At 36.8% G+C, this 144179-nt stretch overlaps 3 protein-coding genes and 2 long non-coding RNA genes across 9 annotated transcripts; 2 read left to right on the top strand and 3 right to left on the bottom strand.

Moving 5' to 3' along the window:
- Nucleotides 1-60607: 60607 nt before the first annotated feature.
- LOC146403818 (uncharacterized) lies at nt 60608-77896 on the top strand. 2 transcript variants are annotated; one of them, XR_014843073.1, is made up of 3 exons: nt 60608-61237; nt 68503-68737; nt 74998-77896. It is a non-coding gene; the product is annotated as an uncharacterized LOC146403818 (long non-coding RNA). The 2 variants fall into 2 exon arrangements; XR_014843074.1 differs by lacking the exon at nt 68503-68737.
- A 14200-nt stretch (nt 77897-92096) lies between these two features.
- PMP2 (peripheral myelin protein 2) lies at nt 92097-97647 on the bottom strand. The gene is given in 4 exon segments (NM_001185065.1): nt 92097-92518; nt 93839-93940; nt 94424-94596; nt 97533-97647. Coding segments are annotated over 4 exon segments (399 nt in total). The 5' UTR covers nt 97606-97647; the 3' UTR covers nt 92097-92467.
- LOC145303668 (peripheral myelin protein 2-like) lies at nt 97637-116800 on the bottom strand. 4 transcript variants are annotated; one of them, XM_085020843.1, is made up of 6 exons: nt 116673-116800; nt 114133-114305; nt 113579-113680; nt 113354-113398; nt 107353-107388; nt 97637-97775 (listed from the first exon to the last, which is right to left on the bottom strand). In XM_085020843.1, the coding sequence occupies exons 1-6, from the start codon at nt 116743-116745 to the stop codon at nt 97749-97751; spliced, it is 456 nt and encodes a 151-aa protein (XP_084876969.1). In that variant the 5' UTR covers nt 116746-116800; the 3' UTR covers nt 97637-97748. The 4 variants fall into 4 exon arrangements, with proteins under 4 accessions (XP_084876969.1, XP_084876970.1, XP_084876971.1 ...); XM_085020844.1 differs by lacking the exons at nt 107353-107388; nt 113354-113398; NM_001445382.1 differs by lacking the exons at nt 97637-97775; nt 107353-107388 and having other exon boundaries at nt 113160-113398; nt 116673-116788.
- LOC146403817 (uncharacterized) lies at nt 114302-131278 on the top strand. The gene is made up of 2 exons (XR_014843072.1): nt 114302-114483; nt 125202-131278. It is a non-coding gene; the product is annotated as an uncharacterized LOC146403817 (long non-coding RNA).
- Nucleotides 131279-131293: 15 nt separating this feature from the next.
- On the bottom strand, nt 131294-136097 carry FABP4 (fatty acid binding protein 4). Its single transcript, NM_001002817.1, is given in 4 exon segments — nt 131294-131746; nt 132218-132319; nt 133156-133328; nt 135955-136097. Coding segments are annotated over 4 exon segments (399 nt in total). The 5' UTR covers nt 136028-136097; the 3' UTR covers nt 131294-131695.
- Between the last annotated feature and the right edge of the window lie 8082 nt (nt 136098-144179).

Genomic DNA, 144179 nt, shown 5'->3' with positions numbered 1-144179 from the left:
TAAGCAGATGTGGAGGAAAAACGTCACTTGCAAGGTCAGTAAACAAAGGATGTTGCAGCCATCAAGTCATCAGCCACTACAGTTGCCCTGACGGTGAGCCCTGAAGGAACTCAGGATGGAGACAGACAGGCTACCAGCTACCAAGGCATCAGCCACCGCCCCAACAGTGCACCCTGAGGGGATTCGGGATGGGAAAGAACAGGTTAATGCCCCTTGATTTTTAAAGCGCCAAAGGAATTATTTCAATAAGCCCAGACTCTTGCATCTTTCCATATTTAGAAAAGCACTAAATTCATGAACTTGAGAAGTCTGGTTTTCTTTAATTACCAGTAATTTTTGATGTTCTGACTACATGGTTTTTGTTGCACAAACTCCTATATGCCCTTGGCTCATCCCTTTCCCCTTTGGAGCCATCTCTGTATGATAAATACAACAATTGTCTCTGTATTTAGAGCTTTCTGAGAAGCTGTCTTCTGGGCTTATGTCCCCAGAAAGCCCACTGAATAAAACATAATTTTCAACTTTTAGGGTGTGTGTGTGTGTGTGTGTGTGTGTGTGTGTGTGTGTGTTTGTGTGTTTCCAGTTAACATTCTCAATAGTTTTAAGAGTTTCTAGACTCACTCCATGGAGATGCTAGACATTGGAAAATCTCTTGCATAGTGTGCATTATAAATCCTTACAAAGAAGTTTCATGACCACAGCCTTTGGTACACATTACTCAAGACACCTTGCCTTAGGCATGTCAGGGACTGGAATGTTGATACCATATTGGGAAATACTGCAGAGAGGCAATAAGGAACAATAAGCTTTCTCAAGGAGTTCCCTGTTTTCAGGCTGTTTCCCAGTGCTAATTAAAAGGCTGAAAAGACTCAAGGGAAATGATTTCAGAAAATTTTCAGAGAACAATTCTTTAGAAACTCTTGTGAGACTAACTACTAAATTCATAATGGTTTCACCAAAATATCTGATTGCTGGAACTGTATATTTCAGAAATGCAACTACCTTAACAGAATCTGCTGGCTAGGCACTTGGTACCTTTTTTTTTTTTTAATGTGCTGCTAACTATAAGATTTCACCATTGTTAGCAATTTATAAATCATAAAATGTCATTAAAATGGGAGCAAATATGAAAAACCACCCATGAGCTAGTTTTTACGAAGTCGTCTAATAAGCAAAGTTTTTTTTCCCCTACCCAATAGAATACGTTTAATCTTACCTGTGTGTCAGTCAGAAAGTCAGTGGGGGAGTGTCAAAGAACAAATTACTCAGATAAGCAGCAAACCACAAGCATTCAATTGTGTACAACCATGGGTAACTCAACCCCGTGGTTTCGCTTCTTCGTTGCTGGAGATAGGTTTCTTGAAGGAAGGGTGGTCAGGCCAGATACATCAAGAGAAAAAAGGAAAGTCATCTCAGGGAGAATGTGTATAGGCAAATAATACGCCATTATTATTAAGCACCTACCCTTTGGTAAACACTGCACTTTGCATATTTGATCTCATTTCTTCTTCTCAGTAACTCTATGAGGTTGGTAAAATTATTTCTGTTGTTCAGAAACTTACCATTGGGAAGTTAGGTACATTTTGCAAAGTTTCCCAGACAGTAAGTGACTTTGGGGAGTCCCTGACCATTCTGATTCCAGACCCAAAGCTCATGCTTCTTCTGCTCTTCCTGTGGGTGAACACCAGGGGCACTCAGTAAATGAGAAGTGAAATCCCGGTATGGCTGCCTGGCCTAATGAATGACGGGAAAATCTCTCTGCTGGGCCACAGAAAGGAGCATATTAATTCTCCTCACCTAGCTGTAAACCCACCCCATCCCCTGCAACAAACCCAAACTACAAGGGGCCTGAGCTCACCACCCCCAGACCCTAGAATTCATGCAGACAGATTCCAATTTCATCCTGTTTCTCTGCTTTTGTTTAACATCTCATCTTGGCTGCCAGTCACTACCTTTTACCTCCTGACATCTGTGGTTCCTTCTTCCACACCTCCTCTAGTTGCTCCTTTGGATGGGATTTCATGTTTCTGAGTTGTGTGTTTTAGCTTCTGCCTTTCACATATATGTATTAAGCCTATGAGTCAGGCCTCTCACCATGTAGATCTCAGCCACAAGAATGTATATTTAATCAGGAATGTATATTTAATACATCATGTTCAGGAATGTATTTTTAATCAGTGGTAACTATGTTTGGACGCTTTTCTAAAAGTTTTTAAGCCATTGCTTTACAAGTTGGTAAAACCATTTTGTATTTTATTTTATTCTATTTTATTTTATTTTATGGTAAATCAATAAATTTTGTTCTTTGCTGGTTTAATCATTTGGCAAATTATTTCTTTCCTAATTTCCCATCTGGGAGCCTGGGAGTGGTGGCTCAACAAGGCTCAGCCCCATGGCTCTTTCCTTCAGTTGGGCTTCTAATTCCTGGAAGCAGAAGGTATAATTCTTGAGTCCTACCCTAAAGACAGTGTGATAAGAACATGGGACAAAGAGGGACCTTCCAGTGGGGTGGCTGGGGAGGATCGGGCAGAACTTCCTATAGTCCAGCTAGTCTGCATGGTCTCTCTCCTTTAGCAGGACTCTCCTAGGGCTCGCATGGGACTTTCTGGGACCAGGCTACAGCACTTCCCTCTCCAAGTCCCACAGAAGGAAGCTGCATTTAGAGGCATTTAAAATCACTTATTTTCCTTCCCTTATAGAGGTCCTAGATGAATATACTCAGAATTAATAAAGAAATGGCTTAACTTTTAGAAAAATGTCTAAATATAGTCATGATGATTAAAGACCCTTTTTTTTTTTTTTTTTTCTGGCCACTCCAGAGGCATCAAAAATTTCCCAGGCTAGGGAATCAATCCACCACCCCAGCAGTGATGGTGCTGGATTCTTAACTGCTAGGCCACCAGGGAACTCCTAAATACACTACCATTTCAAGTGGAAACTTTTCAGTTTACATGGATTTTTGTTTCAAAATTTTAAATATAGTTTTTAGTTTGCTAACACTTTAGCATTTAAATTTAATGTGTTTTTTTTTTTTTTGGACTTCTAACTAGTTTTCTTTCCTTCCCAATTTTACACTGATCATGACTACATATTAGGATAACTTGAGAACAAATTATTTAATCCATTAAAGTGTTCCCTGCTAAACATCCTTACTTCATCTCTGTTGATTTGAGCAGTTTTCTGTTTTTAAGTTGAAACTTTCTGCAGATCTTTACCCATCTTTCTGTTTCTGAAATTCTTGTTAGAGACCAAAAAAACATTGGTGCTTTGTCTATGACAGGACTCTTGGCTAATTCGAATTTATTTCAGATGCCCTTTAAATTTAAAGTTCAATTTAATAAAAAGTCAATTTAATTGTAAAAGAATTTAAATAAAATTTGAATTTTCTGTTTTACAATGTAAATTAGTTAAACTAAAAAATCACCTTCAAAAATGAAAATTAAGGCTGATATACCATTTGATGAACTAGTAAAATAATTCTAAATGTGCTTAAATTTTGGAAATAACAATTTCATTACAAAAAACCTAAAAAAAATTAACATTACCTAATGCCAAAATTTTAGATGGAAAAAGTGGCTCATATTAGAATGTTCAGCAAATTTATGATTTGCCACCATTTTGGCTTTGTATTAGGGTTATTTTTTTAGGTAGGCAATTAAGCTCAGTTTGGCCAATATGCAAACGAATATATTTGATTTTATGTAATACAAATATTTTTATTAAAATGACTTAAAGCTACAGTTCTTAAATCTTGGTCATTGCACAGATTGATTGCTTCAAGATTTGATTTTTAGTGACTTGGCTGGTCTCCCCATCCACAGCTCTGTAGTTAAAAAACACAAACAAGAATGTCAGTAGTAATGGCAAGATTTATTGTAAATAGATAATGAACCAGTGCTGGGCTAGATACTCTGCGGTAATTGTCTTTGTCAAATGCAAACAACTTTTCAAATTGAATATTACTATTATCATTTCATAGAGAAGGGATTGGGGGTTTAAAGAAGTTAATAATATAAATTGCTCTAGGGAGGAAGAATCAAGACTTCTTGTCTCCAAGGCTATGTTGCCTAATCTAGTTCCCAAGCCATGAAAAGCAAGCTAGAAATGATTCATCTTTGCCCTAGATTTAAAGATTTAGATGAAGAAAGAGGTTGCTCCTGCTTCACTGTAAATAGAAAGAGACTGCAGTATCTGGAGCAAATAGCGGGTGGGCTAGGAAGGTTTTCAGCCAATGAATTACCTAGGGATTGGGAGTAGCAGTAGGGGTGACACAGGTGATGGGTCAGGTCCTGGCAGCTAGCTTGCAGGGGGTTAGAGACTGGCCTCTCATTGTAATGGCTGCAGCTCCACCTTCAGCAGCGTCAGCTGCCTGCTGGTCCTGGCGCCTCATCACAGTTCTCCATTCTTCTCCTGGAAGGCCATTAGGTCTGTTAGATACAAAGGGACAAGCTATTGTTCCTAAGTACAGCCTGGAACCGGTTGCTCTCTGGAATAATGCCCATCAGCAAGCATGGCTGGGGGGAAAATGAGGTCTCTTGTCTCCTGACCTCAGTGTATGGAACTGAAGGGCATGTGCTCAGATCTAGTCCCAGGAACCCAGCTGTCAGGGTCCATGGAATTAGAGGGATGCACCTGGAAAACTTTTTTTTTTTCATTTACTAAAGTTTTATTGAAGAGTAGTTGATTTACAACGTTGTGATAATTTCTGCTATACAATGAAGTAATTCAGTTAAACACATACACTTATCCATTCTTTTTCAGATTTTTTTTTCCCATAAAGGTTATCACAGAATATTGGGTAGAGTTCCCTTACTGTAGAGCAGGTCCCATTGTCCATCCATTACACATGGAACACTTTTGACTGGCATCTAGCAAAGCTTTTGTTTGGGTAGATTAGGAGGAGATATTTATGGGATGACATGTTGTGTGAGCCTTAATGCTTTATTAATATCAGCAAGCAGACCCCCCCCTCCTCCCTTTCCTGTCACTTTCTCTGTCACGGATTCCTCCTCCAGTGACAGGTCTAGGGGTAAGCAATGATTGCTCTGTGCTCTGTCACTCTTGCTGCAATGCTGCCTCCCCTCTCCAACCAAAGCTTCAGGAAGAACAGGTCTTGAGAATGAAGGGAAAGAGACCTGGGAAGATTTCCTTTTCCTTTTGCTTGTGATGACAGGATACCACATCAGTCAGATTATTTTTCTCTTCTAATCCTTTCTCTCTTACCTTTCTCAGACTGAATGTCTCTAGTTAGTGAGATGGCAAGTTTTGATATAAGATTTTTTTTTTGGTCTTTTTAGGGCTGCACCTGCCGCATATGGAGGTTCCCAGGCTAGGGATTCAATCAGAGCTGTAGCTACCAGCCTATGCCACAGCCTATGCCACATTCAAGCCACTGGTCTGTGACCTATACCACAGGACAAGGCAATGCCAGATTCTTACCCACTGAGCAGGGCCAGAGATAGAACCCACGTCCTTATGGATACTAGCTGGGTTCGTTAACCACTGAGCCATGAAGGGAAATCCTATTATATGATTTTTGTTTTATTTTTAAAATGTTCAGTTCAGTGGTTTTTAATATATTCACAAAGTTGTACAACCATCACCACTATCTAATGAGAATATTATCAGCCCCCCTCATCAAAACCCTATTCCCATTGGTCCCCATTCTACTTCCTTCCCAAGCCCCTGACAACCACTAATCTACTTCCTGTATCTATAGATTTGCCTTTTCTAGACACTTCCTAAAATAGAATCTCAATATATGAATTTTTGTGTCTGGCTTCTTCCACTTAATATGAGATTTTCTATGTTGTAGCCTGTATCCGAACTTCATTCCTTTGTATGGCTGAATAATGTTCCAGTGCATGAATATACCTCATTTGTTTATCCATTCATCAGTTGATAGAAATTTCACTTATTTTCACTTTTTGGCTTTCAAGAATAATGCTCCTATAAATATTCATATACAGGTTTGTGTGGACATATGTTTTCATTTCTCTTGAGTAATACCTAGGAGTAGAATTGTTGGGTCATATGGTGCTCTATATTTAACTTCCTGAGGAATTGCCAAATTATTTTCCCCAGTGGTTGCCCCATTTTACATTCCCACCAGCAATAGTACATAGTGAAGCAAGATAGTAAATTAATGCCAAGTAAGGCAAGTAAATTATTGAAACTAGGAACAGACAGTATCATTAGTGTGAACACCAATGGCTTAAACACAAGACGAAAATGAAAAAAAAAAATCTACAGTTAGTGACTGCAAGAAAAGCTATGAGGTGGTGTTGATAAAAAGAGAAATTAAAAACCATCTTGATTCACTGGTGTCAGTGAAAAAAGTGGGGTTTATACACACAACAAACACTAAGCTAGGAAGCTGCTTTCCACATGCAAGAGCCAGAAACTAGGAGAAGAAAGGATATCCTGAAATATTCAAGGAAGCATTCCTTTTTCTGTCAACCTGAGAGATAACAATAGGAGGTTGTGAGGAAGAGAGCTTTTAAATGTTTATAAATTATTTTTATTTTTGTCAAAATTCCTCAGGTGAACAGAGGAAATCAATAGAAATGATGGAGATCTCTGATACATTTAGGAAATGGAAAACAATGACAATAATAAGAGCTGGATAGGTCCAAAATGGTACAGAAGTGGTGGAAAATTCCATCACCTCCTGTATATTTATCCCTGAGACTCCAGCAAACCATCGACTGCTAACATTCAGTCAGGACGCTGCTGAATTAAAATGGTTCAGTCAACCATATTAGGCAAATTTTTACCCTGGTATCCAGGAGAAGCTGTTTTTCATAGATGTTTTGCTCATATATAGGATCACCTGGAAAAGAGATACATTCTGAGCTAAGTGTCGTTAAGTGTGGAGAAGGCTTGATTAGAATTATTTACAAATATTTTAGTAGCTCTGGGGCATTAGTCATAGCTATTAGGATGTTCTGCATAAAGTCCCCAGAAATTAATAGGAATTAGTATAGTAAGTCAGATCTGTGATCATCCGGAACAGGATTATGTCCCTGGTTAAGACCCTGTGGATGGTTTGTGGAATGACAATTGAGCTTCTAGCTCTCCACCCTGTACATAAAGAATATAATAGAATTCTTTCTCAGAGTTCTCACTGTGGTACAGTGGGTTAAGATCTGAGTGCAGTGGCTCAGGTCACTGTGGAGGTGTAGGTTTAATCCCTGGCTCAGTGCAGTTGGTTAAATGTACTGGTGTTGCCCCAGTTGTGGTGAAGGTCACAGCTCTGGTTCAGACTCAATCCCTGGCCCAGGAACTCCTATATGTCATGGGAGCAGTCATAAAAAATAAAAATAAAAAACAGAATTCTTGGAGTTCTCATCATGGCGCAGTAGAAACGAATCTGACTAGGATCCATGAGGACACAGGTTCAATCCCTGGGCCTCAATCAGTGGGTTAAGGAGCCAGCATTGCCATGAGCCATGGTGTAGGTCATAGACTCGGCTTGGATGTGGTGTTGCTGTGGTTGTGACATAGGCAAGAAGCTACAGCTCCAATTCAACCCCTAGCCTGAGAACCTCCATATGCTGCAGGCACAGCCCTAAAAAAAAGGCAAAAAAAAAAAATTAAAAATAGAATTCTTTCTCATTACTTTCAGAGCCCATTTTTGGATCCATCACATACATAAATCTTTTACAAATTCCATTCTATTTGACTTCATTCCATTCTATTTGTTTGTTGAGATTGGGTTTCACTACACGTTACAGGGTTCCAGAATAGCAGTGGCTCAAAACAAGATGGCATTGTAAACCTTTCATGTAAAGTAGAGAGAGGCGTAATGAAGGTTTGCTATGGCAGCACTGATCCATGGTGACCCAGTCTTTCCCAGCTCACCAGGCTGCCTTCCTCATGTGTGCCCATATCCTTGTGATACAGCCATTGCATCTGTGTTCCACAGAGTAGGAGGAGGAAGAGGTTAGTGGCAGCAATTTGCTCATTCATAAAGAGGATTACAGAAGCCTCCAGAGCAAACTTCCACTTCCATCTTATTTCGGAACATAGTCACATGACCACCCAAAAGCAAGGAAGACTGGGAAACCCAGCTTTAATACCCAAAACCATTTGCCCAGGAAAAAAAAAAAAAAAGGGAAGTTTCCATTTTGGTAATTTATTTCAATTACCATGAAATAAAAGGGGGGAACAAATTTGTCACATTTTGCCAATGAAGCATTGTCTAGGTTGAGTAATGTAATTCTTCCTTGTAGCTTCCCTCCTACACTTACTATTTTTATTTCAGTGTTGCCTCCTACTTCTTATGTATCTGGCTTGACCTCCAAAAGCTCTGGCTGTGGAAATGCGAACCAGATAGGGGTACGCTTCATGGGGCGAGCTGAGTGTAATGAGCTTGTCTCTCAATATCGCTGTTGTTACCCAGTGGTTGTGCTAACCCCTTATGTCCTCTGCCTGTGACTATCAACTTCAGTTTTTTAAACTTTTAACAAATTATCAAATTTAACTACTTAGCAAATTGCCTTTCCAGACTGATTCCTGAATGTTGTTCATGTTTACATGACAGCCATCTCTGTATCACTGTTAACACTTTGGAAGCTCTGTGGACCGTCTCAAGCATGGATGTTTCTTCTTCTATAATGTCAGAACTGAGCAAATAAACTTTGCCTCGATGGAGAGAGAGACAAAATTTGGATAATCAAAACTCATCAGTTGTTTGGCCAATTTAGGGATCATCAAAAAGAACTATCTAAAATGTGGGACTAGGAGTTCCCGTCGTGGCTCAGTGATAAGGAACCCAACTAGTATCCATCAGGATGCAGGTTTGATCCCTGGCCTCACTCAGGGGGTTAAGGATCCTGCATTGCCATGAGCTGTGGTGTAGGTCACAGACACGGCTCAGACCCTGCATTGCTGTGGCTGTGGTGTAGGCTGGAAGTTGCAGCTCCAATTCAAACCCTAGCCTGGGAACTTCCATATGCCAGGAATGTGGCCCTAAACACACATACACACACAAGTGGGACTATAGGTAATTGTTGGTAGATATAGTATATTTGAAACTTGCTAAGAAAGTAGACCTTAAAAGGTATTAATGCAAGAAACAAAATTATAACTATGTGTGGCAATGGATGTTACTTAAACTTATTGTGGTGATCATTTTGTAATATATACACACATCAAATCATTATGTTGTACATCTGCAACTAATATAAAGTTGCATGTCAATTCTTTATCAATTAAAAAACTAAAATAAAATCTGTTAATATAATTACAGAAAAAGTTGATAGTGGACATATTATAAATGTTAAAAGGAAATCTTGCGTCAGGTGCCAATTAAAATGGATTACCAAGTTAAAGAAGAAAAAATAATCTAAACTATATAAATGTAAAAAAAGATATTTTAGGAATAAAATTAGCCCTAAAATTTGTTCATGCAGATCTTTTTATTTTGTGGATGAGTTTACTGAGATGCAGAGAAGTAAGCTGAAGACACTCTAATTATAAACCTCTAGGGGAAATTACTACTATTTTTGCCTTTATTGAATAATAGTCACCTATAAACATAAGGTTTTGTCAGATTCTCAGAGATACAAATGATTAAAAATAATGTAAATTACTGGTTAAAATAAAACCCTTATTAATATAAATTTTGAAGCAAATTCCTAAATTCCTAAAAATGAGAGGAAAGAATTATCCATAAAAAAGACATAGTTCAGGAGTTGCCTTATGGCTCAGGAAGTTATGCTGTGGCTCTGGTTACAGCTGCGGTGCTGGCTCAATGCCTGGCTCAGGAACTTCCATGTCATGAGCATACCCCCCCAAAAGACATAATTCATATGATGAAATTGACATTTAAGTATAATGACTAGGCAAAAGAACCAGTTACTACTTAAGTAGCATTTCTATTAACATTTAAAAGCAAAAAACAGCGAGTTCCCTGGTAGCCCAGCCTAGTTAAAGACTTGGCATTGTCATGGCTGTGGCACTAATTTGATCCCTGGCCCAGGAATTTCCACATGCAGGGGTGCAGCCAAAAAAAAAAAAAAAAAAAAAAAAAAAAAAAAGACATTAAAAAAAAAGAGAAAAAAACAAAACTAAAAGCAAACCATTGGAATTTTTTCATCATTTATTTCTTATACTCTCATCTTTTCAGTCTGGAGGGCCAGATATAAAATTTTTTGGTGAAATCTAATGAGAAAACCCACCAGTCTGGCTATCAGGGCTGAAGCCAGTGCACCTATTAGCTAACAGTTACAGGTTGTATTTAGTCCCACTTATTTCTAATTAATTCTTCTTTTCAATAAATTCTTTCAAAAGAGGTTTAGAAAATATTCTTTCTGGTTCTGTTGGTTAAGGAGTATTTTCTTTCTTGCTTTGATAGGATTAGGAAGAAAAAAGATCTCTAGAATCAACTTAAACAAAACCACAGATAATCCAACCATGAAGCTAAAATAATTGCTGATCTTTCATCATTTCTGTATATTCCACAGAATGACCTTCAGTCTGAAAAGTTCACTGAGAAAGTCAATAAAAACTCCTGTCATTGCTTTGTATTCTTGATCAACGTGCTCAGGAAAGAGCTGACGTGACTCAGACCCATGTGCCAAAGATGTCATTCCTGGTTCTTTTAAAGGGCACCTCCGTCAATACTGCTGCTGTGAACATCTATCCTCCTTTAGGATTCCTAAATTAAAAATGAAGACTTTACGAAAAGTTGTGTTTATTATTATAAGGTGATATTAAAATATAATAGCCTTTAAAATGTATCACCACATTCTTAACACAATTACTGGGATGGGAATATAAGGCAAGAAACAACAACAAAAAAAATATGAAGGGAAGGAATTTTGTAGGATTTGTAGTTGGCTTGTTCATTCTCTCTCTGTCTCTTGCCTTCTCCCCATCTCCCCTTCTTTCTCTTCCTTCCTTCCCTTCTTCCTTCCTTCTTAGAAACTGGTTTCTGAAAATCTATTACTGAATGATTTTATAAATGGCAGGACATGTCCTGGCAGCATCTCAAATACTTGAAAAGGTTAGCATGAGGAGCAGGCTGACGGCTTGCTGAATTCATTTAAAGACAGCCAATGCTATGGAATAAACAGCCAGCACTAGCTGGTTTTTAGAGTAAAATTTCCTAATTGATGATTGGTATTAATTGAACTAATTTTTTGCTACATAAGGGCCATTTTCGTGTTAAAGTGCTGTTTGTAACATCACCTATGTCTTCTTATGTAATCTCTGGAGGGATTGAAAAGAGCTTGTGACCTCGTTTGAACAGTTAAAATACTCAGTGCATAATCAACAAGATGTCCTTCTAGGAAAGAATTTCACTTAAATCCGGTTAAAGCAGACTTTAATATTCATAAGAGGATAGAATTATTATCTGAATAAATCTATCATGCAGAGTGTTCTGGCAAGAATTAAATAAGGCCCAGGAACTTAACATTTTACTGGAAATTTTTCTTTCCAAAACTGGAAATAAAAAATAGAGATAATTTAATCTTTCAGTTCTTGGAAATGAATATATAAGACTTTTAAACTGCAAATGTTAAGGTACATTCATAGAAAAAGAGGAAATAGAAAGAATCATGAGGTTTGGTTTTTTGGTTTATTTTATTTTTTGGCCACACCCACAGCATGCAGAATTTTCCTTGGCACAGGATCAAACCCATGTCACAACAGTGACAATGAGCCAGAGCAATGACCACGCTGAATTCCTAACCACTAGGTAAATCCTTTTTCTTTGGTTAACTCTATGCAAATGACTTTGAAAACCTGGATAACATAAAGAGTATTTTAAAAAAGGTAACTTAACAAGGAGTTTCCTGGTGGCTCAGCAGTTAAAGAAACCGACTAGCATCCATGAGTATGCGGGTTCAATCCCTGGCCTTGCTTAGTGGGTTAAGGATCTGGCATAGCCATGAGCTGTGCTGTAGGTCACAGACATGGCTCAGATCCTGCATTGCTGTGTCCGTGGTGTAGGCTGGTGCCTGCAGCTCTGATTAGACCCCTAGCCTCGGAACTTCCATATGGCATGGGAGTGGCCCTAAAAAAAAAACAAAAAAGAGTAACATCAAAACTAAGCCCAAAGATTAAAAACAAATCCTAGGCAGAGAGATATCCAAAGAAGACATAAAGGAAGTAGTCCCAAAGTTGCTTTTGTTTCTTTAAATATTTCCCCAGGATAATTTGATAAAATCTTTAGAGAACATATAATTACAATGTTATTTAGATTGTTTCAGATAGAAAAGGAAAGCCTCTAAGTGCATTTAATAAAGCAAATAAAACATTTATACCAAAGGAATTAGTTACAAAGATCATAAATAAGGAAATCTCAGAGTTCCTGTCCTGGCTCAGTGGAAATGAATTGAACCAGTATCCATGAGGAGGCAGATTTGACACCTGACCTCACTCAGTGGGTTAAGCATCTGGCATTGCTGTGTCTGTGGTGTAGGCCAGTGGTTATAGCTCCAGTTTGATCCCTACCCTGGGAACTTCCATAAACTTCAGGTGCGGCCCTAAAAAGACAATAAATAAATAAGGAAATCTTTACTAACAAAATTCAAAATCCATAATAAAATATTATCAAATAAAACTCAATAGTTCCTGAGGGGAGATCAAGACGGCAGAGTCAGAGGGTGCAGAAGTCTCCTTCTCTCCATTAACACATTAATCATACATCTACATGTGGAAGGATTCTCACTGAAAACTAACCAGAGATTGGAAGAAAGATTGTTGTACAAATAGAGTAATAAGAAAGGCCTACATGGAATTGAGTAGAAGGGAAAGAGAAGAAAACAGCATGAGAACTGTGCCTCTGGAAGAAGACTAGGAAGAGAGAGTGAATGACTTGGGTTGAGATTCTCTCTGAGGAGTGAGTGGTTCAATCCACATACTGAGCACTTCAACCCTGGGGTCTGACCTAGGAAGATGATTCTCCTTAGTTGGTTGGAGGGGCAGTAGGACTAATGGGAAGGCTGAGGGAAGCTTGTACTCTACCTGTGAGGAGCATGCCCATGCTTACCTACTCATAAAACAGGGTGGAGGGAGCAGATTAAAACTGCACAGGGTTGTAGCCAGTTTCCCACAGCCTCCCAGGAGCATGCTCTAGTCTGAGCCAAGCATCTGCTCCAACCTCTGCTTATTTCATGACACAGTTCCACACCAGTGTAAGAGTGGCAGTGACTAGGGAGAGAACTCAACTGTGAGGAACAAAGGCAGTTCAGACCTGGAGTGGCATCTAAGCAGGGTGGGGGCTGCCACTACTGGTGCTTAAATAAGCAGTGCATCAGAAGCTTTCCAGGTCATTGAATGTGACCAGGGAAGCCACAGTCCACACCCAGTTACATGCTGAACACCTGTACCAGCCCCTCTTGCTTCAGCACTACTCCTTTATGGGGCGAGGTGAGGAGGAAGAACACAGGTTAAAAGAAACAGAACCAGCTCAAGTTGAGTACCCATAGCTTCTGCTTCAGCAACTTGGAACCTTCTCCTACCCTGGATAGGTTGTTGATGGCCACTGAGCAGAGGAGAATACCGGGCTAACACCTGGCTCTGGCCCTAGCCACTGCCTATCCAGGCTCACCTCGTACCAAGGTGAAAGCTGCCAGCACACCCTGGGGATGGACATGTCTTGTGTTCAATATGCAACAGACTGCAATAGATAACTGCTTCACCTAATTTCTTAGAAACAGAGAAAGTTAAGCAAGATGAGAAGACAGAAGAATTTGTTTCAACTGAAAGGGCAAGAGAACCATATGATCCCAAATAACTAATGAAACAGAAATAATTTACCAGATAAAGAATTCAAAGCTCTAGTAATAAGAGTGTTAACTGAATTAGGGAAAAGATTAGATGAACGCAGTGAGAATTTTAACAAGAAACTAGAAAATATAAAAAAGAACCAATTAGAACTAAAGAATACAATAACTGAAATGAAAAATAAAATAGAAGGAATTAACAGTGACTGAGCAATATGGAAGAATGCATATGTGATTTAGAATGCAGAAAAATGAAAATCACCCAATCACAACAGCAAAAACAAACAAACAAACAAACAAACAAACAAAAAACAAATTAGAAGAATGACAACAGTTTAAGGTGCACCTGAGACAGCATAAATTGTGCCAACATTTGCATTATAGAGGTCCCAGAAGGAGAAAAGAGAGAGGAGGGGGTCTAAAATATATTTGATGAAATTGTGTCTGAAAACCCAAACCTAAAGAAAAAAAGAGATGTCCAGGTACTGGAAGCACAAAAGATCTCAAACAGAATAAACCCAAACAGACCCACACCAAGATAAATCATACTTAAAATAGCAAAAGTTAAAATGTAAACTCTTGGTAAAGTTGCAAGATACAAAATTAATACACAGAAATCTATTGCATTTCTATATACAAACAATGAAAGATCAGAAAGAGAAATTAGGGGAACAATCCCATTTAGTGTCACATCGAAAAGAATAAAATGCCTAGGAATTAACTACCTAAAGAGAAAAACCTGTATTCTACAAACTGTAAGACTCTGATGAAAGAAATCAGAAATGACAAAAGCAGACTGAAGACATACCATTCTTTTGGATTGGAAGAATAAATATCAAAGTGACTATAAAACCCAAGGCAATCTACATATTTGATGCAATCCCTATCAAGTTACCAATGACATTCTTCACAGAACTAGAATAAAATATTTTAAAATTTGTATGGAAATATGAAAGACCCTGAGTAGCCAAATCAAACTAAAAAGAAAAATGGAACTGGAGAAATCAGGCTTCCTGACTTCAGACTGTATCACAAAGCTACTGTAATCAAAATAGAATGATACTGGTAAAAACACAGAAATATAGATCAGTGGAAAATGGTAGAAAGCCCAGAAATAAACCCAAGCACCTATGGTCAACTGATCTATGACAAAGGATTCAAGAACATACAGTGGAGGAAATGTTTTCTCTTCAATAAGTGGTGCTGGGAAAACTGGTCAGGTACATGTAAAAGAATGAAATTAAAGGAGTTCCTGTTGTTGCTCAGTTGGTTAGAAATCCAACTAGTGTCAATGAGGATGTGAATTTGATCCCTGCCCTCACTCAGTGGGTTAAGGATCCAGTGTTGCTGCAAGCTGCAGTGTAGGGTGCAGAATGCAGCTTGGATCTGGCATTGCTGTGGCTGTAGCGTAGGCTGGCAGCTGCAGCTCTGATGTGACACTTAGCCTGGGAACTTCTATATGCCACAGGTACAGACCTAAAAAGAAAAAAATATAAAACAAAAGAATGGAATTAAAACATTCACCAATACAATACACAAAAGTAAACTCAATGCCAGATGCAATAAAATTCCTATAAATTATAAAACATAAGTAGAACACTCTTTGATATAAATCAAAGAAATATCTTGTTTGATCCATCTTCTAAAATAATGAAAATAAAACCAAAAATAAACCAATGGGACTTAAAATCTTCTACACATCAAAGGAAACCATCAAAAAAATAATAAAAAAAAAATTGAAAAACCACCCACAGAATGGGAAAAAATCTTTGCAAACAAAGCAAGCAAGGGATTAATCTCCATAATAAAAAAAGCATATCATGGAGCTTTATATCAAAATAACAAAAAACTCTTTAAAAAAATGGGTGTAAGATCTAAATAGACATTTCTCCAAAGATAGACAGATGGCCAAAAAGCACATAAAAAGATGCTCAACATCACTAATTATTAGAGAAATGAAAGTCAAACTATAATGATGTATTATCTCACACCAGTCAGAATGGCATCAACAAAAAGCCTAGTAAACAATAAATGCTGGAGAGGGTGTGTAGAAAAGGGAACCCTCCTACACTGCCGGTGGCAATATAATTGGTGCAATCACTATGGAGAACAGTATGGCAGTTCCTTAAAAAACTAAAAATAGAACTACCATATGATTCAGCAATCCCACACTTGGACATTTAATTGGAGAAAACCATAGTTTGAAAAGATACATGCACCCAAGTGTTCATTGACAGAGGAATAGGTAAAGAAGAAGTGGTACATATATACAATGGAATATTATTCATCCATAAAAAAGAATGAAATAATGCCATTTTTAGCATCATGGATAGACCTAGAGACTATCATACTGAGTGAATTAAGTCAAACAGAGAAAGAAAATATCATATGATATCAGTTATATGTGGAATCTAATAAAAATGATTCAAAATAACATACAAAACAAACAAATGCAAAGATTTTGAAAGCAAACTTATGGTTACCAGAGGGGAAACGTTGGGGGAAGGAAGAATTGGGAGGGTGGAAGTAACATATACACACACTACAGTATAAAAAAGATGATTAACAAGAACTTAGTGTATAACAGAGGAAGATCTACTCAATTGTTAGTAATAAGCTATATAGGAAAAAGAATGGATATATTTATATGTATGAGTGATTCACTTTGCTATACATCTGAAACTAATACAACATTGTAAGTCAGCTATACTCCAATAAAATTTTTTTTTTGAAAAACAGTGAGTTCTAAAGGCAGCAATAGAAAAACTAAGAATTACATGAGAAATCCCATAAAGGAATTACTATTAGCTAATTTATCTGCAGGAAACTTGCAGGCCAGAGAGGAGTGGCATGGTATATTCAAAGTGTTAAAAGGGGAGTTCCCATCGTGGCACAGCAGAAATGAATCCAACTAGGAACCATGAGGTTGTGGATTCGATCCCTAGACTCAATAGTGGGTTAAGGATCTGGTGTAGGTTGCAGAAATGGCTTGGATCTGGAGTTGCTGCATCTGTGGTATAGGCTGGCGGCTATAGCTCTGATCAGACCCCTGGACTGGGAAGCTCCATATGTCATGGTATGGCCCTAAAAAGACAAAAAAAAAGTGCTAATAGGGAAAGATTTGCAACTGAGGATATTCTACCCAGCAAGATTATTATTTAGAATTAAAGGAGAAATAAAGAGCTCAAATGAACTAAAAGTAGAAGAGTTCACCAATATTAAACCTACCCTAAAAGAAACTTTAAAGGGTCTCCTTTATGGGGAAAAGACTATAGCAAGAGATATATACAGGAAAATAAAAATCCCACTAATAAAGGCAAACATGTAGTGAAGGCTGAGAATCATACATCTTAATTAACTAGTAGGAAGATTAAAAAATTATAAAATAAAAAACTGCAATAATAAGTGAAGGGATAAAAATGAAGTTATAAAATATTACTTCAAAAACATGATACATGGGGTAATGGAATAAGAAAAAAAGGAGGTCTTTTAGAGGAGTTCCTATTGTGGCACAGCAGAAATGAATCCAACTAGGAACAATGAGGTTGTGGGTTTGATCCCTGGCCTCTCTCAGTGGGTTAAGGATCAGGTGTTGCTGTGAACTGTGGTGTAGGCTGACAGCTGCAGCTCCAATTCGACCCCTAGCCTGTGAATCTCCATATGCCATAGGTGTGGACCTAAAAAGCAAAAAAAAAAAAAAAAAGTAGCTCTTTTAGAATGCATTTGAACTTAAATGACTATCAGTTTAAAACAAGTAGATACAGGTCAAAATACATGAACACCAAGGAAACCACAAATCAAAAACTTACAATAGATACATAAAAACTATAGAGAAAGGGATGCAATCATACCACTAAAGAAAATCATCAAGCCACAAGGGAAGAAACTGAAAAAATAACAGAGAACTACAAAAAAAAATCAGAAAACAAGTAACAAAATGGCAATAAGTACATGTCTGGTTAATAACCATTTAAAATATTAATGGACTAAATGATCCAATCAAAAGACATAGGGTGGTTGATTGAATAAATAAAAAGGATCCACCTGCTTGCTGATTAAGAGAGACTCAGTTCATTGCTAAAGACACACATAGACTGAAAGTGAGAAGATGGCTAAAGATATTTCATGCAAATGGAAACTACAAGGAAGTGCGGGTAGCAATACTCAGATCTGACTATCTGAACAAATCAATCACTAGTAGTGAAATTGGATTTGTAATATAAAAATTCTAGTAAGCAAATGTATAGGACCAGAGAGCATCACAGGGGTATTGTACCAAACATATAAAGAAGAACTAATATCTATCCTTCTCAAACTATTCCAAAGAACTGAAGAAGAGGTAACACTCCTAAATTCATTGATGAAGTCATCATTACTATGATAACAAAAGCACTACAAAAAAAGTAATTATAGGCCAATATCTCTGATGAATATAGATGCGAAACTCCTCAACAAAATATTAGTAAGCTGAATTCAGCAATATATAAAAAGGATCATACACTATGATCGGTAGTATTCCAGAGATGCAAGGATGGTTCAATATTTGCAAACCAATCAATGTGATATACCACCTTAACAAAAGGAAGATAAAAATCACATGGTTAACCAATAGATGGAAAAAGCATTTGACAAAATTAAATATCCATTTATGATAAAAACTCTCATAAAAGTTGGCATAGAGGGAACATAAAGGCCGTATATGACAAACCCACACCTAACATCATACACAAAAGTGAAAAACTGAAAGATTTCTTTTAAATTCAGGAACAAGACAAGGATACAATTTTCACTACTTTTATTAGAAGTCCTAGCCACAGCAAACAGACAAGAAAAATAAAGGACATCCAAGGGAAAGGGAAGAACTAAAATTGTCACTGTTTGCAGATGAAATGACACAATATACAGAAAACCCTAAAGTCTCTACCCCCAAAATATTAGAACTATTAAATGAATTCAGCAAAGTTTCATGATACAAGATTAATATATAGAAATCTCTTGTATTTCTTTATACTAACAAAGAAATATCAGAAGGAAAAGCAAGAAGACAATCCTGTTTAAAAATCACATGAAATAGAATAAAATACCTAGTATAAATTTATCCAAGGAGGTGAAATATCTATACTCTGAAAACCATAAAACATTGATGAAGAAAATAGAAGGTGATAAAAAAATGAAAATAATTCTTCCAATTCTTCTTGGACTGGAGGAATCAGTATTATTAAAATACCCATACTACCAAAAGGGATCTACAGATTGATTGTAATTCCTATTAAAATATCCATGACATTTTTCACAGGACTAAAACAAATAATCCTAAAACTTATATGGAGCCACAAATGACCTCAAATTTCCAAAGCAATCTGGAGAAAAAGGAACAAAGGTGGAGGTATCAAGCTCCCTGACTTCAGACTATACCACAAAGCCACAGTAATCAAAACATCATGATATTGGCACAAAAACAGTCCTGTAGATCAGTGAAACAGAATCAAAAATACAGAAATACCACCACACACTTAGGGTTAATTAAACCTATGACAAAGGAGACAAGAACATATAGTGCTGGGAAAACTAGACAGCTACATGTAAAATAATGAGATCAGAACATTTTCTCACATCATATACAAAAATTAACTCAAAATGTACTCAAGACCTAAATGTAGAATTGGAAATCATAAAACTCCTCTAAAAGAACAGACGTAGCACAGTCTTTGACACAAATCATGGCAATACTTCATTGGATCTGCCGCCTAAGTTAAAAGAAACAAATGCAAATATAAACAAATGGGACCTAATTAAATTTAAAAGCTTTGCACAGCAAAGGAAAGCATTGACAAAAGACAACCTACTGAAAGGAGAAAATATTTACAAATGACATGAAAAATAATATGTTAATATCCAAAACATATGAACAGCTTATGCAACTCAATATCAAAAAAACCCAATTTAAAAAATGGGCAGAAGACTTGAACAGACATTTTTCCAAAGAAGATACACAGGTGACCAATAAGCACATGAAAAAATCAATGCTCAACATCATTAATCATCAGAGAAACACAAATCAAAATCACAATGAGATATCCCTTCCCACCTGTCAGAATGGTTTATCGTTAAAACCTCTACAGAAAACAAATGTCAGCAAGGATATGGAGAAAAGGGAAACCTGGCACACCATTGCTGGGAATGTAAGGTGGTTCAGCCACTATGGAAAACAGTAAGGAGTCTCCTCAAAAGACTAAAAATAGAACTACATATTGTCCAGTAATTTCACTGTAAGGGATATATATGAAGAAAATAAAAATAGTAATTTAAAATATACATACACCCCAATGTTCATAGCAGCGTTACTTACAATAATCAAAATATAGAAGTAACCTAAGTATTTATCAAAAGATGAATAGATAAATATGTGCTATATATAGACAATGTAATATTACTCAGCCATAAAAAATAAATCCTGCTATTTGCAACAATTCATTCAGATGGACCTGGAGGGTATTAAGCTTAGTAAAACAAGTCAGACAGATGAAAGATCAATACTCTATGTTATCAAATACATGTGGAATGTTAAAAACAAAACAAATACATATGAAAAAACAGAAACAGAGTTTTATAAAACAAACCAGTGGTTACCAGGGGGAGAGGGAAGGGAAGAGGGGAAAATAAGGGTATGGTGTTAAAAGATACAAACCACTGTGTATAAAATAAATAAACAGCACTAGGATATATTGTTTATCACAGGAAAATATAGCCATTATTTTGTAATAACTTTAAATAGAGTATAATCTGGAGTTCGTGCCGTGGCTCGGTGGTTAAGGAATCTGACTAGGAACCATGAGGTTGCGGTTCGATCCCTGGCCTTGCTCAGTGGGTTAAGGATCCAGCGTTGCCATGAGCTGTGGTGTAGGTTGCAGAGGCGGCTCGGATTCCCGCGTTACTGTGGCTCTGGCGTGGGCCAGTGGCTACGGCTCCGATTGGACCCCTAACCTGGGAACCTCCATATGCTGCGGGAGCGGCCCAAGACATGGCAAAAAGACAAAAAAAAAAAAAAAAAAAAAAAAGGAGTATAATCTATATAAATCGTGAATCACTAAATTATATACCTAATAAAATATTGTACACCTAATAAAATATTGAAAATCAAGTATTCGTTAATAAAATAAAACCTCAGTTCCTTTAAAAATGGTAAATCATTATCAAGTGGGTTTATTCTTGAAATGTAAGTTAATATTATGAACTGTAAGTCATCATTTTATAGAGCCAAGAAGAAAAAGCATATGATGATCATTAAAAATACTAAAACAAAAAGCAAAACACAACACTGGGTCAATGTCATGTTTTACTGGAAAACTCAAGAAACATTCTGCTGATGTCCAGAAAAGTGAAACAGTGTCTACTGTCATATTTCAATTTAAATTGAACTAAGATATTAACCAATGCATTTAAGAAAAGAGAAAGGTTCACATGTTAACAGGAAAAGTTGGAATCATCTTAACTGAAAATATTATGTCATTCTTAAAAATTGTGAGATAATTAACCCAAAATTACTTCAAACGGTAAGGAAATTTAGTAATATAGTGAGGCACAAAATTAATAATGGTAAATAAATGGGCTTTATGCATATGATAAGAGGATATAGAATAGAAGAAATAGTTACTCTTACACAGTCCTAGGAGATGGACGTATATGCAAGTTACTTTATTATACAGGAAATTTACACTTCATGTATTGAACTATATAGTTTTTAACTATATAGTTTATATATATAGTTTGATTATACAGTTTATGAACTATATAGTTTATAGGACAATTTCACAAATATTGTCTCATTTTACTAATCATAACAATTCTGTGAGGAATAATTAAGTAGGGCAAGTATTAAAATCTCCAAATATAATTGCAGAAACAAAAACACTAGTTGTTACATGTCAAATAAATGGTGTGGTCAAATTTTAAATTGAGCTGTCCTTCCACCAAATCCAATTCTCTTGCGAAAGGCCACTTGGCTTAGTGGAAAGCAAATTAGAAATTAGGAGACCCATGTGTTATTTCCAATTTTGTCTTTAATTCCTTGAACATCATTGGATGAGACGCTTGACTTATCTTGTGTTTGATTTTATCATCAAGAGATCATGAAAATACCTACTGGTATTTCTAACTTCCTCTGAAGAATATTATAGGGATAAAAGAATTAATGTGAAGATGCTTTGAAAATAAGTAAATGCAGAGAATTGTCACCAGCAGTTGTACAACAGAAAATGGCTCTGCTTAAAGATAGTAGCCTGAGAATAAATATACTGCATTTACAGTAAAGAAGATGGAGTAATAGTATCTGTCAACATGAGATGTAGTCAGGTATGAGGGAATTAGGAAGCAGATGGGGGAATGGAAACTGATGAAGTTGGAGAGAGGCAGCACCATGTAGCAGAGACTTAGAAAAAATACAGTCAAACGGTTGCCCATTTTCCTCAAAGATCTCTGGACTGTCTCTGGATATAGCTATGCCATATTCATTACTTCAACTCTAAGCCAGAAGTAAAGGGCTTTTCTATAAAGATATCAATGCCCCGCCCCAAGCAAAATCCACTCCATTCAGGCATTTAGGTGTCTCCAGTGAAATGACTAATTCTTGTCATCTTTGAGCTAAATCTGATGTTTAACAAGTCCTTTCACACACCCAGTCCTCTCAATCAGCTTTCTATTGCTCCATTCTTAAAAATGAGCATTGAAACAAACAAACAAACAGGAGTTCCCATTGTCACTCAGCAGGTTAAGAAACCAACTAGTATCCATGAGGACTCAGGTTTGATCCCTGGCCCCACTTAGTAGTTTAAGGATCCAGTGCTGCTATGAGCTATGGTTTAGGTAACAGACACTGCTCAGATCTGGCATTGCTGTGGCTGTGGTGTAGGCTGGCAGATGAAGCTCTGATTCTACCCCTAAAATGGGAACTTCCATATGCTGTAGGTGCAACCTTAAAAAAGGAAAACAAAACAAACAGAAAATAGAAAAGTATTTTCTAAACTCCCATTGGTATCTTTAGAAACTTTCACTAAAATTTTCCATCACCTGTTATGATGAAAAGGGGGTGGGGGAGAGAAATAGAGAGAGAGTGAGTGGTTCCACCCTGGAACTGGAAAGGCCAATTTTTGCTTCCTCCTGCCCTGTTGTAGCTATAACAATAGTTATCAGACTTTAATGTGTGTCAGGTTCATTGCCTGGAGAGCTTTTTAAAACACAGATTTCTGGGTCCTGTTTCCCTGGACGTAGTAAGAACTTATATTACTAAAAAGTTCCCAGGAAATATTAACAGTGCTGATGAAGGATAACACTCAAGAACTATCAAGCTAGAATGCGAGTCCAGGACTTAGGTAAAACAAAGAAATGCATCTCTCAGGGTCTTGAAACAGTAATGCAAACACCACGGTGGCTAAGAAATGATCTGTGAAAGAGCAGGTGCATTATGAATGCGGTTCTGGCAACCCAAGTGTTAAACAGCAGGTATCAACACAGGTAACAAGACTGCTGCTGTGAATGACCTTGACCATCTAGACTTTCTTGATTCTTGCCTGTGTTCTGGAGCCTGACTCTCTCAACTTTCTGTCAATTCTCTGAACTACTTTGTATCCTTTCAATCAATTGTTTTTCTGGGTAAGTTCACCAGGGTCAGTTTCTGTTGCATGTATCTAGGAACCCTGAGGAAAAGCAGTGTTATCAATGAGCAAGGAGGGATTTGATCTGTTGCCAATCAAAGTGTGATCATTGATTACATCTGAATGAATGATAAAGGGATGCTCTGAGTATAGGACATAGAAGAGAGGATTTAGCCCAATTAAGTGTTGGGCAGGGGATGTGGGAGAAGAGTACTTTGGAGAGGTTGTTCAAGGCAGGAAATAGGATGAAATCGGAAACATAAGCTACAATGAAGTTATGGAGAACTTTGTGTGCCCTACCAAGAGTCTTTCAACCTTATTAATTTGTCAATATTTAATTTGTCAGTATTTCTCATACTTCTCTGCTCATGTAAATCTGGAAATTCTAGGTTTCCAGATAATCTAAATGCTCAAGGATTCCTTTGATAAATCATACTGAGGAAACACACATGATAAGAACCACTCAGGAACTTTCAGTATAAGAGTGATGTGGCTTTCTAGGCTACTCTCTAATAGCTTGAGGTAAGTATCCTTGAGGAGGAGAAAATGGGAAACAAGCAGACTAATTAGGATGTCGCTGCAATTATTGGGCCAAGAAATAATATAGTCTCAATAAGGGCAGTCCCAGGGAGGAAAAAGATTCAAAACTTAGTAAAAATAATGACTTATTGACAGAATAATATTCAATATTCTAGAAATTCAGGATTCAGGGTGAGAGAGAAGGAGGAATCTACAAAGATCCCGCTTAGGACTCAGACTTGAGTGATGGAAGGACATGAGGATGTTCCTTTTCAAAAAGTTTGGAAGAGAGTTCCTGTTGTAGTTCAGTGGGTTAAGAACCTGACTGGTATCCATGAGGATGCGGGTTCAATCCCTGACCTCACTCAGTGGGTTAAAGATCTGGCATTGCTGCAACCTGCAGTCTAGGTTACAGATGTGGCTCTGATCTGTCATTGCTGTGGTGTGGCTGTGGCCAGCAGCTGCAGCTCCAATTTGACCCTTAGCCCAAGAACTTCCATATGCCAATTTTGTGGCTCTAAAAAAAAAAAAAAAAAAAAAAAAAGTTTGGAGGGACATACTTTTTTTTTTTCTAGTAATAGTATAGAGCAGCTTGATATGGTTTATAGAAGGGGAAAATGCTAGAATCGTGGACACAGTGTGAATATCATTGCGTAGACTTCTGTCAGAAGTGTGTGTGTGTGCATGTGTTTTTTGTTTTGTGAATGTTTTGTGTTGTGGAGTCACAACTCTATCCAACAGCCTCAGATTAGGGCATAGAGATGCTCAGTCTGTCCTTTGTAGAAATAGTGCCCTTGGGAAAAGGGGTGAGAGATGCGGCAGCAGAGAAAAACTCAAATGATCTGGGAAGATGCTGCTGCATGAACCAGTGCAGACCAAAGGTAATGGTGGGGGTGTTACTGAAGCCCCAGGAAGATGAGCCTGAGCATGTGACCTCACCCTAGACTCAGCTCTCCCTGTGTGTCTCATAGCTGACACAAGGTGGACCAGCTGACTTTCAGGTCCCTAGCCTGCTAAGAGGAGTGATAAAGCACATAGAGACTTTATTGTAAGAGATACCAAGTCAAAATAAAAGTATTTGCCTAAACCATAAAATAGACCATTCTTGTCGAAAGGGCAATAGGACTGACATATTTAACACAAAAAATATGCTCTTGTTGCATCAGTATTTCCACTGGAATTTAAGACACCCCCCTCCCTTTTTTGTTCCTTCATTCCTCTTTTTTTTTTTAATTGAAGTATAGTTGAATTACAATGTTGTATTAGTTTCAGGTGTAGAGCAAAGTGATTCAGCTGTTTATATATATACATATATATATACACACACACATATATATGTATATATATTTCTTTTTCAGATTTTTTTTCCTTATAGATTATAAGATATTGAGTAGAATCCCTGTGCTGTATGGTAGGTCCTTGCTGGTTATCCATTTTATGTATATAGTAGTGTGGCTGTGTTATCCCAACCTCCTAATCTATCTCTCCCTGCATCCCATTTCCCCCTTGGTAACCATCGGTTGGTTTTCTCCGTCTGTGGATAGAACCCTCTTTCTAAACGTTGTCTTTCCATTGTTTTGGTCACAGCACTGATTTGGTGGCATGTTAATTATTTTTCCTTAAAAGTTCTTATAGTTCAAAAGATTCAATATTCTTTCTGAAACCCAAACCAGAAAAGTGAATAACTACACACTAGTTAACTTAGTCATCCTATATCTTTTGAAAGAAATAAACATCATCTAGGGAAAAGCACACTTAATGGGGCCCAGTCTCCTTTAACATTCGCAGTCTTTCATAGCAGATCATTGTCTGCAAATGTACAATAGCTGACATTCATTTGGCTAAAATATATTTACATGAAAACATGACTACTGGCTGTACATAGATGGTACTCAATTAATGCTCACAAAATCCCTCTGTTATTACTATCATTATTCAAATTGTACAAATGAGAAAACCATGACTCAGTGAATTTAAGAAACTTGGTCAAGGCCACACAATCACTACATTTTACAAGTTTTTAAATCTTCATCTGATTTCTTCTGAAAGACAGAAGGAAAGAAAAGTAATCTAAGAAGTTTGCACGTGTATCTTGAGCACCAGAGAATTGCATAGCTTGGTACACTGCCCTACATGATGCTCCTCTCCAGATATTAGCCAAAATATTAAAAAAGATTGTTTTTCCATGTGGGCTCCCACGTCCAGCTGCTTCTTTCTCAATCAGCCCACACCCAGCCTCCTATGCTTCAGGGATACTTCCCAACCTCACTGTCACATCAGTGCACTAAAAGTTTACTCCTTTCAATCCATCCTACATATTTCTGCCAGTGACTCCCTCCAATCCACGTTTAATTTGGTCATGTTATGCATCTCCTTGGAAACCTCCCGTAGCAATTAATTACTTAAAGAATAAAGATTAGGGAGTTCCCAATGTGGCTCAGTGGTAACGAACTCCACTAGTATCCATGAGGATGTGGGTTCCATCCCTGGCCTCGCTCAGTGGGTTGGGAATTCGGCATTGCTGTGAGCCTGTGGTATCGGTCGCAGCTGTGGCTCTGATCAGGCATTGCTGTGGCTGTAGTATAGGCCAGCAGCTGCAGTTCCAATTCGACCCCTAGCCTGGGAACTTCCATATGCCACAGGAACAGCCATAAAAAGCAAAAACAAAAACCAAAAAACAGGAATAAAGTTTAAACTCCTTAGCATAGCATGATATGGATACATTAATCTATCAAATAAGAAATAGTTACAATGATTACTCCATGTCTTTATTTTTCTTAAAGCATTCCTGGGAGGAAGATAGAGGTCAAATATTCCTGCTAATAGTAAATCAAAGAAACAGATGTGGATAATTTTCCAAAGCTGCCCAGAAAGTAGATGATGAAGCCAATAGCAAATTATATTTCTTCATTCTCCATTCCTTGAGAATGGAGATGTAAGTCTTTTATTTTTTGTATCACTTTGACACACATAATAAGTAACTTTCACATGTTCCACACAGTCCCATATGTATCATGACTTGTCCAGTTGGTGGCTTTCTATCTAGTGTCCCTTTTGTACTACTCATGAAAACCTATCAGGGCAAGCCTGTGAGTGAGAAGTTGTACAGGATCAAGGTTAAGAGTCAAACTTTATAGCTACATAAGTCTGGATTTCAGTCTAGACTCTGATTTCTATGGCTGTAAGATTCTAGGGCAAATTTTTTACCCTCTCTAAGGCACCATTTTCTTATCTGTAAAACAGGGACAATAAAATATAAACATTTAGTTAGAATAGAATGAATGTCTATAAAATTCTTGACCGTTTTGACACATAGTAAATACTCAGTGAATGGTTCACTTAAAATTGTTTCCTTCTCATTTATTTAGAAAAATTTCTTATTTGGGGATTTGAACACTATTTTATTAATAAATTCCTTATAACACAGCCTCCTAGTGTATCATGACAAAGAAATGTGTGATGATACCACTTTCTAGATGATGCATCTTTAAAAGTGTTAAGAGTGGGGGGGGCGCACTGTCTGAGTTACCTGGTGTAGTTTGGTCTCCTCCAGACTCAGGTGAGCCTGGAAAAGAGGTGCAGAGGACAGCACCCTGGGTTATGGAGCCCCTAAACTGTTAATTGCAGAAATGGGGGGGGGAATGAATGTGGAGTAGACTGCAATTAGTGGTTTCTTTTCTTTTCTTTTTAAAATGATTTTTCCATCATAGCTGGTTTACAAGGTTCTGTCAATTTTCCACTGTACAGCAAGGAGACCTGGTTACACGTACATATATACATTCTTTTTTCTCACATTATCATGCTCCATCACAAATGACTAGATATAGTTCCCAGTGTTATACAGCAGAATCTCATTGCTTATCCATTCCAAAGGCAATCATTTGCATCTACTAACCCCAAATTCCAAGTCTACCCACAGTAGTTTATTTTCAGTAAGGCTTTTGAGAAGAACATTCTCTTTTATTAGGGCACCATTTTAAGATTAATAAATACTATAGAAACATCTAAGACATTCTTGTGTTGATGTATATAATTATTGAAATATTGCTCCCAAATATTGCCGATTCTAGAATTAATGAGAGCAGTACACAAAAATGCTAAGAGTTAAATCTTTGGCCTCATCTATAGCTGGATTCCCATCTCTACTCCTTCATTTACTGGGTATAAATCCTGAAGTTACTTGATTTCTCTGGGTTTTTCTCTCCATAGTTGTTCAATGAGGATAATGATAAAACCTACCTCATAAGGAGATGATCTGAGGATTAAATGAAACAATAGGCATAAAATGTTTAGCACAGTGCCTATCACATCCTAAGGTCTCAATAATAATGCTCATCATTTTCTCACTTGAAATCAGGACTCTGGCCTCCTATTTAATCTCATTTTGGAATGTTCTTATTTTTAGATCTAGGTTATTCCCATGAAGGGTTACCTCTCTATGGTTACCATGCTCACTTCTGACTTCTTGTGTTCAGAGAGATTCTGTCTACAGCAAAGAAACCTCAACTATGGGATAAAATAGAGTTGGAAGTATGACAGAGGACCTACTGTTTGAATTTCTTGGGATGTTGGTCAGGAAATGTCACCATTACTATTTGTCATGCTCGTGGGTGGGGGGAAATCTGACCAAATAGAAGGCATCATGAGGTCCAGGAAAAGAAAGCAAAGAGGTCTCAATTTAGAATTCTCATTAGCAGTCATCAGGAGCACACAAGCTGACTGTGTTCTGAGCGCCTTCCAATTTATGCAAAAGAAAGCTTCTCTGAGAAAGTACTTGAAGATTTGAGCCTTCCTGTCATGCCCAAGAATGTCAGCAGGTTGTTTGGTAGGACTCTAAGCCCAATTCTAGCTTGGCATTTATAAACTGCCATCTACTCCATGATTTATCTCAACCTTTCTTATGGTTTTAGTAATAACATTGGGATATTTTTAGGTGAGATAAATGGTAAGAGTAAATTTCTCCTTGAAATTAAAGAACATATGTTATGAAGATTAGTAGTGCCAAGCAGTTTATAATGTATCTTGTTCCTACAAGAAAATCCCATGGACATTTTTGCAATCAATTACAGTGACCTGAAGTACCGCTAAGAATTGCCTCATCCCTCCCTTTTTAAAAATTCATTATGGTGTCCTCATTTTCAATAGAACTGAGTGACTGCCTTTTGTTCAGTTTGCTTAACAAAGCAATTGCAGACCTCACCAGTTCCTGGAAGAATCCAGCCAGCTGCTAGAAAACTCACTAATGTTGCAGGATATTGGACACAAAGCCTGTGATTTCTGGAACTATTGTGGAAATCGCCCTGAAAGGTAACAGCAGACTATGGCCTAAACTACTCCTCAGCACCCTGTCTTTTGAGCATTGTGCGTCTCCAGCCTCTCTTAATATATTCCTCTCTTCCCTTTCATTTATATTCTTTCAGCTGCCTCAGAAACACACACACACATGCTCCCTAATATTTGCACATTTACCATATTTATCTATCTTTTTATTTAGTCTTCCTCCTTTGCTTAAAAAAAGGAGTTCCTCTGTGGGTTAGTAGGTTAAGAACTTGAAAGTGTCTATGAGAATGTGGGTTTGATCCCTGGGTTCACTCAGTGGGTAAAGGTTCTGGCATTGCTGCAAGCTGTAGGAAGATCACACGCTTGGCTTAGATCTGGCATTGCTGTGGCTGTGGAGTAGACCTGCAGCTGCAGCTCCAATTAGACCCCTAGCCTGGGAACTTCTATATGCTGCAGGTTGTGGCCATGAAAAGAAAGAAAAAAGCTTTAAGTATCAGATCACCATGATAATTTTTCCTCTTGATATCTAAATACATTACTGAATAATTATGCCTTAATTAGCAGTTTAGGAAACTAGCAACTTCATATATGAAAAGTTACACTCTGAGGTTAATAAAGATGATAGTAGGCACAGGAAATGCAATTAAGCTAAAGAAAACTTGAATGTTTCTTAGAGTGGTTGTCTATTATAATCCTTCCTAAGCAATAAGCCCCATGAAGGTGGATATTGCACCCTACTTTTCTCATCACTATATTGTCAACACTTAAAATAATGCCCACTTCATGGCAAGGCCTCAATAAATATTTGCAAAATGAGTTATAGAGCACCTGTGATGTGTCAAGCACTGAGCTAGGTCCTGAATAAGATGAAGCCTCGACACTGAAGGTGTTCACAGTATATAATGAGCTATAGTTAAAGAATGTATACATGTATGTGTGTCTGGGTCACCTTGCTGTACAGTAGAAAATTGACAGAACCCTGTAAACCAGCTACAATGGAAAAAATAAAAATCACTATATATATAAAAAAAAGAGCTATGAATAACGGGTGAGGAGCCATGGCCTTTGCTAACAAGGTGATAGGGAAAGATGCAGGGATTTGAAATTTAAGCTGGACCTATACCAGTAAATGGGAGTTCTCCAGATTAAATGGAAGAGTGAGGAGCACATTCTAGACAAAGAGAATAAAATTATAAAAGGCATGGAAGATAAAGCATTTGAACTATAAGTGAAAATGTAGCCAGAGTATAGGCCATAGGTGAAGGTGCGAGACCAAGGAGGTTCGAAAGGCAGCCAAAGAGTTTGAACTTCATCCTGTAGAGAGAGCCATTGAGGATAATTGCCTTAGGGTGATAATTCTGGCTGAAAAAACCTGGAGAGGGCACCCTGCTTGGCAGACATTGCCAATGTGCCTGAGGGATGGAGTGGAGGAGGTCCTCAAAGAGAAGACAGCTGACAGAGAAGATGGAGTGATTAGTTATGAGCAGCAGTGTGGAGGCAGAGCAAATGGGATTTAACTACTAATCAAAGAATGGGGAGAGATAACTCCCTTACTCAAAAATTTCTCTCTGAGGTGATTTGCAGACTTGGGTGACATTGATCAAGACATTAAGTAGGAGAGTAGAGACAGCTTCTGGGGAAATGGTGAGTTCTGTTTAGAAGGTGTTTATTGATGCTACAGCTTTGATAGTTTCATGATGACGAATGTAAGCAATTGGTTTGTGGGTTCAGATCGAAGAACAAAGGTCAATGAGAGAGACAAAGTCGAGAGTGATTTGCTTTAGAGGTGGGGTAAAACCTCTGATGAGATTACCAAAGTAGAGCATGCCAGATAAAGGACAAGAAGACTAGAGACTTGTCTTGGGAAATGTGTCTATTTAAGGGGGAATACAGAAAGGAGACTTAATGAAAGGATAAAGAAGAAATTCCCAGACACCTACGATCAACTAATCTTTGACAAAGGAGGCAAGAATATAAAATGGGAAAAACACAGTCTTTTCATCAAGTCATGCCGGGAAAACTGGACAGTGGCCTGTAAATAAATGACACTGGAACACGCCCTCACCCCATGCACAAAAATAAGCTCAAAATGGCTTAAAGTCTTAAACAAGACAAGACACCATCAAACTCCTAAAAGAGAACAAAGGCAAAACATTCTCTGACATCAACCTTACAAATGTTTTCTCAGGTCAGGTCTCCAAAGGCAACAGAAATAAAAGCAAAAATAAACCAATGAGACCTAATCAAACTGACAAGCTTATATACAGCAAAGGAAATCATAAAAAAAAGACAAATTATAGAATGGGAGAAAACATTTTCAAATGATGCAACTGACAAGGGCTTAATCTCTAAAATATAGAAAAAACTTATATAACTCAATAGCAAAAAAGCCCATAACCAATGGAAAAATGGGTAAAATACCTGAATAAACATTTTTCCAAGGAAGATATACAAATGGCCAACAAGCATGTGAAAAAATGCTCAACATCAATGATTATTAGAGAAATGCAAACCAAAACTACTGTGAGGTATAACCTCACATCAATCAGAATGGTCATGATTAATAAGCCCACAAATAACAAATGCTGGAGAGGTTTTGGAGAAAAGGGAACCCTCCTCACTGTTGGTGGGAATGTAAATTGGTACAACCACTATAGAAAACAGTATGGAGGTACCTTAGAAAACTATATATAGAACTACCATATGACCCAGCAATCTCACTCTTGGGCATACATCCAGACAAAACTTTCCTTGAAAAAGACACATGCACCTGCATGTTCATTGCAGCACTATTCACAATAGCCAAGACATGGAAACAGCCTAAATGTTCATCAACAGATGAATGGATTAAAAAGATGTGGTATAGATACACAATGGAATACTACTCAGCCATCAAAAAGAACCAAATAATGCCATTTGCAGCAACATGGATGGAACTAGAGACTCTCATACTAAGTGAAGTAAGTCAGAAAGAGAAAGACAAATACCCCATGATATCACTCATATCTGGTATCTAATATAAGGCACAAATGAACCTTTCCACAGGAAAGAAAATCATGGACTTGGAGAAAAGCCTTGTGGTTGCCAGGGAGAGGGAGGGGAACGGGATGGACTGGGAATTTGGGATTAATAGATGCAAGCTATTGCCTATAGAGTGGATAAGCAATGAGATCCTGCTGTATAGCACTGGAAACTATATCTGTCACTTATGATGGAGCATGATAGAAAGAACTGTTTTCAGATGATATAAATTGGGAATCTTCTGAGGTCCAGAAAAAATAAACCTTTTCTAGGGAATGTATATTAGGTAACAATTATGAAATTTGGGAGGGGGAGGGTGTTGAAACTTAAGGATACATGGGACTACAATCAGTCTGGCCTGAACCGAGAAGTTGACATCACAACTCTGCCGTTCAGGTTGGCACCTCTGTTTTGATTTCCTTTCCTTAGCCTTCACCATGGCCTCTTAATTTCTTACTCTATGGAATTATTTATAATACAGTCCATTCAACTTGGATCTACCAAAGAAGAAAGCTGATTTCTGGTTATTCTGTGGTTGTAAAAAAAAAAATTGCTCATGTGTAATGGGCAGATTATGGACTGAGAGATTAAAAGATCCTGGACACATTTCTTCTGGGTCTGTGAACTGAGCTTGAAAAGAAATACTGGAGCATGAATGAAAACTGTGATTGAGAAATTAACCATCGCATCAATAAATGCACTCATATAGCTGCAGGTAATGTTGAAGCACAGGGTGTTTTCCCCTTTTGACATTCTTCCTAGGAAAAGCAAGCAAAGAGAAATTGATGACATTTGCCTTCAGTTAAAGTGCTTGGTTGTAGAAGGCCTGTGAACTCAAGACACTAATGGTGTTAGCAATCACCAGATAAGGAATGGGTTTGGACAGTTATCTGATGGGCTGTTAAATGACCTTAATGTTGGTTTAGGCTTTGTTTTGCACAGCAACTGCTGATTTCTCATGAAGTAGAGTGTATCTCATGATGATCTCCAAGTGGAGCTCTTTGTAGAAAGTAATGACTTTCAGTAATTAAAATACTCGGTGAATATAAAACCATCAGAGCTGTAACTTGTACAAACAAAACTGGAGCGCTTGAAAAGGTACAAGGTTTTCCACTTCTAAGCCAGAGGGGGTGTTTCAGATTTTTAAGAGCTAAGCTCTTGGCTGTTTGAAAAAGCTTAATATTGCCTAAGTTGCTAAGTGAAGAATGTCCTGAAGGAGAAAAGGAAGGAAACAGTGGTTTACTAAGTAAAATATTTTTAATTTTTTAAGTGGTCATTATTTCTGAAAATAACCCAAGGAGAAAAATCAGTAAGTAGAAAATCAATAAAATAGGGTACTCAGGTGGTCTTGCATTTTTTGCAGTATACATTTGGCCTTGAATTTCAGACTCTACAAGGCCTGGCTTGTTAGTTAATGGTGGGATGGGGCATCCTCAGAGACTTTGGACCTGAAATTAAACCCTCCACTTTAAAGATGAACAGAGCTATTGAGGAAGAACTACAGATCTAAGCTGAAAGTCAAGAGGGTACTAAGGCAATAAGAACAGCCCAGCTATCTGAGGATTCTGTTCTCTCCATCTTTTTGTCCCTTAGGTATTACATAATTCTCAATCCCTATATAAAATGCTACAAAATTATTTTTTGACTAAATGAAAACCAGGTAATCAATGATCCTTTGAACAAGTATACAACGATGATGGGGAAACTCAGGAATAGAAATGCTCAGAAATTTAGGATGTTGGAACTATGGAAATTTTTCTTAGACAATGGAAGACAAACCTAGGCAGGAGTTCAGGGTTAGAAACCAAATCTTAAGGGAACAGGACTGAGGCTGAAGAAAAGTTGCCAAAGTAAAATACAAGCCTAAGAAATAAGGCAGAAGCTAATTTTTCAGGCCCTATAAACAAATCATGCATTTATTTGACCTTGATTATTGAGTGCTTTCTCTATAACAGGCACATTACTAGAAAAAAACCAAAAAGAGATGAAGATTCCTATTCTTATGTAGCAGACAGGAGGAGATAAGAAATAAAGGCAAGTAAAATATGTATCATGCTACTTTAAAGAAAAAATAAGGCAAGAAGGGAGATATTAAATATTGGAAAGAATTCTTACATGGTGGTCAGAGGAGACATCACTAAGGTGAATAGGGACAAAGAAAAAAAAGGTAGATGATGCAATGCACACATCATCTTGGAGAGGGGTAGTCCAGGCAAAGGAAGCAGAAGGAACCACAAATGCAAAGGCTCTGAGGTTCTGAGGCTGGAGAGATCAGAAATTTCCCAGAAAGCAGGGGACTTGTGGGGCTTGAAGGAGCAATCAAATGGGAAAGTGTCGGAGATGAAATGAGAGAGGCAAGGGAAGGGCCAAAGTGGGGGCAGAATCTGTTAGATGTGGAGGAACTGTACTAGAGCTGCTGAAATCTTGCTTCTCCAAGAGCAGAAATTTTTAAGACCAGGGGCAGGTTGAACCTACCAGAACCCATCAAATAAAAGCTTTTCTGTGAGGGCTGAAAAGGTTGAGAACCAGATAGGTCCTATCAGCTAATCTTCAGGGGAAAAAAATGCATAGGAAGTAAAATGTGTCATCAGCATCCTCCCCTTCTGAGGATCTTCCCTGCTACATGCTTCCCAGTCCCCAAAGGAACACACTTTGTATCCTATTTGTGTAGAAAACCAAAGTGTTTAATTTGTTGGCTTAATGTACAAATGTTATTTAAATTATAATGAGAGCAGACTAAGTCCTCATAATATAAAGGAATGTATGATGGAATGAGAAACATTGGAGCTGACAGGTTTGGGCCTGGGTCTGGACATCTTTAGTTGGTTCACTATTGGCAGCTCCTTGTGTGAGCAGTAATTGATGCTAAACTAAGCTCCCATTCTGAAAGTTTCCTCTCTCTCTCTGTTAACATGGCTAGGTGTGGTTTATTATACACATATTTATAGTTAACTGTGTGTGTTGAAGTAAAAATCCTAGTGTGATTTAACTTTTAAAGAAAGATAATAAGAACAAAAATAGAGTCTAAATTTAAGTAATGCTTATGTAATCTCCTACCTTCTAATTCTGGCTTGTCCACCCTTTCCTTTATCCATTTTCTAAACTAGTTTCTGGGCAAGATCTGACCCCCACATAAGTGCTAGAGAAAGGGAACTTCTGGACCTGAATACCAAATGGAGACACTTATAGATAGACTTCTATTTACATAAAGTGATGGGCTTTTTCCTTTTTAGTTATTTCAAAATCCTGAGTACTCTCTCTTTTAGTTGGGACACGTTCCTGGTCCTTCATATAACTGAGAGGCCATGCTATAGATGGTACAAGTTGCACTGTTTCCCCCCACCCCCCGAAAAACATTGCCTCTTGAGTTGGGAACTCTCTAGGTATTAAGTTATATTCTATTTCATATTCATCATAAGCCACATCCAGGTTTCCCTGAGTCTAAATTCAGTTGTTCAGCCTCTGCTTAGCACAGCTAGTTTATCAACCAGGGTATTGTGCTGTCTAAATAGAAACAAAGAGCTTTTTGATTCAGGCAGTTCTCATGAGCCCTCATTGAATTTATTGTGATATTTCCCTTTATACAGAAAAGAACCAGATTAGGATCTGATACTAGATCAGCACATTTATAAATGCTGAATGCTGAGCTGTGGACAACGTGGTAGGATCCAGAATCTGTAGTTATTTTTGCTCTCTCATGTTTGCTGCAAGGACAGGGTGAGGTTACAAGGCTCTGGTCTCATCTGCAGGGGCCTAGGACAGCAGTCAGTCCTTGGGGATGCAGAGCAGCCCCATACAGCAGCACATACAGCACCGTGGCTGCAAGAAGCTCCTGAGAGGTTGTACAGGCAGGTGTTAGCACTAAACGGGTAGGTTCAGAGCAGAAGGTGGGGGATGGAGGATGCATAAGCCTTGGTGGGTTCATCTGTACTTAAGCTGACAGGTGTCTCAAGCACCCCTGGGGCAGGTTGTCACATGGTGGGGGAAGTGAGGGTGAAGATGACACAACAGTTGGGGAGGAAAGAAGGGCTGTGGGAATTGTTCAGGATGCAAGTGTTTAGGCAACTGACTGAGTATTGGCCCAATCAGGTTGAAAATCAGGGAGACTTTTTCTTTTTACCCTTAAAAGCATTTAATGACATAGCATATATTTAACAGATAGGGTACAAGTTGAGAGGTACAGGTCATATGACTGCACAGTGGGCCTGAGTGACCAGCTCCCTGCTCAGGCCCAGCCTCTGGAGTTCACTCCTATCAATGCCATTTTGATTGTGCAGTAAGATGAAATTGCATCATTACAGTCATTATAGGGAAATAGCAATGCACACTGTGTATCAAATAGAAGGAGAACCGCATACTGTTTATCAAATAGCAAGGTACCGAAGCAAATAATAACCAGTTTGGCAATGCACAAGCAAGTGACCACCGGGCAGCATAAATTTGTCCCATAAAATGCTTCTGTTCCACTGGTACTCTTACCAGTGATTTAAGGGTTTACTACATCTACTTGTATTATACTTTATACTAGAATTGTCTCAAACATACAAGATGATGTATTTCAGCAAAAAATTGAAATGACAGTTTATGTAAAACAATATCACTTTTCTATTTCTTCTTGTATACTGACATTTTTAACTGTCATCAGAGTTGACGCAGAAAAGTCCCCTCAAGAGACAAAGTGTCCATCACTCAGCAGCAAGAAAAGGTTCATTTCCCTAGAGGTGAGTTAGACCAGCTAGCTGTGGAAAGTAATGCTTGGGTTTGTGTGCTATAAAAATAATACAAAGCAAGACAAACACACACACACACTTTTACTGATGTACAGAAGAGCACAAGCTTAATAAGTGTACAGTGAAAGGAATATTTCCAAATTGAGTCATTCATATAACCAGTATCCAGACCAAGAAACATTATCAGGACATAATCCCTGAGCCCCTTTTTAGTCATTACAGCTCCCAGTGACACCACTATCCTAGCTTCTAATAATATTCATTAGTTTAGCTGCTTTGGCATTTAATGTAAATGGTATCACAATGTATCATCTTTTGTGCTTGACTTCTTCCACTCAATACTGTCTTTGTGAAATTCACTCAGATTTTTTGCATGCTGTTTATTGCTGTTGCTGTGGAGTATTCCAATTTTTATATCCATTCTACACTTTAGGGACATTTGGGTAGTTTCTAATCTTTATTTTTAATAGAGCTTTCATGGGCATTCTAGTACGTTCTCTTGGTCACTTCAGATATGCATTTCTATTAGTATATACCTAGAAATGGAACTACCAGGTTATGATAAATTATATGTTCAGCTTTGATGGATTCTGCCAGTTTTCTAGTGTGTGTCTATATCAATTTCTGTTTTTTTTTTAAATGTCATTTATTTTTCTTTTCAAGGCCACACCTGTGGCATATGGAAGTTTCTGGCAACCAAGCAGCAGCTGCCAGCCTACACCACAGCCATGGCCACAGAAACACTGGATTTGAGCCACATCTGTGACCTATGCTGCAGCTTGCAGCAACACCCAATCCTTAACCCACTGAGCGAGGCCAAGGATTGAACCTGCATCCTCACAGACACGATGTCACTTTTTATTTATTTATTTATTTTATTAAAAATTTTTTTAATAGTTATTTCCCCAATACAATTTTTTTTCTACTGTACAGCATGGTGAACCTGTTATACATACATGTATACATTCTTTTTTTCTCACATTACGTGTTCCATCATAAGTGACTAGACAGAGTTCCAAGGGCTAAGTTCCTTTTTTAACCTGCTGAGTCATAATGGGAACTCCTTTATCTGTTTTTTTAAAAGTGAGTGGCACAAAACTTTCCACTTAGCTCTTGCCTGAAGTACTTCCTTTCTTCCTTCTTGTCTTAAAATGTCTGTCTTTTGGGTAACAGCAAGGCTTTCTGCCAAAAGTAAAGATGGTGGCATAAGAGGAAGGAGGAAACTAGGGAATAAGCCTGAACGTTAATATTTTACCTGAGATTGTCATACGACTTTGGTCCCCAAGTCCCTGCAGCTCTTATTCTCAAAGTACTAGCTCCTATTTAATTCTTATGACCCACTGAAGAATTTTACCCTAATTCTCATTTTTCCCAAAGCTCGTAACTTTCTCAGGTTGGTTCCTTCATCAAGTCATAGAAGATGGATCTCAGGGACCTCTGAGTATTGGGAATTGTTCCTGTAGTATCTGAAGTTTGGCCTTATTATTTTCCCAAGGAAATAGTGTTAGATGACTGGGTTGTAGTCTGTCCTTGGGGTAATAACATAAGGGTGAATACGCCTTTAGGGCTATCTGTAATCTAACCTGCTAAGCCCATTATACCTACAGGAAAAACAGTTTCAATAAATGACTATATTTTTAAGTGCTGGAAATCCACATGGATAGTAAATTGGGAGCTCTTTGTATTTGTACATCAAACCTAGTATTTTTGATTTCTAATAATTAGAAACCACAAAATAAATTAATAGCTTGCTGGGGGTTGTCTTTCTAATGAGGGCCAGTTGTGTAAAAAGCTGAGAGATCAGATATAAGGGCACTTTCTGGGAACATTCAGAGAATGAGGCAGTGTCTCCGCCTTTGACTCTAGGATGGGTGGCTAAGATCAACACCTGAACTCATCTCTGATTACACAGATTCATCCATTAGCCTTCTTCCCTTAATCCTATTTCTCCCAGAGAAAGGAATTCCAACTGCAGGGTTTTCAACTGTTTTTCTGGAGAAAGCAATCCCATATGACATTAAGTAATGTATATCTTTGCCTAGGTTAGAGCTCCCTGCTGAAAATGGGGATAAGTATACATGCCAAGTTTACTTGACAAACTCCACAGTACTGAAGAGGCCACAACTACATCAAATTTTATTTTATTAAAATATCCATTACTGTAGCTCCTGTTGTATTACCCTAATGTTTAAAAGTAGAGTTATAGGAATTCCTGTTGTGGAGGAGAGTAAATGAATCCAACTAGGAACCATGAGGTTGCAGGTTTGATCCCAGGCTTTGCTCAGTGGGTTGGGGATCCAGCATTGCTGTGAGCTGTGGTGTAGGTCACAGATGTGGCTCAGATCTGATGATGATGTTGCTGTGGCCTAGGCCAGCAGTTGTAGCTCTGATTGGGCCCCTAGCCTGGGAACTTCCATATGCTGTGGATGTGGCCCTAGAAAAGTAAAATAAATAAATAAATAATTAATTAAATAAAATAAAATGAAAGTAGTTATATAAATCAATTAACTGTTGAACTCCTAAAAAATGGGGAAAAAAAACCCCTGCTAAACAAAACTGTTTAATTGTCTCTAAGTTGGACAGACCCTTAACCACTTCTGATTCATTGGTGAAAACTGCTGACTGGGAGTTTGTGCATGCATGGGAGTGAAATAACATAATTTTATGAATTAAAAGATACTCATTGTGGGGGGAAGATTATGGGAAGATGTTAGAGCAGGAAGCATCAGGAATCCACATCCCCATCCAGATAATAATAACACTGGCAGAATATGTCTAATGCAACTATTATGGAACTCTGGAGTCTACTGAAGGATTAGCTTGGTAGCAACTGTACATCTCCCAATTCCCAGTAATGGCAGGCAGCTGTACATGTGTTTCTGGAGCAGCTTCCATGTGATTTGGGGAAGCCAGAGTGATATGTATGACTAGGTCCCTTTGTTGTATAGCAGAAATTATCACAGCCTTGTAAATTTACTATATTTCAATAAAATTTGAAAAAAATAAACCTAAATTGGCAAAGAAGACCCTGTCCTCTAAACATTAAAGATAAGTGATCTCATCATTGATTGTGTTTCTGATCTTATAGGTACAGTTACAGACACAGCCATTGTTGTTGCATCTCCCCCCACTTTTGCAAGCCCCTTCCTCTCAGGCTAAAGGGACTTCTGGTATTTTAGGAGCCAATACCTTCCTTCCCCTCTTTCATTTTTCTTTTTTATACCTATTGGGATCCAGACATTAAAGATGTTCAAAAGCAGTTGTATATATAGAGGAAATTAGAAAGTCACCATCCATGCCCAGGGAAAGGCATAGACTCAGAAAAGGAATGAAAAGACCTTACATTTATGCCTCAGGTTAATCCTTGGCACAGAGACAACCCTATGGCAAAATAAAACAACAATAAACAACAAACCTTCAAGGAAGGAGGAGAATCTGATTTCTGAATTATCACATTATTAGATTCAAATGTTTAGTTTTCCACAGAAAATCACAAGGCATACAAATAAACAAGAAACTATGGCTCATTCAAAAGAAAAAAATAAACCAAGAGAAACTGTCCTTGAAGAAGAACTAATGGAAGATTTAGTAGATAAAGACTAGATAAACACCTGTCTGAAATATGCTCAAAGAATTAAAAGGAGACGTATAGAAAGTAAAGAAAACCATGTATGAATAAAAGAGAAATATCAATAAAAAAGAGAAAAAAACCTAATAAGAATCCAAAAAGTAACTTTAGAGCTGAAAAGTACAATAACTGAATTGAAGAAAAAAATCATTAGAGGAATTCATAGACAGATTTGAGCAGGCTGAAGAAAGAATCAGAGAACTTGAAAAAAGGACAATGGAAATTATCAAGTCTGAAGAATTAAAAGAAAAATGATCCAAAAAAGTGAGCAGAGCCTATGGACACCATCAAGTGAACCAACATATTCATCTTGGGAGTCCCACAAAGAAGAGGAAAAGAAGCAAATAGACTATTTGAAGAAATGATGGCTGAAAATTTCTTAAATTTGATGAAAGACATGAATATGGACATCTGAGAATCTCGACAAAATCCAAGTAAGATGAACTCAAAGAGACCCATTGCAAAACACTTTATAATCACTCTATCAAAGCCAAAAACAAACAAAGAAGCTTAAAAGCAGAAGAGAGAAATGATTCTTCACATACAAGAGATCCTTAATAAGATAATAAGCAGTTTTCTCATCAGAAACTTTGACGGCCAAAAGGCAATGGGTTGATATATTCACAGTGCTGAACAAAGAAAAAACTGTCTACCAAATATCAAATATCTGGCAAAACTGTGTTTCAAAAGTGAGGGAGAAATCAAGACATTCCTAGATATGTAAAAGCTGAAGGAGCTTGTTACCACTAGATATGACCTTTAAGAAATGCCCAAGGAAGGACCACTTGGTGAAATGAAAAGAATACTAGACTGGAACTTGAACTTGTATAAAGAAATAAAGGCTGCAATAAAAGTAAGTACATGGGCAACTGTAAAAGCTAATACTATTGTAACTTTGTAACTCCAAGTTTTGTCTTTTACATAATTTAACAGACTAATGCATCAAAAAACAGTTTATGTTTTTGATGGCATATAAAGACGTAATTTTGTGATATCAACAACTTTAAGTTGAGGATGTAGATAAAAGGAGCAGACTTTTTGTGTGTTTTCAAAGTTATGGTAGTTTAAATTTAAATTAGTGTTATAACTTTAGGAGGTAAAATGCAATCTTAATGGTAACCACAAAGAAAATAGCTATAGAATATACACAAAAGGAAATGAGAAGGGAATTAAAATGTTTTACTATAAAAATCAACTCAACACAAAAGAAGATAATGATGCAGGGTATGGGGCAGAAAAGCTATCATACACAGAGGAAAAAAAATGGTAAAATGACAGAAGTCCCTTCTTATCAGTAATAACTTGAAATGTAAGTGAATTAAATTCTCCAATTAAAAAAAGATTGACAGACTAGACTTTTTAAAACATGATGATTCAACTATATGATCTTTACAAGTGACTCACTTTAGATCCAAGGACACAAATAGGTTGAAAGTGAAAAATATAAAACTATATTCCACGTAAATAGTCAACAAAGGAGAGATGTATATAATGGAATATTATTCAGCCTTAAAAATGAAAGAAACTTTGACATATTCTACAAATATGCATAAATCTTGGGGACATTACACTAAGTGAAATAAACTAATCAGAAAAATACAAACACTGTGTAATTTCATTTAAATGAGGTACTTGGAGGGCTCATCGTGGTGCAGCAGAAACAAATCTGACTAGGAACCATGAGGTTGCGGGTTTGATTCCTGGCTTCACTCAGTGGGTTAAGGATCTGGCATTGCCGTGAGCTGTGGTGCGGGTTGCAGGCATGGCTAGGATCCCACATTGCTATGGCTCAGATGTAGGCCGGCAGCTGTGGCTCCAATAGACCACTAGCCTGGGGAACCTCCATGTGCCATGGGTGTGGCCCTAGAAATGACAAAAATAAATAAATAAATAAATAAATAAATAAGGTACTTAACATAGTTAAAATCAGGGATAGAAAGTAGAAATTATAGTTCCCAAGGACCTAGAGGAGGGAGGAAAAGAAGGTTCTTATTCAATGAATATATGGTTTCAGTTTTGCAAGGCGGTAAGATTTCTTGTGGTGATGGTTGCATGACAGGATATATATACTTAATGCCACTAAAGTGTGAATTTAAAAATGGTTAAGATGGCAAATTTTGTGTTGTGTATTTTATGATAAAAAATTGAAAAAAGATATTCTCTGATTTTCTCTCAACTTTTGAACAATAAATATGATTATCCCTTCTTCAAGTAAATTGCTATTGTATTGAAATAAATGTAGTTTTAATTGCAGATGTAGTAGCAGGTTGAACATACCATATACTGACCTCAAGACAAATTTGTACAGATACTTTTATAAACAAGTTCTTATCATTGGCTTTTTGAATGAAGATTTTCTTCTTTCCCATAAATTTTGAGGGCCCAGGGAGGAAATTGTTTACCTTTCTGGTAAACCATATCTCTGCTTATGTGACATTTTCTTGCTTCTTTCAAAAACAATTTCTAGTATTAATGAACAAAATGTGCTCTCAAAAATCACCATGGAAGTTTTATTGTATACTTTATAGGTAAAGAATTGAATTGAAGAAAGAACCAAAGACAGAACCTTTGACCTTAAGGAACTTATATCTATCCAGTTGTAGTTTTAATTAGAGCTTTTCAGTTTCAGTGGCAGAAACCCAAATCAAGCAGACCTAAGGAATAGAAGAAATTGATTGTTCAGCTCTGGTTTACATACTCGGCACTACTGTTCTCACTGGCCTAACTGCCGATTTCCAGCACCTGTGACTCTTTACCTTAAGGCTCTTTTGGCTTTAGGTTAGGGAGACTAGAAGTGTCCTAAAATTAATGATTAGGGGCATTCATCAACCAATGATAGGAGTTGATAGGTAAACACTCCAGCCCCCTTGCCTCTCAGGGAGAACAACTAAGGTATGTGTTCTATTCCAGAGTTCCCTAGTAAGAGAGGGTTCCTGTTGCTCAAAATGAGATCTTGCCTGATCATGCACCCTTAACTGGCTTTTTTTTTTCTCTTGGCTACCTCACTAATCCATTCTCCTGCCAGTATTTTCTGAGCTCAATCCCTAAATAAACTGTTTGCACTATCATCCTTGTCTCAGGGGCCACTTGAGAGGTTCATTTATCTAGCCACAGCAATCAGAGAAGAAAAAGAAATAAAAAGAATCCAAATTAGAAAAGAAGTAAGACTGTTAGTGTTCACAGATGACATGGTACAATACGTAGAAAATCCTAAAGACACTACTTGAAAACTACTAGAGATCATACATGAATTAGGTCAAGTTTCAGGATACAAAATTAATTCACAGAAATCATTTACATTTCCATACACTAACAAAGAAAGATCAGAAAGAAATTAAGGAAGCAATACCATTTACCATTTTGTCAAAAAGAATAAAATTCCCAGGAACAAACCTACCTAAGGAGACAAAGACCTGTACTATAAAACTATAAAATACTGATGAAAGAAATTGAAGATGACACAAACAGATAGAGATTTACTCTGTTCTTTGACTGGAAGAATCAACCTTGTCAAAATGACTATACTACCCAAGGCAATCTACAGATTCAGTACAATCCCTATCAAATTATCAATGACATTTTTCACAAAACTAGAACAAAAAAATTTAATATTTGTATAGAAACAGAAAAGACCTCAAATAGACAAAACTTGAGAAAGAAAAACAGAACTGGAGGAATCAGGCTTCCTGATTCAGACTATATTTTAAAGCTATAATAATCAAAACAGTATAGTATTGGCACAAAATAGACATAGTGATCAATGGAAGAGGATAGAAAGCCCAGAAATAAACCCACAAAGCTATGGTCAATTAATCCATGACAAAGGAGGTAAGAACACATGATGGAGAAAGATAGTCTTCAATAAATGGTGCTGGGAAAAATGGACATCTACATGTAAAAGAATGAATTAGAATTATCTAATACCACATACAAAAATAAACTCAAAATGGATTAAAGATCTAAATGTAAGACTGGATCCTATAAAACTCTTAGAGGAAAACATAGGCAGAATGCTCTTTTACATAAACTTAAGCAATATCTTTTTAGATCCATCTCCTGGAGTAATGGAAATAAAAAATATTTAAAAAATGGAACATAAACTTAAAAGCTTTTGCACAGCAAAGGAAATCATAAACAAAATGAAAAGACAATCTACAGATTGGGAGAAAATATTTGCAAACTGTGAAATTGACAATGGATTAATCTCCAAAAAATACAGACAGCCCATACAGCTTGATATCAAAAAAGTAAACAACCCAGTGAAAAAAAGGGCAGAAGACCTAAACAGACATTTCTCCAAAGAACACATATATATGGCCAACAGGCACATGAAAAGATGCTCAATATCACTAATTATTAGAGAAAGGCAAATTAAATCTAAAATGTGGTACCATCTCACTCCAGTCAGAATGGCCATCATCAAAAAGTCTACAAATAATAAATGCTGGAGAGGATGTGGTTGGTAGGAATGTAAATTTATACAGCCACTATGGAGAAAAGTATGGAGGTCCCTTAAAAAACTAAAAATAGAGTTACCATATGATCTTGCAATTCCAATCCTGGGCATATATACAGAGAAAACTAATTTAAAAAGGTACAAGTGTTCCAATATTCACTGCAGCACTATTTACAACAGACAAGATACAGAAGTGACCTAAATGCCCATCGATAGAAGAATGGATAAGGAAAATGTAGTGTACACACACACACATACTCACAGAGAAATATTAGGAATATTACTCAGCCATAAATAAGAATGAAATAATGCCATTGCAGCATCATGGACAGCCAAGAGGTTATCATATTAAGTGAAGTAAACCAGACAGAGAAAGATAAATGTCATATGCTATCGCTTATATACATAATATGAAAAAAGACACAAGCGAACTTATCTGCAAAACAGAAATAGATCCACAGATATGGAAAACGAACTTATTGTTGCCAAAGGGGAAAGGGGGGAGGGTAAATTAGGAGTTTGGAATTAACATATACATACTGCTATATATAAAATAGATAACCAACAAGACATACCATATAGCACAGGGAACTATACTCAATATTTTGTAACAACCTATACAGGAAAAGAATCTGAAAAAAATTATATAGACACATATATACTATAATATATATCCTATATATGATATAGTATTATATACACACATATACTATATCTATAATATACATGTATGTTATAGATATAATATAGTTCTACAGTGTGTACATTGTAAATCAACTAAATTTCAATTTAAAAAAAGAGAAGTTCAGTGGTAAACTTTGGAATGCTGCTACATCCAGGGATTTAAATGATATCATTGAGAATGGATTTCTCCTGTTTGACTCTTCAGTCCTTTATCTTAGCTTCATTCTCATCCACTGGCTTCCATTAAGGAGACAAGATAGTTCCCAGCAGCCCAGCTGTATTCTCTCAGCAACATCAACCTAAACAGCTAGTCTTTCCTAGGTTTTTTTTCTGATAAATATTGGCACAGATTCATTGAACTGAATTTAGTTCCTGCCTAATTCTAATTTAATAAGAATTAGAATGGAATTCCATTAGAATGGAATACACTGACTGGTTTATACATGGATTAAGTGGTAACTCTGGAGCCAAAGTAAGTTCAGGCCAATCCACACCACATTCTCTGTGAATGGATAAATGGATTTTCCATGGGAACATGGGGCTACAATTTCCAGAAAAAAGATAATGGAGAATAGAAATATGAAAATCTGTAAGGAAGAAATATATGTTTAATAACAAAGTTCAAAGAAAATATGGATATCAAATATAGATGACTTTAAAAGGGAGGATTTTTACCCAGGATTGAGGAACCACAGTAGGTAGAGGAAGGGAAAAAATGCTAAAGATTCATGTTAATTAATTGCTATGGGACCGAATTGTAGCCCCACTCCCATTCATATGTTGAAATTCTAACCTCCAATGTGATGGTATTTGGAGATGGGACCTTTGGGAGGTAATTGAGTTTAGATAAGGTTAGGAGGGTGGGACCCTCATGATGTGATTGTCATCCTTATGGGAAGAGACACCAGAGCCCCCTTTTCTCTCTCCTTCTCCCTCTCCCTCCCTTTTTCTCTGCCATGTGAGGACATAGTGAGAGCTAGTCATCTGCAAGACAACCATGCTGGCACCCTGATCTCAGACTCTCAACCTCCTCAACCATGAGAAAATAAATTTCTGAGGTTTCTTATATTTAATTTTTTAATTTTGTGGAAGTTCCTGGGCCAGGAATTGAATTTGAGCCCCAGCTGGGACCTATGCCATAGCTATAGCAACCCAGACTGGGGATTGAACCTGTACCTCTGCAGTGACCCAAGCCACTGTGCCATAGTGGCAACTCCTAAATTTCTTTTTTTTTAAAGTCACCCCCGTCTGTGGTATTTTGTTATGCTAGCTCAAGCTGATCACATGACACATCGATCAGTGCTCTCCAGCTGTGTACCATGACTAATATTACAAGTTCTGAAATATCATTTGGTAAATACCTTTTGCAATGAGATATAGAAAAAACCCCACCAAAGGTAGCCGATGGCATGCTCTAGCCGTGCTGGAAGAGATCCATTAATACACATTTTATATCATTGAACAGAGTATTAGCGGAATATTCTTTTTTATGCAGCAAAAACATCATATTGTCTACCACATACTTTAATTATTCGTAATTTACTTATTTTGTGAGATCTGATGGGTCAGAGTAATGCAATGTTTAAAATACTAGTAAGGGTAGTACTTAAGTGATGGAGATTGTGAAATCCACAAATACTTTGCCTTAATTTTTACCTTTCTCTGTCCTATGGAAGCTGAAAAACTGAGAGGTGCTTCATCTCATAACCTGATGACCCCCTTTGGTGCCTGACTTTTTTTAAAAAATTTTAAACATTTATTTATTTATTTGTATTTTAGGGCTGCACCCACTGGCATATGGAGGTTCCCAGGCTAGGTGTCAAATCTGAGCTACAGCTGCTGGCCTATGCCACAGCCACAGCAACTCAGGAACCCAGCTGCATCTGTGACCTACCCCACACTTTATGGCAACCCAGAATCCTTAACCCACAGAGCGATGCCAGCAATCGAATCTGCAACCTCACAGTTACTAGTCGGATTCACTTCTGCTGTGCCACAACGGGAACTCACGTGCCTGCCATTCCTGATTGGACCGAGCAAGATCTTTGCTAAAAGGAAAGCGGGATGGTCTGAATGCTTGTGCCCACCCCACCCAAACCCATATATTGAAATCCTAACTCCCATGGTGATGGTATTGGGAGGTGATTAATCACATTTTGAAGATAATTAAGTCCTGAGGACAGAGTTATGAGAAAGCTCTCTTGTCCCATCTGCCATGTGAGGAAACAGTGAGAAGATATTGATCTATTTGCAAGGGGTCTCTCACTGGACACCAAAATCCACCTGCATCATGTCCTTGGATTTCTCTGCCTCTAGAACTATGGGAAATAAATGTTCATTATTTTCAAGCCACCTAGTTTAATAATATTTTGTTTAGCAGCCTAAATATAAAGTATATCAAATTTCTTAGCATCAGAACTTTTGATCTCTTATCTGTTAAATGGGGAAACTAATATCACTGGATAAATTTATTATAGTAGAAATATGGAATTCTCTTAGATATTTGTAATGCATTTTCATAAAGGAGTTGTCATGCCTTGTACTTAAAGACACAGAGATAATTGCTAAAAACATAAATAGAAAATGTGTTTCAAGGCAAAAAGCAGACATAAACATGCTTACTAGGAGAGTTAAAATAATTGCTATGATTTGAATTCAAAACTGACTTTGAGCTTCTTGGTTTTCAAGGCAAATGGGGAAGATAGCAAATATTACATTATCAAAATGACCCCCCCAGTGAGACTGTATGTTTGGGTGTATGAATATGTTTGTGCTTGTGTGTTTCATAAGTCTTGAGTCAGCTTTGGTTGTTGAGTATTCTGGGTATTTGGCAATGGGGCAATGTGCTCCTTATTTTTTTCATCAGTATTTGCAATATTCTGTTTTGTATTTGTTAGTATATTCCTGCATTGTTCCTGAGCCCTAGTTCCACTCTCTTACAGCCTGTGTACAACTGCTTTAATGTGATTGACTGCTTGGTGTCTTTCCACAGATGCAGAAATATGTATTATTTGGCTATTGTCATAAGACTTTTGAAAAGGCAAAAAATATATACCATTAAAACATCACCATGAGAAAGCCCTTCTGCTAGGGGAAAAAGTAATTTGGGCCAAGAATTACAGATTTCCAGTAGTCCTTTTAGATTCAAAGAGAAAAATTAGAGTAGTTAGAAAAATGGATTCTCATGGTCTCTCTGGGTACCATTTAGTACCATTTTATTCATATATAGGCCTTTTTTTTTTAAGTTAAGAACAGCCAAACTATCACCATAAAAGATTAGTAAAACTCAAATTACATTCTGGGGAGTTGATATTTTCTACCAAGATTTCTATATAATTTCTCTTTGTGTGTACAAAGTTATGTTAAAAAAGGAAAGGATTTGGAGCTGGATAGACTGGTGTTCAAATCATGGCTCTGTCATTTACAAACTCCATCAACTTGTGGTCTGTAACATTCCTCAGATCTCTGAGCCTAAATAGCCTCACTTTTTTCTTTTTTCTGTGCCCTTTCAGGCCAGGGATCAAATGCAAGCCAGAACAGTGAGAACATCGAGTCCTTAATCGCTAGGCCACTAGGGAACTCTATCAGTAACCTCATTTTTAAGGTGGGTTTGATAACACCTCTCCCAGATTTATGAGAATTAAATGAGATCATGCATTTAGATATAGCATCTGACAGTTCACAACTGAACACATATTTTTAAATGAATGAGAGGCCCTCGAAGAATATGGTTATGATGATGGCAATTATGATTTTTTTTAAAAGTACTGACTGAAGGATGGAGACAGGTAGGGAATAGTAATAACGCAATTTCGATAGATCCTAAGAATTTGGTTTGTCATCTTCAAAAACATTTTTAAGCAAGGAGAGACCATAAGAAGGCTAACTTAACTCAGAGTGCCAGTATATTTGTACTAGCCAAAATTAGTCTCATGATTCATTTTCTAATTTGCAGTGATTGAAAGGAAATAGAAAGATTGATTTTTTTCAAAAATAAACAAATGCACAATCATGAAATCAGTTTCCTTTATATTTCTTTGTGGGAAAATCATATAACCTTTTGCTTCTTTGTCCCCCTTGGGCACAGGAAATATGCTTTTGGTGGCTCTGGGCCATTTTATTTTATTCCTTACAAGGAAGAAATTCAAACTAGGAAATTTTCTCAAGAATTCAGGCTGTGCTTTTAATAGCTAAAACATACTTGTGGTTTGTTTCTTCTCAAATATCTGTTACATATATTAGGCAAATCCACAGGTTTGAAAGCAACAAAGTCATTCAGAAAAGCTGAGGATAAAATGAAGAACAAAGCCAACCCAGGCAGTGCAAACAAAAAGAAAGCAAGGATTGTCACATTTATATCAGTCAAATATGAATTTAGAGTAAAATGAATTAAGTTAGGAAACTGAGGGACGTTTATAGTGATTAGCATTGTGATATACAATGAAGACTATTGTGCATCAATTAACATAGCATCATATAAAGTTAAAAACCACCAGACCTACAAGGAGAATTAAACGTAAAAATAATAGTAGTAGTCATCTCTTGTCTCACATGACCAATCAACTCATCAAAAAAAGTATGAAAAACCTAACTATGAAACGATAAAGGACCTTGACTTAATTTTGCTACAAGAAAGTCATAATTAATTCCCAAAGGTAGAAAGAGCACAGAGAACATTATTTGATCAGATTGCAATAAAACAAAAAATTAATCATAAAACAACAAAGAAAAGTTCTTAGACAATACCCATGTTCTAAAAGTTAATATAAAACTCAGATAAAAAAGAAAACCATGGAGTTCCATTCGTGGCTCAGCAGTTAACGAACCCAACTAGGATCCATGAGGATGTGGGTTCAATCCCTGGCCTCGCTCAGTGGGTTAAGGATCCAGCATTGCTGTGAGCTGTGGTGTAGGTCACAGATGTGGCTTGTATTCCACATTGCTGTGGCTGTGGCATAGGCCAGCAGCTGTAGCTCCGATTTGACCCCTAGCCTGGGAACCTCCCTATGCCTTGGGTGTGGCCCTAAAAAAAGCAAAAAAAGAAAGAAAAGAAAAGAAAAATCCACATTGAAGAATCTCTATAAAATATTATTAATGAAACTATGTGCATCTAAACTATAGGATATTTCTATAGGAAAATATAGAATTTTTAGGAAAAAAATTTATTTTAAGGAAAAGTTCAGTCCTAAAAATTATATTGATAAACAAGAATAAATGAAAATGAATGAATAAATGATGTAGCCAATTCAAGAAAAAATTTTAAAAGGAATAAAATAAATTGAAAACAAACAAAAAGAAATGATTAATAATAAATGAGAAATTAAAAATACTTGAAAATAAGAAGATTGAGTCAGAGCTCTGGCAACTTGCAAAAATAAGACAAACTATTAGTTAACATGTTCAAAAGTTAGATTAAAAACACATAAAAGAAGAAATACAAATGGCAATATAAACATAAACACAAAAGATATACATATATCTTTAAAGATATTAGGCTTAATGTTATAAGAACACATTTTTAAAACTGAATTAAATAGGAATAAACAAAGAAAATCAAAACTACTAAAAATGAACCCCATAAAAAAAGAAAATCTAAAAAGATCAGTTACACAAACTAGAGGAAATCATCAAAAATTTATACCCCATTCACAACCTTCTCGTGTACAAAATGTCAGCTGGTCATGATATTTAGGAAACAGATAACCCTAAAGATAAGGAAGCTATCTTGGAACATGACAAAAGGTGGAAAACCTCCAAAATCTTTTTATAAAGTCAGCATACTACTTATAACTTCACAAAGAAAGATTTAAAAAATCACATAATTGTTAAATAGAAATAGTACTTTCAAGTCTTCCATACATTTTTTTCCATAAAGAAAAATTTCAGTCTCAGATAGTTCCACTGGCAACTTCTACCAACCATTCAAGAAGCACTGTAGACACCCAGCAAAAATATTTGTAGAGAATGAAGAAATAAGAAGTATTTCCCAATCTGTGAGTTTATCATATCCTTTACACAGAATCCCCCAACAGTACAGGAAAAATGCTGTTGGAGGACCGAAGGAATGGAAAGTGCCCACCAAACCGAGAAGGAATCTTGAGACTGAAAAGCTAGACAGGAAGCTCCATATAATCAATGGATTGATATTTTATAGAGTAACTCACAGGGTGAGATTGGACAGACAACAATCTGGACTCACTCACAGCTGTAATTCACACTGCTGAGTGGCTGTTGGCACAATTTACAATTAACCTAGGGTACTGCTTGGAAACATGGAGTGCGTTGTTAAGTCAAGATTTGTGAATGGGGGGCGTTCCCATGGTGGAGGGGTGGAAACGAATCCAACTAGTATCCATGAGGCGGTGGGTTTGATCCCTGGCCTCACTCAGTGGGTTAACGATCTGGCATTGCAGTGAGCTGTGGGTGTAGGTTACAGACGTGGCTCGGATCTGGCATTGCTGTGGTTGTTGTGTAGGCTGGCAGCTGTAGCTCTGATATGAGCCCTAGCCTGGAAACCTCCACATGCCTTCGGTGTGGGCCTAAAAAGCCAAAAACAAACAAACAAACAAACAAACAAAAAAACGTGAATGGGATACAAATGAACTTATGTGCAAAACGGAAACAGACTTTGAAAAACCTATGGTTTTCAAAGGTGCGAGGAGAGGGATGGACTAGGGATTTGGGACCGGCATATGCTCACTGAGGTATATGGAATGGTTGGCCAATGGGGACCTGCTATATAGCACAGAGAATTCTACCTGATACTCTGTGATAAACTATATGGGAAAAGATTCCGAAAAAGCATGGATGTGTGTATATGTATAACTGAATCACTTTATTCTACAGCAGAAATTATCACAGTCTTGTAAATAAACTATACTTGAATAAAACTTTTCTAAAATGATTAAATAAAAGAAAAAGATTTATGAATGAGTAATTAGTCTTGTTGGGTCTGAGAGTGTGTCAGTGAAGTTCTTCATGATTGTTTGATGACTACAAGAGCATAGAGCCTACCTGGTTCAAGTGATTAATAAAGAGTATCTATTATTAACTACAAAGCCCTTGATGACAGACTAGAGATTTACCACACAGTACAGTCCTGATTAGGGTCACTGGAAGGGCAGAAGGAATTGTAGGTGCCCAAGATGGTGTCATTTATGCTAAAATATGTATTACAGATCAATATCATTCATGCATTCAAATGCATAATCCTAAACCATTTAAATCAAGCTGGTTGTGCATGTGTGTGTATGTGTGTGTGTTTGAGCATCACTGACAAGTTGATTCATCCAAGGAATGCAAAGTTGGTTTAATATTAGAAAAGTAATTAATTTAATTTATGCTTTAGTAGATAATCCTATCATCATATGCCAAAAATAATGTTTAATAAAATACAGTACCCAGTCTATGAGGAGTTAACTCATGGTGCAGGGAGTTAAGTATCCTGTGTTTTCACTGCAGTGGCTTGAGTCACTGCTGTGGTGCAGCACGTTCAATCTCTGACCCAGGAACTTCCACATGCTACAGGCATGACTTAAAAAAAATTGAGAACGTGCATATTAAAGACACATCGTACAGCAGTAAACACAGGTTTGCTATTGTCAAAAGGAGATGGAGGTCTCACCATCTATATTCTTTAAAAAAAAAAAAAAAAGACGTTCTTAGTAAACCAGAAATGGGAAGAAAATTTCCTAGCTAGATAAAAGTTCTCCAAAAAAACCTACAGCCTACGCTGTAATTAGTGGTAACATATTGAAAAATTCCCTTTTTGGTCAAGAATAAAGCAAGGATGTCCTCTATCACTATTCTTCTTCAACATCTTACTGGCCATTCCAGACAATGCAGAATGATAAGGATAAGATATAAACAAATATCGAGATCAGAAAGGATGAAGTGACTGTAAGATAGTCTATGAGCCCCTGCACTGTCTGATCCTGAGTCACATTTCTGACCTGATTCTATATGTTCTGCCCAGCCTTACTGTGCTCATGTTGTCCCTCAAAGAAACTAGTCACATTCATACCTCAGAGCCTTTGTACTCACTGTTCCCTCTGCCCAAGGTTCCCTGTGCAACTCCTTCAGATCCTCGAAAAAATGTCCATTTCTGAGGGTGGCTTTCTCTGACCATTCTAAAATTAAACACTTGCAAGTAAATTGTACTTAAAAAAAATTAAAGTTAATCCCCCCTTCTCCCTTCATCTTCCTTCTAGCATTCCTCTTCTCTCTTCCCTACTTTATTTTCTCCAAAGCATTTCTTGCCATCTAACAGCTGTACATTGTATTTGTTTATTGTCTGTCTCTGCCTAACAGAATATAAACTCCATTTCAACTGTTTCCTTTTTTTTAATTTTTCTTTTTTCACTAGTTATTCCATGGGATATTGAATGGAACAGAGGAGGCGTTTAATATCTACTATATACATGAATAAAATCTATGTATAAAAACAAAACCAAAACCAATGGAGAAACTTTCTTAAATTTCTCTGCAAACACCCCAGTCAGCTAAAAAACATAATTTGAAAAAAAATTTAATAAAAGTAACAACATATTTAGAGGACTTAGGACTTTTAACGTAAAAATGGTAAACTACTGTTAAAGGCAAAAAGAAGGCTGAAACAAATGAATACAAAGTCAACGTGATAAAGACTTCATCTTTCTCCAAACTGATCTTCAAAGTCAAAGCAATTTCAATAAAAGTTGCAACATGGTTCTTTTTGTGGACATATGACAAGTTGATGTTAACATTTTAATGGGAGCGAAACAGATTGTGAATAATCATTCGTAAAGAAGAAGATGGTAGGACCTTCCTTATTCAAAACCATGATAAAACTATTGTAATTAAGACAGAATGATATTGGTGCAGGAAGAGCCAAGTAGACTAAGAACTAAAGAGAAAGGCCAGAAACAAATGCACCCATATGGGGAGAGTAGATTTATGAGGTAGTGGCTAATGCAGGTAATTAGTCAAGGAGGTACTTAATTTTAATGTAATTAAATTTACCAATATTTTTTATACTATTCATGGTTCTGATGTCGTGTTAAGGAAATCCTTTAAGACTGTAATAATAAAGATATTCTCCTAAATTCTAAAAGTTTATAGCTTTTCCTTATATTTATATGTTTAATCTACTTGAAACTGAGATTTTGTGCATGATGTGAGGTAGGAGTCTACTTTTTATTGTTTGTTGATTGGTTTATCTCACAGGGAGAATCCATTGCTTCAGCCCTTCTCTGACTCACTGATTCGCAATGGCTATTCTGTCATAAATTAGGTTTCTGCATGTGTGTGGGTCTTTTTCCTGGGCTCTCTTTTCTGGCCTATATAAATATGCGGATGCCCTCCCTCATTAGTCTTAGAATTGCAAAGGAAAACCATTTTATATCCACCAAGTTGGCAAAATTAAAAGACCAGATAATATCGGATGTTTACAGGAATATGAAACAATAGAGATGTTTCTATTGCTGGTGAGAGTCTAAAATGATAGGACTACCTTAGGAAAGTTTGGTATTGCCTGGTAAATTTGAACTCTATGATCCAGCAGTTCAATTCCTAGATATACTCCTTAGATTAATTCTTGCATATGTATACCAGGAAGTGTGGGGAAAATGTTTACAATAACATTATTAACTAAAATTCTGGAAAGAAACCAAATGCCTGTCCCTGATACATAACTTATATTTATGTGTATCATGGGAGAAACACAGCAATGGAACTGAATTAACTTCAGTTACATGCATCAAAATCTCAGAAATACAACATTAGCAAAAGAAACAGTCACTGTAGAATACATAAAGTATAACGTATGAAGAATAAATGATTAGGGATATGTACAGAAGTGATAAAACCCATAGCGAAAGGCAATGGAATGATTTATTTAAAATGCAGGGTGATGGGAGTTCCCTCTGTGGTGCGGTGGGTTAATCATGAGGCTTGTCTCTGTGGAGGCAGTGGTTTGATCCCTGGTTGGTGCAGTGAGTTAAGGACCAGGCATTGCTGCAGCCATGATGTAGGTTGAAATTCCAGCTTGATGCGACCCCTGGCCCAGGAACTTTCATATGATGTGGGGGCAGTTGAAAAAGAAAAAAAAATAAAGTAAAACTCAGGGTGATGGTTATTTCTGGGGTAAGGGGAGGAGGTTTTCAAGGAATTTCTAACCTGTATAGTGGTACCACTACATACTTAAAAAAATATTTATAATCTAAAATCTACATGATTTTGTATATATGTGATATGTTTTATAATAGTGATATTTTAAAAAGGAAATCACATAATATAATATGATAAATGCTACCTAAGAATTAATTTTTAAAATGTATCATGGACGTAGATTTGAATAATTAGAAGACCAGTTGCTAAGAAAGCAAATCAAGGTTTGCAAAGGGCAATTTTAAGCCTGAAAGCAGGGCAAGGGGAATTGGATGGCTTTGTGGTTCAGGTCAGGACACTGAGCAAGCCAAATGGACTTCCTTGCTCTCAGGACAACAGCCTGGACAAATGACCCCTATGTAGTATTAATGATGTGCTGGCAATTTTATTACCTCATTTGGGTGTGTGCGTCTGTGTGCGTGCGTGTCTGTGCTCTCCATGAGGAGGACAACTTAGCCTTCTGAGTGCACTGTTTATTAAAATACCACTTTTTATTTATTCCAACAGCATTTTAAAAAAGTTATAGGAGTTCCTGTCATGGCTCAGTGGTTAACGGACCTGACGAGTATCCTTGAGGACGTGGATTCAATCCCTGGCCCTGCTCAGTGGGTTAAGGATCCGGCCTTGTGGTGAGCTGTGGTGTAGATCACAGATGCAACTTGGATCCTGCATTGCTCCAAGGCCAGCGGCTACTGCTCCAATTCAACCCCTAGCCTGGGAGTCTCCTTTTTATGCCACTGGTGCAGCCATAAAAAGACAAAAGACAAAAGACAAAAAAAAAAAAAAAAAGAAAGAAAACGAATATATAAGTCCCAGGTCAGGTTATATTTTTCGTTCGACTGCTTTAGAGAAAGCCATCTTAAACTTTTCAGGAAATTTCTCCAAATTATATTTTAAAATTAGTTGTTTCTTCTATTTCCACAAACCTGGCCAAACTTATTTACTTTTTTTAAATTAACAGAATGATGTCTATTTTTAGTTCTCAGCCTGGTTTATTCCTTGCAGTAGCAGATTCAGTTGTTACCCATTTCCTTGGGATTGCAGTAAAAATGATCTATAGCAGAAGAATATTTAAATTAAATTAATCATTTAATTTAATTAAAACAATTAAATATTTAATTAAAAGAATATCAAATTTTTAAAAAAGTTTTAAAAAATCTGAATAGTTTCTCTCCAAAGATAGGTTAAACTGGTACTGGATTGGATTTTTTTTTTTTTTTTTTTTTTTGGTAAATAATCTGTGTGCTCCAGCGCTGTAAATGAGGACATGTTTAGAGCTGCTGTGATAAGTCTTGATACACCGGCTTCTCCAGGGCTTTTCAATCCTGTGCCTGGAGGAAGAGGAGAAGGTGTGGTAGTTCTCTCCTCCTCCCCTCCTCGTCTCTCACTTTCATCCAAGTCATTTGTCACAAGGTTATAAATCTCCCTTTCTTATTTTCCACCCACTTTCGGTGGGAGTAGCCTGAGTATTGAACTAAACTTATAGACTATAAGTGTTCCAATGATACTGAAACCCCCAGACAGTTGTTGATGTTTTCTCCTTCATTTTTAAATTTACAAGGTTGTGACAATTTCTTCTGTACAGCAAAGTGACCCAATCACACACACACACACACACACACACACACACACACACACATTCCTTTTCTTATATTATCTTCCATCATGGTCTGCCCCCAAGAAATTGGATATAGTTCCCTGTGCTGCACAGTAGGAACTCATCGCTTATCCATTCTAAATGTAATAGTTTGCATCTACTAACCCCATTCAGAAACTGGGTACAGATGCCATGAATACTCCTTGCCAACTCCTTAGAGCTCTTTTTTCTGAACTCCCTTAATCTTAGCCTCTTAGTTTTCTGGGAACTCTTTAGAGATACAATGGGCAAAACAGTAAACAGCAAAGAATGGAACCAAGTGCATATTCTGATTCTCAGAAAACCCCTCCTCCTTGGCAAGAGCATGGGATCCAAGCATGGGAGCGAGGAGGGGGAGGAAAAAAGAGCAAATTGTTCAACCAGCTCTCTGCAACATTGAAGAAAATTACTTCATATATTGAAAGAAAGAGATTCCTCAGCACACGGTTCCCTAAATACTTTTTTTCCAGTTGAGAATCCGGACTATTTCTTCAGGGTAGATTTGCTGACTTATTTACTGAATCTTCAGTGTCCATACAGCATTGCTTTCCAAGGGAAATCTGCAAGGAAAGTTTGAATTGGTCAAGTGATAAAATTTACCCTGGAAAATGACAATTTCTCTTGAATTCCTTCATTTGATGCTGAAAACACAAATAAGTGATTTTTGTCTCTGGTGCTGTTCACAAATAGCTTATGTCTAAAGCATAAATAGACTATCAATGAATTTTAAGCATAAGTCACATAATGCTGCTGATAGAAATTCATTCAAAAAACCCATGTGTCTCTAATGGTGGGTTGCTAGAGATTCCATCACAGATTATTATGAACTGATGTGACAAAAAAAAATGTAAACCAAACATGAAAAATTAATTCATTCCATTAGTAGATGTTGTAATAAGTCTAGAGAAGCCTATATAAAAGCAGGCAATGAATGGGATGAAAAATACAGAAATGTGTCTAATTTATAAGAACCAGGCTGTCACACTTTCAGGAATGAGCCTTGGAATGTGATGGTCAATTTTCTTAAAATTGAATTTTGAAGATACTGAAATAATAAAACACTGATTTTGTTAATTTATACACTACCAAGTAAAAACAAAATTACCTACCAATTTAACTAAAATGTAACGCTTATTATCAGGTGCTAGTATATGGAATACCTTAAGTAAAGATTCCTGTTTTAAGGTGTTTTGAATTCCTTTCTCATTATCTTTTTCTTGAGAGTTTGTATTTGTGGTGATAGAGGGGAATATAAGCTAGGAGGCACTTAGGAAACATTTACTGAGTGGCACTTATACTCTATGGGCAAATGAAATAATTCGAAGAATGCAGAGGTTTCATTGCAAGATTAGACACTGAAGTTCAATAATAGGAAGCCGTGAAAGAGGAGAAAGGAATGGACATGGTCAGAATGGAGAGGGGACTGTGGTAAGCGTGAACCTAAAGATGTAAGTTTTATCACTGATGATCACTTTTGAAATTTATTTAAACCCACAAAAATGTTGAGTCATTTAAGAACTGTATGAGGCCCCCTGCACGACTATAGCACTAGTTCCTTCCCAAACTTCCCTTCTCCCTTGATAAATTATATTGCGCACAGTCTTTTTTTCCATTTTACTATTTTTGAACAATAACAGAAAACACTAGGGGTGTGTTTTGATGGTGCAGCTGCAGGGGCATTGTTCTGGTCTGACTGATGTGATGAAGGATATCGAGAATTCAACAGCATAGTGATGACGACTTCTGGCAGGCAGCTTTAAACAGATCTCCGGGGTTTTGTGTGACTTGGGGCAGGTTTTTCCTGAGCCAAAGGGAAGAGAGTCATGGTTTTTTTACCTCACCTTTTGAGACATGTCCAGTAGTCATCCCAGATACAGCGAGTGACTGAGCTAAAAGAGGGACTACACATTGAAGGAGCTAAGTGCTGCTTGATCAGAAGACACTGAGTAGAGATGGGAGCGTTGTCAGAGGGGAATAGAGAAACTGACTAGTGGTGGTGTTATTTAAAAAAAAATGAAATGGAAATACTTCCTGATGTTACTGTAAAGTGAGACAGATAAGGGAAATCTTAAAAACACTTAATAAGATTTAGGAGCTTGAAATTTTACATTTTCGAAGACAACATGGATCTATTTTTTTCAAAATGAAAGTGTCACTGGAAAGATGTTATTGGAATCCAGGTTCTTGTTCATGGAGCCGAAGAATGAACTTCACCAACGCACAGGCAGCAAGTAAGCAAAGGTCTTTATCACAGGAAAGCAAATAGCTCCCAGCACAGACGCTGGGAGGGGGGAGGAAGAGTCTCCCTCTCTATTGTTCTATGAGATTTTTATCTCTTAAAGATAGGAGTACCAACATGGGGTCCAGATTATCAGTTCTTTTTCCCATTGGCCTTGACCAGTTTACCTACATCAGTCCCTGTCCTATAGGAGTCTTAGGGTAGATATATCCCATAAGTCTTATGGTTCCTTTGTTCTTCTCTTCCCCAGACTGGGAGTTGCCATTCCCCTCATTCCTTTTCTATCAGTTGAGGAGTGGGTTCGAGATTAACATCCTTCTGGAGGCCTGTGGGGATGCTACTTCCTGGAACTCTTAAAAGTCACAGACGTTAATCAATGACCATATCAAAGAATATATCAAAGCCCATGTTGCTGCACTAACTACCTGAATTATTATTCTGCCTCAAAAGGAAAAGCAAAAGCGTTCCAAACTTCCTCCATATTTTCTAGATGTATTCTTGCCAGTGGCATGGAAAGCATCCACTCAACAGATATAGCCCTTTCTGTCTATGAATTGAGATACTCCATCCACAGTTGGCAGGAGCAAGAGGTTACCTCAAGTGTGGAGCTGCCTCATGGATTTTAAAATGCCAGAAGTCTCATCTTCCCCCAAGTCCCTCCCCACCAATTGTAAATCCCCAGTATGAGTGTTAACAAATTAGATAGATACATAGTCTCTCTAAGGACCCTTCTTCTCTTATCAGTTTATCACAAAAGAATACATGTTAGGATCAAGCCCTGAAGTAGGGTGTAAGCCTGGGTCAAAAGGTGAATCACAGTACATGCCTGGGAAGGGAACAGTCGTTCCAGAGGGAAGTGGGTGGGGTATTTCAGTGCTACCAGAATGGTTTTACATAGTTCCTGCTCCTCCATTACCCTTTAGTGAGTGTACATTTTACAATTCTATATTACTCGAGTCTTAAAGGGAGAAATATCTCATCAACTTTTTCTCCTGGGAATAAAGTCTGGAAATTATCAGGATGGAATTATACAGCATTACTTTATCTCCTGAAAGAGCATGTCTGAGCTCGAGGTTCTGTTCAGATAAAAGTTGGCCAAGAGACAACTCATTGGTTCTATGTTAGTTCCCCCCAGGTCATGGAAAAATTCCAGAAATGACAGCTTTCTTCCTGCCCATTATCAGGTATGGACTCCACCCTGCTGTTCTGTTCAAATGGTTCAGTTACTGAAAAAGAATACAAAGAAAAATAGAAGCAGAAGCATTTATTTGCCTTCTTACTAGGCCTTAACTATGTTTCTAAAATGGAGCCAAGGCATGAAATTCCTTCAGATGGACATAATCTTGTGGGACCAGCTGTACCAGTGAAGCCCCTGAATGCAATAAAATGGTATTGAGAATTTTATCATGCCCTTTCTGCTGGAAAGAATTTATATTTTTCATCGGCTTCTCAAATGCCACCATGGCCCAAGAAATTCTACGAACTATCAGAGAAGATTTAAAGCTTTGAGTGAGTAACTCTGCTCTGAGGGGAAAAGGACTGTAAAGGAGGAAGTTATAATGAACACAGTTTTAATAATGTCATCTGGTGCAACATTGCATGAAACAGACAGTACAATGTACAATCATACTTAGTTTGAGTCATTGCAATTTGCAGTCATTTGACTTTTGTGTTGTATACAAAGCTACATATTGCTATAATTTGCAGTTTCAGGCATTTAGGGGAGTGGGAGCTGATCTCCCACTGGAAGTTTACTTCTCTAAGAGGTATGAAGGGTGGGGTCTGAATAGTGTGATTTAAAGGAAGGAGTCTTTTTTTGGGGGGGTACTCCCTCAGCATGACATAGTTCCCAGGTCAGGGTTTGAACCCTTGCCACAGCAGTAGCCCAAGCCACTGCAGTGATAAAGCTGAATCCTTAACCACTGGGCCACAAGAGATCTCCAGAAGGAGTCTTGATGAAATAAAAATGTCCACTCCTTTTATCTTTGATTGTTTGTTTGTTTGTTTGTTTTTGCTTTTTAGGGCTGTACCTGTGGCATAAGGAAGTTCCCAGGCTAGGGATCAAATCAGAGCTACAGCTGCCAGCCTACACAACAGCCACAGCAATGTAGAATCCGAGCCACGTATGTGACGTATACCCCGGCTCATGGCAATGCCAGATCCTTAACCCACTGAGCAAGGTCAGGGATGGAACCCATATCATCATGGACCCAAGTTGGGTTCGTTACTGCTGAGCCATGACAGGAATTCCTATCTTAGTTTAAATTGTTGCTTTTCTAATACTTTGCACTAAAACATAAATGAATCATAGAATTCCTAGCCTCTTAACTTCTCCCAGATCTGTGTATTTGTGTTGGTTTGATGGTTATTTAAAGAGCCTGGTATAGTTTTCTTAAAGGGTGAAGTAGAGGATGTTGGCAAAGTCCTTAATAGAGTTACTCATATCACCTCCCATCTTTTCCCTAGTGGTGTACCACTTAATATTCTAATATAACAGCATTTCATGATTATTATACTTTTTAACTGAGGTTAAATGGGAAAATAATATAAAGAGAGATATGAAATTATTTATTATCCTTGTTTGTAAAATCACTTAACAGAAAACACCAGTGACTTATTACTTATCATTTAAAAGGGGAAAATAAAACTTTTAGGAGTGAACAGTTATTTAGTAATGTAAATTTTATTTTAAGCAACAATTTACAATGGAAATTATTTATTTTCAATGCAAAATAAAACAAAGATGCTGTGGGTAGCACAAATATTAGAAATTCACTTCCAAATAAGCAAAAGTTTGAAAACAAAATCAATTTTATCCAGGAAATTAACTAGATATATTGTTATTTTGACAAATTTGATAAAGAAGCCAAAGCAATTAAAAATAGTATTTTGAAGTACATTTCACTATAATGCTATTTCTTTTCTGACTGCTGTGGCTAGGACTTCCAATACTATGTTGAAAAGAAGTGGTGTGTGTGGGCATCCTTTATTTGTTCCAGATTTTAGTGGGAAGGATTTCAGCTTTTCACTATGGAGTATTACACTGGGTGTGGGTTTATCATAAATGGCTTTTATTATATTGAGATGTGTTCCCTTTATACCCACTTTCATAAGGGTTTTTAAAATGAATTGGATGTTGAATTTTATCAGATGTTTTTCTGCATCTGTTGAGATGATCATGTGTTTTTTGTCTTTTCTTTTGTTGATGTCGTATATCACATTGGTTGATTTGCATCTGTTGAACCATTATTGTGATCTTGGGATGATTCCAACTTGGTTGTAGTATATGATATTTTTTTATGTGTTGTTGAGTTCAGTTTGCTAATATTTTTTGAGAATTTTTGCATTTATATTCATCAAAGATATTGGTCTATAATTTTCTTTTTTCATAGCGTCTTTGTCTGGTTTTGTATCAGGATGATGGCTTCAAAGAATGTCTTTGGGAGTGTTCCTTCTTCTTCAATCTTTTTGGAAGAATTTGAGAAAGATTGGTATATGTTCTTCTCTGTATATTTGTTAGAATTCCCCAGTGAAGCCATCTGATTGTGGACTTAAGTTTGCAGGAAGTTTTGTTTTGTTTTTTAATTACGCACTCTATTTCATTTCTAGTGATTGGTCTGTTCAAATTATCTGTTTCTTCTTGATTAGTTTAGGTGGGATGTATGTTTCTAGAAAGTTAGCCACATCTTCTAAGTTGTTGAACTGTTGGCAAATAATTGTTCACAGCTTCTATTACAGTTTTTTGTATTTCTATGGTATCTGATATGATTTCTCCTCTTTCATTTCTTATTTTGTTTATTTGGGTCTCTCACTTCTCTTCTTGGTAAGTCTGGCCAGAGATTTGTTAACTTTATTTACCCTTTCAAAGAACCAGTTCTTGATTTTATTGATTTTTCTGTTGTCTTTTATTTTTATTTTATTTATTTTTATTTATTTCCTCTCTGATCTTTATTATCTCCTTCCTTCTGCTGACTTTAGGTTTTCTATGAGTATTTCTTTATCAGAATATACAGGTTTAGTTTTTTCCAACTACTTCTATCAAAAACTTTAGTATAAAACAAAAGTACCTCTTAGATATAAATGTTTACTCAGCAGTTATTGCACAATGATCATATGCATCATCCATAAATGGCAACATAACTTAGGTGTTTATTTTCCCACGATTTTCTTTGAAAGAAAATTCACTCACTAGTCTATCAAAAAATAAGCAAGGAGACAATTATGATCAATATCGTTACTGGGTTGGGCTCTTAATTGCATCCTATGTGCAGGGTGATTATCAAATGGTATATAAGTAGAAAGTTAATAAAGAATTAGGATTGTATAGCTGAAATGACATAAAGATAAATATATTTAAAGAGTAGAGTAAAAACCAGCAGAAGGATCCTAAAAAATCTAAGCTTTGCCAAGATCTGGGTCAGACCTAAGACTAAAATCCTACATACCTATGGATTAAAAATATATGAATAAATTGTATATAATGCTTTAAATTTTATAGTACTTTCAAGTACATTGTTGTATTTAACCCTCACAACAAACCTCAATTTTTTGAGACAGTGTTTGTATTTTATTCACTGTTTATTCTCCATGTCTTCACTGTCAGTCATTGAGCAGTTAGTAAATTATTAAATGAATGAATGTAAGAAAGGTAGAGTGACTTGGTTGAAACCTCCAGCATGAAGAGGATCTTTGTTTCACTCTTGGCTTCCTTATTCCAAATTCCTGTTCCTTTTTATAATTTTAGCCTTAATTTTTTCTATAGAGAAAATGTTTGTTGTATATGTCTTCCCTTTCTTTATGATTTCAAAACAAAATCAAAACAAAACAGAACTCATAACTTCTTTTATCATTTTTAAATAGTTTAACTTTTTTCAAAGGTGTTGGCAAACTTTCTCTGTAAAGGGCCACTTGTTAAATGTCCTTAACCTTTTGGACCATATGGTTTCTGTTGCCATTCTTCAACTCTGCTGTTATGAAAAAAGACACACGCAGCAGTAGATGAAAGGGCATGGCTGTGTCCCAATAAAATTTCATTTATGAACACTAATATTTCAATTTCATATAAATTTTTGTGTCACAAAAATCTTTTTTATTGAAGTATAGTTGGTTTACAATATTAGTTTCCAGTGTACAATATAGTGATTCAATATTTTCATCAATTGTATTCCATTCAAAGTGATTATAAAATATTGGCTATATCCTTTGCTATGCAATATATCCTTATAGCTGATTTATTTTATACATAGTAGTTTGTGCTTCTTAGCTCCTACTCCTATCTTGCCCCTCCTCTCTTCCTTCTTTCCACTGGTAACCATTTGTTTGATCTCTACATCTGTGAGACTTTCTGTTTTGTTATATTCATTTGTCTTATATTTTAGATTCCACACATGAGTAAAAACATACAGCATGTGTCTTTGTCTGACTTCTTTCACTAAGCATAATACCTTCTAGTTCCATCCATGTTGTTGAAAATGACACAGTGATCTCATTGTGGTTTTGATTTTAATGTCTCTGATGATTAACAATGTTGTACATCTTATCCTGCCCTGTTGGCCATCTGTATGCCTTCTTCAGAAAAAAAAATGTCTATTCAGATTTTCTGCTTATTTTTTAATTGGGTTATTTGGGTTTTTTAAATGTTGAGTTATGTGAACTGTTTTATATATTGGAATTAACTCCTTATTGGTCATATCATTTGCAAATATTTTCTCCCATTCAGTAAGTTGTCTTTTCGTTTTCTTTTTTTTTTTTTCTTTTTGTCTTTTTGCTATTTCTTGGGCCACTCCCACGGCATATGGAGGTTCCCAGGCTAGGGGTTGAATTGGAGCTGTAGCCACCAGCCTACGCCAGAGCCACAGCAACGCGGGATCCGAGCCATGTCTGCAACCTACACCACAGCTCACAGCAACGCTGGATCCTTAACCCACTGAGCAAGGGCAGGGACCAAACCCGCAACCTCATGGTTCCTAGTTGGATTCGTTAACCACTGCGCCATGACGGGAACTCCTTTTTTTTTTTTCTCTCTTTTTTTTCTCTCTCTCTCTTTTTTTTTTTCTCTTTGTCTTTTTGCTATTTCTTGTCTTTTTGTTTTGTTGATGGTTTCCTTTGCTGTGCAAAATATTTTAAGTTTAATTAGATCCTATTTTGTTTTTTGTTTTTTTTTTTCCCTCTGCCTTAGGAGACAAATCCAACAAAATATTGCTGTGAATTGTGTCAAAGAATGTTCTATGTTTCCTTTCAGGAGTCTTAAGGTTTCCAGTCTTACATTTATTTTTTAACCCATTTTGAGTTTATTTTTTATATAGCGTGGAAAAAATGTTTTAATTTCATTATTTTACATGTAACTATCCAGTTTTCCCAGAACTACTTGTTGAAGAGACTTTATTCATTAGATATTAATATCTCCTTTTTTTCATAGATTTATTGACTATTGGTACCTGGATTTATTTCCAGGGTCTCTATTCTAGTCCATTAATCTATGTGTCTGGTTTTTGTACCACACCGTTTTGATTACTATAGCTTTGTATTATGTTGGTATTATTTTTCTTTTGATTTTTAAAAACTTTTTAGAAGGTTAGAAGCTATTATTAGTATTGGTATGGATCAACAAAGACAACAAGCTGGCTAGGTTTGGTTTGCCAATTCTTGGTTTAAGTAATGAAAGTAACAATAATAAGAGCTAAACTTCCCTGTGTAGTAATTAAATAAATTCAGTCCAAAATCATTCTTTTTTTAAACAAAAATGAAATATAGTTGATATACCACATTATGTTAATTTTGGGTGCACTGCATAGGGATTTGACATTTGTATGTTATGCTATGTTTAGTAAGCATCTATCCCATAAAAACTTACTACAATACTATTGACCTTATTCCTCATGCTCTATATTATACTCCTGTGACTTACGTATTGTATAACTGGAGGCTTGTGCCTCTTAATGCCCCTCTGCCATTTTCTTACCCCCTCCCCTCACCTTTCTGGGAAACACTTATTGTTCTCTGTATCTGTGAGTTTATTTTGTTTGTTTTGTTTTTAGATTCCATATACAAGTGGTATTTGTCTTTCTCTGTCTAAATTATTTCACTTGGCATACCTTCTAGATCCATCCATGTTATTGCAAATGACAAAATTTCATTTTTATGGCTGGATAATATTCCACTTTGTGGGTACACACACACACACATATACACACACATATATGTACACATACAGACACACATATATTATCCATTATTCATTATCCATTCACTGTCTATTATGAATACTTCATTATCCATTCATCTGTTGATGAACAGTTTGGTTGCTTCCATATCTTGCTCCCTCTCTTTCAGCCTATGTGTGTCTTTAGATCTGAAGTGAGTCTCTTATAGACAGTGTATATATGGGTTTTGGGTTTGTATCCACTCAGCCACTCTATGTCTTTTGATTGAAGTATTTAGTCCATTTACATTTAAAGTAATTATTGATAGATATGTATTTATAGCCATTTTAAAAATTGTTTAAATAAAAAATTTTTTATAAATTGCCATTTATAAAAATTGTTTTTATACTTCATTTTTTATCTTTTCTTCCTTTGCTCTCTTCTCTTGTGATTTGTTGACATCTTTAGTGTTGTTTTTGGATTCCTTTCTCTTTTATTTGGTTTTTGGTTTGTGGTTGCCATGAGGTTGATTATAACAACATATGTATGTGATTATTTTAAGCTGATGATCTAAGTTCAAAAACATTCTAACGATCATATATTCTTACCAACCCCCAGCTCGTATTGAATGTTTTTGACATCATATTTTATATCCTTTTGTTTTGTGTATCCTTTAACGACTTCTTGTGGATATAGATAATTTTACTACTTTTGTCCTTTAACCTTCCTACTAGCTTTATAATTGGTTTATCTACTACCTTTGCTGTATGCTTGATTTATTAATGAGATTTTTTTTCCTTTCATAATTTTCATATTTCTAGTTATGATCTTTTCTTTTCCAATTAGAGAATTCCCTATAACATTTCTTGTTAAGCTGGTTTAATGGTGCTGAATTCTTTTCGCTTTTGCTTGTCTGTAAAACTCTTTAACTTCTCTTAAAATCTGAATAATAATCTTCCTGGGTAAAATATTCATGGTTGCATTTTTTTTTTCCTTTCATCACATTGAATATACTCTGCCACTCCCTTTTGGCCTGCAAAGTTTCTGCTGAAAAGTCAGCTTGTTGTCTTATGGGAGTTCTCTTGTACATAACTAGTTGCTTTTCTTTTGCTCCTTTTAAGATTCTTTCTTTACATTTAATTTTTGACATTCTAATTATAATATGCCTGGGTGCAGACTTTTTTGTGTTTATCTTGGTTGGTGCTTCCTACACCCAGATATCTGTTTCCTTTCCCATGTTAAGTAGGTTTTCAGCTATTATTTCTTCAAGTAAGTTTTCTGCCCTTTTTTTTTTCTGCCTTCTTCTGGGACCCCTATGATGCAAATGTTTGTATACTTGATGTTGTTCCAAAGGTCTCTTAAACTATCCTCATTTTTAAAAATTATTTATTTATTTATATATTTATTTTTGTTAAGCTTGGGTGACTTCCTCTACTAGGTCTTTCAGTTTGCTGATCTGTTATATCTAATATACTGTTGATTTCTCCTCATGTATTTTTTATTTCAGTTATTTGTAGTCTTCATCTCTGTTGGTTCTTCTTTATGTTTTCTAACTCTTTGTTAAATTTTTCAATATGTTCATCCACTCTTCTCCTGAGTTAATTGAGGTTTTTTTTTCCTTTAATTTTATAGCCACATCTTCAGCACTTGGAAGTTCCTGGGCCAGGGACTGAATCCAAGACACAGCTGACACCTACACTGCAGCTGTGGTAACACCAGATCCTTTAGCCCCATGTGCTGGGCCAGGGATTGAACCTGCATCTCCACAGGAATCCAAGCCACTGCAGTCAGATACTTAACCCACTGCTCCACATTGGAAACTACTAACTGAGCGTCTTTATGATTATTATCTTGAACATGTTGTCAGGTAGATTGTTTATCTCCACTTTGTTTAGTTCTTTTTTCTCAGGTTTTATCTTATTGCTTCATTTGGAATAGATACATCTATCTCTTCATTTTCCCTAATTTCTCTTTGTTTATTTGTATGTTTTAAGTAGGTCAGTTACATTTCCTGATCTTGGAGAGGTGGCCTTCTACAGGAGATATCTCATGGGGCTCAGTAGCACACTCTCCTCTGTTTACCAGAGTTATGTGTTCTAGGGTTGCCCTCTATGTAGGCTGCATGAGAACTTCTGTTCTGGTGGTGCCAATTATTATGGAGCCTGCTGGTAGGTAGTGCTGGCCCCTGGTCAGGTTGACTGCTGGGCCCTACTTCATGCAGTGGCTGCCAGCTTACTTGGGGGTGGGGTTGGGTCCCAATGTTACTTTCTGTGTAGCCTGAGGAGCTGGGCAAGTCTGGTGACAGCCTACTAGAGGGAGAGGCTAGTCCAGGGGCAGGTGGCTGTGGGGATGAGTGAGGGCAAGGTTGGGACTCATTACACCAGCTGGTGGGATAATATGCTCCTGTTGCTAATAGGCTACAGAGAGTACTCCAAAATGGCACTTACTTGCACCAGTGTCCTTATTCTATGACAAAGTCCTTAACATAGATGCTGCCAGTATCTGTCTCCAGAGGGCATAGGGACAGTTGCATAAAAGAGCAAAGGGTTTCATATTGTCCATCATGTATTTGCAGGATACTTGGGTCTCTGTAGTCACTTAGGGATTCAGACTCAGTACCTCATCAAATTCTGCCCAAAGTAACCAACACATTCTACTAGTATTCTGCTTTTAAACCTCTTCCCAAACCTTGAGATTACTAAGTACATCTAATCTATTTCAGGTAAGGATTTACTAAATGTTTTGCTATGGAATAACTCAGAAAGCCATTCTTTAGGACTCCACTAACTGTTTCCTCACCAGCCACTGCTTTGTTCCTAAACCAAAGCTATATATTTTAGTTTGGTGCACCATTCTAATTATATATACTATATACATCCTAATTATATATCCTAATTTCTATATCCTTCAGGTTAGTATCTTTGCTATGATAGCAAGTGACCTCCAAAAAAGTTAATGACTTAAAGCAACAAAAAATTCTCACTCAGAACACAATATTAAGTTTTGGTTGGCTATTTAGACATTGTAGCCCCTGAAGGATCCAAGCTCAATAAACTGTAGCCACCATGCCAAACACTGTTGGTTGCCATACCAAAAAGCAAAGAGAATGCTGAATGTTCTCATACCAGCAATTAAATGCACAGCCTGAGGAACAGCCTCACAAATTCCTTCTACTCAGAACTCAGTGGCAGGACAAAGTTATGTATCCTCACCAAGGAGATTTACTGTGTGAACAGCAAAAGTCAATTCACAAATATCTGATGAAAAGCACCAATGACTATCACACGCTATTCCTCATCAATTATAAAATTATATGATGATATTACTCTTACTATGGTTCAAAGACACCTTTGGTTGCCAATACTTGGCCCCAGAAAGAGGGTCGTTATTCATGCATAAAGCACCAATGAGTGAAAATATCTATTCATGACTCTAGTAGAGAGTAGACTATTTGTATTGAGCTCACACCTCCTAGCTATTCCTTTTGTGCTATGGTTTCTTTGGAAAAAATGCAGTCAATTTTAGTCAAGACTGAAGTCAGGCTGGAAAAATCTTTTTATCCAGTGTGTTTGGCTAACACTGACAGCAGCAAATCTGTTAGCAGCCAATTTTCCATCTATATTCATTTCCAAAAGTTCTGAAGGGATTGCTGAGCCAGCAGTCAAGAAGAGAGGTATCTTTGTTTGGCAATGGTGTAAGGTATTTTAAGCATACTGATTGATGTTCAACCTGGAAAGCTCTGTAGCTTCATTGTGCAAAAGTTTCTGAGTCCATATACCAGAGAAAAATGGAGAGTACAATGGGTAGCCAAGCATAGGCTCCAGTTCTGTCATTCCTTTGTGCTTGCAGGAAATGAGGAAAAATAAATGTCACACTCTGTGATTAAATGTGCAAATGGTTATAGTTATTAGACTTCAGGTAAAAAAAGAAATTTTTTTCTCCAATATGTAGTCCATAAGTCTGAAGTCTAAGCAATGTAGATAATCATTTTCAATAGGACAAATTTTGCCTCAGAGTTCTGAAAGAAGAGGACTTGATGGCCACTAGCTTGATGGCCACTAGCTGTGACTTTTTTGGGGGGAGGTGGTCTTCAAGTTCCTAAAATATAGAACAAGATTCTGACTTATGATTATAGCTTGTGGAAGTTTAGACTTCTAGATTAGAAGGGTTTTTTTTTTGTTTCTTTGTTTTTTGGATTTTGTTTTGTTTTGTTTTGTTTTTGTTTTTGTTTTTGTTTTTGATTTTTGGGGCCACACCAGTGGCAATATGGATGTTCCCAGGCTAGGGGTCTAATATGTGCTATAGCTGCTGGCTTACGTCACAGCCACAGCAATGCAGGATCAGAGCCGTGCCTATGACCTACACCACAGCTCATAGCAAAGCCAGATTTTTAACCCACTGGGTGATGACAGGGATCAAACCCACAACCTCCTGGCTCCTAGTTGATTTGTTTCCACTGCGCCACACTGGGACTCCTAGATTAGAAGTTCTAGAGTCATATTTGACAGCCTGGCTCTGAAGCCCTCTCAGCTGTAGGACATTGGGCAATTATTTTTTCTCTCTGTGCCTTAGTTTCCCCAGAACATGTTAGTATATGCAAAGTTAGTACATCATTAATTCCTAAATGGCATTAGCTCATGGGTTCAGAAATCATCAGTTTCAGAGGAATACCCAAAGCAATATTTATTTTTTTTAGGTCTGCTCCCTCAGCGTATGGAGGTTCCCAGGCTAGCAGTCAAATCAGAACTACAGCTTCCAGCCTACCCTATAACCACAGCAACACCAGATCCAAGCTGTGTCTATGACCTACACCACAGCTCACAGCAACACTCGATCCTTAACCCACTGAGTGAGGCCAGAGATCAAACCCACGACCTCATAGTTCCTAGTCAGATTCATTTCTACTGTGCCACGATGGGAACTCCCAAAGCAATATTATTTCTAAATTGTGAGTAAAGAAAAGATTCTCAAAGTCTCAAATTAATCTAAAATTTAAAGATGTTCTTGGAGTAAATAATATGTAACATTTCTTCTGTTTTTTTCAGAGCTTTTTGCAGAGGTTTGACTCTAAAATCTCAAAATGTTTTTGTGTTCTGAAACTCCCTGGATACCAATGTCTTCTAGAACATGGAAATCATGTTTCTAATACTTGTCCCAATTTATTCTTCTCAACCCTCTTTGGGGAAATAAAATTTTCTCTTATGGAAGAGTTGCCCTCAACATTAAAAAGATTCCTCATGATAAATTTTTATTCATTAACAATGTTAATGAATCTTGGATCAGAGTTTTAAATTTAGTGAAATAGTCTTTAAAACCAACTAAATCATGAAGTTAGCATTATTTTTAAAAATAGTTGACTTTTTTGACATCGATTGTAGTTGCGGTTAAAAAGTGAATATTGGAGTTCCCGTTGTGGCTCATGGTTAACGAATCCGACTAAGAACCATGAGGTTTCGGGTTCGACCCCTAGCCTCGCTCAGTGGGTTGGGGATCTGGCGTTGCCATGAGCTGTGGTGTAGGTCTGACGCCATTCGGATCCTGAGTTGCTGTGGCTCTGGTGTAGGCCAGCAGCTACAGCTCTGATTTGACCCCTAGCCTGGGAACCTCCATATGCTGTGGGAGCGGCCCAAGAAATGGCAAAAAGACAAAAAAAAAAAAAAAAAAAGTGACTATTTACTTTCTCATCAACAAACTTATCACCTGGAGAAAGATGGCTCTTCCATTTTGATGTGAAATTTCAGACTTAGAAGGACTATTTATTGCTCCAATTCAAAAGATTCCTCTCAAGCCAAAATGGCCATGATGTATAATAAGTATGTGCAGGTGAAGGACATTTTAATGAAAAATTTGTGTTTGGTTTATAGAATGATAAAGAAAATCGGGTCAGAATGTTTTTTTTTTTTAGTTTCTAATAGTTGCTTTTTATTTATTAGGTTTCTCACAAGCCAAGAAAAAGTTGACATGATTCTTTCTTCTTTCAGAAACCAGTGGTAATACCCTGGTGGCTCAGTGGGTTAAATAAATTGTATATTCTGAGGAAGATTTACAAGAGACATTGGTTTTAGATAAGGTGTCCCAGGAAGGCCTCTCTAAAGAATAGCATTAAAGCAGAAACCTAAAAGAAAAGACACTAGACTTGAAAAGAGGAGGAGGAAGAGAATTCCAGGCAGAGAAAACAATTCTCTAGGGTGGGAAATAATATTGGCATGTTCAGCATACACAGTAAGGTAAATAATATTTGCTGCATGATTATCTGAAAAGTCCTCATGGTTTATGGCTGCCCAAACTACCACATGTTTACTGTAGCTTCCATTATTTTCTTAATTGGTTAAATAATAGAATTCAAAAATAGAGCAATACTAAGTCTTAAAGTTTGATGGTCCAGAGAGAATATATAGACACAGAAGCCACTAGAACAACATAATTCAGAAATGTAAAGAACAAATTACTGAAATGTAAAGAGAAAAAATACTAGAATGATTCATTTTAAGCTTATTTAGGTAACTGTGGCTATTGCCAGTTTTTCATTTAATAATTTTTATTAGTCATTCTTTTTATTTTTTCTTTTATTAATTTTTATTGAAGTATAGTTGACTGAACATTTGTGTTTGTTTCAGGTGTATAACAAACTATTCAGTTATATATATTCTTTTTCTGATTATTTCCCCTTATAGGTTATTACAAGATACTGAGTAGAGTTCCCTGTGCTATATAGTCTGTTCTTGTTGGTTATCTATTTTATATATAGCAGTGTGCATATGTTAATCCCAAACTTCTAATTTGTCCCTCCCCCTTCCCCCTTTGGTAAACATAAGTTTGTATTTTGAGTCTGTGAGTGTTTCCAGTTTTTAATTTGAGTGTTCCTAAAACAGATCTCACTTGAATTGAATGGACATGCCTGCTCTCCCATATTTAGCTGGTGATGTGTTTACTTTATCATTGGAAGAATTATCCATGCATAGTTCTGCTGGATTTAAAGCAGGATTGTTTTCTCCATCTTGACTCTAGGGTGCTCTTCCAGCTCAAGTCCCCAGGAGCCCTGCATGGGGCTATCTCAGGAAATCCCATTGCTGGAGCACATGGCTGTGTGTCAGCCCTTCCGTGCTTTCAATGCACGCCCTCAAAGAACAGATGCTGAAGATAGGGTTTGGAATCTTGACCACTGATTTTGCATACTGACCCTTTCTTCAAATATTGAGGAAAACATTTTGAAAATTGTATCGGAAAGACTGCCTTCTCAAATTTATTTGGGAACTTCCTAAATTGCTGAATCACCTTTCACCTTGAAACTCTGGAGAAAAACACCTAAAGGGATTTGGTGATAAAATTTGTTTTTTCAAAGGTGTCCAAATTCTCTTGTCCTTTAATGAATCATCTGCCCAAGATGTGAATAGAATTTGAAACAGAATCCCTGGCCACTGAGGCTATGGTTTCCAGAGAAGCATTTAACCTTTCCTTCTGATCTGTGAGGGGCCCATACACGGTAGGACACATGCAGTCAGCCCAGGAAATCAATAACCAGGTCTGGCAATAGCGTTAGCAGAGAAACTCTTCGCAGAAAAACTGGCTTGTCTTTTCCTCATGAGAAAATTCCAAAAAAGTGAAGCCGTGAGTTTCCTCTTTTAGAAGGGTAATACATGTTTGGGATAATGTGTACAAAGGCAGAAATATATATAAAGAAAAGCAGCTTTTGCTCAGAAATAAATATCCTCAGAAAACATGGTGGTTGTATTATATCTTGACTGACTGATGTGAAGACGAGGTGGACTAGGTGGAAAAGGGTGCTGCAGACTTCCTCGAGGATGTTTGGTGGACTACAACTTGAATCCTGGCTGGTTCCTGCTGATATGCTTCCTGAGAACTGCTAGTAGGGAAAGCACTTAATGAGCACAGCTTGTTTTCCTGTCTTCCCTTGCTCATGATTTTGTTTAGCTTCTAATCAGGAAGAGGCTGAATATCTTTAAGAAAATCTAAGAATTTGTTTATATGTCCTGGTCATGAAGGGATGAAATCTTAGACAACGTGGCTACAAATTACATAATTAATTTTCCATCAACTCTTTTCTAGTGACTTCCACATTTATTTATGTTCTAGATCTAACCTTCTCCCTTGTCCTTCTGTTTTCAGTTCTTCTGTCCAATCACTATGTGCGCCATAGCAGAAGGAGCGCTAAACTTGGAGTCGGAAAACCAGAAGTGTGTGATTTGGAGCAGGTCACTCAGTGTCAAACATTAAACAACCATCATTTTCTAAAATCTAGAAAATGAGAATTATAATAGTTGCCTGTCTCTCAAGGATGCTACAAACATCAAGTGGACATAACTAGGAAAGTGTTTTGTAGATGTTAAAGCCTAAAACAAATGTTGGCTGTTATTTATTTGTCTTATATCGGCTTGGGGGAAGATTTTAGAACATTCATTTCTTGGATGATAGTAGAGATGTAGAAATGAAAATATCAAAAGTGATTAATGTCCTGAGTTCTTTCCATTGTCAGCAGCACAATGAATATCTTTAGGAGGATGTTCTGTATACTTTGTGTGCACAGGAATTACCTGGAAAATCTTGTTAAATGCAGATCTGTTGCTATAGATCTGAGTGGGGCCTGAGGCACTGCATTTCTAAAAGCTCCCAGAGGATGCTCAAGCCACTGGTCCACAGACCGCACATTGAGTAGCAATGGATCACAGAGAAAGAAGAAGTGGGAGGAGGTAATACAGGTGAGGGAAGAAGTGAAGACAGAAACTTTCTGTCATCTTTGCATCGTGGTACCTTATCAGCGAAATGACTTAATGAAATAGTAACTTAAGAAATCTTTCTGCGAATGCTGTTAAATATCTGAACATGGCTTGTTGTTCTTAATTGAGCCTACTTCTTTGGGAGTAAATCTAGGGCAAAAGGTACAGAGAGGAAATTGTGGCCTAACTAGGAACATGCCAACCTTACTTGTGGTCTACCTACATGGTAGCAAACTAGGGAAATTCAGTTTGTAAGAGAAACAATTTGTATTCTGCCAAGTGGGAACTGATTCAATGATGATAAGATCATTAGCTCCTGTGACCTTAGCCATATTTAAGGAGTATTCTCTTGGGACCCTAGTATAACATATCTTGATTGGACATTGTGAACTAACATCCTTGTCGTTCACATTTAGAACCAAATGACTTCCTCTTGGCGTTTGCACAGTGATTTGGTAGCCTGCCATGATATTATGTATTGTTCAGAATAATTTTCCATGTTACTGAGCTTGATTCCCCTGATTTATAGCTTTTTGTAAAAGTTGTTTCTTAAAAGGGGTGGAGAAGTCAAGAAGAAAATAACTTTAAAATACATAACTTCAAACAAACAGTGGATAGTAACTTGAAATAACTAATAATTCTATCAAGGTATAGGCTTATGGTAAGCAGTTGTTGTTGAGCAAAGCCAAACGTGCAACTGTTGCATTTTTTTTTTTTTTGAAATAAAGTGCTGTCTTGGCTCTTTGTTGGCTACCAAAATAACCACTCCTGAAAAATGTGCTGTTTAGTTAAAGCTAAACAGGCATAAACTTTTGCTCAGGTACCATTCTCTAAGATTTGCCATGTACTTAGACTCTCCACTTGAATAACTACAATTTTGGTTAAAATTACCTGTAGGGGAACATATAGTGAAATATCTATTTACACCAATAACTAATACCCTTTAGCTTGTTGTTTTATATTAAAAGGAGAAAATCAGAGAAGACCTCACTTTGTGAGTAAATCTTAACTATATAGTGAGAACTCTACCTTATACTTTTGTTTATTGTAAAGTTTTTTTTAAGAAGTCATTAATATAGAAAATGTAAGAACACAAAAATACTCGTTTGGTTCTATCATTAAATTTCTATTTCCTTTAAAGAGATGCTTTAAGACTTTCAGTTGACTGTGAGGTCTGTGCAATGGTGCAGTCTATACCCAAACTGGTAGTTGTTGCTCACATCTAAATCTGTTTCGAGCTCAATGTTAGGCCTTACTGCCCTAGAATGATCACTTCCGTGTATGGGCATTTTTAACACTTGTGGCAAATTCTCAATCTGTCATTGTTCAAGGGTCTAATACTGAGTCTTTACTAAGTATAGTTCCACAGCTTTTGCTATCTCTGTTCTTAATTGCACAGAACTGGAAGAGGCTGTCTGAGCCTCCAAAACCCATTGTCGGATGAATGCCAACAGTTGTTTCATCCCTCTGGTGGCCTCTCCCTTTAAACACTTCATCTGACTCCCAGGGCCAGTGACTTTGCTCCCACTCTGAGTGTGGTGGAAAAAGCAACTTCCAAACTGATTACAGGTTGAAAAACTGCTGTAACATACAACATCTCTGGATCAACCCATTAGACCCCTCCATTTACTACCTAAGAAGTGCCACTATCACGCCATGGCTACCAATCAGGGAGGCTATAATGTGAGATCCTATAGAAGAAATGGATTATTGTAATCAATTATCTTTTTACCAGAGATAATCTGGTATTAGTAAAAGTATTCTGTGATGTCTGTAAAGAAATGGAAAGGTATCCCATGCTCCTGGGTTGGGAAAATTAATATTGTAAAAACGGCTAGACTACCCAGAGCAATCTACAGATTCAATGCAATCCCTATCAAATTACCCATGACATTTTTCACAGAACTAAAACAAACAATCCAAAAATTTATATGGAACCACAAAAGACCCAGAATTGCCAAAGCAATTCTGAGAAACAAAAACCAAGCAGAAGGCATAACTCTTTCAGACTTCAGGCAATATTACAAAGCCATAGTCATCAAGACAGTGTGGTACTGGTACCAAAACAGACATACAGACCAATGGAACAGAATAGAGAACCTAGAAATAAACCCAGACACCTATGGTCAAGTAATCTTTGACAAAGGAGGCAAGAACATAAAATGGGAAAAAGACAGTCTTTTCAGCAAGTATTGCTGGGAAACCTGGACTGCTGCATGCAAATCAATGACATTAGAACATACCCTCACACCATGCACAAAAATAAACTCAAAATGGCTTAAAGACTTAAACAGAAGAAATCAAATTAAAAGAATAATCAAATTAGACATTGAAAACTTTTCTCCAAAATAAAAATATTTTTCTGAAATATCAATAATTAATATTTATCTGGGAAGAAATGAAAATACAGAAAATTAGAGTTCCCATTGTGGCTCATCTGGTTAAGAACCCAGCATACTGTTTGTGAGGATGTGGATTCAATCCTGGCCTTGCTCAATAGGTTAAGGATCTGGTATTGCAATGAACTGAGTTGGCTCCGATCCCATGTTGCTGTGGCTGTGGCATAGACCAGCAGCTGTAGTTCCAATTCAACCCCTAGCCCCAAAACTTCCATATGTTGCAGGTTTATCCCTAAAAAGAAAAATAAAAAAATATATACAAAATTATGCTTACATCTCCCTCAAACCACATCACATGGAAATAAACGTTAACATTTTTCTGTGAGCACTCATTGCTTTCTTCATATTCTTGGGCAACTTATTCAATCATTCACTTTTACCTAATAGGTAAAATGGGAATAAAAACAGTACCTACCCCCTAGAGCTGTTTTGATATTTGCATGAATTATAATCTATAAAACATATGACTGCATGATAATAAACTGTTAACATTTATTAATATCTTTGCTTTATACATATTTACAACTTGTATATAAATATAATTTGCAAATGGTATAAAACTACACATGCTATTTTGTAAACTTTCTTCATTCAGTAATATGTTGAGGTCATCTTTCTATGTCAGTGAATACAGATCTACATCATTATTTTAAATTACTGCATAACACTGGTGTAGGCCAGCGGTTACAGCTCCAATTTGACCCCTAGCCTGGCAACCTCCATATGCTGCGGGAACGGCCCTAGAAAAGGCAAAAAGACAAAAAATAAATAAATAAATAAAACAAATTACTGCATAACATCCTATTATAAAAATGCACTCAAATGTTTTAAAAATCTGTTTGTTCCTTTATCATCCTCACTGGTACATCTTTGTAAATTTCCTTAGATTAAATTCCTAAAAGTGAAAAATCATCAAACAACACAACACTTTTTAAAGAAAATGTTTTTAAAAGCTCAGTTTAAGCTATTCTGTAGTTCAACTTAATTTAGATTGACTAAAAAATGCACTTTAGTAATCATATTTGATAGGCAAATGAGAGAACCTGATGTGCGGTGGCATGCATGGTTGTTATGAGCACTGGCTTTGAGGAAGCTGACCTGGTCCACTACTTACTAGTTGCATGACCTTGAACAAGGTCTTAACCACTTGGTGCCTCAGTAGTCTAATTGTAAAAGAGGAATTCTTTAAATGGACCAATTTTATAGGTTGTTATAAGAAGAAAATGGGACTATGTAGTCTGAGCATTGTGCCTAATTCATAGTAAAAGCTCAACAAATATTACTGAATTTTTTTAACATTGGCAAAGTAAAATAGAAAAGGGAGTCATTATCTACCAAAATTGCTCTTTACATATCTTAGGAAAAGTGAAAGAAATTTCACAACTTTCCCCCAAAGAACTATTAAGAAACACCTTAATCCATTATAAATTATTTTCTTCTCCTTCCTTCATTCCATATATGTTGTTAGATTAACTGACTAAGATAGTTCTAATGCTTTGGCAGACGATGAAGCAAACTAGAAGATAAGCCTGTAAACATCTCGAGGTTAATAAATCAGAACCTAAAGACAACCCATCACACCCAGCCAGCTGGGCTTTTCCCAAGCAGTCAAAGGCTTAAGCTACAGCCAGTCGAGTATTTTCCTGGCTTTGCTTCCAGCTCTTCTCTCTAGGCTCCTGTTAGTGGAGGGCTCCTAACCACTTCCAGTTGGATGCTAGTGATTGGAATCTACTTTGCTCAAAGAAACTACTAAAAAGTTTAATATGCCTCAGTATAAAATGCTAACAATGGGAGTTCCCTTCATGGGTCAGTGGAAATGTAACGGACTAGTATTCATGAGGACTCAGGTTCAATCCCTGGCCTTGCTCAGGTTCAATCCCTGGCCTTGCTCAGTGGGTTAAGGATCTGGCGTTGCTGTGAACTGTGAGTAGGTCTCAGATGTGGCCCAGATTCAGTGTCGCTGTGGCTATGGTGTAGGCTGGCAGCTGTAGCTCCAATTTGACCCCTAGCCAGGGAACTTGCATATGTTTCAGGTGCAGCCCTAAAAAGACACACACACACACACACACACACACACACACACACACACACACACACACACACACACACACACACATGCTAACAATGTTGATACAGCATCACTGGAGGAAGTGCTTTGATTTCTTGGGGAATAAGGGACCAAATCATCTGAGCTAAACTGCTTAGGACCTCCCCTTCACAGTGTTGTGAGTTTTGTCAAAGTTATTTGTACTCCTTTTTAAACTCGAAGGCACAAACAGAAAAAATCTTTCTTTTGCTCCGGCTATTGCTTGGCAATAGACGTAAAAGAAAGTCATATTTTAAAAACACTGAAAAGTACCAGCAAAAACAATTTATTTGGCCTTGTCCCATAAAAAGGATTTTTTTCATTCGCAGCACCAATTCTACTCATATACTTAAGGTAAAGCTGCAGGTGTGAGTTTTAATTAAATTCTTTTTTAAAAATTTAAATATATTTTGATATTGGTTCAGCCTTCTTCAAGCTCTTTCAGCTAATGTCTTTTACTAATCATGTAGACTATTTTAAAAAGAAAAAGTATAATATGACCTTTAATTTTTGTTTTTACAGCCACACCATATGGAAGTTCCCAGGTTAGGGGTCTAATCAGAGCTGCAGCTGAAGGCCTATACCACAGCCACAGGAACACTACACATCAGAGAAGCATCTGTAAACTATGCTGCTGCCACCAACACTGGATCCTTAACCCACTGAGTGAGGCCAGGGATGGAACCCACATCCAAGAAGACAGCATTGGGTCCTTAACTCACTGAGTCACAATGGGAACTCCTGATCTTTGTATTTAAGTGGCTTCCCAGACCAACATAATTGGGTAAAAACAGAAAAGACCTACGCTGAGTGTCATAAGTTTTTCTACTTTACCAAAAGGTGAGAACTGCCTGATGTCTTCTTTTAACAAAAAATAATTCCCCTGTACTTATGTAGCCCTGATCTTGCCAGATCTGCTTGGTCATAATTGGTGGTGAGACTGCCAGCAAAGCAAGTAAGAGACAATGGTGAGCTTTAAGAGCTTGGGACATCTTGGTCTGTGATCACAACTCAGGCAGGTAACTTGCCCTGCATTATGCTCTGCTGAGCCACATAGCAGTGATCACCCAGCAGTCATAAGGGAAAAGTTGGTTTAAATTGTGTTATGAATGTCCAGGTTATAGATATGGAATAGTATCACCTCTAAAGAGTCTTTTTTGCCCATCAGGTATAATACTATTTTATTTTATTTTATTTTTAGGGCTGCATCCACAACATATGCAAGTTCCCAGGCTAGTGGTTGAATCAGAGCTACAGCTGTCAGCCACAGCCACAGCTACAGCAATGCTGGATCCGAGCCACCTCTGTGACCTACACCACAGCTCAAGGCAACGCTGGACCCTTAACCCATGAGTGAGGCCAAGGATAGGACCTGCATCCCCATGGATACTAGTTGGGTTCATTTCCACTGTGCCACAATGAGAACTCCCTCAGGCATAATTCTTAAGGAAGGAGAAATGGATGATAGAGTAGAGGACCACTCAATATTTATGCTTAAGTGGATAGTATCAACTACCTTCCTTAAACCTATCCTCAAAGAACAACATACAACTCAGGAACATTTCATCTTTTGATGAAATTGACCTGTCATCCTCTTCTCACCTGGCCTCCCACTCACTGAGTTGTTACTTGCAGGCAGGATCTTTGCTTATTCATTTGCTTCAGTAGTAATGTTTGTTGAATGACTAACTCTGCCCCTTGAATTTCGATGGTGATTTGCTTATTTAAGGTGATGTCTCACATATTGTTGTTGTTAACATTACTGTGTAGGAATAATTTTTCTATAATTTTTTTCACCATATCCATTGGGATCAAGAGTGCCAAGTGTGGGAAATTTAGTGTCCTTGTGGCTTAGGAATCATACTTTGACTTTCCAAGTAAATACAGTAAATAGTGATAAACACCAGTAAACATTTGATGATATTGCCTTTTTTTCTACTTCTTTTTTACTTTCCAAAAATAGATTTATGTCCCTTTCTGTTCAACTGTAAGTTATTTAAGTATTTACCTGGGAGTTATTTCAAGTATCATCTCTCCATTTCTCATTCACTATCTATTGAGGACAAAAGAATGTTGACCCAAAGAGGTCAAGGTGCTTTGATTTAGACGTTTGCTGGCTGTATTTGACACATCTCCCAGCTGACTCAGCAAAACAGATCTCTGATAAATCCTGTGGGAATTCTAGATTCAATGAGATATAAATGCAATTCACAAATATGCAGAAAACTGAATGGAGTTTTCTTCTGTTTTGACTGCCCTTTGTGTTCTTTCCACTCAAATGTTTTTGCACTCACATTAACAATTCAAAAATTAAAATCACATGAATTCTGTTTTTTTTTAATTTACTAATGAAATTAACTTTAGTGATATGCAACAATAACAGGTTTCTGAGATACAAAATCTATGATAACATTGTAATTTATTTTATTTTTTTCACTTTTAACGTACCATTGAAGTATAATTGATTGATAATGTGATAATTTCAGCTGTAAAACAAAATGAAAAGTCAACATGAATTCTGTACACGATAAATACTGAGTGTGCAGTTGGAAACAGTAATTCTAATTTACACTCTGTGTTACAAGCGGAAATAAACCTTAATCCTGTTAATAAATAAATAAACCTTAATCCTGTTAATAAATAAATAAACCTTAATCCTGTCCATGAATTTCATGGACTCCCCTGTCTTTTATGATTTCTAAAAGAGAAATTCCTCAGCTTTCCTGTGGAATCAGGAATTTAACAGGAAATCTGTTAAGTCAGGTATTTAATGATCTCTGGGCTATGCATGTAACTTACCAGAGAAACAGAAAACAGACAGATTTCCTGTTTATAGTTTAACACTCCAGACCTAGCCATTTCAAGAGCAAGGAAGGGCAAGTTAGATGTGACAGCACATTATAATGGCATCTTATTATTTTTTGTTATCTGTAAAATTCCTAGGAAAAAGGATTTACCTTGACTAACCTGAGTAAAAATCTAACCATCTGTTTATTTTCAAACTCAGCATGGATGGAACCTCAGTGTGCAGGAGATTGTGGTCAGAATTGAAATGGTCATAATTCATGCATTTATTTATCCAGCAAATATTTACAAAGCCTCTTTAGAACTCAAACACAGTGAGTGTAAATGTTTTAAATTAAAAATTTCTTCAGTTGAGCTCTCAAACTAGAACTGTAGATGTCAATACATTGCTATCTTATCATGGTCACACAGTGAAGGGAATTATTGAATTCTTTTTCTTGGAAAGGAGAAAAAGTTAGCATGGGGTTGATAGCTCTGTAAATATTTTTTACAAAAAAAAATTGTAAATCCTAAAATTGAACCCTATCATCAACTTACTCTACATTATTTTACAACTTAATGTAGTTTATATACATTAATGATGCATTCATCATCTGAAAACATGTAATTATAGAAGACCAAGAATAATAACACTCTGATGCCAAATGCCAGATTGTGCAAAAATTCATGTCCATCTGGAATTTCAGCAACGGAGGGATATTATCTGGTCTTCTTAATGATGTGAAACTTTAGACTTGTCAGAGAAGCAGTTTTCAAAATGCTTTAACTGCAGAAACATCAATCCTTTGGTGCTGCTGGAATTGTCCCCCTGTCCTACTAGGCCAGTTGAAACTGTTACACAAGTTAGTTACTAAAAGAAGGATAATATATTTCAGTAGCTAGTAGCTAGTCATAGAACTTGGAACCTGAGAATTATGCATTCCATCTCTGATCTTTTTTTTAATAGACAGTAAAAGGTGAGATGTTATTTCAAAATTTAGTCCCATACCACATTTTTTGAGTAAATTGACCTTACTTTCTAAATTCTGCTGAAAGATGATTTCTTTTTTGGTGAAGGTCTAGCATTATTTTATAGTTTGTTTTCCCTGTTGATCCACATTTTGCTATTTTTAAACCTTCACTTTTCCATATGTCATGGAGAATTGGCCAATTATTTTGCCTCCCATGGAAATAACAATGAGGTAAACACTTCCTTCCCTAACAAAGGACCTGATTACATCTGGGTTGATTTTAGAGTAGTATTTTCACTCTCTGTTGTTATTTAGGATCACACGGGGAACATTTGGTATTTTCACTCTCTGTTGTTATTTAGGGTCACATGGGGAACATTTGGTACTCCTGGCTTTGATGACCTTTGACTCTGTTTTAATTGGTAGCCACATAAGAGACTACATTAAAATTTTAACTTTGAAAGTATTTGGCACAGTGATTCTCACCCCTTCCTGGGTTGTTCTAGGAAAAATACCTATGCCTGGGTCTCACGCATCACCTAGATTATGACTCAATGTGTCTGCGGTGCCATCTAGTAAAGGAATGTTTAAAAACTTCCAGGTGATTCTAATGTGCAGCCACATTTGGAGAGGTACCACATGGTTTACAAGAAATCATCCTAAAAGCTAAGCAACAGTGTCATTTTAAGAAATCACCAGGTAAATCTTTAGTCAAGAATTTGAAATATTATGGTCAACATGAATCTAAGACTCTTACTAATAAAATCCAATAACTATGCTACTTTTAGACAATAATGTGTTAGTGAGTGTTTAAAACTATTTCCTCTGGCACAAATTGTAAATCGACTGTACTTTAATAAGAAAACAAAACAAACAAATAAAAAACCCATCTCCTCAAGAAACAAAGCTCTAATTGGTTATGTTTTAACTCTCTCCCTGGTGTAAATATTCCTATTATGGGTGATCTCAAGGTACCAATGGTTTAAGAATCAGCTTGCCAAATTTATGAAAATGATATAATCAGCTCTTTTGAGACAGTTTTAAGCCAGTTCCAGCACATGGCTGCATATTAGAGAACTGACTTCTAAGAGACTTGACATCAGATAAATTACTTATCCTTTGGGGATTAAATGTATTTATTTGGGCTTTGTTTAGGTTACAGTAGATAATCATCAATTATCATTTTGCTTAGATTAGCGGAGTTATATAGAAATGTTTGTTAGTTTTTCTTTTTCTTTTATTTTTTGGCTGTGTCTATGGCATGTAGAAGTTCCCAGGCCAGAGATCAAACCCTAGCCACAGAAGTGATGCTGACAGATCCCTAACCCACTAGGCTACCAGGGAACTTGTTAGTTTTTCTATGGATTCATTTTAATAGGCTTCTGGACTATTTCTACTTTTGTGGAAATAATGTTCTTAGTAAAGTTAGTCACTAGGTGTACAAATCCACATCCGCAGCTCTGAGATCCTGTGAATTTCTCATGTTTGAACATTATGTGCATCCCTAAGAAATAATAACAAAAATACTTGTAATATGTTTTTCCTCTGCCAACCACTGTTCTAAGCACTTTACATATGTTAATTTATCTTTTGATCTCAACTCTTTGATGTATAGTTTATTATTATCCCCATTTTTACAGATAAAGATACTGAGGATTTGGGAGGTTAAGTAACTTACCCAATGACGCATAGCTAGTAAGTGGCAAGTTGGAATATGAACTAGGCAGTCTGACTACTCTTAAGCAGCTTATATCAAAAATAACTAGAGAGACAGGGGATTAAGATGGTGGAATAGAAGGACTAGAGCTCAACTTCTCTCCTAAAAACAACAAAATTCACAACTAAAGGCTGAGAAATCTTCAACCAAATGGACCAGAAACCTTCAAAAAGATATCCTACTCCAGGAGACAAAGAGGAGGCCACATCAAGAGGTAGGAGGGGCAATTACCTGATATAAGCAAACCCATACCTCTTGGGTGGGAAACCCCACAGACTGGAAACTAACTGGTTCACAGAGACTCACCTACAGGAGTGAGAGTTCTGAGCCCCACGTGTGGGGATCTGGCACTGGGAGAAAGAGCCCCTGGAGCATCTGGCATTGAAAGCTAGTGGGGCTTGTGCACAGGAGCTCCACAGGACTGGGGGAAACAGAGACCCCATTCTTAAAAGGCACACACAGACTTTCACGTGCACTGGGTCCCAGGGCAAAGCAAAGTTTCCATAGGAATCTGCATCAAACCTGACTTCAACTCTTGGAGGACCTCCTGAGAAAACAGGGGTGAATGTGGCTTGTTGTGAGGGAAGGACATTGAAAGAAAAGCTCTTGGGAATATTCAGCTGCTGTGCCTTTCTCTGGAGGTGACCATTTTGGGAACATCTGGCCCACCCATTAGCACTAAGAAGCTCCAGGGCAAACAACAATCCAGATGGGATCACAGCCCCACTCCTCAGTAAACAGGGATGCCTAAAGACCCCTCAGGCACACAGCTGCCTCTAATCCCATCCAGAGACAAAGCCCCACCAGAGGGATTAGAATCAGCTCTACCTACCCGTGGGCAGGCATCAGCCCCTCCCATCAGGAAGCCTACAGCAAGCCCCCATACCAACTTCAGCCACAAGGGGGCAGACACCAGAAGTAAGAGAGGCTACAACTCTATTATCTGTAAGAAGGTCACCACACCAAAAACCTATAAAAATGAAAAGAGAGAGAACTATAACTCAGATGAGGGAGAAAGAAAAAACCCCAGAAAATCAGCTAAGTGATCAGGAGATTCTTAGCCTCTGGGAAAAAGACTTTAGACTGCCGAGGCAAGACATTGGAAATAATCTGGAGGCAAAGATGGATAGCTTACAGGAAACACTGACTGAAGAGATACAAGATATAAAACTTAAACAAGGAGTTCCCGTCATGGCACAGTGGTTAACGAATCTGACTAGGAACCATGAGGTTGCGGGTTCAGTCCCTGCCCTTGCTCAGTGGGTTAAGGATCCGGCGTTGCCATGAGCTGTGGTGTAGGTTGCAGACGCGGCTTGGATCCTGCGTTGCTGTGGCTCTGGCGTAGGCTGGCGGCTACAGCCCCGATTAGACCCCAGCCGGGGAACCTCCATATGCCATGGGAGCGGCCCAAAGAAATAGCAAAAAGCCAAAAAAAAAAAAAAAGAAAAGAAACTTAAACAAGAAGAGATGCAAAATACAATACTGCAATAAAAAAATCACTAGAAGCAGATAACAGCAGAATACAGGAGGCAGAAGAACGAATAAGCAAGGTGGAGGACATATTAGTACAAATTATGGATGTGGAACAGAAAAGAGAAAAAAATTGAAAACAAATGAAGAGAGTCTCAGAGAACTCTGGGACAACATTAAACACACAAACATCCGTATCATAGAGGTGCCAGAAGGAGAAGAGAGAGAGAAGGAGACAGAAAAAATATTCCAAGAGATAAAAGCCGAAAACTTCCCTAACATGGGAAAGGAACCACTCACTCAAATCCAGGAAGTGCAACGAGTACCATATAAAATAAACCCAAGGAGGAATACACCGAGACACATATTAATCAAACTGCCCAAGATTAAAGACAAAGAGAAAATCTTGAAAGCAGCTAGAGAAAAGAAACAAATAACATACAAGGGAACCCCAATAAAGTTATCAGCAGATTTTTCAGCAGAAACTCTGCAGGCCAGGTGGGAGTGGCATGATATTTTTAACATGATGAAAGGAATAAAACCTCCAACCAAGATTACTCTACCCAGCAAGGCTCTCATTCATAGTTGAAGGAGAAATCAAAACCTTCACAGATAAGCAAAAATAACTAGAGAATCAAAATTATTTTCCAAGACTATTTTTGAATACCACAGAACTCTAGTTTTGTTTGTTTAATTTTTTTATTTTTATTTTTTGTTATTATTATTTTTAAATAGTTATTTCCCCAATACAATTTTTTTTCTACTGTACAGCATGGTGACCCAGTTACACATACATGTATACATTCTATTTTCACACATTATCATGCGCCATCATAAGTGACTAGGCGTAGATCCCAGTGCTACACAGCAGGATCTCATTGCTAATCCATTCCAAAGGCAATAGTTTGTATCTATTAACCCCAAGCTCCCCAACCACCCCACTCCCTCCCCCTCCCCCTTGGCAACCACAAGTCTATTCTCCAAGTCCATGATTTTCTTTTCTGTGGAAAGGTTCATTTGTGCCTTATATTAGATTCCGGATATAAGTGATAACATATGGTATTTGTCTTTCTCTTTCTGACTTACTTCACTCAGGATGAGAGTCTCTAGTTCCATCCATGTTGCTGCAAATGGCATTATGTCATTCTTTTTGATGGCTGAGTAGTATTCCATTGTGTGTATATACCACATCTTCGTAATCCAATCGTCTGTCATGGACATTTGGGTTGTTTCCATGTCTTGGCTATTGTGAATAGAGCTGCAATGAACATGTGGGTGCGTGTGTCTTTTTTAAGGAAGTTTTCGTCCAGATATATGCCCAAGAGTGGGATTGCTGGGTCTTATGGTAATTCTAGGTAGAGTTTTCTAAGGTACCTCCATACTGATCTCCATAGTGGTTGTACCAGCTTACAGTCCCACCAACAGTGCAGGAGTGTTTCCTTTTCTCCACACCCTCTCCACCAGTTGTTATTTGTGGACTTATTAATGATGCCCATGCTGACTGGTGTGAGGTGGTATCTTGTAATGCAATTACATAATTGTGATTTGATTTGCATTTCTCTAATAATCAGGGGTGTTGAACATTTTACCATGTGCTTGTTGCCCATCTGTACATCTTCCCTGGAAAAATGTTTATTCAGGCCTTTTGCCCATTTTTCAATTGGGTTGTTGGCTTTTTTGTTGTCCAGTTGTATAAGTTGTTTCTATATTCTAGAGATTAAGCCCTTGTCAATTGCATCATTTGAAAGTATTTTCTCCCATTCTGTAAGTTGTCTTTTTGTTTTCTTTTGCTGAGCAAAATCTTGCCAATTTGGTTAGGTCCCATTGATTTATTATTGCTTTTATTTCTGTTGCTTTGGGAGATTGACCTGAGAAAATATTCATAAGGTTGATGTCAAAGAATTTTTTTCCCCTCTGCTCTTCTGTTTGTTTGAAAATCTTTTTCAAATTTGGCAATACGTATCACCTGCTGAAATAATTATTTTGTTTTCCTCGTTTTATCAGTGCAGTTCCATTTTTCCTGTTCTGAAAGCAAAAGCAGTCATGCTTTTTGTATAATAGTGCAATTATATTTATTGAGGAATACATTTTATGATGAGATGTATTACCACAAACCTCTAAAAACAGCAACATAGTTTTTAAAACTCTTCTTTTTATGAGTTTATCTAGTTAGAGCCAAAAACTAAATAAAAAAAAAAACACACCTTAGTTAAAATGCCCTCCAGACAGTGCTGACTGAATGCCCAAAGGCAGAGGAGCTTTCCAAGTGTAGCTTTAAAAAATTTGCTTGGAAATAACTTTAAACTTGCATAAAGTTCAAAGAATCAGACTAATTCAAAGAGAACACAGAAAGCTTTTACGAGATTAGTCCGTTGTTAAATTTTACCCTGTTTGAACAGTATGGAGATTCCTCAGAAAACTAAACATAGAACTACCATTTGATCCAGCAATCCCACTCCTGGGCATCTATTCAGAGAAAACCATGACTTGAAAACACACATATACTCCCGTGTTCATTGCAGCACTATTTTCAATAGCCAATACATGGAAGCAACCTAAATGTCCATCGACAGAGGAGTGGATCAAGAAGATGAGGTACATATACACAATGGAATATTACTCAGCCATTAAAAGGAATGAAAATCTGGCATTTTTAGCAATGTGGATGGACCTAGAAATTATCATGCTAAGTGAAGTCCGTCAGACAATGAGACACCAACATCAAATGCTATCACTGACATGTGGAGTCTGAAAAAAGGACACAATGGACTTCTTTGCAGAATGGATACTGACTCACAGACGTTAAAAAACTTATGGTTTCCAAAGGAGACTGTTCAGGGGGTGGAAGGATGTGCTGGGGTTGTGGAAAGGAAATCCTCTAAAATTGTATTGTGATGATCATTGTACAACTATAAATGTAATAAATTCATTGAGTAATAAAAAAAGAATATAAAGAAATTTACCCTGTTCGCTTTATCAATTGCTCTCTGTATTTATGTATGTATGTATATATATGTATGTATGTAATATTATGAGTACAGACACACACACAGTACTTTTTTCTAAAAATTTTGAGAGTAAATTGTATACATTATGGCTCTATTACCCCAAATATTCAGTGTACATGTCCCAAGAATAGGGAGATTCTCTTACCCAATCATAGTAAACTTCTAATTTATTACCTATATTCCAATTTGCCAATAAACCTAATATTGTCCTTTGGAGTGTTTATTTTATCTCCAGTGCAGGATCCAGTCTGGGATCACTTACTGCATTTAGTGTTCATGTGTTTTTAGTTAATTTAATCTGGAACCTCTTCACAGAGTTTTTGCCTTCTATGACATTGATATTTTTGAAGAATTCAGTCAATATCCCATTCCCCCTTTTACTAGAATATTTGTCATTTGGAATGTGTCTGCTGTTTCCTCATGATTGGATCCAGATAAGGAATCCAGGCTGGAATACTGCAGAAGCCATGTTGCTTCCTTCTCAGGGTATCACAATTGAAGGCACATGGTTTTCATCCACCCTCATTGGTAAGATTAATTTTCATTTTTCAGGCCAGAGGTAATCCAATTTTTCCACTGTGTAGTTACTATTTTTTCCCTTGTAAGTAACAAGCAATCTGTATGGAGTTATTTTAAGACAAAACTAAAATCCTGCTCCTAATCGAAATTTTGCCTTAGCTTTAGGATCCAATATTTGCTGTGATGATTGAAAAATAATGGTTTTTCCAATTCTGGTGCTTTCTCCACATTTATCAGTCAGCCTGTGACATTCTACTATAAGAAATATACTTCCTTCTCCTCTTTCTTTCTCTCTCCCAGGATGTATTCACAGATTCTTATTTACAATTTTCCTCTATTATATTCTTCTCAAACTGCCCCAGTTTTGGCCAACTGAGAGCACTTTGGCCAACTGATACTTTGCTGACATATCTCTATTGTTTTTTGGAACACCTCCTTACTTTCTGACATAACAAGATGGATCAGGCTTATGTTGTACCTACCCTTCTCTCATATCAGAATCAGCTATTTTCCCAAGGACCCATCATTCCTTTTCGTGGGGAATATATTAGACACCAAGTTCCAGGCACTGGGTGTACTTATTTCTACCGAGGTGTCTTTGCTTCTAAGCTCTTTAGGCTGATAGAGCTAAGAAATTTAAGCATGTGTATACACATATACACACACATATGAATTTATATCTATTCCGACCCACTGGCAAATGGTTCTTTCTTTCCTTCCCTCTGCCGAATTTGTGTGTTCCTTCTTCCAGGAGGAAAATTCTAGCTCCTAACAACATTAACACATCTTCTCATTTTCTCAATCATGTACTATATCAGAAATAGTTCTGTTACTTGGTTCCTTACTCCTGCCTGTCAAAAATCAATTAGACCCAGTAATTCCATGCCCAGTTATTTACACAAAAGAAAAGGAATGCATATTTCCACAAACAACCTTGTACAAGAATGTTTATAGTAGTTTTATTCATAGAAGCCAAAAACAGGAAATAGCTCAGTGGTCTTAAGAGAAGAATGGATAAACTGCAATATATTCACGTAATGGAATACTACTCAGCAATAAAGGGAGCAAAGTACTACTGCACGCAACCACATGGGTGAGTTTCAAAAACATAATGCCAAGTTTAAAAAAGGCAAGCAGAAAAGAACATATAACATGTAATTCCATTTATATGAAATGTGAGAGTAGGGAAAACTAATCTATAGCTATAGAAATGAAATCACGTCTTGCTTTTGTTGGAGCTGGGACAGGGCGGGACATTGACTGGGAAGGAGCATGAGAAAACCTTCCGGGATTAGGGAGTGGTGCTATATCTTGAACAGGATGTGAATTATGTGGGTGCATGCACTTGTCAAATTGGATTGCACTCTATCTTTAGTATCTGTGCATTTCACTGTCTGTAAATTAACCTTCGTTTTTTAAATTGGCAGAAGTAGACTGCCTTTTGTAGCCCAATCTGGGGGTCTTCATTAGAAAACAGCTTCTACTTCTAGCTCGCCTCACTTGTGATCCTTCTCCGCTCGACCCTTCTGGACCCTGAAGACATTTGAGTTGGTGACCACAATCAATATATTTACTTCCTTTTACTATCCTATTACTTCCTTTTACTATCGTTTCAAATATGCAAAAGTACAACACAGGTTAGAACTCCACAGATAATTAAATGACATTATCCACTCCTGAGGTCTGGCTGATATACATACTTTAATCTTGAAAACAGCCAACAAGTACAAAGTGAAACTGTTTAACTAAAGTGAAACTGTTTAGATTAATCCTCAGTTTAGGTCTTTGCCTGTCAAATCTATTAAGACAAAAGCAAACAAACTGCAGTATAGTCAGGCCTTGCCAAGGGAAACAGCTGATTTCCAACATCAAATGATCAAATATCACTTCAATGAGGAAACAGTTTTCTCAGACCTTCTCATAAATTCTGGTGCACACCACATCCTTCATCTTACATTCCTTAAAAAAAGAGAAAGAGATTAATTGAGTATTGAAAATTAAAACTAGGAGACAGTAAATTTGTAATAATAACAGATATTAGAAGAAATGTCATAACATTAAACTCAAAAAGAAAACAAATTTTACTCTCCAAGAATTCAGAATCATTACCATTGAAATGAAGGAAACAGTTTTAAAGTTGATCTAAGTTAGAACAGAGTTTTTTTTTAAGTGGCAAGTTTTTATGCATAATTTGCATAGATTTAAATCTATTAAAGTAATGTTTTTCTTTTCTTTTTCTTTCTTTCTTTTTTTTCCCCTCTTTTTAGGGCTGCACTCATGGCATATAGAGATTCCCAGGCTAAGGGTTCAATCAGAGCTGCAGCTGGCAGCCCACGCCACAGCCACAGCCACATCCACGCAGGATCCAAACCATGTCTGTGACCTACACCACAGCTCATGGCAATGATGAATCCTTAATGCACTGAGCAAGGCCAGGGAGTGAACCTGCATCTTCATGGATACTAGTCAGGTTCGTAAACCACTGAGTCATGACGGGAACTCCATAAAGTAGTGGTTTTCAAAACTATCTGCACATTTGCATTATCAGGGGAACATTTTAAAATACTGATGGCTTCTTCCCCCACCAAGAGATTTGCATTCAGTTGATCTGTGTTGAGGACCCCATATTAGTATTTATTTCCCATGTAAATCTGTTGTGCAGCCAGAGATAAGATCTTCTGTGCTAAAGAAAAAAACATTCACAGCACTGCATGAATCTACTTATAGTCAATGTATGTGTTGATTAGTATGAACAGAAGTAAGACTTTAAAAAGTTGTTAGAAGTCATCTCATATAATCTTTGTTTTCATTTTTATCTGCCACCTACAAGAGAGCTCTAAAAAGCTAAGCTTGAGTTATTGACATGATTTAGTCCAAGTTACATTGGATTCTTGAAAACAAAATTCTTAGATATCTACAAATATTCTACAATTGACACTTTCAAGATGAGTTCTACTTTTAAAATTTAAACTTGCTTTTCTCTTTGTGAGTCCAAAATAATGAGGTTTATCCATACTTTTTTTTACTATCATTTTCAAGTGTTGTTATTTCTAAAATAACAAATAGGTTTTGTCATTTCTAAATTCTTATATCTGAACTTGAAGTACATATAGATGAATCTTTGTAGTTCAAAAATCACCCAAACATTAACTCTGACTTTATTTCCAACCATTCTTATCCATTTGTATTCCAAAGAAAAAAGATTACCTTGAAAATAACATAACCAATTTCTCTGTTTAAATAGCATCTTGATGCATTTAGAAAAAAAATTGTTCTTACCACTACCATTTTTCCATCCACCAGCTTTCTCTTTATTGTTGTCTCTTTGCCATCCCATTTTTGTACTTGATTCAGCGAGCCTCTTGCCAAGGTTACAACGCTCTGCAAAGATAATTTCACATAATTGACTTATTTAGACTCTAAAGGATTAAAGAAACAGTTCATTCAGTTTTGAATCATTTTCTTTTCTTTTTTTGCGTGTGTGTCTTTTTAGGGCCACACTCATAGCATATGAAGTTTCCCAGGCTAGGGGTCGAATCAGAGCTGTAGCTGCTGGCCTATGCCACAGCCACAAAATTCGGGATCCGAGCTATGTCTGTGACCTACACCACAGCTCACAGCAATGCATGCTCCTTAACCCACTGAGTGAGGTCAGTGATCAAACCTGAGTCTTCATGGATACTAGTCAGATTCATTTCCGCTGAGCCACGACAGGAACTCCCTGAATCATTTTCCTAACATATTTCATAAGGCACATTCGTTTTCAAGAGAATGAGGTGGGCTACCCTTTTGAACACTAGCAAGATTAATTCTCTCCCAAAGCAGTAGACCAAACCTATTTTGAAGAAAAACAATGAAGTTTACCTTTGCTTTCCTATTGTCAGCTGTAGTTTCTTCAAATTCCTGGCCTAGCTTGAAGGAGATCTCTGTGTTTTTAAAGGTACTTTCAGTTCTTATAGTTATAATATCCCCTTTCTTGCTGATAATCACTCTGGGTTTGGCCAAATTTCCCAGTTTTCTGGTGGCTAATCCCACTCCTGAAAACCAAGAGAATGTTAGAATATTGTTGACTAAGAAAGCATTTACCTAAAGAGACTATGGGTTGCCACATCCTCCACTCAGCTGTGCCTCAGGTGTGTAGATGACAGGTTAATATCACTTACTGCCAAGTACTTCCTTCCATATTTCAGTATCTAATGGAAACCATGTCCACGCACTTGAATGTTTTGTTTTGTTATTACAAAGTACATCTGCAGATTTTAAAGATAAACGTGTCTAGCTGAAATAGTGCAAGTCATCTGCTTTTACCACATCCAATCCCATGCTCCATTAAAACCACTAATTACAGTTCTGAGTAAATCACTCCAGACTGTACATACAAATAATATAGATATATTTTATTTATTTATTATTTATTTATTTATTTATTTTTTAGGGCTGCACCACAGCATATAAAAGTTCCAAGGCTAGGGGTTGAAACAGAGCTGCATCCACCAGCCTATACCATAGCCACAGCAACGTGGGATCCGAGCCACATTTGTGACCTACAACGTAGATCATGCAAAGCCAGATTCTTAACCCACTGAGCAAGGCCAGGGATCAAACCTGTGTCCTCATGGATACTAGTTGAGTTTGTTAACTGCTGAGCCATGACAGGAACTCTTATCTTATAGATATATTTTAAATGAGAATATGACATGTACAAGTTGTTCCATGATTGTTTTTTTCTTTTTCTATTCTGGAAATAGAAAAGAACTCCCCCCACGTCCTTGGTACAATCTCACTTCTTTTTTCTTTTTCTTTTAACTCAATGAATTTTATTAAATTTGTAGTTGCACAACAATCATCACAACCCAATTTTATAACATTTCCATCCCAAACCCCCAGCCCATCCCTCCCAACCCCTGCAACCTGTCTCCTTTGGAAACCATAAGTTTTTTGAAGACTGTGACTCAGTATCTGCTCTGCAAAGAAGTTCATTTTATCCTTTTTTTAGGTTCCACATACAAGTGATAGTATAAGATGTTGGTGTCTCACTGTCTGACTAACTTCATTTAGCATGATAATTTCTAGGTCCATCCATGTTGCTGCAAATGCCATTATTTCTTTCCTTTTTATGGCTGGGTAATATTCCATCATGTATATGTACCACATCTTCTTTAACTACTCTGTCAATGAATATTTAGGTTGCTTCCGTATCTTGGCTATTGTATACAGTGTTGCAATGAACATTGGGGTACATGTATCTTTTTGAGTCATGGTTTTCTTTGGATAGATGCCCAGGAGTGGGACTCATTTAAAAAATTTTGTTTTGGCCCCTAAATCTATCTGTATCATGATCACAGATAAAGAAAATATTTTTTTAAATTTTCTGCTTTGGAAAACAAAACAAAATTAGGCCCTTAAGTATTATTACTCTAGCCACCCAAGATTATAGAAACAGATGGAAAAATAGAAATAGAAATACATCTGGAGTTCCAGTTGTGGCTCAGTGGTTAATGAAACTGAGTAGCAACCATGAGGTTGTGGGTTTGATCCCTGGCCTCACTCAGTGGTTTAAGGATGTGGCGTTGCTGTGAGCTGTGGTGTAGTTCACAGATTTGGCTTGGATCCTGCGTTGCTGTGGCTGTGACGTAGGCTGGCAGCTGTAGATCTGATTCGACCCCCAGCCTGGGAACCTCCATATGCCACATACACAGCCCTTAAAAAAAAAAAAAAAGACAAAAAAGAAAAGAAATAGAAATACATGAACAAAACTAGTTATGTATAAATATATATGTATAAGCATAGTTGCATATACATAAAGGAGTATGAAGAGTTAGAGCTAATAAAGAATTGTGAACTCTCTTCTAATTCTGATTAATCTTTTGTTATTTGGTATGATTAAGAACAATGTTTTTCAAACTAAACTTCTACAGTAGAGTCTAAAAATCTACATTTTACACCCCCCTTGGTGCCTTCATGCACACCAAAATTTGAAAATGACACAATTAGGGAGTCTTTCATTGAGACTTCCTTCTATTTTTCTTCTTTCTCAACTGTAAGAGGAACCCCATAAATCTAGCTAATCTTATACTATGGATCTATTCCCATAGGTTCTCATAGTTTTCAAGACAATGCGACATGATTTTGCTTATTTTATCTAAAAACGGAACCCTTCTCATAAGCTATCTAAACAGATAAATCTGCAGGAACTTGATAAGCATAGTAACCTAACAGAGTCACTGTCATCACTCTCTACTTATTTGTAGAGCTCTGGGTATTTCCAAAGACTCTTCTCACCTACTGTGCTCATACCCATGGACCATTCCCTAGAAATAGTATCAAATAAAAACTGATGTATCAATGACTAGACTTTCCATCTTCATCCACTGCTCCAACTCCAGGAAAATCTGATGTTAGTGTAAATGAGTTTGAATTCACTGCCACAACCCAATACTCTTTCTCTTGGTAACTTTCCTAAACTGTGAACATCCTTCTCTTTGAAGCACTTACTTTTTTTTTACAAACTCTCTATCACATAACTATGTAATAACAGACAACCTAGAGGTAGAGAGAAAACTTCTGGTTCAGCTGAACATCAAAATTTTAAATTGAGGTTTTCTATTAACTTTAGTATAGTCAACTTCTTATTTCATGTGCACCTTAGTTGTTAGAAAACTAACTTTCAGGAATGTCAGAGGATGGGTTGGCTAAGCTTCTATGATTTCTTTCTTCTGGAACCAAAACCCTATTGATATGAAATTGCCTTTGAAATCATCAGGAGTTCTATGCATCTATGTACTTCTTATCTGAGTTAAAATCTATTAAAATTACCACAAACAAACTGCAAATTAATTATCTATTGACACAACAGAAGATTAATCCCAGAAGAGGATTGTATTTTTAGCCCGAGCAAATTTTTTCAGACTCTTGGAAAAGGAGTTAGAAAGAAATAGTCTAAGTCATTAGAACAACAAAGAACATTTCTTACCCAGAGCTTTCATGTAATCATCAAAGTTCTCACTGGAGACAAGTTTCCAGGTACCTAGGAATTTGTTGCTCATTGTGATGGAAGAAAATTCAACACAGTGCTAGGTGAGATTCAGGAGACTCAAATGAGATGCCGAAGCTCTCAGAAGATTCTTTTCAAAGATGTCCAAAACATGTGACTCTTGCAGAGATCCAATGGGGAAAAGCAGTGTCAGGGCTAGGCGATGAATGGCTCTTCAATCATCTATTGGGACAAAAGAAAACCCCACATAATGTCTCCTTCAGCCTCCAAAAATGTTTATTAAAAATCAATGATAGTACAATTTGAACCTTCAACAAATTTTTGGTCCATCTTATATTTTGACAAAGTGCTTAGGTCCTTAATGCTTTGGAAGAAAGTCCATGAATTGAGTCCTCTACCAAATTACATTATATGAGCATCAATGAATGAATGTGTGTGTGTTTCAGCATCTTGCTCACTCTCCATCCTGAGTCTGCACAATTAAGAATTCTTATTGAAAGAGAAGAAAGAGGGGAAAATGTCCATGAGTATTGTGGCAACAGCCTCAAATATGTTGTGGGAGAGAAATGCAGGGGAACAGTGTGAGGAAGTATTGATAGGTAAGGGAGGCTTGGCATAGTTCGCATATCCAAGGCAGGCAGAGTAGGCGGACAATACGGTCAGTCTATTAGAGCAGAGCACAGAAATCGCATTCATGGGTGAACAAGAAGTAGCACTATAACACGCTCTTTGACCACAGCAAAGATTTTCATCTAAAAAAAAATAGGTCCAAAGTAAGCAGGTTCTTGGCTAATACAACTTTAAGTCCTTTAAAAGAAATCTACAGTTTCTTAAAAAGGAAGGATTTTATATAAAAATAAAACTAATGTATTTTGAGAGCACACAGTGGGCTAATCGCTATGCTAAGTGCTTAATATGGATTATTTCACTTAATCCTTTCAACAACTCTAAGAGTAAGGTACTATTATTTTTTAATTTTTTAAGTTTTATTGAAGTATAGTTGATTTACAAGGTTGTGATAATTTCTTCTGTATAACAAAATGATTAAATTTTACATATACACATATCCATTTTTGTTTGGATTCTTTTCCTACACAGATTATCACAGAATACTGGGTAGAGTGAGGTACTATTATTATATCCATCTTACTAATGAGAAAATTGAAGCTTGTAAAGGTTAGGTAACTTGCATCTAAAACTTTAATAAGGAGAGATAGAATTTAAACCTGGTATTGATTCTCAGTGCACAGATATTAGACCATTATCTTACATGGCTCCTGATACATATGTTGGAAGCTCTGGCTGAAGATCAGGCAATACTGACATCACCATGACTAGATAGAGACATGCATTTTTTTGCTAAAAAAGCAAGAGAAGTAAAAATTAAGAGATGAAGCATCCAGGTTATATGATACATCAGACTTCCACTTTTTGACCAGGGGGAGCAAATAGAAGACTATTTCAAATATAAATGTTGCTCTTGCTAATACCAAGTTGATGCCATACCCTTTCCTAGCAGGTTTCCCACATTGGCATTAATCCTGCCCTTGACACAACTTATTATTACTAGGCTTTATATATTTGGTACACTAGGCTTTATATATTTTGGTGCACTCCTCACAATAATGAAAATAACCCATTATCAATTTACTCATAACAAGTAGAATCACTGATCTCTAGTGTTTAGATTACCAATGTCATAGTTGTACCTAACAATGGCAGTTATGTGGTAAGGTTGTAAATAGAGTCAAAAATATAGAATTATACACAGTGGATCCAAGTGTCATCTTACGTTACCCGTGCCTGGATAACTCAAGGTAGGAATGAAATAGTGACTAGAAAAATTCTTAAGCTAATTATCTACCCAATCTTAGACCCAAGAAAATGTAAGTGAAGGCAGTACATTGTACTGGGATGAAGGAAACAGCTTTGAAAGAAAGGGCCATTGATTAGTGGATGTGTTGTTTTCTCATCCAAAATACTTAATAAAAATGAATAATGCTATGGCTTGTGTTTTCAAAAATTTAGGTGTTCTGCCTAAATCTATAAAGTACTCCCAAACCTTTCCACTTGAGCCAAGGAAGGACTCATTTAGGAGAGGTGTAGGAATTGTTAGCAGCCCTTATTTTGTATTTAGAAATAGCTATGAAGTTTAAAATACAAACTTTGAGCTATATATTGGTAAAGCTTATAAGTTTGAAGCATAGTTCGCATATCCAATGGAGGCAGAATTTTAAACAAAGAAAAAAAACTATATTTTAGGCTTGTAAGTAATGTACCAGAATTCTGAAATTGGCCAAAATGAAATTCTAAGGCCTATGTATGATTCAAAGGCACAGATCAAAGCAATGAGAGAGATACTGGCTTGAGACTTTAAGTCACTCCTAGGTAAGAAAGTAATCAGTATCCTAGTGAGAAATGATAAAAAATAAACATCAGAACCACATTATAATTAGACATATATACTTATGCTTGAACTAAAGATTCAAAAAATGGATTTAGCCTTTCTACACTTTGGGTTCACCTTTCATTGATTTGCTGACTGTATAAATTCTCAAGATTAAAGAAGCTACTTGAATCATACACCAGAAAGAACACCCAGAAGTCCAAAGAAAATGGACAAGGAAAGCTTGCTCTATACATGTCATGTATATATATCTTATATATTGTCATCAGGCTATACCAATTGTATATTTGCAAAAGCAATAATCATCCTGTAGCATAAGAACAAAGAATTCATGATCCTCCCCTTGAATGCCAAAGATCTGACTCCACTCCTTTCATTCTTTTACCTGCATAGGTATTGAGAGCCTACTAAGGGCTAGATACTCTTCAAGGTGCTGGTTAAACATCATTAAACAAAATTCCATGCCCTTGGGGAACTTATGTTTTATTCATTAGTGGATAAAAGCTTGAAGCAAGAAATTTTAATTCTAATGAGTCTGAAATTATTTGTAAAATAGAAGTGTTATGATAATAACTGGTAGGAGGAAAAAACACATAATATAACAGGAAACATAACAAATAAAAAATGGTCATTTAAAAAATTGGGGGGAGGAGTTCCTGTTGTGGCTCTGCAGTTAACGAATCTGACTGCAGGTTTGATCCCTGTCCTTGATCAGTGGGTTAAGGATCTGGAGTTGCTGTGAGATGTGGTGTAGGTTGCAGATGCAGCTTGGATCCTGTGTTGCTGCGGCTGTGGCATAGGCCAGAAACTACAGCTCCAATTCAACCCCTGGCCTGGGAACTGCCATATGCTATGGGTACAGCCCTAAAATGCAAATAAAATAAAGTAAAATAAAAAAATAAAAAATTGAGGGGAGTTACTATTGTGGCTCAGCAGTAATGAACTTGACTGGTATCCATGAGGATGCAGATTCCATCCCTGGCCTCTCTCAGTGAGTTGGGGATACAGCATTGCCATGTGCTTTGGTGTAGGTCACAGATGCAGCTCAGATCCCATGTTGCTGTGGCTGTGGTGTAGGCCTGCAACTGAGGCTCCATTTCAACCCCTAACTGGGAACTTCCATATGCCACAGGTGCAGCCCTAAAAAACAATATCTAACTAACTAACTAAATAATTGACAAAATAGAAATAAAACATAATTTTTATTTCCTTATGATAGATGAGAAAAGTAAACTAACTATCCAACTATGATATCTAGAAAGAAATTAACAATATTTTTAAAATTCTTCAAGATATAAAAGATTTTTAAAAGGCAGAGAAAAGTTAAGGGTTTAGGACTTGGGCAAAAGAAGAAAATCGGTGAAACAGGCTCCATATTTAGGTCTGATGCCCTTCTAGGAATCTGTGAATTGCAAGAGGCAGATGAGAGACCAAATTTGAAAGATGTTTATGACAATATTGCAAGAATAATGGAAGAGTGAGGGAGAGTCCTGATTAATCATGATTTTAGTTTGGGACTTTGAAAGGCTGGAACAGAAGAGAAAAGAAGAACAAGAAATAGATTTGTGTTAACATCAGTGAAATTCTTAAAATTGGTTTTGTGTGATCTGGGAAAGCTAGTAAAGTTACCAGTCAGAAATAAATATAAACACTCTCCCCAAAAGTGATAATGTCATCATAGGGCTAAACTTATTTCTATAAATTTTCATATATAGTGCTAATCAAAATTAAATAACAAAAAAGATAGGAAAATATGCTCAAACAACCAAAGAAAAAATGAAAAACAGAAATAGATGATCCACAGACAAGATGTTAATAAAACAAAAACAAGCATATTACAGAAAATATTATTAATTCAAAAGTTTTTAAAGGCTAATAAAATTGACAAACTTATCAAGATGGATTTAAAAATAGAGAAGGCAAAGTTTATTAATTGCAGGTATATCAATATACACTATTAGAAAGATCATAAGAAATATTATGAACTCTTCATGCCAATAAATTTGAAAATTTAAAAGAAATGTGTAAATTCCTTGGAAAACAAAGTTTACCAAAAATATGCAAGAAGTCAAAATGTGAATACTCCCAAATCTATTGACATTGAATCTATAAATAAAACTTTTCCCACAGAGGTACTCCAAGTCTGTAAGCTTTAACAATGAATTCTTACAAATATTTAAGGAAAAAAATTACACCAATCTTACACAAAAGTTCCCACAGATTAGAAAAGAAGGTACTAATTTCCACCTTGCTTCCAGCAAGGTGTTTGCACATACAGTTCCCTTTTCCTGGAATGTTTAACCACTCCCATACAGTTTAACTCTCAGCTCAATTATACTTTCCTACCTTTGTTGACATCCTTTAGATTCAACTCAGTCATCTGTACTAACCTTTTATAGTATATCCTCATTTTATAGTTACTGAAGTTAACAGATGTAAAAGAAAAAATGAACAATAATACAGTAATAGTAGGAGACTTTAACATCCCACTTACATCAATGGACAGATCATCCAAACAAAAAAATCAATAAGGTAACTGTGTTCTTAAAAGATGTTAAACCAGTTGGACTTAATAGCTATCTACAAGACATTCTATCCAAAAACAGCAGAATACACTTTTTTTATTCAAATGCACATGGAACTTTATCCAGGCTAGAGCACATGTTAGGCTACAAAACAAATTAAAGGGGATAGAAATCAAGCATTTTTTCTAACACAGTGGTATTAAACTGGAAATCAATTACAGAAAAAAAAATGGAAAAAGAACAAACACATAGAGACTTAACAACGCTATTTAAAAAAAAAACATTAGATCAATGAAAAAACAAAAGATGAAATCAGAAAATGCCTCAAGACAAATGTAAACACAATACTTCAAAATCTATGGAATGCAGCAAAAGCAGATCTAAGAAATAATTTTATAGTGATATAGGCCTACCTCAAGAAACAAGAAAAATCTCAAATAAGCTACTCAAACTGCCTGAAAAATTAGAAAAAGAAGCATAAACAAAGCCCAAAATCATAAGAATGAAGGAAATAATAAAGATAAGAAAGGAAATAAAAAAATAGAAATCAAAAAACAATAGGAAAGATCAATGAAACTGAGAGCTTGGTTTTTGAAAAGCCTTTTTTTTTAAATTGATAAATATTTAGCCAGGCTCAACAAGAAGAAAAGAGAGAGTTACAAATAAACAAAATAAGAAATGAAAGAGGAAAAATAACTGATACCACAAAGATACAAAAAAATTATAAGAGAACACTACAAAGATTTATATGGCAACAAATTGGACAATGTGGAACAAATAGATAAAGTCTTAGAAACATTCAACCTTCTAAGACTGAATCAAGAGGAAATAATTTGAACAGACCAATCACCAGTCCTGATAGTGAATTTATAATTTAAAAAAAAAACCTCCTAGCAAACAAAAACCCAGTACTGGATGGCTTCATAGGGAATAGGGGAATTCTACCAAACATATAAAAAGGAATTATTACCTATCCTTCTCAAACTATTCCAAAAAACATTGAAGACAAGGAGGAAACACTCCCATATTCACTCTACGAAGCTACCATTATCCTGATAAAAAAAAAATCAGATAAAAACACTACCAAAAAAAAAAAAGAAAAGAAAATTACAGGCCAGTATCTTTGATAAATGTATATGCAAAAATGCTCAACAAAGCATTAGCAAACTGAATTAAACAATACCTGAAAAGGATCATACCTCATGATCAAGTTGAATTTATTCCTGTGATACAGGATGGTTCAATATTCACAAATCAATCAATTCGATACATCACGTTAACAAAAGGAAGGATAAAATAATATTCATTACACAATAGATGGAGAAAAATTATTTGACAAAATACAACATTCATTCATGGAAAAAACTCTCAGCAAAGTGGGTATAGAGGGAACATATCTCAATATGATATAGGCCATTTGTAACAAGCCTACAGCCAATATTAAAATCAATGATGAAAAACTGAAAGCCTTTCCTCTAAATTTAGAAACACAAGGATGCTTACTCTTGCCATTTCCATTTAACATAGTTTTGGAAGTTCTAGCCACAGCAATCAGACAGAAGAAATAAAAGGCATCCCAATGTGAAAAGCAGAAGTAAAACTATCACCATTTGCAGATGACATGATACTATATACAGAAATCCTAAAATCTCTGTATTAGAACTAATAATGAATTCAGCAAAGCCACAGTATAGATTAACACAATTAGAATAAGAGAATTCAGCAAAGCCACAGTATAGATTAACATACAGAAATCTGTCGCATTTCTCTACACTAGACATGAACTATCAGAAAAAGAAAATTTAAAAATCCCATTTAAAACTGCATCAAAAACATATCTAGAAATAAACACCAAGAAGCTGAAAGACCTATACTCTGAAAACTATAAAACATTGATGAAAGAAATTGAAGGCAATACAAAGAAATGAAAATGTATCCTGTGGCTCTTTGATTGGAAGAATTAATATTGTCAAAACAGCAATATTATCCCAAGCAATCTATGATATAATGCAACCACTATCAAAATACCCATGACAGTTTTCACAGAACTAGAATAAACTACCCTAAAATGCATATGGAAAAACAAATGACCCCTAATTATCCAAAGCAATCCTGAGAAAAAAGAACAAAGTTGAAGGTATCACCCACCCAGACTTCAGACTATACTAAAAGCTATGGTAATTAAAACAGTATGGTACTGGCACCAAATAGACATGTAAATCAATGGAACAGAAGGAAGAGCCCAGCAACAAACCCAGACAACTATAGTCAATTAATCTATGACAAAGGAGATAAGTACAATGGAGAAAAGACAGTCTCATGAACAAGTGGCACTGGGAAAACCAGAAGGCTACATGTAAAACACTGAAATTAGAACATCTTGGGAGTTCCCGTCATGGTGTAGTGTTTAACGAATCCGACTAGAGGTTGTGGGTTTGATCCCTGGCCTTGCTCAGTGAGTTAACGATCCAGCGTTGCCATTGGCTCTGGTGTAGGCTGGTGTGGGATTGGTGTAGGTTGCAGACACGGCTCAGATCCTGCGTTGCTGTGGCTCTGGTGTAGGCTGGAGGCTACAGCTCCTATTAGACTTCTAGCCTGGGAACCTCCATATGCCATGGGAGTGGCTCAAGAAAAGGCAAAAAGACAAAAAAAAAAAAAGAACATCTCCTCACATCCTCACATATAGAAGAATAATCAAAATGTATTAAAGACCTAAATGTACAACCGAAACCATAAAACTCCTAGAAGAGAACAGAGACAGAACACACTTCGACATAAATCAAATAATATTATTTTGGATATGTGGATCTGTCTCCTAAGGCAAAAAAAAAAATAAAAGCAAAAATAAACAAGTGGGATCTAATTAAACACAAAAGCTTTTAAATGACCAAAGAAACCATGGACAAAATGAAAAAACCTACAACATGGGAGAAAATATTTGCAAATGATATGACTGATAAGGGGTTAATGTTGAAAATATATAAACAACTAAAAAAAAAAACAAATTAAAAAATGTGTAGAAGAGCTGAATAGACAGTCTTCCAAAGAAGACATACAGATTGATAACAAGCACAGGAAAATATGCCCAACATAACTATTATCAGAGAAATGCAAATCAAAACCGTAATGAGGTATCACCTCACATATCAGAATGGCTATCATCAAAAAGAACACAAATAACAAATGTTGGAGAGGATGTGGAGAAAAGGGAACACTTGCACACTGTTGGCAGGGATATAAGTTTCTGCAGCCACTGTGGAAAACTATGGAATTCCTCAAAAAACAAGAAATAGAACTACCATATGATCTAGCAATTCAATTCCCGTGTTTATATATCTGGAAAAAACAAAAATACTAATTCAAAAAGATATATGTACCCTAATAATTATAGAAGCATTATTTACAATAGCCAAGATATGGAAGCAACCCAAGTTTCCCTCTATAGACAAATACATAAAGAAGAGGTGATCATGTATAATGGAATACTACTCTGCCATAAAAAAGAATTAGACTCTGCCATTTGCAGCAATGTGGATAGACTTAGAGAATATTATACTAAGTGAAAAAGGCAGACAAATGAATACTGTATGATATCACTTCTATGTAGAATCTAAAAATAATATAAATGAATGCATATAGCAAAACAGAAATAGACTCATAGATATGGGAAACAAATCAGTGGTTACCACTAGGGAGAGGGAAGCAGGGAAGCGCATGTTAGGGTATGGGATTAAGAGATACAAGCTACTTTGTATAAAGTAGGTAAGCAACAAGGATATATTATTTAGCACAGGATATATTATTACAGCCATTATCTTGTAATAACTTTTAATGGAGTATAATCTGTAAAATACCAAATCACTATGCTGTACACCTGAAACTAATATAATTTTGTAAATCAACCATTTAAAAATAACCACTCCCACATGGTTAATCCTTAACTCTCAGCTCAATCATTCTTTTCCACCTTTGAGGTTATATCCTTTAGATTCCAGTTAAATCATCTTTCTTATTTTCTAGTATAACCTTATTTAACAGTTATTACAATTAATTAAAAAGTTAATTTTTATTAACTTTAGACATCATTTAATTAATATGTATGTCATCCATCAAAGTCGTAATTCCATGTATGTGGGAACATGTGATTTTGCTCACATAATATTCCAAGTACATAACATCATGCATGTATACACTAGGTAATCATTTGTTAATTACCTGAATGAAGAAAACGTAAATTTTCTACTTATGAGGGGTTTATTTGCATTAAATAATATATCAAATATGAAAGCATCTAAAATTTGTGCTTGTAATCAATAACAGGATTCTCCTAAACTTCTTTCCTCCTCTCCCATCCTTCTCTTCCTTTCCTTTTTCATACCCTCTGGAGGCATGAGAGCAAGGCTTTGAGTTACATCTAAGTGTAAAACTTAGTTGTAGTGCCCATTCCTTCACCGGATCATTCTTTTGGTCAGTCATAAAAGCAGGTAGTTCTTTCCATATTCACAATGACATGATCTTATTACAACACTAGGAAAGTGCATATAAGATAATTCCAGGATTCATCACACATATTTTCACCTGCATGCATGCAGATAATTGATCAACACCAATTTCTTGAACTGTAGCAGCACTGGAGATAACATGGTGAATGAAATGGCAACACTTCTTGCCCTCATGGGAGCTTATACTCCAGTTAGAAAGACATAGGTTAATCAGTCATTCAGATATTTTAGAAAATCCAATTATTTCTTATCATTTGCAGGTGGAGACAGTAGATGACATTAAAGAGCCAATGAACCATTTCTATGTAGAAAGATACATTTTGGGATTTCTTAGACACTAGATGCCCTGAGACCAATGATCTTACCTTCACCACTAGGACATCTCGTGCTCCCCTTGGTATCTGTTTGACAGAAGGTGACAATGGTACTTCAGGGTTGATAACTTCCTCTTTCATGTTTCAGATAAACGCTTTTCTCTCATCTTGAAAATGCTGAGATTAAAGTTGCTTTCTTAATGCAAACTGTTTCCTGGGGGTTTCTCAGCCACCAGTGAATGTTTGATCTTTTGGTTACTATGGGGACAACTGCATTTATGCAGTCCAAAGGAAGTTAACAGCTTTTCTTTTGCTGAATGCCAAGAAATAGAGGGAAGAAATAGCTTGTGATTCCTCCAAACAATGTAATTAGCTTCGTCTTTACTAGACTTGACCTTTTTGCATATGCGGCCTCTTTTACAAAAACTACTCTAAGATTTTATGTCATTACTCCTAATAGAATACTTGAGAACTGAAGTTACTCATTCCCTGGGGATGGAACCAAAGAGAGAATTTCTGCATTTCAGTGTCTTTCTCTAGTTATTACGGCATATACTGAGCTAGCCACAGTTTTTTCTACTTCATTTACATTTCCTCTTAAAGAGAATGTGGTAATAACAACAACATTAAAGCAGCCCATATTTTCTAGGCATTAGCACAAAGATCCTTAGGAAACACTCTTTAGGACTCAGCTATCTGCTCCCTTATAGCCTATGGGAGAAGGAATCTCTTAAAAATAATTCATTTGCAGAACATAGTGAAAAATGTATGTGGAGTTCCCTGGTGGACTAGAAGTTAAGGATCCAGTGTTATCACTTCTGTGGGGTGGGTTTGATCTCTCACCTGGGAACTTCCATATGCCACAGGCACAGTCAAAAAAAAGAAGAATGTGTGTGTGTGTGTGTGTGTGTGTGTGTGTGTGTGTGTGTTTGTGTGTGTGCGCGCGCATAGCTTTCTTTCATAAGGAAAAAATATAAACTCATAAAAATTCAGGTAGTTTTCTAATCATGGGTTATGATGCCTACTTTATTTCCTACTTTGTTTCCTTGATTATGTTTTACAAAATGTTTCCAATACTTGCGATAGTATAAAGGCTTTGATGGAAAATGTGATTTATGGGAGTTTCCACTGTGGCTCAGGGGAAACGAATCTGACTCGTATCCATGAGGATGAGGGTTCGATGCCTGACCTCGCTCAGAAGGTTAAGGATCCAGTGTTGCCATTGCTGTGAGTTATGGTGTAGGTCGCAGACTCTGCTTGGATCCCTATGCTGTGGCTATAGCATAGGCTGGCAGCTGTGGCTCTGATTGGACACCTAGCCTGGGAACTTCCATGTACCTCGAGTGTGGCCCTAAAAAACAAACAAACAAAACATGTGATTTACATATTTATATATGTAACACACATGTGTAAACACATATTTCAAACTACGTAAAGTTAGATCTGAGAATCAATTAAAGTCATGTTTAAGCTGTACTTTTATTTATTCATGCCAACCCATTCCTTCCTTCATTTGAAGACAAGTGTTGTAGATAAATTCTAGCCTATAATATTCTCATGCCTGGGGATACACAGTGAAAATGCAGTCTATTAAATGGCACCTTGACTCAGAGTAATGCTAGCTGCCATCATTGCTAATACTTCAGTGACTTGATCCAGAAATTTATTTCTTGCTCCCTGTCCAGTCCACAGTAGATGATCCTGGTCTATGGTCAGATTTCTCCGTGAGGTGACTCAGAGGCTTTGGGTCCATTTTCTCATGCCTACACAATCCTTCAGATTTCAGAGTCATCTCTTCCAAACAGTTAAGGGTTGAGAAAGAAGAAAAGGTAGCACTTGCCTCTTTAGTCTTTTGATTCCAAAGTAGCACACCTCACTTCCACTCAGACTCCAATGCAGGAAATAGTCATGTGGCCCCACGGAGTCAGGGGAGGGACTGAGCAGCGCCTGGCCGGCAGACTCTTCTCAATGCCAACGCTATGCTATGGAAGGGCGAGTCCATATTTCTCCTAGGCAATTAGCTATCTCTGTTGCATTCCAATCTTGGTGCAGAGTCTTGACATTATATTTTAATGTACAAAGATAGAATGTTATAATGAACTTGGAGTAAGTTCTGGTCTAGCTTTACCACTTGCCAAACAGATGACATTTGGGTTGCAGTTTTATCACCTGTAATATGTTAATTATTCTGAGAACCAAAAAAGAAAACTTCTGTGAAATTGATTTGTGACTTATGTATTGAAACCTAAACTGTTTTACAAAGTAAATCAGAATCCATTTTCTCCAAAGCCCACTTCTAACTGATTAGTTGGGTCAAGAACCTGCCTACCTCTGCTGCCACACTCTTCTGATCTAACTTGTTGTTCTGCCCGCTGTTTTAGTTCACATGCCTTTCCATTGTTCCTATTCTTTGCATTTTAATCTCCTTAAACTCTGGAACGGGAATGTGGGGAATATGACATATGAAGGATTCCTTGTGCTGGTCCATTGTACAATGTCTCACTTACCCTAATCACAACGCTGTGAAGTAGACAGTCTCCGTTTTGCAAAGGAAAGAGCTAAAGGGGGGAAGTAACTCCTGCAGCTGTCAGATGGCAGAAGCAGGATTCATGCCCTGCTCTGCCTGGTTCTTGAATCCCATTCGTTCTACTTCCCTGAAATGTGCCTCTGGGGCAGCAGACACTTCCTGTTTTATAATGGAGCTGGTGGTTAGATGCTTCTTTCCCACCTTGTCCCTTTCTAAAAATTACATAGGATCTAGATACCAAACTTCAAAGTGGATGGACTCTATTTTTCCATAAATATTTAAAATAATGCAGCAAGTTAAAGATCCAAGCATTGTCACCACAGTGGTTCGGGTTGCTGCTGTTATGAAGGTTTGATCCCTGGCCCAGCATCTTCTGCATGCTGAGAGTGTGGCCAAAAACATACTAATAAAATAGTAAGGATCTGTAACTTAATGACTTTTTATGTCCTGATACTTCATCCTAAATTTCCATCTGTTTTCTGTTACTATCTTCACAATAGTCAGTTGCCTTTTAATAACCATTTTTAAAAAGCATGTTCTTTTACACTTATTGAACTTTTGTGCAAAAACATGAAATTTAAATACATTAAGTATATTCAAAACAAATTATTTTTGTTACGGTTTACAAAATAGTATTGGGTAGCAAAAAAAAGAAACGGAGTGAATTGTTCTTTGGTAACAGTATTGATCTTGGTTTTAGTATGATTGATCTTTGGATAATTAATACTTTCCTGTAAACTTCAGTGTGGATTTAAAATGTAATCATTTACTACTAAGTTATTCAGTCAAAAAATATTCAAAAATAAAATATATCTTCCTTTGTGGTTTATAAAAGCTACTTTCACTTCCTCTATTTCTAATCCTTTTGGAAAGTAAATAAATAATGGACTTTTATTGCTCAGTAATGAAAAGTGTGATTGTTAACCTTTTTCTATAACTCCAGTACACTTGACAAATATGACGTGTTATTTACTTATAGACCCATAATGACTTTTAAAGGTAAGTCAGATATACCAGGAGATGGATCATGTGAATATCCTTAGTAAAGACCAGGAATTCTAAGTATAAACTTCAATGGATTATTTTCTTGCAGAAATTTTGACACGATTTGACTGAGAACAAAACTAAAGGCAATAGTGTTTCAAGAGGCCTCTGCCCCTGTAACATTAAAAGGCAATTGTGGGGAGTTCCCATTGTGGTGCAGTGGAAACAAATCCGACTAGTATCCATGACGATGCTCACTCTGTGGGTCAGGGATCCGGCACTGCCGTGAGCTGTGGTATAGGTCAGAGACGCGGCTCGGATCCCATGTTGCTGTGGCTATGGTGTAGGCTGGCACCTGTATCTCCAATTCAACACCCTAGTCTGGGAACTTCCATATGCCGTGGGTGTGGCCTTAAAAAAAAAAAAAAGCGAATTGTGAACTCCATGTCTAACTCATTGCTGTTGGCTATCACCTAATACAGTATTAAACAAACAATGTTCACTGTGTGAGAACTTGATGAATGAATAATTTCCTCAGGACAAGTATATTTGATTCTACCTGCGAAAGATTCCACATCAGGACTTATTTCTCATTTAGGCTGTCTGTGCTTTGACTTGTGACATTTATGAGAGGCGGAATAAGTCTCGAACATTCAGAACTATAATATTAGTGAAGCCAAAGATTGAAATGAGTAAGTGCCTAGTGCTTTTTAGAATAGTCTCTCCCTGATCTGAGTTGCCACTAAAGTGCTGTTGTCCAGCCCCAGCGCAGAAACCATCATCTGATGAAGGAAACCTTAACCTGTACTTCCCTTTGTGCACCAGACACTATCCTGGGGATGTGGGGTGGGGGGTAGCTTCTTTGAACACAGGTACATTTTGTATACATGTGAGTCCTCCAGGAAGGACAGAGACACATCACGGGGCCAGGACGGGGAGTTAGGGTGGGGATGACTGTCATTGCCCACATCTGGCAGTTGTATGGCCACTACCAAGCCCATGACTTCAGGTACAAAACTCTACACTCAGAGGTTTTCAGGGTTTAATGTGACAACTCTGGTTACTTTCCTTCACCAATAATTCAGTTCTTGTCCTAATCCCATGCCCAATCCTTTTATATATTACCCTCCAATTTCATCCTTACTAAGGTGAGCACACCCCCAGTTTGCCTAGGGCGGTCCAAGTTTATACTTGTTGTCCAGGTGTAATTTTCTTTCTTTCTTTTTTTTTTTTTTTTTTTTTTTGCCTTTTCTTTTAGGGCGGCATCTGGAGGTTCCCAGGCTAGGGTTCGAATCAGAGCTGCAGTGGCCAGCCTACGCCACAGCCACAGCAACACCAGATCTGAGACATAGCTGCGACCTACACCACAGCTCATGGCAATGCCAGATCCTTAACCCCACTGAGCAAGACCAGGAATCCAACCCACGTCCTCATGGATACTAGTCGGGTTCGTTTCTGCTGAGTCACAGTGGGAATTCCCAGGTATAATTTTGATAGTGCCTCTTTCCACTTTTCACCTCTTACCCATTTCAGAGGACCAATTATATGGACAGTCTACTTTAGCACATATTAAACACTACTACCCTCAGACATTATTTTTGAGCAACTACCATTTAGATGGCAACATGATATTTACATAATTCTTTATTTTACATAATGTAAAAGCTAACTTTAACTTTACCTATATGACTCTAAGCTTTTCTCTAAGATCTGAGAGTATTTCCAGGGAACAGTAATTGATAAAATTATTAAAGGACTTTGCATAGCTCTAACAATTTTAAAAGATTTTATGGAGAAGTTAGACATTTATGGCTTTAAATGTTCTTCTATAATAATTCAAGCACAATGTACAAGGTCCAGTCTCTATTGCATAGTCTACCTTGCTCCATCTCCCTCTCTCTCATTTATCTTCTATCTATCTATCCAATTTCTTTCTTTCTTTCTTTCTTTTTTCTTTCTGTCTGTCTGTCTGTCTGTCTGTCTTTCTTTCTTTCTTTCTTTCTTTCTTTCTTTCTTTCTTTCTTTCTTTCTTTCTATCTATCTACCTACCTACCTACCTATCATCTATCTAGCCTATCTACTTTACACAGGGCCAGTTTTCTGCAAAAATTAAAAAAATAAAATTAAACAGCTACATTGGTTTTCAGCATCTGTGTTGCCCAAAGTGGGTTACAAAGATTAGAATGTATCCCCTATTCAAGGTCCCATGAATTTCAACAGAGCATCCTTTGACAGAATGTCTTAACCTAAATGGAATGGATCCACTGGGGGAAAATCAATGGCTGCAGTTAGGTGTGCAAAGATAAAGGGCACTTTGGTGATGTTACAATCACAATAGACAAGTGGCTTCTTGTTTCACCAGTTTATCAGATCATCCCTAATCCTCAACACTACAAAGATCCAAAACTGCACTTAATTTGGTTTATTGAGCAAATTTAAGTTGAGCAATTTTCTTTTAATCACTGGCTCTGAGCATATCCTCTTCAAGTCTGTTTCCTGTTAGTGAACGAGTTTTCACTGATGCAGACACTTTCTTCATACCTTTTCGTACACTCGAGTGCTGACAATATTGTTCATGGTATATTCCTAAAAGCAAAGAGGGATCTAGTAGAGTTGGTACATTACAGGTTAATCTTCTTCCACCCCTCTTTCCCCAGATCCTCTATTCAGGATGCAAAACAATTAAGTAACTTGAAAGGCCTGTCTCAAATAGGAACATCTAAAAAAAAAATAAAAAAAAAAACCCTGAATTTAGAGAAAACTCACCACTACCATTTTCCCATCTACAATTTGTCTTCTGATTGTTGTCTCTTTGCCGAGCCATTTTTGGACATGAATCATGGACCCACCGTCTAAGGTTATGATGCTCTATAAATGCAGAAAGGAATCAGAAACAGCAAGTCACTGAATTCTAATCTACACAAAATGAGACATCTACCTTTTAACTTTGATTTTGAAATTCCTTTCTCCAAAATTCTCACATTAATTCTTGTCATAATTTAATACCATCAAGCTAAGGGAGTCTCAAGAGATTATGCAATCAATACTTTTCTCCCCCAGGAGAGAAACAGCTAAACTATTTGTGAATAATGTTCTACATGTTCTTTTATCCAATGATAAAGAGAGATCAGAAAAACAGTGAAAACATGTTGAAGTTTTTGGCCCTGAATCATTTGCAAAAGAATTGACTTTAAAGATGTACAATATTAATTAACAAAACAAGACCAGACAGACTTGATGATTAATTAAATTAGAATAAACCATGCCTAATCCCCTTCTAGTGTTTTCCTGAGTATGCACCAGGAAGATTTAGTTCTTACTTTCACTTTCCGGTTGTCTGCTGTGGTTTCGTCAAATTCTTCCCCCAGCTTGAAGGTGATCTCTGTGTTCTTGAAAGAGCTTTCTGTTTTGATGTTAACATTATCCCCATGGGCACTGATACGGATTCTGGGTTTTGCTAACCCCGCAAGGTTCCGGAGGGTAGCGCTCACTCCTGAAGGCAGAGAAAACACAATCTTCTAAAGAAGCTTAGGAAGAAGGGCTGGCAATTGTTTTGGAAAGTAATTTAAGAAGAATGCATTCTCCCCCCCATTGAAGTTTTGATTAATATGCCATATTTTCTTCAGTGCTCTTGGTGATAGCTAGACTGAGCCAGACCTCCGCATCAGAAGGTATGCCTAGTAATTATACTTGACATTTTGAAAAGCTAAATTCACTTCTTGAGACAATTGTGCTTCACCTGAAATCTTTGAGACCCTTGTACTTCCTTTAAAATGTATATTTGTACAGTGTCTTTCAATCTTGTCTGTACTTTACTACATGAAATATTACCACAACAGCGCAGGGTGTGTTATCCTCATTTTAGAGATGAGAACACCAAGTCCCAGAGAGGCAGAGAGGTTTATTTTAGGTGATGTATCTGGTAATTATTGGAGCTGGAATTCAAACACAGTTTTTATTTTTAATTGTCCAAGAATTTTAACACACTTTTTTTTCTTAAAAAAAAAAAAGAAATGCAGTTTTCATTTTCATCTAATCTACTCTGTCTATGATTTATTATAAAGTCCAAGCTTCACTCGTATTTGCAGATAAAATTCAGAGCTGACCATGTAAAGAGGAGGTAGGAAACTGGACAGTTTGGCTGAGAGCCTGGCCGTGTTGTTCAGGTTGGGGACAGTCCACTGCTGAACTTGACTCAGAGTAGGTGGGCAGAAGGGCTGACTCCCATCTCTGAGTATTGATATAGAACTCAATTTTACACTCATTCTTGGGCTGACTACAGAGAAGCAGTGTTATCTGTGGGTGACAGAAGAGTGAGAAATAACGTGGCCAAAACCCCGGGCTCCAACACTGCCACTTGTTAGGTTGGCCATGGTATTTCCCTTTGGTAACTTTCAGCTTTCTGAACAGTTAAGTGTGGATAACTATGGTACTCACCTCAGAGTCATGTTGAGAGAGTAAATGATGGGACTTAGCCTGGTAGAATCAGATAGTAAGTGCTCAGCTGTTATTCTCTCTTGCATTCTGCTGAAGCCCACCTTCCAATCAAAACATGGCTACTTTTGCCAAAGCCCCACGTTTCTTCGATGCCTCCAAACTCATTTAATTATTTATTATTTTAAAAAGTGTTTTTAACTAAAAAAAAATGGTCTATAAATCCATGAAGAGATAGGGAATTATATTTTTTATTACTTCCTGAGAGAGTTTATACTAAATAAAAAGGAACACATGTTGTATTATGAGCTCATTGACTTCTGATTATGTATTGATCAATTTCGTCAAGTTTAAAAAAAGTAAGATTAAAAAATTCTTGACTTAATATACAATTGATTAGAAGGGGGATTCTCTGAGTTAAATATTTTAAATTATTTAATTAAATATTAAATAAGGTTCTTCTAGCTTTAGTAAATGATTGTTTAGTTATTACAGCTCTGAGTTATCATCAATAATGTTTATTCAATTGAATAGGAACCAAAGCATGCATGCAGTTTATGCTTTTGAGAAATATCCAATAGTGAGAAATTCCTTGAGTAAAAATGTTCTAATTTTCTAATAAAACATTTGAAATTCTTCCATATAATATTTTTAAATATCTCCCACATGTGTCAGAACTGTAAAAATTAACCAACTAGAAATTTTGTTTGTTGCTATTGCTCTTTTTAAGTTATAACTTAAAGAAAACTTTGAGGGAGTTCCTGTTGTGGCGCAGTAGAAATGAATCTGACTAAGAACCATGAGGTTGCGGGTTCAATCCCTGGCCTTGCTCAGTGGGTTAAGGATCTGGCATTGCCATGAGCTGTGGTGTAGGTTGCAGATGTGGCTCAGATCTGGCATCGATGTGACTGAGGTATAGGCCAGCAGCTGTAGCTCCAATTGGACCCTTATCCTGGGAACCTCCATATGCCGTGGGTGTGGCCCTAAAAAGACAAAAGAAAAAAAAAAAGAAAACTTTGAAACAAATTGAGTTGATAAATTTAATTACAGATAGGTATTACTGTCTATAAGTGTGAAGCTGGAAAGACCTATTTAATGAAATGACCACGCTAAAAAAAAAAAGACTCTCATAAGAGTAGGATGAAGTATTTTCTAAAAGGATAAATTATTTAACTATATGAATAATAACTAGAAGGAAGTATCTGTGAGCCTAGTATTCCAAATAGAGATAAACATGAGTAATAAAAAAAGTAAAAGTAGACATAAACTTTGTTAACCTCACTTGAATATACCCTGGAATCACAAAAAAAAAAAAAAAAAAAAAGAGAGAGAGAGAAAAGTGTAGAAAAATTTATTGTAATGTACAAACCCAACCGCATCACAAAATGCATTACCAGTTTTTGAATATTGTAGTGGTATTTCTCACCTAACTCTTTCATATATTCTTCAAAATTTTCACTGGATACCAGCTTCCAGGTTCCCAGGAAATGCTCAATCATGATGAAAGCTTGCTAAGAAGAGGTTCTCACAACCAAAAGTCAAAGAAACTTAGGCAATACTTTGCTAGCAGTATCTTAATTTAAAAGGCATCTTTATCATGTGACTTCTGAAATGGCCAATGAGCAGCAGCTAAAGCAAATATTCTAGACACCAGCACTTACTCACTTTATTTACCTCCAAATAGACAGAAAATTAACAGGTTAAGTTAAATTTAAGTCAATAATTATAGCTTCTAGCAAAGACACTTGTAAGCTAATGGTCACCAGATGAATATTACTTGGAATGGAGGCAATTTTCAATAGACATCAGCATTTTGAACTATGAATGCTGAGGCAATCCTGTAAGAATAGCCCAACAAATGCCTAATGAATACCTGACTGAGGTGTTTTCCCACCTGACCCTTGTTTGGACATCCTTGCTTGGTCCACCTCAGCTGTTTTTTATTTGGACAAGTCACAATGCCAGAGTACCTTCTTCATTAAAATAATATCTGTCCCTCCCTTCCTTGCTGGGTTGATGAACTGATATTAGTTAATGTAACTTAAATGTCTATGACTGGTTGGAGTGAGGTGTAGGGTATTATGAATATTATCACTGTTGTTAATTGAGAGTAATTGAGGACTTGGAAGAAAAATAACAATTATCATTGATGGTGTTTTGTAATTTAAGTCTTAAAAAAGAGAGGAAGCTGATGCTTGTTAAATTCACCTTTTAGACTCATAAGGAAATCTTGATGTTAAAATATACTACTTGAAATTGTGAGGGGAAGTTTTAAGGAGAAATATGGTATTTTAATATCTGTGTTCTAAAAGAAAGACAAAGGCAACAGATAATTTAAATATCTGTGGAATTACTTCTGAAATCATCTGCCACCGAAGTAATGGAAGTAAACCTTGCAGGTACTGCCTTTACTAAGAAGGATTGGACAGGCAAGCTCTGGATTTATATCACACCCTTGTTTTGAAGAAGGCTGGAAAATTAGAGTGCCAGGCACCAGAAGAAGAATGTTCACACTATTACCTGCCTGCATCAGATATTTCTTTAAGTCAAAGAACTCTTCATTCAAATCACCTTTTTGTGGAAAAAAAATTTTTAAGAGGTTGGTGGTTTGGCACCACAAAGTTATATTTTAAGTGGGATAAGGAATTTATTTTGATAAAAACATACAAAGGAAAATGTATAATGCAGTATCCTTATAGATGAAATGGTTATTAAACTATCTGGAGGGCAAACCAGAGGGAACAAAAAGCTAGAGTTAGTTTTAGGAAACCGAGATCCAGGCTGAAAATAAGTGCCTTAGCAGTTAAAAGTATACTCAGAAGCAATGTTCAATTAAAGAATTGACTAGATCTTGCTTTACTGGGTATATGTGTGTACACACATACAGTATATGTATACTCTATATATGTATACTCTCTCATATATATATATATATATATACTCTCTGCTTAAAGATGGCCAGCCTACCTGCCTGTGTATGTCTGCGAGTAGGGTAGTATGACAAAGATCCCCGATTAGTGTAACCACCTTTGTTCCAATTATTCCACCATTTGTTGATTCTAAAATAAATTCTGTGGCCCATGAGACAAAAGAGAAAGTTAAATTTCTGGCTTTGATAAAATTCCCTCACCCCAAGAGAGAGCCAGAGGGGCAGTCCCCAGCCTACCTATATTTCTGTTAAATTTTGCTTTCTCATATGATACATTTTTAATGATTTTATTTTTTCCATTATAGTTGGTTTACAGTGTTCTGCCAATTTCCTACTGTACAGCAAAGTGGCCCAGTCACACATACATATATACATTCTTTCTCTCACATTATCCTCCATCATGCTCCATCACAAGTGACTAGATATAGTTCCCAGTGCTATACAGCAGAATCTCATTGCTTATCCACTCCAAATGCAATATTTTGTATCTATTAATCCCAGATTCCCAGTCTATCCCATTCCCTCCCCCTTCGCAACAGCAAGTCTATTCTCCAAGTCCATGAGCTTCTTTTCTGTGGAAAGGTTTATTTGTGCTGTATGTTAGATTTCAGACATAAGTGATATCATATGGTATTTGTCTTTCTCTTTTTGACTTACTTCACTTAGTATGAGAGTCTCTGGTTCCATCCATGTTGCTACAAATGGCATTATTCTTTTTTATGGCTGAGTAGTATTCCATTGTGTATATATACTGCATCTTTTTTAAAAAAAAATATTTTATTTTTTAATTGTTTCCCCAATACAATTTTTTTTTCTACTGTACACCATGGTGACCCACTTACACATAAATGTACACATTTTATTTTCTCACATTATCATGCTCCATCACAAGTGGCTAGACATAGTTCCCAGTGCTACACAGCAGGATCTCATTGCTAATCCATTCCAAAGGCAATAGTTTGTATCCATTAACCCATATATACTGCATCTTCTTAATCCATTCATCTGTTGATGGACGTTTAGATTGTTTCCATGTCTCAGCTATTGTGAATAGTGCTGCAATGAACATACAGGTGCATGTATGTTTTTAAAGGAAAGATTTGTTGGATATATGCCTAAGAGTGGGATTGCTGGGTCATACAGTAGTTCTATATTTAGTTTTCTGAGGTACCTCCATACTGTTTTCCATAATGGTTGTACCAGTTTACATTCTCGCCAACAGTTTTGGAGGGTTCTCTTTTCTCCACGCCCTCTCCAGCATTTGTTATTTGTGAACTTACTAATGATGGCCATTCTGACCGGTGTGAGGTGGTACCTCACTGTAGTTTTGATTTGCATTTCTCTAATAATCAGTTATATTGAGCATTTTTTCATGTGCTTGTTGGCCATCTATTGTATGATGTTTAGAACTGTTGCATTCATTGTGTTACCAACTTAAAGTTGAGACAAAAACTGAGAATGGGGCACAGTGGAAAGGAGAGAAAAATTCAAAACCAGTTTATTTCTGGAATCCTTACTGGAAGAATTCACAAATTCCATGATTATTTTTATCTGAGTTTTTACTTGCAGTTTAAGCCTTTGTATATAGCTCCACCTAAATTAATTTGGACTCTTAAAACCAATTCCCCCATGTATTGGGTGATATTGGCCTTGTACACAGCATCTCCCATCTCTCCAGATCAAACTCAAACATCTTTGAAACTGGTTCAGACTGGTTGATCCCTATTCTGTGCACAACTATACTTGCATAGAAATATCTTAGAGAACTTTTCTCGAAGCATGGCGAGTTACCTTCCAGCTGTCCCCTGAGCTCTTTTGTGAGTGCACTGAGCAAAGGAAATATTTATTATTCACTTCTGTATCCCTAAAACAATGCTTGGTATATTGTATGTGCTCAATAAATGTTTTGTGAATGAATGACCAAAGGAATAAACAGTATTTATTTCATTTTAACTGACACCTTCCCTCATCACTAATCTTAATCTTTATAACAGTGAAGAAAGACAAGGTTTTAATATATCATTCTCTCCTGAGCTGTTCACATGACAGGCCTTTTTTCTGGTCATTAGCTGTTACAGGGACTATCAGACTCCTTTCATCCTCCCTCAAGGTCTCATTTTTATCATACAAGTCTCCCTTCTCAAATGAGAAAGTTCTCTCTGGTCCTGCCACCACTATCACTAGCCTTTGGCATTTTTGTTTGATTAATTTTTTAGAATTAAAAAAAGCACCATTTCCTCCAGTAAAAAATAAATAAATAAATAAATAAATAAAGTTAAAATGTTCTTAATTGAAGCTATGGTGTAGGTCACAGATGAGACTTGAATCTGGCATGGCTGTGGCTGTGGTGTAAGCCAGCAGCTGCAGCTCCAATTTTACCTCTAGCCTGGGAACTTCCATATGCCACAGGTGTAGCCATAAAAAGAAAAAGAAAATGTTCTTAATTGATAATCCCAGCAAAGTCACTAGAATACCATAATTTGCTATAGAACCATTATGTGTCTTATTTTTGTGACAGTTTGAATGCTTATTTCTCCATTGTCTCATTTTTCTATGTTTCTCCCATATCTCATTTTCTATATTAACTTTATTTCTTGTGACATTGTAGATATTAAGTACTTTTTAATACATTTTAATTTGGGGATGATACATTCTCCTCTGGTGAGGGAGATTGGTGAAGTTAAATGTACTAGAAGCCACAAAAGTATTCAGAAATATGTCATAATTTATTGCTGTACATAAAATATTTTAGCTGGAGTCACACTAGATTTTTTTCTAATTATATACTGTGGTAGAATACACATAACAAAATCAACTATCCTAAACATTTCTAAGTGCACATTTCATTGGCATTAAGTGCATTCATGTTGTTGTGCAGCAATCACCAACATCTACCTCCAGAACACTTCGTCTTGCAAAACTTAAATTCTATACATATTAAACAATAACTCCCCATTCTACCTTCCACCCCAGCCCTTGGCAACCACCATTCTACTTTCTGCCTCTATGATTTTTACTACTCTAAGTACTTCATGTAATTGAAATCATGCAGTATTTGTGCATGTGTTCTCGTGTAACTGGTTTAGTTCACTCAGCATAAAGTCTTCCAGGCCAATCCATATTGTAGCCTATCTCATAATTTTCTACCTTTTTAACCCTTAATATTATTCTATTGTATGTAAATGCCACATGTTGCTTATCTGTTCTTCTGTTTATGGACATTTGGATTGCTTCTACACTTACTTTTTTTCTTTTTATGGCTACACCTGCATCATATGGAAGTTTCCAAGCTAGGGGTCCAATGGGAGCTGCAGCTGAAAATTATATCACACCCACAGTAACACTGGATCCAAGCTGCGTCTTCAACCTACACTGCAGCTTGCAGTAATGCCAGATCCTTAACTCACTGTGCGAGGCCATGGATCACACCCAACTCCTCACAGTGATAACGTCCATTCCTTAACCCACTGAGCCACAATGGGAATCCATGCTTTTACATTTTTGGCAATAAATGAATAATGCTGGTATGAACATGGATCTATTTGAGACCCTGCTTTCAATTACTTTTGGGTATATAGTCAGAAGTAGAATTGTTGGATCACATAGTGAAATTTTTAAAGTTTTGAGGAACTGCCCTACTGTTTTCCACAGTAAAATGGCAACTGTACTACTTTACTTTTCCATCAATGATGCACAAAATTCCCAATTCTCTATAGCCTTAACAGCAATTTTTTATAGTCTTCATTTTAATGGGTGTGAGGCAGTATCTCATTGTGATTTTTATTTGCATAATCACTAATGATTAGCAATGTTGAACATCCTTTCATGTGCATGTTGGCCATTTACATGTCTTCTTTGGACAAATGTCTATTAAAGCTCTTTGTACATTTTTGAATCAAGTTGTTTTTTGTCATTGAGTTTTAGGAGCTCTTTGTATATTCTGGATATTAATCCCTTATCAGAGATATGATTTTCAAATATTTTCTCCTATTTGTGAGTCACATTTTTACTCTACTTATAATGTATTCTGTTGCACAGAAATTTAAATTTTCTGGAATCAAATTTGTCTGTTTTTTCTTTTTTTGTCTTGCTTTTGGTGTTACATTCAAAAAAACCATTGCCAAATCCAATGTTGTGAAGATTTTGCCTTATTTTTTTTCTAAGAGTATTAGAGTTTTAGGCCTTACATTTGGGTCAGTTCCATTTGAGCTAATATTTGAATATGGTGTTAAGTACGGCTCCAGCTTCATTCTTTTGCATTTGGATATCCAGTTTTTGCAATATCATTTGTTTAAAAGACCATTTTTTACCCATCGAATGGTCTTGGAACAGTTGTTGAAAATCATTTGCTCATATATTCAAGAATTTCTGTGCTCTCTGTTCTCTTCCTGGTCTATATATATTTATACCAATGACTTTTTCTTTTTTCTTTCTTTTTTTTTTTTTTTTTTTTTGCATATGGAGGTTTCTAGGCTAGGGGTCAAATCAGAGGTGTAGCCACTGGCCTACCCCACAGCCACAGCAACAGTAGGATCTGAGTCACTTCTGCAACCTACACCCACAGATCATAGCAATGCCAGATCCTTAACTCACTGAGCAAGGCCAGGGATTGAATCCGCATCCTCATGGATACTACTTGGATTCATTTCTAATGCACCACGATGGGAACTCCCAGATTGTTCTGATTGTAGTAGCTTTGTAATACATTTAGAAATCAGGAAATATGCATTCAATTTTGTTCTAATTGTCAGGATTGTTTTGGTTCTTCAGAATCTCTTAAGATTCTATGTGAATTTTAGAATTGGTTTTTCTATTTCTGCAAAGAACATCACTAGAATTTTGATAGGTATTCCATTAAATCTGTAGATCACTTTGGGTAATATTGGCATCTTCCAATCTATGAATATGGGATAACTCTCCATTTATTTATCTCTTTAAAAACTTTTTAAAACTTTTCTTTGTTTTCTTTGTACAAATATTTAATTTCCTTGGTTAAATTAATTCTTAAGTATGTTATTCTTGATGCTATTGTAAATAGAACTGTTTTCTTAACTTACTTTTTAAATAGTTCAACATAAATTTATAGAAACACAACTGATTTTGTGTTTGTATTCTGCTACTTGGCTGAATTTAATTCTTAGTGTTAACAATTTTATGGGATGGTAGTCTTTCTTTTTATAAGATCACACCATCTGGGGAGTTCCCATTGTGGCACAGTGGAAATGAATCTGACTAGTATCCATGAGAATGTGGGTTCAATCTCTGGCCTCGCTCAGTGGGTTAAGGGTCTGGCATTGCCATGAGCTGTGGTTTAGGTCTCAGACACAGCTTGGATGCCAAATTGCTGTGGCTGTGGATGAGGCTGGCAGCTGTACTACAATTTGACCCCTAGTCTGGGAACTTCCATATGCTGCAGGTGCAGTCCTAAAAAAAGTAAAAATAAAAAATAAAAAAAAATCACATCATCTGTAGATAAAAACAATTATGGCTCTTTCCAATTTGGATGCCTTTTATTTCTTTTTCTTCTCTAATTACTCTGTGTGGTACTTGCAGTACTACATTGAAAAAAAATTGCAGGAATGGACACCCTTGCCTTTTTCCTTATCATAAAGGAATATCAAGTTTTACTATTGAGCATAGCATTCATTGAGAATTCTTTATATATGGCTTTTATTATGTAAAGGTAGTTTCTCCTATGCCTAGTTTATTAAATGTTTTTACATGAAAGAATGTTGAATTTAAGTTCCTGTCATGGTGCAGTGGGTTAAGAATCCGATTGTGGCTGCTAGGGTCACAGCAGAGGCACAGGTTCTATCCTCAGATGGGTACAGTGGACTAAAGGAGCTATAGCACAGGTCACGGCTATATCTCTAATTAAATCCCTGACCCAGGAACTTCCATATGCCACATGTGAGGCAATAAAATAAATAGAAAATGTCAAATTTTATCAAGTACTTTCTCTGTATCAATTGAGGTAACTGTGAGCTTTTTTTTCCCCTGCATTATTTTAATGTAATAGTATATTATATTGACTGATTTTCACCTGTTGAATCATCAATTCCATGAATAAATTCCATTCGAGATACTTTTTAGTGTCATTTTATTTATTTATTTATTTTTTAACCCCACACCTCCCTGCTAAACACACATCTGAACATGTCACCACGCTGCCTGGAAGCTTATCCTTTCCTGAAGAAGCAAGTCCAACTCCTTAGCTTGGTCAACTGAGCCTTCCCAGGTGGATAAGTAGTGTCACTTTATTTCAACTTGAATGTCTCGATTTTTCCATTACTTTATTTATTTATTTATTTACTTATATATGCTATTTTTTAGGACCTCACCTATGGCATATGGAGGTTCCCAGGCTAGGGGTTGAATCAGAGCTACAGCCAAAGGCCTACACCTCAGCCATGGAAATGTGGGATCTGAGCCATATCTGCAAACTATACCACAGCTCACAGCAGTGCCAGATCCTTAACCACTGAGTGGGCCCAGGGATTGAACCCACATCTTCATGGATACTAGTCAGGTTCACTACCACTGAGCCACAAGTGGAACTTCTTCTGTCACTATTGAAGGACAGTTTTACTTAATATGAGATTCTTGGTTGACCACATTTTCTTTTAGCAATTTTAACATGTCAGCCCCTTGCCTTCTGGCCTCCAAAGATTCCACAATCAAGTCTTTCCTAAAGGCAGTTTCTGCAGGTTTATTTTTTTTCTTTGAATGGATCATACTGTACTGTTTCTTTGTATGTCTTGTGATTGTTTTGCTGTTGAAAACTGGAAGTTTGAATTTAATAATGTGGCAATTTGGAAAATTAGATTCTCCTTCTTTGGTATGGTTTGCTGCTTTTTGTGTTTGTTTTTTGATTGCTGTAAGCTGGCTTTGTGCCAAGGGCAAGCCTAAGGTATCAATGTAAGGTCTTCTCTTATCTTCTCTGAGTATGCACAATGAATGATTTTCTTTCTTTTTCTTTCTTTCTTTCTTTCTTGGGCCATATCTGTTGGACAATGGAACTTCCAGAGCTGCAGTTGCTGACCTATGTCACAACCATAACAATGCCAGATTGTCAGATCCGAACCACATCTGCAACCTACACCACAGCTCATGGCAACACTGGATCTTTGACCTGATGGGTGAGACCAGGGATCAAACCTGCATCCTCATGGATACTAGTTGAGTTTGTTACCACTGATCCAAGATGGGAACTCCCACAATAACTTTCTAATTTCCTCTATATATGAAATTGCTTTTGAATTTCCTAGTCTTTTGTTTGTTTTTTTGAGGGAAGCATCTGTGGCCTATGGGAGTTCCCAGGCTAGGGGTTGCAACTGCTGGCCTATACCACAGTCATAACAATGCAAGATCCTAGCCTATATCACAGCTCATGGCAATGCCAGATCCTTAACCCACTGAATGAGACCAGGAATCAAACCTGCATCCTCATGGATGCTAGTCAGGTTCCCTACTGCTGAGCCACAATGGACCTCCCTTGAATCTCCTAGTCTTTAATTAAGGGTCCAAAAATGAGGAAAGGTAGAAAATGAAGGGAAGGGAAATGTGCTGGCCCTTTATATGTCCTAGAAATCATTTCAGTTGGGGAAGGAAGGTGGATAACTTGCAATGATGGAAGAAAGTGCAATGATAGTGGCCACCATCTGTTGTGGATTGAGATGGAGATGGTATATGAATGATGGATGGATTTATAACTGGTTTAAAGGTCAAAATTGTGTTTTCCATGTATACTGAGCCAAGGGTGTTCATTGATAAGTTATCAAAGTGGTGTGACTTTCTCTCTCACCCAGAAATTCCCCACTCATAACTTCTGATTAATAGTCCTGTAACTACATTACCCAGAAGCCATATCTCAAATATGAACAACATCACCACCCAAAAGCCATCTCGGAGGGTTACACATCCTGAGTCAAAAATTCATTGTCTATTTTTCTTCTCTTCAACAAAACACCTAAGGGATAATTTTTGCAAGTGCCTCACAAACCCTTGATTATTTCTCATGTCCAAGTGATAACTTAACCTTCTTCTCTCCCACTCAAGAAACAAACAAATGCAAGAATATAGAATAGAGAAAAGACAGTCCCTTTAATAAGTGGTTCTGGGAAAACTGGACAGCTACAAATGTAAAAAATGAAATGAGAACACTTCCTAACACCATACAAAAAAATAAACTCAAAATGAATTAAAGACCTAAATATAAGACTGGATACTATAAAACTCTTAGAGGAAAACATAGGCCAAACATTCTGACACAAACTATAGCAATATCTTCTCAGATCCACCTCCTAGAGTAATGACAATAAAAACAAAAATAAATAAATTGGACCTAATTAAACTTTAAAGTTTCTGCACATTGAAGGAAACCCTAAACAAAATGAAAAGGCTGCCCACAGAATGGGAGAAAATATTTACAAATGAATCAACTGACAAGGGATTAATCTCCAAAATTTATAAACATCTCCTGCACCCCAATACCAAAACAAACAACCCCATCAGAAAATGGATAGAGGATCTAAACAGATATTTCTCCAAAAGGAGACATAACAGATGGACAAAAAAAACAAAACATGAAAAGATGTTCAACTTCAGTCATTATTAGAGAAATGCAAATCGAAACTACTATGAGGTACTACCTTACACCAGCCAGAATGGCCGTCATAAAAAAGTCTACAAAAAAGTAAATGCTGGAGAGGGTGTGGAGAAAGGGGAAACCTATTCACTGTTAGGAATGTAAATTGGTGCAACCGCTGTGGAAAACAGTATGGAGGTACCTCAGAAAACTGAAAACAGAATTACCATTTGATCCAGCAAGCCCACTCTTGGGCATCTATCCAGAGAAAACCATGACTCGAAAAGATACATGTACTCCAATGTTTTTTTCATCACTCTATACAATGGCCAAGACATGGAAACAACCTAAATGTCCATTGACAGAGGTGTGGTATGCAGATAAGGTACATATACACAATGGAATATTACTCAGCCATTAAAAGGAAAAAATAATGGCATTTGCAGCCACATGGATGGACTTAGAAATTATCATGCTAACTGAAGTTGGACAGTGAGATACCAGCATCATATGCTACCACTTACATGCAGAATCTAAAAAAAGGACACAATGAACTTCTTTGGAGAATAGATACTGACTCACAGATTTTGAAAAATTTATGGTTTCCAAAGGATACAGATTGGGGGTAGGAGGATGGGCTGGGGCTTTGGGATGGAAGTGCTGTAAAATTGGGTTGTGATGATCATTTTACAACTATAAATATAATAAAATTCATTGAGTTAAAAAAGAAAGCAAATAAAAGAACAGGTTTATGACACAATATTTTATAGGACAATACTAAATTTTAGTAATTTATTTTTAAAGTAAAACAATTCTTAAACTTTTGGTACTTCATTATTAGTAGTAACTTATGGCATATGTTTCAAGTCATAATAATGACTTAGGTGAAAATCACTATATATATAATTTTTTTGTCTTCATAGGGCCACATGCACAGCATATGGAGATTCCCAGGCTAGGGGTCTAATCAGAGCTGTAGCTGCTGGCCTACGCCAGAGCTACAGCAACGCCAGATCTGAGCCCCATCTGTGACCTACACCACAGCTGATGGCAACACCAGATCCTTAACCCACTGAGCAAGGCCAGGGATTAAACCCACAAACTCATGGTTCCTAGTCAGATTCGTTTCCCCTGTGCTATGATGGGAACTCCAAAAACACTATTTTAAGCAAGAGCTTAGTTCACCTACCCAAAGTTGATGCATGATTTTCAAGTAAAAACTAAAGTCAACAATGCTTTTTTGGTTTTGGAAGAAGTATTTATAAACCAAAAATTGTAGCTCAATGAGTATAGTGGTGGTAATTGGAGAAAAGAAGGAATATGCTAGCCGATTATTTCACCTTATTCTTACTGTTTCTAAAGATGGAGTAAGTGGTTTTTTTTCAAATATACTTCAGGATATAGTTGGACTCTATGTCCACATATTCCCTTCCTAGAAGTCCATTTGATCCTATTGCTCTTCCTTTAAGAGTAGAATCTCCTGTATTTTTTCTGTATGGGTATGGGTATAAGCAATGCCAATGAAAAACTATGGAGCTTCAAAGTGGTCCCAGTCAGGATAAATCAGATAATTGACACAGAAGATATGTTGTGTTTCTACAGACTTGATATTATGGCAAAAATGTAGAGAAGAAGAAATTTATTCTCGTAAATTTATATTGCCTGGATTTTTTTTCTTACTCAGTATTTCCATACCACTTCAAAAATAGGAATTAAACTTGAATAGTACATTTTGAAAAATAATTCACATATACACATACCTGGAAGTGGCACTTTGTAAAGAAGTACCATTAATGTATGGAGAAGGCTTAGAAGGAGGGAGGAAGGAATTCTAGATGGGAAGAAATAGAATAATTCACACACACACCAAAAAAAAAAATACAGGAATTCCTGCTTTGGTGCAACATGAATGGTGGCATCTCGGGAACCCTGGGCCACAGGTTTGATCTCTGGTGTGGCATAGAGGGTTATGGATCCAGTGTTGCCACTGCCACAGCTTGAGTCAAGACTGTGGCTCAGATCTGATGCCTGGCCCAGGAACTCCATATGCCACAGGGCAGCCCCCCAAAAATAAATAAAAGAGAGAGAGAAAGAGAAACACTAAGGGGAGTTCCCAGTGTGGCTCAGTGGGTTAAAACCCGACTAGTGTCCATGTTGGTGCAGGTTCAATTTCTGGCCTCACTCAGTGGGTTAGGGATCTGGCCTTGCCACAAACTATGGTGTAGATCATAGATGTGGCTCAGACCTGGCATTGCTGTGGCTGTGGCATAGACCAGTGTATGCAGCTCCTATTTTCCCCCTAGCCTGTGGACTTCCTTTTTTTTCCTTTTGGTATAAGTGAAGAAAAGAATGTAGACAGAACAAGAGCCATGATAAAACCAAAAAATTATAGATAAGAAAATGCATGTGTAAGACACATTTACATGACATGCTAAGGAGAACTGACCTTCTGTGGATGAAATGGGAGCCACCTAAAGGCTTTAATAATTAAGTGTCTAGGTCAGGTTTTCATGGTGTAAATATCATTCATCAAGTCTACATGGCTTGGAGAAGAGAGGAGAGAATAAAGACAAAGAGGGATATTTGTTAATAATTAAAGGAGAAAATGACAGTGCTATAGCAATGAGAACGAGAACCATTAAATTTTTTAAGTTAATAGATTCAACATGATTCTTTAATAAAATAAATGTTGCAGAGTGAAGAAGAAGTCATCTTCAAGGATGGTTTTCAGATTTATGGAATAGACAATTGGATAAAACATTCTGACATTCCCCGAGATGTGGAAAGTAGAATAATGAGCAAGCTTTAAGAGTGGATTGAAGGGGGAAGTAACCATAAGTTTAGTGTAGAACTTGTTGAGTTGAAATTCCTGAGACAGGCACTTGGACAACTTCAACTATTTTCTTTTTACAAACTCTCCTTGGATGATCTCATTATCATTTATGGATTGTTACCACTTGAATACTGAGGGATCCTAGATCTGTATCCCAGCCAGGATTGCTCTTTTGAATATCAAATTCCTACATCTATTCCTTACTACATTTATAGACTTGAACTTTGAAACTCAGGTTTCTTACCTATAATTGGGAATACTAAATCCTTCTCATAGTATTATTTTACTAGTAAATTAGGTAAAGAATGCAAAGTGCCTAGACCATAGTAAGTGCTTAATAAATACTGGTTTACCAAGATTTTCTTAATCAATCCCTACAAATATTCTCTTTTTGAGTTCTCCAATCCTTGAGTGAACCTAAGGTAGAAGTCCAACTGTCTTTTTTTTTTTTATGAAAGGAAGCAAATTCTTATGATCAGAAATTTAATTCACCTTTTCTGTCTTCTCCATCTTAGTGTTATGCATACAGTTGGTATACAAAAAATAATAAACTTATGGGAGTTCTCACTGTGGTGCAGTGGAAACATATCTGAATAGTATCCATGAATATATGTGTTTGATTCCTGGCCTCACTCAGTGGGTCAGGGATCCAGCATTGCTATGGCTGTGGTGTAGGCCTGCACCTGCAGCTCCAATTCGACCCCTAGTCTGGGAACTTCCATATGCTGTGGATGCGGCCATAAAAAGCAAAAAAATAAAATAAAATAAACAATAAACAATAAACTTATTTTTAAAGGAAACATCACAAACAGAATTGTATCAGTTGCAGGACATTCTTTCTGGCTTACTATAAAATACATGTGTGTGGTTTAGAAATGTCAGTCTATGTACATGAATCTCCAGTGTTCTATAGTGGTGCTTCAAGGCTTCACAAAGTGCAGGAAAAAAACAAACACAAACACAAACATAAGAATGAACACACACCCCTATCTGAGAAAACTTATTCTCATTTTTGTCTGTTTTATATCTTGGGATTCCATGGAGATTTTATTTGAATAGAAAGTTCCAGAACATATTCACTCTTACTTGAATAAAAAGTTCCACTGGTAAGAAAAAAAGAGCGATTTGGAAACCACTACAAGAACATTTGCATCATTATCCATTACGAGGCTGTCATTCCTTTTCTGGAATAAGTATTATTAGATTATTTAGACTTAACTCTCAAGATATTCCAGGAATAGTTTAGTTTACCAATAATTTTTTATTAAAACTTGTAGCCTAGAAAACTTTTTCTACATTCCGCATTGCTACTTTACTTCTCTCTCTGTTAATATTCTAAGACAGATATACATGAAATGACAGCACTTGGGCCAGCTGACCATGAACTATTTCACACATGTAACAACTGCCTTAGGGGAATTCCTGTTGTGCCTCAGTAGGTTAAGAACCTGTGTCCATGAGGATGCAGGTTCAAACCCTGGCCTCACTCAGTGGGTTAAGGACCTGGCATTGCTGCAAGCTGCAATGTAGGTCACAGGTGCAACACAGATTCAGAGTTGCTGAGGCTGTGGTATAGGCCTGCCGCTGCAGCTCTGATTTGATCCCTAACACGGGCAACTTCCATATGCTGGCCATATGGAAGCCATAAAAAGGACAGCCATAAAAAAAAAAACAATACAAAAACTATCTTAGGTCTCTGAGAGATAGTTACTTGATCCTAGTTATGCTAAAGAAGGACTTCACATTCAGTAATAGCACATATTTATCATTTCATACCTAAGATAATGGAAGATCCATAAACACTAATTTTTTCACCTTGGATTATTATTTAAAAAATCATATTCTACTGGAAACAAAGAAATTATACAATCTTTCTAGTCTCTTCACTGTTATAAGTAAGAAGTTATCTAACACAATGAATAAATCATTACATCGCCTTATAAATCTAAAAAGTTTTATTTAACTAACAAGCATATTGAACAAAATCAGTCTGGGGGAAAATTAGTTGCTTCCTAATTAGTGGAAAATAACAACATATGTCGGGACAATACATCCAACAGAGTGTTGTAGAGTTCGATCCAAACTTCTGTACAATTTGGCTTATGCTCTCTCATAAATTCTGGTAGCCGTGACACCTTTCATGATACATTCCTAGACACAAAAATAAAGATTGGTAAATCCTCAGGACCAAGCCACTTAGTGTGTTGTTGTTATTTACTAATTGTCTTCTCCAATGGTGGGAAGGAAACAATATTCATCAAAAGATATTTGTCCTGGGATCCTCCCTATGCCTCATATTGTAATAAGCTAGGGAGACTGAAAGATCAAGATGTAAGTCCCACCCCCAGAGAAACTTACAATCTATATGTTGAGTGGAAACATAATTAGAAATGCACAGTACAAAATGGTTCATATTGGAAGAGGTTAGGTGGTGCTTCTGGGTGATAGTATGCCTGGGCTAAGCGTAAAAGCATAAAGGGCAATTGCCTGAGTGAAACCATAGTCTCAATAGAATAAACCTTTTGTACTACAATTGTGATTATCTGTTTCTCTGGGTAGAATATATCATTATGAGAGGACCTAGCAGTAGAATCCAGAACTAAGTAGCTTGAAGATACTCACCACCACCAACTTATCATCTACTATTTTTCTGTTTATGGTGGTTGTCTTTCCATCCCACTTCTGCACCTGTACCAGGGCGCCTCCATCTAAGGTTATGGTGCTCTGCGGGCATAATAAAAATTGATTACAATAGTGGAGAAAAATAAAATTTAAAAATAGAGCAGCTTTATTTGGAGGAATATTTAGAGGTCATTAATAATTCTAAATTATAAGAAAATATTTCAATGAGAAAAAACTAAGTACCAAAAGCAACAGCATACACAATTACACATGATATAATAGTACACAAATATGCATTTGAAAAAACACCCGTGGGAGTTCCCATCGTGGCTCAGTGGTTAACGAATCCGACTAGGAACCATAAGGTTGCAGGTTCGATCCCTGGCCTTGCTCAGTGGGTTAAGGATCAGGCATTGCCGTGAGCTGTGGTGTAGGTCGCAGAGGCGGCTCGGATCCCGTGCTGCTATGGCTCTGGTGAAGGCTGGTGGCTACAACTCGGATTCGACCCCTAGCCTGGGAACCTCCATATGCCACAGGAGCGGCCCTGGAAAAGGCAAAAAGACAAAAAAACAAACAAAAAATACTGTGAAAGAACATAACATAATAATTTTATGTTGAGGTAGTAGTATTATGGTGATTTTTTTCCCTCTTTCCCCCACTCTTCTATAAGCGTTTTCTACCACCGTTATGTTAATTCATTTCAAATACTGGTATGACAAAAAATAAATTACATCAGTCATTTTTTGAAATAATAAGGACAACTTCATAAAAAGAGGTAAAATTCAACAACTAAATCTTAGGCAACATGGTTCAGATCTAGAAGTCAGGGATCTTTGGTCTATGAAGGAGTGATTTTCTTCCTTTTACAAGGTGGCTTCTTATAAGCAGCAGTCTTTTAGGAACCAGGATTTACTCTGCTCTAGTTCCTTATTCCTCACCTTGACTTTCCTGTCATCTGCAGTGACTTCATCAAATTCCTGGCCCAATTTGAAGGCAATCTCAGTATTTTTAAAGGTACTTTCTGATCTAATGGTGATCATATCCCCATTCACAGTGATGATCAGGTTGGGTTTGGCCATGCCAGCCACCTTCCTGGTGGCAAAGCCCACTCCTATAGTTGGGAAAAGAAAAAGATCAAGTTTACAATTTTCTCTCACATCTTTATCTAAGAAGGAATGTGTGTGTGTGTGTGTGTGTGTGTGTGTGTGTGTGTGTGTGTAGATGGATGCACATGTGCATAAAAGGAGGAAGACTTCAAGAGTTCCCCTGTGGCTCTGCAGGTTAAGAATCTGGTGTTGTCACCACTGTGGCACCAGTTCAGTCCCAGGCCCAAGAGTTTCTACATATCACAGGTGAGACTAAAAAACAAAAACAAAAAAAACCCCCAAAAACGGGGGGGGGGGGGAGAAAGTCTCCTGAGAGTTTCTTAAAGGTCTTATTTAAACATCTTCTGCAGGTAAATAAAGTAGGCTAATACTTAAAGAACACTTGAAGCATGATACGATGTAAGTCCATTCTTTAAATTTCCCCCTCAGGGTTTCAGAAACAACTTCTTAGGAGATTCATTGTTACTTTTGAACAAGAATATGTACAAAGATTCTCCTGGAACATATGTTTCAAAAGCCGCTACACTCTCAATTAACTGGCCATCTCAACAATGAGGGCAACCACTTGTCACTCAGCTCATGACACACTTGGGCCACATTGACCTTGGCTTCTTAGTTAACAAAAATGATCTAATCCTGAGTCAAGGAAAGAATTCTCAGTAGTATTTTGGGGGCCTGATATAGAATTACTCAATTAAAAATGAATCTGTTGGGGTATCCAAAAATCCCATTTCATGGCATTTTCTGCCAAGTCTAGTTTTCTTGGCTTTTTCCAAATTACATGCAATGAAGATTTTGATTAATTTTCCCAAAACCATTTCCAAACAATATTTCCTACATTCATTACACTTTAGAATAAGGTTGTTTCCAATAAATTATAGAAAATATTAAAGAGGACTTAGGCATCGATTGTGAAAACTTTAAAATTTAAGAAATTACTGTTGTAGTAAGTTTAGAAATTAATCCTTTGATTCCCAATCGCTTAAATGGAAAACTCCTCTATTTAAAAGAAGAGGAATGTATTTTGCATGTGTGACAGGCATGGGATGAATAATTTACAGCCCATCACAGAGAGCACTACCTTGCTGACACTGCCTATGTTATACAAAATTTATGATTGTCATAAATGTGTTGGATTAAAAAAGAAAACATGTGCACAAATCTAAGCTGCTTCTTTGACTAAAGGCTACTAATAGATACCAAAGTTTAGAAATAGAAGGGATCAAGGAGGGGAATATTGTGCAGAACAAGCCATGGCAGCTCTGATTTAGCTCCTTGTCTGAAAATGGGAACAGGTAGAAAGATAATATGTTGCTCCATCAAGCCCTGGCTCTTCTACAAAATAAGACATCAAAGACAGAATGAATCAGCGTCGTGAATGGATGCAGAGTGGAGTGTGATTCCAGATGGGACGAGCTTAGAAAAATCGTACTTTCCACTTTTTTGCTTCTGTCCTCATCTGGCTGATGAAGGCAATATCTGCTTACCATAGGCAATCAATTAAACCAGCTAATTTCAGGACATAACTTTTTGTCTTTCATTATCATTAACACTTTATAATTTTAAAACAGCATGGTCTAAAATTTATATACAAATACTAACAGTGTAAAATGTTTCTAAAAATCAGCAGTTCAATAATCTCAGATCCTGGCATATCTGTATCAGTACATGTTAATTTGTTTATTGAATTACAACTAGTTGTTATTTTAGAAAGCTTGGTCTCATTCGTGCCAAAGTCCCTGATTACCCTCTTGCCTATAAACAAGAAAAACAGTAGTTACAGACAAAAAAAAATACACCATAAGGTTTAGAAGAAGCTTAACTCTTGAGATTTAGGGAGTATGCCATAACCCTTAAAGATATTGTGAAAAAAAGTCCCTCCCCAGTTTTCAGCCCCTGGATACACCTTGTTCATGATGAGGGTGGCTACCAGAGTGACAGATATCTCACCTCTCCCTTGCTTTGCTTCTGTCACTATCGGGGAACACACAAACAATGTCAACAGAGTCTCAAAACCCGAAAGCCTCCATTATCAACAATACTATGCCATCTCATGTAATTTTTAGTCAAATACTTCAGATCTTTAAGGAACATATTTTCTGAAATTAAGATTTTGTTCTCCCCTTAGATAGTCACACACTTTAATAGATTGACCTTAAAACAATCAAATAATTGGTTAACATATGTTACTCAAAAAATTACATTAAGATGACAGATACAATGCTTTCAGTTTCCAGTGGAAAATACTGCATGCTAAGAAGCAAATATAGTTTTATTTCCAAGTTACTGCTTAGTTTATATGCAAAAGGAATGAAAGAACAAGAAGCAAAGAGCCAAGTAAGCCAAAGATACCCAGGTTTAGCAATCAAATAAAATCTTGTCATTTCTGCACATTATAACAATTCATTTATATCCTTTTTCATATCAGTTCACCTTTAAGGAAGCATTAGTTGTGACTTTGGTCTAGAATGTTTCTAGAAACAAGTGATTCTCAGTTGTTACTTTATAGTCTCTATACAAAAAGCAGTACTTCATGTCTGGCTGGTGCTTCCAGAGTGAAAAACAGCCATAAATTACTCTTCCCCAGAGAAAAACTTGTAAATCCAGCTATCCCATAATGTATTTCCTTACCCACTTCTTTCATGTAATCATCAAAGTTTTCACTGGAGACAAGTTTCCAGGTACCTACAAATGCATCACACATTTTGTGAGCACTCTAGGATTATTCTTCAAGGTGAGAAAGAAGCCGTAACCTTCAGGAAGGTGCAATGACTCTCTTCAGTCCAGATAACTTCCTTTTAAAGATGCCCAGAACATGTGATCTTAGGAGTAACCAATTAGGAACAATATCATATCATTTCCACCATTACTAGCCTCTGCAGTTTTTCTTCTGAGTCATGTTTTTAATAGAAATTTCTCAACTTTGGTTCTCCCTGGCAACGGGTCATTGGACTTAGAGTACAACTTATTTTTAGCCGTTAAGAAAATATTTTAAACATTTTCGTTCTGACCATTTAGTGTTCGGCGCATTGAATTTCCTCCTATTATTTTCATACATATTTATCCCAGTGTGGAGTAGAGCAGGCTTATTATCATGGGGTAAATTTTGACTCCCTTTTCTGAAGTCTTTATTAAAATTACAATTGTGTGGTTCGTTAGAATTGAGGAATGTAAGAATTACCTTGAATATTAAGTTATTTGCAGAGGCTTTGGGGAACAGTTTTATCTTAAGAATTACCTGGCAATTAAAACAAAATGAGTAATGGCATTTCAAAGTAACCGAAGCTTCTCATTTCAAATATTTGGGATGGATTTAAAAAAAAAAAAAAGAGTAAATCCAATTATCCACTGTGATCTGGACAGTAGATTTAATTAATAATGATAATTAAACCTCAATGAGAGGATGATGTTGCTTTTCACGGACCCCTTAAAAAAATAGACCCCAGTCCAAAACATACTTCCCATACTGAGAAAATTCATCCAATTCCTGAACTATATCATAAGCTCTAAATTTATCCAGAGCTCAATGGTGTTGCTTTCCTTAAAAATAATCAGAAGTGGTTTGGTCACAAGCCATCAAAATCTAATTTCTTTCTCTCACATGGTGAAGTATTCCTGAGGATGCTTTTCTAAAATAATTATGTATTTCAGCCCCCTCCCCCACTTCCTTCCCTGTACCAGAATGATGGGAGATATTCACATAAATGTACCCAAATTTCAGGAAAGAAAAAAAACAAATTAAAATATTACAGAGTGGTGAATCTCTACACCATGTATTCAACTGAGCAGTATCTGCATCAAAGAATTGATTTGTCAGTATCCTGAAATCTTCCCAGAAATATTTGAGACAGAGCCTTCTGTAAACCACAGGATTTTCTGGAGGAAAGCAAGTTGCTATGAAAAATTGATAAAGTCATGTTATAGTAGTAATTTTAAGTGTTGCATATGTTAATGGCACAGTAACATATGTTTGCTCACTCAGGACTGTTGCTTAGAGATATAGACTGTGGGTGGTGTACGTTTCCCCATGGGCTTTTGTTATTATATATTCATTGAACAAGAAAATAAAAATGGGGAGTTCCCATTACGGTTCAACAGTAACAAACCTGACTAGTAACCATGAGGACTCATGTTTGATCCCTGGCCTCACTCAGTTGCTTAAGAATCCGGTGTTGCCAGGAGCCGGGGTGTAGGTCACAGACACGGCTCGGACCCCACATTGTTGTGGCTGTGGTGTAGGCCAAGCTGTGGCTCTGATTTGACCCCTAGCCTGGGAACTTCCATATGCTGCAGGAGAAGCCCTAAAAAAGCAGGGGAAAAAAGAAAAGAAAGAAAGAAAGATAGGAAAGAAAAATGATCAGTCTTCATCCAGGGATAACAATGTTCTAAACTAATAATGGCTTTTATTTTTTGTTTGCTTGGTTTTTAGCTTATGTTCTAAGACAATTGTTTTTAAAGAAGTTTTAAGTTTACAAAAAACGTGAGAGGAAGTACAGAGATATCTCATATACACCCTGCCCTGACACAAGCATAGTCTCTCCTATTATCAACATCACTCACTGGAATGGTGCATTTTTTCCTAATGATGAACCTACACCAGCACATCACAATCTCCCAAAGTCCATATTTTACTTTAGAGTTCGCTCTTGATGTTGTATTCTCTATGTATTTGGACAAAAGTATAATGACATATGTGCATCCTTATAACATCATACAGAGTATTTTTACTGCCTTAAGAATCCACTGTGCTTTGCCTGTTCATCTCTCTCCCACACTCCTGCTCTCAACCCCATCAAACCACTGCCATTTTTACTCTCTCCATAGTTCTGCTTTTTCATATAATTGGGAGCATACAGTGTGTAGTAGCCTTGTCAGATTGGCTTTTTTCACTTAGTAATATGCATTTAAGTTTCCTCCATGTTTCTTCATGGCTTAAGAGTTCATTTCGTTTTTAACAGTGAAGAATATTCCATTGTCTGAAGGTACTACAGTTTATTCATATATTCAACTATTGGGGCCATTGTGGTGGTTTCCAAGGTCTAGCGATTATCAATAAATCTGCTGTAAACATCCACATGCAGGGTTTTCTGTTTGTTTGTTTGTTTGTTTGGGGGTCCTTTTGGTTTTTTTGGCCACCCCTAGGCATATGAAGTCCCTAAGCCAGGGATCAGATCCAACCCGCCATTGCAGCCTAATCTGCATCTGTAGCAACTCCAGATCCTTAACCCATTGTATTGGGCCAGGGATTGAAGGTGCATCCCAGTGCTCCAAAGCACTGCCCATCCCATTGCACCACAGTGGGAACTTCCACATGCAGGTGTTTGGGTGGAGATAGTTTTTACTTTCTTTGGGTAAATACCAAGAAGCATGATGGGGTACGAGAATATTTAGTTCTGTAAGAAACCATCGCACTGGCTTCCAAATGGGCAGCACTATTTTACATTCCCAGTAGAAATGAATGAGTGTTCTGTTGCTTCACATCCTCAGCAGCACTTGATGTTGTCAATGTTGTAATTTTGGCCATTTTAACTGGTGCTATCTCATTGTTTCAGTTTGCATTTTCCTGATGACATAATGTGGAACATCTTTTCATATGCATATTGGCCACCTGTATATCCTCTTTGGTGAGGTGTCCATTAAAGTCCATAGACCATTTTTTCAATTATGTTGTTTCTTATTTTTTAGTTTGAAGAGCTCTTTGTACATTTTGGATAACAGTCTTCTTTCCAATGTGGTTTTTGTAAATATTTTTTCACAGTCTGTAAATAATGGTTTATTTTTCAAAATATATGCTGGTTCTTTACTTTTAATAACAAACTGCTTCAGACAGATTTTCAAATGATCATCACATTGAACATGTGTGTATTGTGAGACTGCTATTTAAACATTTTTTTAGAGATGGGCTATTCAATACTGTAGTTTCTAATCACATGTGGCTCTCAAATACTTGAGACATGCTAGTGTAACTGAGACCTTAAATTTTTATTTCACTTAATTTTTTTATGCTTTCTTTTATTTTATTTTTTTTTTAATTTTTTTTTAATTTTCCCACTGTACAGCAAGGGGATCAAGTTATCCTTACATGTATACATTACAATTACATTTTTTCCCCACCCTTTGTTCTGTTGCAACATGAGTATCTAGACAAAGTTCTCAATGCTATTCAGCAGGATCTCCTTGTAAATCTATTCTTTTTTTTTTTTTTGTCTTTGCTATTTCTTTGGGCTGCTCCTGTGGCATATGGAGGTTCCCAGGCTAGGGGTCGAATCGGAGCTGTAGCCATCAGCCTACGCCAGAGCCACAGCAACACGGGATCAGAGCCGTGTCTGCAACCTACACCACAGCTCACGGCAACGCCGGATCCTTAACCCACTGAGCAAGGGCAGGGACCAAACCCGCAACCTCATGGTTCCTAGTCAGATTCGTTAACCACTGCGCCACGACGGGAACTCCTGCAAATCTATTCTCAGTTGTGTCTGATAAGCCCAAACTCCCGATCCCTCCCACTCCCTCCCCCTCCCATCAGGCAGCCACAAGTCTCTTCTCCAAGTCCATGATTTTCTTTTCTGAGGAGATGTTCATCTGTGCTGGATATTAGATTCCAGTTATAAGTGATATCATATGGTGTTTATCTTTGTCTTTCTGGCTCATTTCACTCAGTATGAGATTCTCTAGTTCCATCCATGTTGCTGCAAATGGCATTATGGCATTCTTTTTTATGGCTGAGTAGTATTCCATTGTGTATATATACCCCATCTTCCGAATCCAATCATCTGTCGATGGACATTTGGGTTGTTTCCATGTCCTGGCTATTGTGAATAGTGCTGCTATGAACATGCGGGTGCATGTGTCTCTTTTAAGGAGAGTTTTGTCTGGATATATGCCCAAGAGTGGGATTGCGGGGTCATATGGAAGTTCTATGTATAGATTTCTAAGGTATCTCCAAACTGTTCTCCATAGAGGCTGTACCAGTTTACATTCCCACCAACAGTGCAGGAGGGTTCCTTTTTCTCCACAGCCCCTCCAGCACTTGTTATTTGTGGACTTCTTAATGATGGCCATTCTGACTGGGGTGAGGTGGTATCTCATGGTAGTTTTGATTTGCATTTCTCTTATAACAGTGATGTTGAGCATTTTTTCATGTGTTTGCTGGCCATCTGTATATCTTCCTTGGAGAAATGTCTATTCAGGTCTTTTGCCCATTTTTCCATTGATTGATTGGCTTTTTTGCTGTTGGGTTGTATAAGTTGCTTATATATTCTAGAGATTAAGCCCTTGTCGGTTGCATCATTTGAAACTATTTTCTCCCATTCTGTAAGTTGTCTTTTGGTTTTCTTTTTGGTTTCCTTTGCTGTGCAAAAGCTTTTCAGTTTGATGAGGTCCCATGGGTTTATTTTTGCTCTAATTTCTATTGCTTTGGGAGACTGACCTGAGAAAATATTCATGATGTTGATGTATTTCACTTAATTTTAACTAAAATTTAAGAAAGATCTTGATTAAGTTATTGCAGAACTTTTAAATAGATGTATAAGAATTTGATTATGAGTCTATCTTTTCAGCTATAAATTTTTCTCAAAAATTTTTTTATGTTTTTCTTACATTGCTTATATGTTGAAATAACAACATTTTAGAAATATTGGGTTAAATAAAATATATTACTAAAATTAATTTCACCTGTTTATTTTCTTATTTCTTAGTGTGCCTGTAAGAAAATTGTAGATTACATATGTAGCTCATGTTATGTTTCTATTGGGCAGTGCTCTTTTAGAATACCATGACACCAAGGTTCATTTGTTTATTCAGCATGAATCATATGCAATTTGCTAGCCACCAGAGATTCAATCATGGGCAAGCCACAGCAGGCTCTTGCTTGCCATCATGGAGCTTACAGTCTAGTATTGGAGAAAATAATATACAAAGATATAAGTAAATAAACCAACCTAAGTGTGTGTTTTATAGAAAACAAAGCAGAGTAATCTGAGCTAATGACCACTGGACATTGCAGTCCAAGAAGATCAGTCAAAGGAGGTGGACAACTGGTCTGACACTTGAGTAATGAGAAGACGACAGCTATGGAAAGACCAGAGAAAAGAATGTTCCAGACACAGAGAATAACAGGAGTTTCTGGTTCCATAACTTGTTAATGAGAAGTTTACTCAAACAAGACCACCAATAGAAACGATGACAAATGTATAGATATATATTCCTGTAAACCATGACAAAAGTATAGATATATGTTCTTGGCGATCAGAATCTAAAGTCCCTTAAGGAAGGGGCTTTCATCTAGGTTTTTCACTGATGAGTATCAAGTAATCAAATATTCAATAAAATTCATAAAGGAAATCCTAGTTAGGTAGGCTAGTGAGAATTCAGCAAAATTTTCTGTAAAAATACTGCAAGAACATTTCTGCAGGCTAGTATCTTCATGTCCATATGTCAACATATTTAGTGTCTGATCATTGTTGGGTGCCTGATCAACAGCAGAGTTGAGATTTTCTAGAAACAACCACTAGCTCCTGTAATGATTGCATATTAAAAAAAAATAGTAGTAACCCCACAATGAAGGGTCTTGGCAATGAAAGAATTAAAATGTGAGAAAGTAATTGAGTTTACATGAAGGAATTTCATGTTATCAGTTATGTGGAGTAACAAAATAAGGTTAACAGAATTACTTACTTGAAGAGAGGTTGTCTTTAAGAGCAGCTCATTTTTTTGTTCCAAACATATAGGCAATCCTGCGGAGTGCTGATATTCTTTCCATGCACAAGTCCACTAAGTTATGTATCATGTAAGGTAGAGAATTCTTTCTAGACAATCGGTTGTCTAGAAATTTAAAGCAGAAGCCCATACCTCATATTTTCTGTATCTGCTCTGCAGTATAACTGGGAATATGAGAAATAGTTCCTGCATAATATATCTTCATCTCAACCCCTAAGACTTTCTCTTGCTGTATAAATAAGGTAGAATGTTCCCTGACCTAATAACCATCATCTTTCACCCCAGCATCCAATGGATTGGAAGTGAGGAAAGTGGTATATGATAAAGAGGATCACACTAAAAAAAATTAATGTTATGCAACCTTGTGTTCAACACTCTTTAAAGAATATCAGTGTGTTAAGAATCCAGCATTGTCACTGCTGTAGTGCAGGTTTGATCTCTAACCCTACCGCATGCTGTGGGCATGGCAAAGGGGGGAAAAAAAAAAGACTATTTTCCCTTTGTTTTAATGAAGAGAATTCAGACTTAACCTAGTTCCATTACATAAAGCTCCCAATGACGAATATTTTCACATTTTTTTTTTTCAAATCTGCTATGTCCAAGGCGCTATGCTAGGTATGGTGCAGAAATGTAATAATAAATAACACATGATTTTTGTCTTTCTTCAGTGATCCAATTTCTCATTCTAGTTACCATCCTGGGAAAAAAACATACTACAATATAAAATCTTTTTATATATTTTGCTTTGACAAGCATCTTATATGAATTATTTTTTTTTTGCACAAGCGGTTCTTGATGCTCTCCTAAATTTTTTTTACACATTTAGCATTTTTATTAGCATACGATGTGTAAAAGATGAGTAACACTTTCATCTCATTCCCAGTCCTCCCTCTGTCCTAACCTCCCTTCTCCATCCTGAACTGTATCCCATCTCTAACTTAAAGTTTCTAGAACCTTACTCATTCACCAAATATTTGCTGGATTAATGTATTAATGAACAAAAGGAATGAGAAATCATGTTTCATGCTTGTTTATGAATTTTGAACCAACAAACCTCAAATATGAGTTTTGCAAAGATATAGCGGCACTAGAAAGGGTATATTATAAAGAGTGGAGTAGGCAGATGTAAATCTCCTTACAAGGCAATAGTTAAGAGATGGCAAGGGGCTGAGCAAAAGCAATGACAATGAGATAGTGGAAGGGTGGTGGAAGAAATTGAGAAATGCTATAGGAGGGGTATGGGAGGCTCTTTCTTCTGGAGGAGCCTGGTCTCCATAAACAAGGTACATGGGAGAAAATAACGACTGTTTAGGAAAGTAATTCCCATAGGGAAGACTATGCTTTTGTTCACAAATATTCAAATATAACATTCAAATGCACATACAAAGCCCTTTCCTCAGAGCTGTGGGAAGGGGTCTTCAGTGCACAGAGTCTTGCTTTGCTGGGAAATGTGGGAATGGGGGATGTAATCCCTAATCCTCAGTGCTGATGGGGATGGGACCGGCACTCTCTGGTTTGGGCCAACTGTCTTGCACTTTGCTCTACAATGGACAGCTTCCATGGAATGCATCCCTCTGACCTTTGCCTGTGTTTATTTCTTTTGGAGGAAATGAGGGTATTTTCTCTGAAAATTTTTAAGTTGAAGAGGAAACATACCCAATCACTGGATAATAAAGAGTAGGGACAAAGCCCTGATGAGAGGGAGTGTTTTCACAGCATGTGGGTGGTAGGTTAAGAAAGAGGTCATGCCAAGGCTCTTTTTTTATTGAAACAAAGTTTCTATATGAATGCATATCATTACCAACATTTTGGGGTTTGTCAAGAGTTCTAAGATGAAATTCTGACAGGAAATTTAGGCAAGCATCACTTGATTCTCTCCCCCTACAAACTGCTGGGAACATCTCAGATGAAATTTGTTTTATATTTCCTAGGTCTTACATTATTTTACATAGAGGCAACATAAAGGTACCCCTATATTAGTTTGTATACCATTCATTGAACACATGTTCATAGTGATCGATCATCCAGTCTGACTTCAAAATGGTGGTTTTGGAAAGAGTGAGTAAGCCAGTAGGCTATGGGTCAATTAAAAAAGTAGTGGTTAATTACAGGCTTGTGTTGTGGCTTCAAGCATGTTG

Source organism: Sus scrofa, chromosome 4, assembly GCF_054392235.1.
Source record: "Sus scrofa isolate SSC_HxYL_T2T_F1_AM1 chromosome 4, Sscrofa_HxYL_maternal_Yorkshire_Landrace_v2.0, whole genome shotgun sequence".
Taxonomy (NCBI): Eukaryota; Metazoa; Chordata; class Mammalia; order Artiodactyla; family Suidae; genus Sus; species Sus scrofa.
This window is presented reverse-complemented; position numbering and strand designations above follow the sequence as displayed.

Coding starts and splice junctions, on each gene's coding strand:
- LOC145303668 (XM_085020843.1), bottom strand. CDS start 116,745: ATGATTGAGCATTTCCTGGGAACCTGGAAGCTGGTATCCAGTGAAAAT. Junction 113,399..113,578: donor TAGATGGGAAAATGGTAGTG/GTGAGTTTTCTC, acceptor CTTTGCTTTTAG/GAATATACCATGAACAATAT. Junction 97,776..107,352: donor GAGATGTCCTAGTGGTGAAG/GTAAGATCATTG, acceptor TTGTCCCAATAG/ATGATTGAAGAGCCATTCAT.